At 46.0% G+C, this 144,179-nt stretch overlaps 1 protein-coding gene and 1 long non-coding RNA gene across 4 annotated transcripts; both read left to right on the top strand.

Annotated features, from left to right (window-relative positions):
• The first annotated feature begins 23,367 nt into the window (after window positions 1–23,367).
• Window positions 23,368–63,659, top strand: LOC142201070 (uncharacterized). Its single transcript, XR_012715483.1, has 3 exons — window positions 23,368–23,422; window positions 29,804–29,874; window positions 63,623–63,659. It is a non-coding gene; the product is annotated as an uncharacterized LOC142201070 (long non-coding RNA).
• A 14,458-nt stretch (window positions 63,660–78,117) lies between these two features.
• LOC142201062 (uncharacterized) lies at window positions 78,118–132,233 on the top strand. Of its 3 annotated transcripts, XM_075271891.1 has the most exons (18): window positions 78,118–78,170; window positions 96,146–96,193; window positions 96,300–96,406; window positions 96,542–96,675; window positions 96,822–96,952; window positions 106,279–106,425; window positions 106,552–106,942; window positions 123,641–123,718; window positions 125,576–125,648; window positions 128,128–128,309; window positions 128,616–128,858; window positions 128,940–129,038; window positions 130,141–130,334; window positions 130,426–130,600; window positions 130,670–130,826; window positions 131,063–131,216; window positions 131,496–131,607; window positions 131,875–132,233. In XM_075271891.1, exons 2-18 carry the CDS (start codon window positions 96,170–96,172, stop codon window positions 132,048–132,050), a joined length of 2,577 nt encoding a protein of 858 aa, XP_075127992.1. In that variant the 5' UTR covers window positions 78,118–78,170; window positions 96,146–96,169; the 3' UTR covers window positions 132,051–132,233. The 3 variants fall into 3 exon arrangements, with proteins under 3 accessions (XP_075127992.1, XP_075127990.1, XP_075127991.1); XM_075271889.1 differs by having other exon boundaries at window positions 130,426–130,826; XM_075271890.1 differs by having other exon boundaries at window positions 78,134–78,198; window positions 130,426–130,826.
• Window positions 132,234–144,179: the final 11,946 nt, after the last annotated feature.

Raw genomic sequence — 144,179 nt, 5'->3', positions numbered from 1 at the left:
GGTGATCAGTACAGGACACGGGCAATCTGAGGTCACTACGAGAGACCAGTATACAGTATATAGGAGCGGTGATCAGTACAGGACACGTGGAATCTGAGGTCACTACGAGAGACCAGTATACAGTATATAGGAGCGGTGATCAGTACAGGACACGTGGAATCTGAGGTCACTACGAGAGACCAGTATACAGTATATAGGAGCCGTGATCAGTACAGGACACGTGGAATCTGAGGTCACTACGAGAGACCAGTATACAGTATATAGGAGCGGTGATCAGTACAGGACACGGGCAATCTGAGGTCACTACGAGAGACCAGTATACAGTATATAGGAGCGGTGATCAGTACAGGACACGTGGAATCTGAGGTCACTACGAGAGACCAGTATACAGTATATAGGAGCGGTGATCAGTACAGGACACGTGGAATCTGAGGTCACTACGAGAGACCAGTATACAGTATATAGGAGCGGTGATCAGTACAGGACACGTGGAATCTGAGGTCACTACGAGAGACCAGTATACAGTATATAGGAGCGGTGATCAGTACAGGACACGTGGAATCTGAGGTCACTACGAGAGACCAGTATACAGTATATAGGAGCGGTGATCAGTACAGGACACGTGGAATCTGAGGTCACTACGAGAGACCAGTATACAGTATATAGGAGCGGTGATCAGTACAGGACACGGGCAATCTGAGGTCACTACGAGAGACCAGTATACAGTATATAGGAGCGGTGATCAGTACAGGACACGTGGAATCTGAGGTCACTACGAGAGACCAGTATACAGTATATAGGAGCGCGTGATCAGTACAGGACACGTGGAATCTGAGGTCACTACGAGAGACCAGTATACAGTATATAGGAGCGGTGATCAGTACAGGACAAGGGCAATCTGAGGTCACTACGAGAGACCAGTATATAGGAGCGGTGATCAGTACAGGACACGTGGAATCTGAGGTCACTACGAGAGACCAGTATACAGTATATAGGAGCGGTGATCAGTACAGGACACGTGGAATCTGAGGTCACTACGAGAGACCAGTATACAGTATATAGGAGCGGTGATCAGTACAGGACACGTGGAATCTGAGGTCACTACGAGAGACCAGTATACAGTATATAGGAGCGGTGATCAGTACAGGACACGTGGAATCTGAGGTCACTACGAGAGACCAGTATACAGTATATAGGAGCGGTGATCAGTACAGGACACGTGGCAATCTGAGGTCACTACGAGAGACCAGTATACAGTATATAGGAGCGGTGATCAGTACAGGACACGGCAATCTGAGGTCACTACGAGAGACACTACACAGTATATAGGAGCGGTGATCAGTACAGGACACGTGGAATCTGAGGTCACTACGAGAGACCAGTATATAGGAGCGGTGATCAGTACAGGACACGGGCAATCTGAGGTCACTACGAGAGACCAGTATATAGGAGCGCGTGATCAGTACAGGACACGGGCAATCTGAGGTCACTACGAGAGACCAGTATACAGTATATAGGAGCGGTGATCAGTACAGGACACGTGGAATCTGAGGTCACTACGAGAGACCAGTATACAGTATATAGGAGCGGTGATCAGTACAGGACACGTGGAATCTGAGGTCACTACGAGAGACCAGTATACAGTATATAGGAGCGGTGATCAGTACAGGACACGGGCAATCTGAGGTCACTACGAGAGACCAGTATACAGTATATAGGAGCGGTGATCAGTACAGGACACGTGGAATCTGAGGTCACTACGAGAGACCAGTATACAGTATATAGGAGCGGTGATCAGTACAGGACACGTGGAATCTGAGGTCACTACGAGAGACCAGTATACAGTATATAGGAGCCGTGATCAGTACAGGACACGTGGAATCTGAGGTCACTACGAGAGACCAGTATACAGTATATAGGAGCGGTGATCAGTACAGGACACGGGCAATCTGAGGTCACTACGAGAGACCAGTATACAGTATATAGGAGCGGTGATCAGTACAGGACACGTGGAATCTGAGGTCACTACGAGAGACCAGTATACAGTATATAGGAGCGGTGATCAGTACAGGACACGTGGAATCTGAGGTCACTACGAGAGACCAGTATACAGTATATAGGAGCGGTGATCAGTACAGGACACGTGGAATCTGAGGTCACTACGAGAGACCAGTATAAACAGTATATAGGAGCGGTGATCAGTACAGGACACGTGGAATCTGAGGTCACTACGAGAGACCAGTATACAGTATATAGGAGCCGTGATCAGTACAGGACACGTGGAATCTGAGGTCACTACGAGAGACCAGTATACAGTATTTAGGAGCGGTGATCAGTACAGGACACGGGGCGAATCTGAGGTCACTACGAGAGACCAGTATACAGTATATAGGAGCGGTGATCAGTACAGGACACGTGGAATCTGAGGTCACTACGAGAGACCAGTATACAGTATATAGGAGCCGTGATCAGTACAGGACACGTGGAATCTGAGGTCACTACGAGAGACCAGTATACAGTATATAGGAGCGGTGATCAGTACAGGACATGGGCAATCTGAGGTCACTACGAGAGACCAGTATATTAGGAGCGGTGATCAGTACAGGACACGTGGAATCTGAGGTCACTACGAGAGACCAGTATACAGTATATAGGAGCGGTGATCAGTACAGGACACGTGGAATCTGAGGTCACTACGAGAGACCAGTATACAGTATATAGGAGCGGTGATCAGTACAGGACACGTGGAATCTGAGGTCACTACGAGAGACCAGTATACAGTATATAGGAGCGGTGATCAGTACAGGACACGTGGAATCTGAGGTCACTACGAGAGACCAGTATACAGTATATAGGAGCGGTGATCAGTACAGGACACGTGGAATCTGAGGTCACTACGAGAGACCAGTATACAGTATATAGGAGCGGTGATCAGTACAGGACACGGGCAATCTGAGGTCACTACGAGAGACCACTACACAGTATATAGGAGCGGTGATCAGTACAGGACACGTGGAATCTGAGGTCACTACGAGAGACCAGTATACAGTATATAGGAGCGGTGATCAGTACAGGACACGGGCAATCTGAGGTCACTACGAGAGACCACTACACAGTATATAGGAGCGGTGATCAGTACAGGACACGTGGAATCTGAGGTCACTACGAGAGACCAGTATACAGTATATAGGAGCGGTGATCAGTACAGGACACGGGCAATCTGAGGTCACTACGAGAGACCAGTATACAGTATATAGGAGCCGTGATCAGTACAGGACACGTGGAATCTGAGGTCACTACGAGAGACCAGTATACAGTATATAGGAGCGGTGATCAGTACAGGACACGGGCAATCTGAGGTCACTACGAGAGACCAGTATACAGTATATAGGAGCGGTGATCAGTACAGGACACGGGCAATCTGAGGTCACTACGAGAGACCAGTATACAGTATATAGGAGCGGTGATCAGTACAGGACACGTGGAATCTGAGGTCACTACGAGAGACCAGTATACAGTATATAGGAGCGGTGATCAGTACAGGACACGGGCAATCTGAGGGTCACTACGAGAGACCAGTATACAGTATATAGGAGCGGTGATCAGTACAGGACACGGGCAATCTGAGGTCACTACGAGAGACCAGTATATAGGAGCGGTGATCAGTACAGGACACGTGGAATCTGAGGTCACTACGAGAGACCAGTATATAGTAATATAGGAGCGGTGATCAGTTACAGGACACGTGGAATCTGAGGTCACTACGAGAGACCAGTATATAGTATATAGGAGCGGTGAATCAGTACAGGACACGTGGAATCTGAGGTCACTACGAAGAGACCAGTATACAGTATATAGGAGCGGTGATCAGTACAGGACACGGGCAATCTGAGGTCACTACGAGAGACCCAGTATATAGGAGCGGTGATCAGTACAGGACACGGGCAATCTGAGGTCACTACGAGAGACCAGTAATACAGTATATAGGAGCGGTGATCAGTACAGGACACGTGGAATCTGAGGTCACTACGAGAGACCAGTATATAGTATATAGGAGCGGTGATCAGTACAGGACACGTGGAATCTGAGGTCACTACGAGAGACCAGTATACAGTATATAGGAGCGGTGATCAGTACAGGACACGGGCAATCTGAGGTCACTACGAGAGACCAGTATATAGGAGCGGTGATCAGTACAGGACACGGGCAATCTGAGGTCACTACGAGAGACCAGTATACAGTATATAGGAGCGGTGATCAGTACAGGACACGTGGAATCTGAGGTCACTACGAGAGACCAGTATACAGTATATAGGAGCGGTGATCAGTACAGGACACGTGGAATCTGAGGTCACTACGAGAGACCAGTATATAGGAGCGGTGATCAGTACAGGACACGGGCAATCTGAGGTCACTACGAGAGACCAGTATATAGGAGCGGTGATCAGTACAGGACACGGGCAATCTGAGGTCACTACGAGAGACCAGTATACAGTATATAGGAGCGGTGATCAGTACAGGACACGTGGGAATCTGAGGTCACTACGAGAGACCAGTATACAGTATATAGGAGCCGTGATCAGTACAGGACACGTGGAATCTGAGGTCACTACGAGAGACCAGTATACAGTATATAGGAGCGGGTGATCAGTACAGGACACGTGGAATCTGAGGTCACTACGAGAGACCAGTATACAGTATATAGGAGCGGTGATCAGTACAGGACACGTGGAATCTGAGGTCACTACGAGAGACCAGTATACAGTATATAGGAGCCGGTGATCAGTACAGGACACGTGGAATCTGAGGTCACTACGAGAGACCAGTATACAGTATATAGGAGCGGTGATCAGTACAGGACACGGGCAATCTGAGGTCACTACGAGAGACCAGTATACAGTATATAGGAGCGGTGATCAGTACAGGACACGTGGAATCTGAGGTCACTACGAGAGACCAGTATACAGTATATAGGAGCGGTGATCAGTACAGGACACGTGGAATCTGAGGTCACTACGAGAGACCAGTATACAGTATATAGGAGCGGTGATCAGTACAGGACACGTGGAATCTGAGGTCACTACGAGAGACCAGTATACAGTATATAGGGAACGGTGATCAGTACAGGACACGTGGAATCTGAGGTCACTACGAGAGACCAGTATACAGTATATAGGAGCGGTGATCAGTACAGGACACGTGGAATCTGAGGTCACTACGAGAGACCAGTATACAGTATATAGGAGCGGTGATCAGTACAGGACACGTGGAATCTGAGGTCACTACGAGAGACCAGTATACAGTATATAGGAGCGGTGATCAGTACAGGACACGTGGAATCTGAGGTCACTACGAGAGACCAGTATACAGTATATAGGAGCGGTGATCAGTACAGGACACGTGAATCTGAGGTCACTACGAGAGACCAGTATACAGTATATAGGAGCGGTGATCAGTACAGGACACGGGCAATCTGAGGTCACTACGAGAGACCACTACACAGTATATAGGAGCGGTGATCAGTACAGGACACGTGGAATCTGAGGTCACTACGAGAGACCAGTATACAGTATATAGGAGCGGTGATCAGTACAGGACACGGGGCAAATCTGAGGTCACTACGAGAGACCACTACACAGTATATAGGAGCGGTGATCAGTACAGGACACGTGGAATCTGAGGTCACTACGAGAGACCAGTATACAGTATATAGGAGCGGTGATCAGTACAGGACACGGGCAATCTGAGGTCACTACGAGAGACCAGTATACAGTATATAGGAGCGGTGATCAGTACAGGACACGGGCAATCTGAGGTCAACTACGAGAGACCAGTATACAGTATATAGGAGCGGTGATCAGTACAGGACACGTGGAATCTGAGGTCACTACGAGAGACCAGTATACAGTATATAGGAGCGGTGATCAGTACAGGACACGGGCAATCTGAGGTCACTACGAGAGACCACTACACAGTATATAGGAGCGGTGATCAGTACAGGACACGGGCAATCTGAGGTCACTACGAGAGACCACTACACAGTATATAGGAGCCTGGTGTGTGGAGACCTCACTGCTTTCTTACACAACACTAATAAAACATTCTTGAGAGTCCTCAGTAGGTGACACCTTCATTAATGGCTAACTTATAAAATGACATATTGGGAGCTTTCAGGATACTAGAACGATCACTCCATCAGGCCGTATAACACAATGCCTGTCCTCTCTCACCTACATACGGCCCTCAGGGACACTTAGTACACAATATCACATACACTACATTAGGTGGCTGCAGGTGAAGGTACCCGGATCTTGTAGTGTCCATCAGAGGACGGGATCTTTATCCTGTCAGGGGTCAGTATGTGCGGGCAGGTTTTGCACCTCTTATGTCCGCACGGGAATGTTCCTGTGTTAGTTGGAGGTGACAGTGAGCTGCTGACAAGCACAGGAGAGGGGGGTCTGGAAATGTGGATGTTAGACAACAAAATGGAGACATCGCTGTATTAGAAGCCGATTGACTGACCAACCCACCTAAGATGGGATAGCTTTCATCCTAAACACATAAAGAACTCTATTGTCTCCATGTGTGACACAGACCTTTCCTTCACCCCTCATATTGAATCACTCGCACGTTCATGTCACCTCCACCTCAAAAACATCTCCAGAATACGCCCTTTCCTTACCAGAGATACACTAAAGACACTTATTGTCTCTCTGATTCATTCTCGCCTTGACTACTGTAACTCCTTACTAATCCGTCTTCCTCTCACTAAACTCTCCCCTCTACAATCTATTCTGAATGCAGCGGCTCATCTATCAGGCTAGACGCTACAGCGATGCCTCCGGTCTGTGCCGGTCACTACAGCGAGGCCTCCGGTCTGTGCCGGTCACTACAGCGAGGCCTCCGGTCTGTGCCGGTCACTACAGCGAGGCCTCCGGTCTGTGCCGGTCACTACAGCGAGGCCTCCGGTCTGTGCCGGTCACTACAGAGAGGCCTCCGGTCTGTGCCGGTCACTACAGCGAGGCCTCTGGTCTGTGCCGGTCACTACAGCGAGGCCTCCGGTCTGTGCCGGTCACTACAGTGAGGCCTCCGGTCTGTGCCGGTCACTACAGAGAGGCCTCCGGTCTGTGCCGGTCACTACAGCGAGGCCTCCGGTCTGTGCCGGTCACTACAGCGAGGCCTCCGGTCTGTGCCGGTCACTACAGCGAGGCCTCCGGTCTGTGCCGGTCACTACAGCGAGGCCTCCGGTCTGTGCCGGTCACTACAGCGAGGCCTCCGGTCTGTGCCGGTCACTACAGAGAGGCCTCCGGTCTGTGCCGGTCACTACAGCGAGGCCTCCGGTCTGTGCCGGTCACTACAGCGAGGCCTCTGGTCTGTGCCGGTCACTACAGCGAGGCCTCCGGTCTGTGCCGGTCACTACAGCGAGGCCTCCGGTCTGTGCCGGTCACTACAGAGAGGCCTCCGGTCTGTGCCGGTCACTACAGCGAGGCCTCCGGTCTGTGCCGGTCACTACAGCGAGGCCTCCGGTCTGTGCCGGTCACTACAGCGAGGCCTCTGGTCTGTGCCGGTCGCTACATTGGCTGCCTATTCATTATAGAATACAATATAAAGTTCTCCCCCTCCCCCACAAGCCTCTCCATAATGCCGCACCTCCCTACATTACCTCCCTCGTCTCTGTCTACCGCCCAACCCGTGCTCTCCGCTCACTCAATGACCTAACACTTCCATCCTCTATTATCAGAACCTCCCCCGCTCGTATACAAGACTTCTCCCGAGCTGCACCACTTCTCTGGAATGCTCTACCCCGGACAATCAGAGTAACTCCCAATTTCTACAGTTTCAAACGCAAACTAAAGACGCATCTTATCAGACAAGCCTATCACAATGTCTAACGTAAACCCTTCCCCCTCCTCTGTCCCCGCCCCCACATGATATGATGTCATCTCAGGATAACTTTATAGGTCCGAGCTCCATCCACATGTTACAGGACACGACTGGTGACGGCTCATAAAGTCTTATGTCTGTGTAATGACAGTCACCTCTATTACAGAAGTGTCTGACCCCTGTATAAGCAATGCCGCCCCTGCTATCTCCTGTGTCACCCCCTCTACCTCATAGATTGTAAGCTCTTGTGAGCAGGGCCCTCAGTCCCATTGTGTGAAATGACGTTCTGTGTAATGTATCTGTCTGTATTTGAACCCTACAAATTGTACAGCGCTGCCGAATATGTTGGCGCTATAGAAATAAAATGTATTATTATTATTATTGTATACAGCCAGGCCATCAGATACCATCGCATATGTTCAGACCCTGCAGATAGGGACGAACACCTTGGAGGCCTCAGAAACACATTCTTGAGGCAGGGTTACCATCCAAGAACAGTTGATAACCAAATCACCAGAGCCACCAGGATACCAAGATCGGAGTTATTAAAATACAATATCAAACAGGAGAACAATCGGGTGCCCCTGGTCGTCACATATAACCCCCACCTGGAGACGCTGAGAGGAATTACATGCAAGTTACATCCACTACTGCAAAAAGACCACCGTCTAATATCCATATCTCCAGACCCCCCTCTCCTGTGCTACAGACAGCCACCAAACCTCAGGAATATGGTGATTAGCAGCTCACTGTCACCTCCAACTAACACAGGAACATTCCCATGTGGACAGAAAAGGTGCAAGACCTGCCCTCACATACTGACCCCTGACAAGATAAAGATCCCGAACTCTGATGGACACTACAAGATCCCGGGTAACTTCACCTGCAGCCACCTAATGTAGTGTATGTGATATTGTGTACTAAGTGTCCTGAGGGCGGTATGTAGGTGAGACAGGACAGTCACTGAGGATGAGGAGGAACTCACACAGACATACGATTAGAGAACAGAGACAACACCTCCCGGGGCCAAAACACTTCTGTAATCAAAATCATAATATGAATGACATGAAGGTCCTGGTGCTAAGAGGAAATTTCAAAAACAGAAAACATCGGAGGATATGGGAATATAAACTCATGATGACCTTTGACTCTTTGCAAAGCGGGCTAAACCAGTCACAGGGTTATATGACGTTTTACAACAACTAGACACCACGTGACTGATCAAGGGAACCATACACCCCGAGAACCTTCCTGTGCACTGATATATTTGTTCTTCTGAACGATGTATTTGCATGTTCTGCTTTCCACCTATTTTGCATCTAACCCTCCATTTCTGTATACATATATACCTGCCATCAGATATTGTGTTATACCGCCTGATGAAGGGATCGTTCTAGTATCCTGAAAGCTCCCAATATGTCATCATCTTTTAAGTTAGCCATTAATAAAGGAGTCAACTACTGAAGACTTTTCTGAAAAATTTTTTTATTTCATATCCACTGGCTAACACGGTACAAAGATATTTTTCCTTATAAAGAAGACTAGTGAACAAACAGCATCACAAAGACCAAGGAACTCACCAGACAGCTCACAGATAGCGTTGTGGAGAAGTGTAAAGCAGGGTCAGGTTATAAGAACATCTCCCGAGGAGCCCAGTACAATCCATCAAACCTACAAGACATGGCCGACCACCTAAGGAGAGCGCTGACAAGGAGAGCGTTGGTCAGAGAAGCCGCCAAGAGGCCCAAGGTCAGTGCAGAGGAGCCGCAGAAATCCTCAGGTACAGGAGAATCTGTCCACAGGACAACTAGAGGTCACTGCGCACCCCTCAAATCTGACCATCTATATGGGAGAGCGGCAAGAAGGAAACCATTGTAGTAAGAGAGACATAAGAAGGGGCGTCTGCAGGTTAGGGCCACAAGACATATAGGGGGACCCCGCAAACATGTGGGAAAAGGTGAGAGGAGACCAAAGGGGAACGGCCTAAATGTAACCCTGCCCATCCCCCTGAGCACACACTCCACATATACATAATACTTGTTTGGTAATAATCCCCGCATTATGTTATTAGGCTTTTAACATGTCATGCATGATGTTAAGGGGTCTGCCTCTAGAGGGCAGCATACAGAGGCACTGCTCTCCTAATTACATCCTGGACAGCAGATTTGCATATTTTTTTCCCATAATCCCCAGTGGAGCAGAAATGGCTTGTAAGTCTCCTTACGCCTGTGTAGGTGCAGACTCTCCCTAAGGAGTGTTTATATCCCCCGAAGCCCTTGGAAAGCAGTGAAGAATTCTGAACAGAACGAGTTTTACGCCAACAATTTCCTGATGGACATCAACGTTTTCCTGGTCAGCAGTGGATGAGAATGTAATGGAGTCACAAAATTTCAAAAAGTCTTGTTTGTCAGTGTAAAAGTCTTCCTTGATCCAATCCCCGGACTGTTCTATGGGCTTCAGGCATCGGCTCGTGTGTTTGTGACCGGTCACAGTGTCCCCGCAGTCGTCTCCATCATGTTGGGGTTCCAGCGGCCGTGTTATCTGTTCTCCATTGTAGAAATATCTTTATGGAGCCGCTCTCCATGTTCGTCACTTACCTGTCCCAAATTGGGTGGGAGAAAGTCATGATGGGAATGTAAGAAATGTATCTCCGTGACATTGGGCAGCCGCGTTGTCCATACACTGTAAGCCTGGCGTCTACTAATCCAGCAGAGTCTTCAGCCATGTGACCATCCACCGCCATCATAAGACCGATTACATCAGCACAGACACAGACCTCGCTCTCCATTGTATAGTCTGCAGATAACTTGCTGTGTCCATGATGAAAGTGTGACGTTCTGGTGCCGGACAGGTCTGGGGATGTGCCCTGGAATATTCCCAATATATAATGCATTACTATTATACCTGAATAGGCGTCACCTGTATAACTTACCATCTAGACGTGTCCGGCAAATCCCGAGCTCATATTTGGAATCAGCGGCTCACTTTAGTATCAATCACATGATCTTCTCTCAGTAGTAAATCATTGTTGTGTTATAATATAAGCTGAGCTCAGGGCACGGTGGATCAGTGGTTAGCACTGCAGCCTTGGAGTCCTGGGTTCGAATCCAACCAAGGAGTTTGTATGTTCTCCCCATGTTTGTGTCGGATTCCTCCCACACTCCAAAGACAGACTGACAGGGGAAAAAATAAAACCTGACCTTTAGTGACCAGCACCAGGCGAGACCTAGACACTCAAGAATATAGTTATGTCTCTATACAAATCACTGGTAGGGCCACACTAAGACTATTGTGGGCCCCGGAATACAAGAAGGACAGAACTGAGCTAGAGAGAAGGTGACCAAGGTTATTAGAGGAATGGGAGGACACAGACAGATTAAGAGACTGGAGGCCATTCAGATTAGAGAAGAGAAGTCTATGAGGAGGCCTAATAACAATGTACAAATATATGAAGGACAAGGAACTTTCTACTAGACCGGTGACAAGGGGACGTCCTCTACACCTAGACCAGTGACAAGGGGACGTCCTCTACACCTAGACCAGTGACAAGGGGACGTCCTCTACACCTAGACCAGTGACAAGGGGACGTCCTCTACACCTAGACCAGTGACAAGGGGACATCCTCTACACCTAGACCAGTAACAGTGACAAGGGGACATCCTCTACACCTAGACTGGGGTGACAAGGGGACATCCTCTACACCTAGACTGGGGTGACAAGGGGACATCCTCTACACCTAGACTGGGGTGACAGTGACAAGGGGATGTCCTCTACACCTAGACCAGTGACAAGGGGATGTCCTCTACACCTAGACCAGTGACACGGGGACATCCTCTACACCTAGACCAGTGACAAGGGGACGTCCTCTACACCTAGACCAGTGACAAGGGGACGTCCTCTACACCTAGACCAGTGACAGTGACAAGGGGACATCCTCTACACCTAGACTGGGGTGACAGTGACAAGGGGACGTCCTCTACACCTAGACCAGTGACAAGGAGACGTCCTGTACACCTAGACCAGTGACAAGGGGACATCCTTTACACCTAGACCAGTAACAGTGACAAGGGGACGTCCTCTACACCTAGACCAGTGACAAGGGGACATCCTCTACACCTAGACCAGTGACAAGGGGACGTCCTCTACACCTAGACCAGTGACAAGGGGACATCCTCTACACCTAGACTGGGGTGACAGTGACAAGGGGATGTCCTCTACACCTAGACCAGTGACAAGGAGACGTCCTGTACACCTAGACCAGTGACAAGGGGACATCCTTTACACCTAGACCAGTAACAGTGACAAGGGGACGTCCTCTACACCTAGACCAGTGACAGTGACAAGGGGATGTCCTCTACACCTAGACCAGTGACAAGGAGACATCCTCTACACCTAGACCAGTGACAAGGGGACGTCCTCTACACTTAGACCAGTGACAGTAACAAGGGGACATCCTCTACACCTAGACTGGGGTGACAAGGGGACATCCTCTACACCTAGAGCAGTGACACGGGGACGTCCTCTATACCTAGACCGGTGACAAGGGAACGTCCTCTACACCTAGACCAGTGACAAGGGGACATCCTTTACACCTAGACCAGTAACAGTGACAAGGGGACGTCCTCTACACCTAGACCAGTGACAAGGGGACGTCCTCTACACCTAGACCAGTGACAAGGGGACGTCCTCTACACCTAGACCAGTGACAAGGGGACGTCCTCTACACCTAGACCAGTGACTAGGGGACGTCCTCTACACCTAGACCAGTACGGTGACAAGGGGACGTCCTCTACACCTAGACCAGTGACAAGGGGACGTCCTCTACACCTAGACCAGTGACAAGAGGACGTCCTCTACACCTAGACTGGGGACAGTGACAAGGGGACGTCCTCTACACCTAGACCAGTACGGTGACAAGGGGACGTCCTCTACACCTAGACCAGTGACAAGGGGACGTCCTCTACACCTAGACCAGTGACAAGGGGACGTCCTCTACACCTAGACCAGTGACAAGGGGACGTCCTCTACACCTAGACCAGTGACTAGGGGACGTCCTCTACACCTAGACCAGTACGGTGACAAGGGGACGTCCTCTACACCTAGACCAGTGACAGTGACAAGGGGATGTCCTCTACACCTAGACCAGTGACAAGGAGACGTCCTGTACACCTAGACCAGTGACAAGGGGACATCCTCTACACCTAGACCAGTGACAAGGGGACGTCCTCTACACTTAGACCAGTGACAGTAACAAGGGGACATCCTCTACACCTAGACTGGGGTGACAAGGGGACATCCTCTACACCTAGAGCAGTGACACGGGGACGTCCTCTATACCTAGACCGGTGACAAGGGAACGTCCTCTACACCTAGACCAGTGACAAGGGGACATCCTTTACACCTAGACCAGTAACAGTGACAAGGGGACGTCCTCTACACCTAGACCAGTGACAAGGGGACGTCCTCTACACCTAGACCAGTGACAAGGGGACGTCCTCTACACCTAGACCAGTGACAAGGGGACGTCCTCTACACCTAGACCAGTGACTAGGGGACGTCCTCTACACCTAGACCAGTACGGTGACAAGGGGACGTCCTCTACACCTAGACCAGTGACAAGGGGACGTCCTCTACACCTAGACCAGTGACAAGAGGACGTCCTCTACACCTAGACTGGGGACAGTGACAAGGGGACGTCCTCTACACCTAGACCAGTACGGTGACAAGGGGACGTCCTCTACACCTAGACCAGTGACAAGGGGACGTCCTCTACACCTAGACCAGTGACAAGGGGACGTCCTCTACACCTAGACCAGTGACAAGGGGACGTCCTCTACACCTAGACCAGTGACTAGGGGACGTCCTCTACACCTAGACCAGTACGGTGACAAGGGGACGTCCTCTACACCTAGACCAGTGACAAGGGGACGTCCTCTACACCTAGACCAGTGACAAGAGGACGTCCTCTACACCTAGACTGGGGACAGTGACAAGGGAACGTCCTCTACACCTAGAGCAGTGACACGGGGACGTCCTCTACACCTAGACCAGTGACAAGGGGACGTCCTCTACACCTAGACCAGTGACAAGGGGGCGTCCTCTACACCTAGACCAGTGACAAGGGGACGTCCTCTACACCTAGACCAGTGACAAGGGGACATCCTCTACACCTAGACCAGTGACACGGGGACGTCCTCTACACCTAGACCAGTGACAAGGGGACGTCCTCTAGACCAGTGACAGTGACAAGGGGGCGTCCTCTACACCTAGACCAGTGACACGGGGACATCCTCTACACCTAGACCAGTGACACGGGGACATCCTCTATACCTAGACCGGTGACAATGGGACGTCCTCTACACCTAGACCAGTGACAGTGACAAGGGGACGTCCTCTACACCTAGACCAGTGACAAGGGGGCGTCCTCTACACCTAGACCAGTGACAGTGACAAGGGGGCGTCCTCTACACCAAGACCAGTGACACGGGGACGTCCTCTACACCAAGACCAGTGACACGGGAACATCCTCTACACCTAGACCGGTGACAAGGGGACGTCCTCTACACCTAGACCAGTGAAAGTGACAAGGGGACGTCCTCTACACCTAGACCGGTGACAGTGACAAGGGGACGTCCTCTACACCTAGACCAGCACCAGTGACACCTAGACCAGTGACAATGGAAGAACAAAAGGACGGCGCTCTCAGGTCCAAAGGAATTTATTCAAAAAGAAGATTGCACAACGCAAAAACAGTTGCCGCAACTGTTTTTGCGTTGTGCAATCTTCTTTTTGAATAAATTCCTTTGGACCTGAGAGCGCCGTCCTTTTGTTCTTCCATTGGTGCATCCTCCTGGTTTTTGACCAGTGTTATAGAGACGTGCTGCCACTCTCACTCTGACGAAGCCTAATATTGCTGAAAACGGAGTTGTGAACGGAGTCACAACCCGATCAGGTGAGAGGCCACCAGGTCCTGAGTTCTTTTCATAAACACCAGATAATTCATCTATATATTTATAATAGACCATCTACACTATAAGTGTGCTCGGTATCTCTCTATTCTCTACCTAGACCAGTGACGGTGACAAGGGGACGTCCTCTACACCTAGACCAGTGACAAGGGGACGTCCTCTACACCTAGACCAGTGACAAGGAGATGTCCTCTACACCTAGACTGGGGACAGTGACAAGGGGACGTCCTCTACACCTAGACTGGGGACAGTGACATGGGGACGTCCTCTACATCTAGACCAGTGACAAGAGGACGTCCTCTACACCTGGACAGTGACATGGGGACGTCCTCTACATCTAGACCAGTGACAAGAGGACGTCCTCTACACCTAGTCCGGTGACAAGGGGACGTCCTCTACACCTAGTCCGGTGACAAGGGGACGTCCTCTACACCTAGAGCAGTGACACGGGGACGTCCTCTACACCTGGACAGTGACATGGGGACGTCCTCTACATCTAGACCAGTGACAAGGGGGCGTCCTCTACACCTAGACCAGTGACAAGGGGACGTCCTCTACACCTAGACCAGTGACAAGGGGACGTCCTCTACACCTAGACCAGTGACAAGGGGGCGTCCTCTACACCTAGACCAGTGACAAGGGGACGTCCTCTACACCTAGACCAGTGACAAGGGGACGTCCTCTACACCTAGACCAGTGACAAGGGGACGTCCTCTACACCTAGACCAGTGACAAGGGGACGTCCTCTACACCTAGACCAGTGACAAGGGGGCGTCCTCTACACCTAGACCAGTGACAAGGGGACGTCCTCTACACCTAGACCAGTGACAGTGACAAGGGGACGTCCTCTACACCTAGACCAGTGACATGGGGACGTCCTCTACACCTAGACCAGTGACAAGGGGACGTCCTCTACACCTAGACCAGTGACAGTGACAAGGGGGCGTCCTCTACACCTAGACCAGTGACACGGGGACATCCTCTACACCTAAACCAGTGACACGGGGACATCCTCTATACCTAGACCGGTGACAATTGGACGTCCTCTACACCTAGACCAGTGACAAGGGGACGTCCTCTACACCTAGACCAGTGACAAGGGGACGTCCTCTACACCTAGACCAGTGACCAGGGGACGTCCTCTACACCTAGACCAGTGACAAGGGGGCGTCCTCTACACCTAGACCGGTGACAAGGGGACGTCCTCTACACCTAGACCAGTGAAAGTGACAAGGGGACGTCCTCTACACCTAGACCGGTGACAGTGACAAGGGGACGTCCTCTACACCTAGACCAGTGACAGTGACAAGGGGACGTCCTCTACACCTAAACACTGTCTCTTAATTACAGCCCCTGCTTACTGTATACCCATAGCCATATCAGTTACCATTTTTAGCTATATGGTTGCCGATAGCCATACCTATTACCAGATCTCTGGTTCCATCCCCTGGGTGTTGTTTCTGAATAGAGAAGATACCAGGAGTCAGAGCAGATAGAAAAGAAAGACTCCGGAGCATGTAGTTCTGTGTGCGCAGTGTCTCCCCTCGGCCTGATGTAGATTATACAGCCTGACCACGGGTGGGATCTCCGATAGCTCCTTCTCACACTTGGGGTGAAGCAGTCAGTCAATGACAGGACTACCCGGTGCTATCACGTCTCATACATAGGGTGGGATTTGTTCTCCAGCATGGCTCCCCAGGACAGAGCCGGCCCTTCTCACCAACCTGTCAAGTCTATTCCTATCCCTGGCTGGTATACAGCGCCCCCAACAGGCCACTCGAAGAAGATGAAAATGACCCTAAGAAGTGACCCCTGGACCCCACAGGCCCTAAGAAGTGGCCCCTGGACCCCACAGGCCCTAGGAAGTGGCCCCTAGACCCCACAGGCCCAAAGAAGTGACCCCTGGACCCCACAGGCCCTATGAAGTGGCCCCATGGACCCCACAGGCCCTAAAAAGTGGCCCCTAGACCCCACAGGCCCTAAAAAGTGACCCCTGGACCCCACAGGCCCTAAGAAGTGGCCCCTGGACTCCGAAGGCCCTCATCCGCCTGAGCCGGTAGAGTCTGCTGTGGCCCTTTCTGTGCAGCGCCTCCAGGTCATCGGCCCAGTCCAGCTCATTATTGGGGAGCGCACCCAGATACTTATAGGTCCTGAATATCTCACTGCCCGTCCCCTGGATCTCCACCAGATTCGGGGCACCCCTCCACTTACTAAAGTCCACCACCATCTCCTTGGTCTTCCCGGCATTAATCCTGAGGTGGTTCCGCTGACCCCAGTCCACACAGTCCCGGTATAAGTCTCTGTACTCCCTGTCGCCCCCGTCAGTGATGAGGCCAACTCTGGTTATGGCAGGTCCCATCTCTCCTGACTGTTATCTCTTGTTCCATCGCCTGGTTGTTTGACCCCTAGTTGTGTGTCCTTCCAGTCACTGGGTGTTGTCATCACTGAATACTGTGGGCTGGCCCGGTGGCTGCCGACCCCATTGTCTGACACTTGTGTTGCCATTGTGAAGCCAATGATTCCTTAGTAATTTGCCCCATGACGCTGATTCTCTGGCCCCATGGGCGGAATGTGGAGTGAACTGATGTCATTTGGGGAGTCAGGATATTTTTTAGGATCTTTCAGGTTGGATTCTTCATGTCTACGATCAGCCATCTCCACCATCATCACAAGTCACAGTCTATGACACGTGAATGGTAGTGAGAGGTCAGTGTGTAGCCAGGGTGGGGTGCACGCTATGTGGGGGTGTAGGGGTGAGTGTGAGAATTGGGAGGAGAGTTGGGGTCTATTAGTATTAGGGTCTTATCTGGGCCATGTAGGACGTTCTAGTTTATGGGATAATAGTGAGTATTGGGAGGTCGGTATGGGAAGGCCGGGGGGTATAAGTGGTGGGCCCTTCACTACATTTTGGTTTGAGCCTTTGGAGTCCCTATAGGGTGAGAGGGGAAGGGGTATGTCTCGTAATTGTGCACCGATACCAGCAACAGGTTGGGCAGATTATTTAGGTAAAATCTCCAATCGCTTGTAGGATGTTTTGGGGTGTCAGGGTGTATGTGTGGTCCATGTATTGTGCAGTGGCCAGGCTCGGCCCCCAGTTAGCAGCTCAGCACTGACAGTCAGCAGAGAGCTCCAGACCCCCGGCCCCCCCCGCCCAATGAGTTAACAACGCAGTGTGATTACACATTCAGCCTCCCATCCCCCTCCATGCCCTCCTCCGGCTGCAGACACAGCTCATCATTGCGGAGGTAGCAGAGAGTGAACCCCTCGCCGGTCCCCGCTGTGTCCTGGCTGGTGGGTGAGTGTGCGCCCCTCGCAGGAAGTCAAGCATCCCAGACCTCTATATGTCCTCACATGACCTGCGCGGGCTCCCACACCTGCTCATAGAGCTGCATTGTGATGTCCAGCCAGGTCTGCAGGGAAATTCAAACTAGGACCCTCTAAGTATTGGGGGACCACAACTCCCAGCATGCCCTGACAGGAAGACGTTACAAGTTTCCCACATGATTATGTGTGTGAGAATGGATATCTGTCGGCCGAGTGAATTGTCAGTGTTGCTCAGTTACAGGCTGTCCAGCGGGGGTAAATGTATGTGCCATATGTGGCTGAGGGGACTATAGGCGAGGAAAGCGCCGATCCGCCAAACTGGGGCGTCATCACCCCATCTCTAAGGCGCTGCCTGCGTATGTGTGGGCTAAGCTATTCTAGAACCTCCCATGTATAGGTGACATCAGTTATATACCTCCTCTATATAGGTGACATCAGTTATATACCTCCTCTATATAGGTGACATCAGTTATATACCTCCTCTATATAGGTGACATCAGTTATATACCTCCTCTATATAGGTGACATTAGTTATATACCTCCTCTATATAGGTGACATTAGTTATATACCTCCTCTATATAGGTGACATTAGTTATATACCTCCTCTATATAGGTGACATTAGTTATATACCTCCTCTATATAGGTGACATTAGTTATATACCTCCTCTATATAGGTGACATTAGTTATATACCTCCTCTATATAGGTGACATTAGTTATATACCTCCTCTATATAGGTGACATTAGTTATATACCTCCTCTATATAGGTGACATTAGTTATATACCTCCTCTATATAGGTGACATTAGTTATATACCTCCTCTATATAGGTGACATTAGTTATATACCTCCTCTATATAGGTGACATCAGTTATATACCTCCTCTATATAGGTGACATTAGTTATATACCTCCCATGTATAGGTGACATTAGTTATATACCTCCTCTATATAGGTGACATCAGTTATATACCTCCTCTATATAGGTGACATTAGTTATATACCTCCCATGTATAGGTGACATCAGTTATATACCTCCTCTATATAGGTGACATCAGTTATATACCTCCTCTATATAGGTGACATTAGTTATATACCTCCTCTATATAGGTGACATTAGTTATATACCTCCCATGTATAGGTGACATTAGTTATATACCTCCTCTATATAGGTGACATTAGTTATATACCTCCCATGTATAGGTGACATTAGTTATATACCTCCTCTATATAGGTGATATTAGTTATATACCTCCTCTATATAAGTGACATTAGTTATATACCTCCTCTATATAGGTGACATTAGTTATATACCTCCCATGTATAGGTGACATTAGTTATATACCTCCTCTATATAGGTGACATTAGTTATATACCTCCTCTATATAGGTGACATTAGTTATATACCTCCCATGTATAGGTGACATTAGTTATATACCTCCTCTATATAGGTGACATTAGTTATATACCTCCCATGTATAGATGACATTAGTTATATACCTCCCATGTATAGGTGACATTAGTTATATACCTCCCATGTATAGGTGACATTAGTTATATACCTCCCATGTATAGGTGACATTAGTTATATACCTCCTCTATATAGGTGACATTAGTTATATACCTCCCATGTATAGGTGACATTAGTTATATACCTCCTCTATATAGGTGATATTAGTTATATACCTCCTCTATATAAGTGACATTAGTTATATACCTCCTCTATATAGGTGACATTAGTTATATACCTCCCATGTATAGGTGACATTAGTTATATACCTCCTCTATATAGGTGACATCAGTTATATACCTCCTCTATATAGGTGACATCAGTTATATACCTCCTCTATATAGGTGACATCAGTTATATACCTCCTCTATATAGGTGACATTAGTTATATACCTCCTCTATATAGGTGACATTAGTTATATACCTCCTCTATATAGGTGACATTAGTTATATACCTCCTCTATATAGGTGACATTAGTTATATACCTCCTCTATATAGGTGACATTAGTTATATACCTCCTCTATATAGGTGACATTAGTTATATACCTCCTCTATATAGGTGACATCAGTTATATACCTCCTCTATATAGGTGACATTAGTTATATACCTCCCATGTATAGGTGACATTAGTTATATACCTCCTCTATATAGGTGACATCAGTTATATACCTCCTCTATATAGGTGACATTAGTTATATACCTCCCATGTATAGGTGACATCAGTTATATACCTCCTCTATATAGGTGACATCAGTTATATACCTCCTCTATATAGGTGACATTAGTTATATACCTCCTCTATATAGGTGACATTAGTTATATACCTCCCATGTATAGGTGACATTAGTTATATACCTCCTCTATATAGGTGACATTAGTTATATACCTCCCATGTATAGGTGACATTAGTTATATACCTCCTCTATATAGGTGATATTAGTTATATACCTCCTCTATATAAGTGACATTAGTTATATACCTCCTCTATATAGGTGACATTAGTTATATACCTCCCATGTATAGGTGACATTAGTTATATACCTCCTCTATATAGGTGACATTAGTTATATACCTCCTCTATATAGGTGACATTAGTTATATACCTCCCATGTATAGGTGACATTAGTTATATACCTCCTCTATATAGGTGACATTAGTTATATACCTCCCATGTATAGATGACATTAGTTATATACCTCCCATGTATAGGTGACATTAGTTATATACCTCCCATGTATAGGTGACATTAGTTATATACCTCCCATGTATAGGTGACATTAGTTATATACCTCCTCTATATAGGTGACATTAGTTATATACCTCCCATGTATAGGTGACATTAGTTATATACCTCCTCTATATAGGTGATATTAGTTATATACCTCCTCTATATAAGTGACATTAGTTATATACCTCCTCTATATAGGTGACATTAGTTATATACCTCCCATGTATAGGTGACATTAGTTATATACCTCCTCTATATAGGTGACATTAGTTATATACCTCCCATGTATAGATGACATTAGTTATATACCTCCCATGTATAGGTGACATTAGTTATATACCTCCCATGTATAGGTGACATTAGTTATATACCTCCCATGTATAGGTGACATTAGTTATATACCTCCCATGTATAGGTGACATTAGTTATATACCTCCTCTATATAGTTGACATTAGTTACAGTGTTGGCCAAAAGTCTTGTCCCCCCTGCAGTTCTGTCAGATAATCCTCGGTGTCCCCCAGATAATGATTACACAGCACAGACTCTTTGGAAAAACACAAAAGAGAATGAAAACAAGTCACATCATTGATCATTTTCCACAAAACTCCAGAACTGGTGCGGACAGAAGTATTGGCGCCCTCAGCCTAATACTTGGTAGCACAACCTTTAGACACAATAACTGCGCACAACCGCTTCCGCTAACCAGCAATGAGTTTCTTACAAGGCTCTGCTGGAATCTTAGACCCTTCTTCTTTGGCAAACTGCTTGCGGTCCCCCCTGAGATGTGAAGGGGGCCTTCTCCAAACTGCCCCCAAGAGATCTCTCCCCCTCCCCCACAGGTGTTCTATGGGATTCAGGGCTGGACTCATTGCTGCCACTTTACAAGTCTCCAGGGCTTTCTCTCACCACCATTTTCTAGTGCTGACCTGAAGTGTGTTTTGGGTCCTTGTCCTGCTGGAAGAGCCCTGACCTCTGAGGGAGACCCCGCTTTCTCACACTGGGCCCTACATGATGCTGCACAATGTGTTGGTCGTCTTCAGACTTCATAATGCCATGCACACGGTCAAGCAGTCCAATGCCAGAGGCAGCAAAGCCACCCCAAACCATCAGGGCCCTCCGCCATGTCTGACTGTAGGGGGCGTCTTCTTCTCTTTTTTCCCTGTAATCTCTATGTTGAGGCCTTCTCCTACTTTTGTCTCCTCTGACCAGAGAACATTCTTCCAGAACGGTTTTGGCTTTCTCAGGTAAGTTTTGGCAAACTCCAGCCTGGCTTCTGTCTGTGGGTAAGAAGTGGGGTCTTCATGGGTCTCCTACCATACAGTCCCTTCTCATTCAGACGCTGACACTGGATAGTACGGGGTGACACTGTTGTACCCTCGGACTGCAGGGCAGCTTGGACTTGTTTGGATGTTAGTCGCGGTTCTTTATCCGCCATCCGCACAATCTTGCGGTGAAATCTCTGGTCAATGTTTCTTTTGCGTCCACATCTAGGGAGGTTAGCCACAGGGCCATGGGCTTTACACTTCTTGATGACACTGCGCACGGTAGACACAGGAACATTCAGGGCTTTGGAGATGGACTTGTAGCCTTGAGATTGCTCAGGCTTCCTCACAATTTTGCTTCTCAAGTCCTCAGACAGTTCTTTGGTCTTCTTTCTTTTCTCCATGCTCAATGTGGTCACACAAGGACACAGGACAGAGGTGGAGTCAACTTTAATCCATTTCAACTGGCTGCAAGTGTGATTTAGTTATTGCCACCACCTGTTAGGTGCCTCAGGTAAGTAACAGGTGCTGGTAATTACACAAATTACAGAAGCATCACATGATTTTTCAAACAGTGCCAATACGTTTGTCCACCCCCTTTTTTATGTTTGCTGTGGAATTATATCCAATTTGGCTTTTTGACAATTCTTGTTGTGGTTTTCCATTGAAGACAAATTAAATGAAGAAAATACCAAAGAACTTGTGATTGTAATCATTATCTGGAAGAACACGAGGATTATCTGACAGAATTGCAGGGTGCCAATACTTTTGGCCAACACTTTATATACCTCCCATATATAGGTGACATTAGTTATATACCTCCCATATATAGGTGACATTAGTTATATACCTCCCATGTATAGGTGACATCAGTTATATACCTCCCATGTATAGGTGACATCAGTTATATACCTCCCATGTATAGGTGACATCAGTTATATACCTCCTCTATATAGGTGACAGCAGTTATATACCTCCCATGTATGAGTGACATTAGTTATATACCGCCCCTCTAGTTCCTTTGTATAGGTGACATTGGTTATACACTGACTAGTAAGAGGGTGACAATGTCTGATCTATCTTCTGTATAGGTGACATCGGTTATATACAATCTTTTATGTTTTGACAGATTTACTGTCAGGAATACATTCTTCTCTTATGTGACATACGTGAGGTCCCTCAGACATGTCAGGAGTTGGACGGTCTCCCGGAAACGATGACAATGTCAAGATAATTGTCCAGGTAAGTGAATATATAGACCTATGCCGCCACCAGATGGACACACACCACCACATGATAGACCTATGCCGCCACCAGATGGACACACACCACCACATGATAGACCTATGCCGCCACCAGATGGACACACACCACCACATGATAGACCTATGCCGCCACCAGATGGACACACACCACCACATGATAGACCTAGGCCGCCTCCAGATGGACACACACCACCACATGATAGACCTATGCCGCCACCAGATGGACACACACCACCACATGATAGACCTAGGCCGCCTCCAGATGGACACACACCACCACATGATAGACCTATGCCGCCTCCAGATGGACACACACCACCACATGATAGACCTATGACGCCACCAGATGGAAACTCACCACCACATGATAGACCTACTGTATGCCGCCACCAGATGGACACACACCACCACATGATAGACCTATGCCGCCACCAGATGGACACTCACCACCACATGATAGACCTATGCCGCCACCAGATGGACACACACCACCACATGATAGACCTATGCCGCCACCAGATGGACACACACCACCACATGATAGACCTGTACCGCCACCAGACGGACACACACCACCACATGATAGACCTATGCCGCCACCAGATGGACACACACCACCACATGATAGACCTATGACGCCACCAGATGGACACACACCACCACATGATAGACCTATACTGCCACCAGATGGACACACACCACCACATGATAGACCTATGCCGCCACCAGATGGACACACACCACCACATGATAGACCTATGCCGCCACCAGATGGACGCACACCACCACATGATAGACCTATGGCTCCCCCAGATTTGTCAAATTTGATGGGAAGAATTGTTTGCCACACAGTCAGAATGATGGACAGCACATCAGATGCCATTACAAGGTACTGGGATCTGTGCAGGCTCGGACTGGCCCACCGGGGTGCTGGTGAATCCCCCCGTGGGCCCAATGCCTTTAGACAGACCCAGTGTTTGGGGAGGAAATCAGACTTGGTAATCGCTCAGGCCTCCCATCCCCATAGGGCTACCCCGGGATCCAAAACTTGATGTCAGGCCCGGACACATTGATAACGGAAAGGGGCCCGGTATCATGTGCTGCTGGGCCTGGTATCATGTGCCGCTGGGCCCGGTATCATGTGCTGCTGGGCCCGGTATCATGTGCCGCTGGGCCCGGTATCATGTGCTGCTGGGCCTAGTATTATGTGCTGCTGGGCCCGGTATCATGTGCTGCTGGGCCTAGTATCATGTGCCGCTGGGCCTGGTATCATGTGCTGCTGGGCCTAGTATTATGTGCTGCTGGGCCTGGTATCATGTGCTGCTGGGCCTAGTATTATGTGCTGCTGGGCCTGGTATCATGTGCTGCTGGACCCGGTATTATGTGCTGCTGGGCCTGGTATCATGTGCTGCTGGGCCTAGTATTATGTGCTGCTGGGCCTGGTATCATGTGCTGCTGGGCCTAGTATTATGTGCTGCTGGGCCTAGTATTATGTGCCGCTGGGCCTAGTATTATGTGCTGCTGGGTCTAGTATTATGTGCTGCTGGGCCTGGTATCATGTGCTGCTGGGCCTGGTATCATGTGCTGCTGGGCCTGGTATCATGTGCTGCTGGGCCTAGTATTATGTGCTGCTGGGCCTAGTATTATGTGCTGCTGGGCCTGGTATCATGTGCCGCTGGACCCAGTATCATGTGCTGCTGGGCCCGGTATCATGTGCTGCAGGGCCTGGTATCATGTGCTGCTGGACCCGGTATTATGTGCCGCTGGGCCCGGTATTATGTGCTGCTGGGCCTGGTATCATGTGCTGCTGGACCCGGTATTATGTGCTGCTGGGCCTGGTATCATGTGCTGCTGGGCCTAGTATTATGTGCTGCTGGGCCTGGTATCATGTGCTGCTGGGCCTAGTATTATGTGCTGCTGGGCCTAGTATTATGTGCCGCTGGGCCTAGTATTATGTGCTGCTGGGTCTAGTATTATGTGCTGCTGGGCCTGGTATCATGTGCTGCTGGGCCTGGTATCATGTGCTGCTGGGCCTGGTATCATGTGCTGCTGGGCCTAGTATTATGTGCTGCTGGGCCTAGTATTATGTGCTGCTGGGCCTGGTATCATGTGCCGCTGGACCCAGTATCATGTGCTGCTGGGCCCGGTATCATGTGCTGCAGGGCCTGGTATCATGTGCTGCTGGACCCGGTATTATGTGCCGCTGGGCCCGGTATTATGTGCTGCTGGGCCTGGTATCATGTGCTGCTGGGCCTAGTATTATGTGCCGCTGGGCCCGGTATTATGTGCTGCAGGGCCTGGTATCATGTGCTGCTGGACCCGGTATTATGTGCTGCTGGGCCTGGTATCATGTGCTGCTGGACCCGGTATTATGTGCTGCTGGGCCTGGTATCATGTGCTGCTGGGCCTGGTATCATGTGCTGCTGGACCCGGTATTATGTGCTGCTGGGCCTGGTATCATGTGCCGCTGGACCCAGTATCATGTGCCGCTGGCCCCTTTCCAGTAGAAGCCTGCCCAGGGGAAGTCTGTAAAAATAACAAACATTTTGACTCACCTCTTCTGGGCTGCAGCTGACACCACACGTTCCAGATGTCAGCGCGGAGGCCTGTGATTGGGGCTCAGTGGTTACGTGGAGTGCTCCGTCATTAAATCACCTCTGTTTATTATACTCTGGAGTCTGAAGAGAAAATAATAGCACTGAAACAAACAGGCAAACCTCACGTATATTCGTCTAAAAGAATTTCGAGGGTTCAGCTGAAGCAACTCAAGGTTCTGGGGAATATATACTACAGTGGGGGTCACTGTGGAGTATATTATCCTGTGTGGGGGTCACTGTGGGGAGCATATTATATTGAGGGTAGTGTGGGGAGCATAGTATATTGTGTGGGGCCACTGTGGAGCTTTATATTGGGGGCAGTGTGTGGAGCATATTATATTGTGTGGGGCCACTGTGGAGTATATTATATTGTGTGGGGTCACTGTGGGGAGCATATTATATTGGGGGTAGTGTGTGGAGTATATTATATTGTGTGGGGCTACTGTGGAGCTTTATATTGGGTGCAGTGTGGGGAGCATATTATATTGTGTGGGGCCACTGTGGAGCTTTATATTGGGGGGCAGTGTGGGGAGCATATTATATTGTGTGGGGCCACTGTGGAGTATATTATTTTGTGTGGGGGTCACTGTGGGGAGCATATTATATTGGGGGTAGTGTGTGGAGCATATTATATTGTGTGGGACCACTGTGGAGTATATTATATTGTGTGGGGGTCACTGTGGGGAGCATATTATATTGGGGGGCAGTGTGGGGAGCATATTATATTGTGTGGGGCCACTGTGGATCTTTATATTGGGGGCAGTGTGGGGAGCATATTATATTGTGTGGGGCCACTGTGGATCTTTATATTGGGGGGCAGTGTGGGGAGCATATTATATTGTGTGGGGCCACTTTGGAGCTTTATATTGGGGGCAGTGTGGGGAGCATATTATATTGTGTGGAACACTGTGGAGCTTTATATTGGGGGGCAGTGTGGGGAGCATATTATATTGTGTGGGGCCACTTTGGAGCTTTATATTGGGGGCAGTGTGGGGAGCATATTATATTGTGTGGAACACTGTGGAGCTTTATATTGGGGGGCAGTGTGGGGAGCATATTATATTGTGTGGGGCCACTTTGGAGCTTTATATTGGGGGCAGTGTGGGGAGCATATTATATTGTGTGGGGCCACTTTGGAGCTTTATATTGGGGGCAGTGTGGGGAGCATATTATATTGTGTGGGGCCATTGTGGAGCTTTATATTGGGGGGCAGTGTGGGAAGCATATTATATTGTGTGGGGCCACTGTGGAGCTTTATATTGGGGGCAGTGTGGGGAGCATATTATATTGTGTGGAACACTGTGGAGCTTTATATTGGGGGGCAGTGTGAGGAGCATATTATATTGTGTGGGGCCACTGTGGAGCTTTATATTGGGGGGGGGGTGTGGGGAGCCTTTTATACTTTGTGAGGCTTCTCGGGAACATATTTTACTTTATATTGGGGGCTTCTGGGGAGCATTATATACAATGTGGAGGATTATATGGGGAGCTCCTGCTCGTAGCCCTGTGTGCTATGTCTGCATCACAGCTACCTGACTATAATCATGCACATACGTGTAGTGCTCCACTAGTGGGCCCTAGACACTGGATCTTTGGGGTGTTGTCCATGTCTATTGTGAGACTGATGCAGGACTGGTACTGCAGCGTGACTGCAAGGCCGAAAGAAGTGGCACTGTATACAAAGAATATACCCCAGTGATGGCATCTGCATACCTCCTATATAAAGGTATAGGCCCAGGATGGATACCATAACATCAGCACCAGAGGTTAAGGAGCTCACCGGTGTGCCTGAGTCCTGGGTGACAATACCATGATAAGGAGATCGGGGGATTGTCTATGGGTGGTCTTGGAGAAGTGACATAGATAGACTTTGGGGAGTGGGAAAATCATTTGCAAAATACCCAAATCCTGGGACATAAAGACTGAGCCGTTCCAGAGCAGCAGAGACTTATAGGGAATCCCTAGTACACAACCAGAATGGCATCCGAACAGACTGAGACATATTGATGGAAAACATCTCTGAAGTTGTCCAAGGATGAAGGATATCTGCATTGCAGAGTGTGAATGGCGTTATAATCAGCTTCGCGCTCACCCCAAGGGTCGAAGGTCGCCTGCCTTTTCAATGTATATCACATTATAGGATCCATCTTGGAGAAGTCGCCGACGCCTTTAATGTGATCACTGACTTCTGAAGTCAAGAGAAAGGGAAATCCTGATCCTGTTCAGTCTACAGTAGTCAATACAGAGTCTCAAGGAACTGCTTAACCCTTAAGTCCTATCCTGGTGTCTGCCATACACCACTACCATACCATAGACACCATGATAGTACTAAGGGTTAACGAGGAGGAATCCACCCCAGCAGGCGTAGATCCCCAGAGAAATCCTTCAATGTACTTTAATGAACAATCTCCTGATCCAGACACATAACCAGAAGATCTAGATGAGTTATCACGTGATCCAGACACATGACCAGATGATCTAGATGAGTTATCACGTGATCCAGACACATGACCAGGTGATCTAGATGAATAATCTCCTGATCCAGACACATGACCAGGTGATCTAGATGAATAATCTCCTGATCCAGACACATGACCAGGTGATCTAGATGAGTTATCACGTGATCCAGACACATGACCAGATGATCTAGATCAATAATCTCCTGATCCAGACACATGACTAGATGATCTAGATGAATAATCTCTACGTCACTTTTACGTACTGGTGTATCCGGTCAAATAGCAGTAAAGGCACGTGGCCGGGAGCGCAGTATGACAGCACTCCTATGTCACAGTATGGCAGCACCCCTATGTTATGGTCTGTGCTATAAGTATCGGGGTCATCAGTCTTATAATTATAATTATTGCCGGCACTCCGAGGACCTCATCTGCAATTTTTTAATTTAAATTGGCACGCCGAACAAAAACTGTTGCCAATCCCTGGTGTAGGTGAATAGATATTCCTGCCACTATATATGGAGAACTCCAACACACACTTGTGTACTAAGTCAGCAGTACGGACATAGAAAACTGTGTGTGTACTGTCATTCATAACATCCACATATGAGCCACATAAGCAACCACCTGAGCCACATACATGAACACGAGCCACATACGCCCCCACCTGAGCCACATACATGAACACGAGCCACATACGTCACCACCTGAGCCACGTACGTGAACACGAGCCACATACACAACCATCTGAACCACATACGCGACCACCTGAGCCACGTACGTGAACACAAACCATGTACATGACCACCTGAGCCACACGTACATGAACATGAGCCACATACACAACCATCTGAACCACATACGCGACCACCTGAGCTACGTACGTGAACACAAGCCATGTACATGACCACCTGAGCCACACGTACATGAACACGAGCCACATACACAACCATCTGAACCACATACGTGACCACCTGAGCCACGTACGTGAACACAAGCCATGTACATGACCACCTGAGCCACACGTACATGAACATGAGCCACATACACAAACATCTGAACCACATACACAATCATCTGAACCACATACGCGACCACCTGAGCCACGTACGTGAACACGAGCCACATACACAACCATCTGAACCACATACGCGACCACCTGAGCCACGTACGTGAACACAAGCCATGTACATGACCACCTGAGCCACACGTACATGAGCACGAGCCACATACGCGACCACCTGAGCCACACTGTGGTGGGGGGGCTGGCCGAGCTCTTGTCCATCTGTAATTGTTTCCTCACAGACGCCCGAGGAGTTTTCAGCACCATCACTTATCCGGCTCACCATACCAAAAGTGCCTCTGACCAAGAAAAGGTGAGAACTCATCTGCTGTCATTGCCTGCAACACAGATTGTCCAAACCATCATATTCCACATTTCTTTATATTCAGGGGAGGTAACAGACAAGACAGAAGCAGAGAGGAGCATGGGAGACCCCGGGCACCCACAAGACGTGAACACATGCTAGAAAGTGCAGCACAGGAAAGCTTGAGATGATGGAAGATGTTCATTGTAGGTCGCTGCTGGATTAGTGAGAGATGAGAGAAGGTGCAGCATGGTGGACAATTCTGTAGATCAGTACGACTGGTGGGCGAAGCATGTGATAATATAACTGAGGCTGCGGTCACATCTGCGTCAGAGTCTCCATAGGAGGTCCACAGGTTACCACTCTTTTAGCTTACAGGGTCTCCATCAGATATCAGAGACAAGCACAAGTTTGAGCTATCTATTACAGGGCAGCACGGTGGCTCAGTGGTTAGCATTGCAGCGCTGGAGTCCTGGGTTCGAATCCCACCAGGAACAACATCTCCAAGGAATTGTATGTTCTCCCCGTGTCTGCGTGGATTTCCTCTCATTCTACAAAAAGACATACTGATAGGAAAAAAAAAGTACATTGTGACGAGGATTGAGCCGATCTTGAGATTTCAGGATCGATTTTAAAATCCAATTTCCGATCATTTTCCATTTGATCCCGATCTCAATGTAAGTCAATGGGATTTTTTTTTTCTAAGATCATTTTCAAAAGCTATAAAAATTACCAAAAAATCCCTAGAATGTGTAGAAAGAGCGAGGGAGACTTCCATGGCCAGGAAACATTGTTATATAATCACTACACAGCGCCGAGCCCAAAACTAGAAGCACATGAGTCTCAGTCATAGCAGTGACCTCTATAGATGTAATATACAGTATTCTCATGACTACATGGGAGCCTCAGTCATAGGAGTGACCTCTATAGATGTAATATACAGTATTCTCATGACTACACAGGAGCCTCAGTCATAGCAGTGACCTCTATAGATGTAATATACAGTATTCTCATGACTACACGGGAGCCTCAGTCATAGCAGTGACCTCTATAAATGTAATATACAGTATTCTCATGACTACACAGGAGCCTCAGTCATAGCAGTGACCTCTATAAATGTAATATACAGTATTCTCATGACTACACGGGAGCCTCAGTCATAGCAGTGACCTCTAGAAATGTAATATACAGTATTCTCATGACTACACGGGAGCCTCAGTCATAGCAGTGACCTCTAGCAATGTAATATACAGTATTCTCATGACTACACGGGAGCCTCAGTCATAGCAGTGACCTCTATAGATGTAATATACAGTATTCTCATGACTACAAAGGAGCCTCAGTCATAGCAGTGACCTCTATAGATGTAATATACAGTATTCTCATGACTACACAGGAGCCTCAGTCATAGCAGTGACCTCTATAGATGTAATATACAGTATTCTCATGACTACAAGGGAGCCTCAGTCATAGCAGTGACCTCTATAGATGTAATATACAGTATTCTCATGACTACACAGGAGCCTCAGTCATAGCAGTGACCTCTAGAAATGTAATATACAGTATTCTCATGACTACACGGGAGCCTCAGTCATAGCAGTGACCTCTATAAATGTAATATACAGTATTCTCATGACTACACATGAGCCTCAGTCATAGCAGTGACCTCTAGAAATGTAATATACAGTATTCTCATGACTACACAGGAGCCTCAGTCATAGCAGTGACCTCTATAGATGTAATATACAGTATTCTCATGACTACACAGGAGCCTCAGTCATAGCAGTGACCTCTATAGATGTAATATACAGTATTCTCATGACTACACGGGAGCCTCAGTCATAGGAGTGACCTCTATAAATGTAATATACAGTATTCTCATGACTACACGGGAGCCTCAGTCATAGCAGTGACCTCTATAAATGTAATATACAGTATTCTCATGACTACACGGGAGCCTCAGTCATAGCAGTGACCTCTATAGATGTAATATACAGTATTCTCATGACTACACGGGAGCCTCAGTCATAGCAGTGACCTCTAGAAATGTAATATACAGTATTCTCATGACTACACGGGAGCCTCAGTCATAGCAGTGACCTCTATAAATGTAATATACAGTATTCTCATGACTACACAGGAGCCTCAGTCATAGCAGTGACCTCTAGCAATGTAATATACAGTATTCTCATGACTACACAGGAGCCTCAGTCATAGCAGTGACCTCTATAGATGTAATATACAGTATTCTCATGACTACACGGGAGCCTCAGTCATAGCAGTGACCTCTATAAATGTAATATACAGTATTCTCATGACTACACGGGAGCCTCAGTCATAGCAGTGACCTCTATAAATGTAATATACAGTATTCTCATGACTACACGGGAGCCTCAGTCATAGCAGTGACCTCTATAAATGTAATATACAGTATTCTAATGACTACACAGAAGCCTCAGTCATAGCAGTGACCTCTATAGATGTAATATACAGTATTCTCATGACTACACAGGCGCCTCAGTCATAGCAGTGACCTCTATAAATGTAATATACAGTATTCTCATGACTACACGGGAGCCTCAGTCATAGCAGTGACCTCTATAGATGTAATATACAGTATTCTCATGACTACACGGGAGCCTCAGTCATAGCAGTGACCTCTAGAAATGTAAGCATAGCCAGTAATATACTGTATTCTCATGACTACACGGGCGCCTCAGTCATAGCAGTGACCTCTATAGATGTAAGCATAGCCAGTAATATACAGTATTCTCATGACTACACGGGAGCCTCAGTCATAGCAGTGACCTCTATAAATGTAATATACAGTATTCTCATGACTACACGGGAGCCTCAGTCATAGGAGTGACCTCTATAAATGTAATATACAGTACTCTCATGACTACACAGGCGCCTCAGTCATAGGAGTGACCTCTATAGATGTAATATACAGTATTCTCATGACTACACGGGAGCCTCAGTCATAGCAGTGACCTCTATAGATGTAATATACTGTATTCTCATGACTACACAGGCGCCTCAGTCATAGCAGTGACCTCTATAAATGTAATATACTGTATTCTCATGACTACACAGGAGCCTCAGTCATAGGAGTGACCTCTATAAATGTAATATACAGTATTCTCATGACTACACGGGAGCCTCAGTCATAGCAGTGACCTCTAGAAATGTAATATACAGTATTCTCATGACTACACGGGAGCCTCAGTCATAGGAGTGACCTCTATAAATGTAATATACAGTATTCTCATGACTACACAGGCGCCTCAGTCATAGGAGTGACCTCTATAGATGTAATATACAGTATTCTCATGACTACACGGGAGCCTCAGTCATAGCAGTGACCTCTATAGATGTAATATACAGTATTCTCATGACTACACGGGAGCCTCAGTCATAGGAGTGACCTCTATAAATGTAATATACAGTATTCTCATGACTACACGGGAGCCTCAGTCATAGCAGTGACCTCTATAGATGTAATATACAGTATTCTCATGACTACACGGGAGCCTCAGTCATAGGAGTGACCTCTATAAATGTAATATACAGTATTCTCATGACTACACAGGAGCCTCAGTCATAGCAGTGACCTCTAGAAATGTAATATACAGTATTCTCATGACTACACGGGAGCCTCAGTCAAAGCAGTGACCTCTATAGATGTAAGCATAGCCAGTAATATACAGTATTCTCATGACTACACGGGCGCCTCAGTCATAGGAGTGACCTCTATAAATGTAATATACAGTATTCTCATGACTACACAGGAGCCTCAGTCATAGCACTGACCTCTATAGATGTAATATACAGTATTCTCATGACTACACGGGAGCCTCAGTCATAGCAGTGACCTCTATAAATGTAATATACAGTATTCTCATGACTACACGGGAGCCTCAGTCATAGGAGTGACCTCTATAAATGTAATATACAGTATTCTCATGACTACACAGGCGCCTCAGTCATAGGAGTGACCTCTATAGATGTAATATACAGTATTCTCATGACTACACGGGAGCCTCAGTCATAGCAGTGACCTCTATAGATGTAATATACTGTATTCTCATGACTACACAGGCGCCTCAGTCATAGCAGTGACCTCTATAAATGTAATATACAGTATTCTCATGACTACACAGGAGCCTCAGTCATAGGAGTGACCTCTATAAATGTAATATACAGTATTCTCATGACTACACGGGAGCCTCAGTCATAGGAGTGACCTCTATAAATGTAATATACAGTATTCTCATGACTACACGGGAGCCTCAGTCATAGGAGTGACCTCTATAAATGTAATATACAGTATTCTCATGACTACACAGGCGCCTCAGTCATAGGAGTGACCTCTATAGATGTAATATACAGTATTCTCATGACTACACGGGAGCCTCAGTCATAGCAGTGACCTCTATAGATGTAATATACTGTATTCTCATGACTACACAGGCGCCTCAGTCATAGCAGTGACCTCTATAAATGTAATATACTGTATTCTCATGACTACACAGGAGCCTCAGTCATAGGAGTGACCTCTATAAATGTAAGCATAGCCAGTAATATACTGTATTCTCATGACTACACGGGAGCCTCAGTCATAGCAGTGACCTCTAGAAATGTAAGCATAGCCAGTAATATACTGTATTCTCATGACTACACGGGAGCCTCAGTCATAGCAGTGACCTCTAGAAATGTAAGCATAGCCAGTAATATACTGTATTCTCATGACTACACGGGAGCCTCAGTCATAGCAGTGACCTCTATAGATGTAATATACAGTATTCTCATGACTACACGGGAGCCTCAGTCAAAGCAGTGACCTCTATAGATGTAAGCATAGCCAGTAATATACAGTATTCTCATGACTACACGGGCGCCTCAGTCATAGGAGTGACCTCTATAAATGTAATATACAGTATTCTCATGACTACACAGGAGCCTCAGTCATAGCACTGACCTCTATAGATGTAATATACAGTATTCTCATGACTACACGGGAGCCTCAGTCATAGCAGTGACCTCTATAAATGTAATATACAGTATTCTCATGACTACACGGGAGCCTCAGTCATAGGAGTGACCTCTATAAATGTAATATACAGTATTCTCATGACTACACAGGCGCCTCAGTCATAGGAGTGACCTCTATAGATGTAATATACAGTATTCTCATGACTACACGGGAGCCTCAGTCATAGCAGTGACCTCTATAGATGTAATATACTGTATTCTCATGACTACACAGGCGCCTCAGTCATAGCAGTGACCTCTATAAATGTAATATACAGTATTCTCATGACTACACAGGAGCCTCAGTCATAGGAGTGACCTCTATAAATGTAATATACAGTATTCTCATGACTACACGGGAGCCTCAGTCATAGGAGTGACCTCTATAAATGTAATATACAGTATTCTCATGACTACACGGGAGCCTCAGTCATAGGAGTGACCTCTATAAATGTAATATACAGTATTCTCATGACTACACAGGCGCCTCAGTCATAGGAGTGACCTCTATAGATGTAATATACAGTATTCTCATGACTACACGGGAGCCTCAGTCATAGCAGTGACCTCTATAGATGTAATATACTGTATTCTCATGACTACACAGGCGCCTCAGTCATAGCAGTGACCTCTATAAATGTAATATACTGTATTCTCATGACTACACAGGAGCCTCAGTCATAGGAGTGACCTCTATAAATGTAATATACAGTATTCTCATGACTACACGGGAGCCTCAGTCATAGCAGTGACCTCTAGAAATGTAATATACAGTATTCTCATGACTACACGGGAGCCTCAGTCATAGGAGTGACCTCTATAAATGTAATATACAGTATTCTCATGACTACACAGGCGCCTCAGTCATAGGAGTGACCTCTATAGATGTAATATACAGTATTCTCATGACTACACGGGAGCCTCAGTCATAGCAGTGACCTCTATAGATGTAATATACAGTATTCTCATGACTACACGGGAGCCTCAGTCATAGGAGTGACCTCTATAAATGTAATATACAGTATTCTCATGACTACACGGGAGCCTCAGTCATAGCAGTGACCTCTATAGATGTAATATACAGTATTCTCATGACTACACGGGAGCCTCAGTCATAGGAGTGACCTCTATAAATGTAATATACAGTATTCTCATGACTACACAGGAGCCTCAGTCATAGCAGTGACCTCTAGAAATGTAATATACAGTATTCTCATGACTACACGGGAGCCTCAGTCAAAGCAGTGACCTCTATAGATGTAAGCATAGCCAGTAATATACAGTATTCTCATGACTACACGGGCGCCTCAGTCATAGGAGTGACCTCTATAAATGTAATATACAGTATTCTCATGACTACACAGGAGCCTCAGTCATAGCACTGACCTCTATAGATGTAATATACAGTATTCTCATGACTACACGGGAGCCTCAGTCATAGGAGTGACCTCTATAAATGTAATATACTGTATTCTCATGACTACACAGGAGCCTCAGTCATAGCAGTGACCTCTAGAAATGTAATATACAGTATTCTCATGACTACACGGGAGCCTCAGTCATAGCAGTGACCTCTATAGATGTAATATACAGTATTCTCATGACTACACGGGAGCCTCAGTCATAGGAGTGACCTCTATAGATGTAATATACAGTATTCTCATGACTACACAGGAGCCTCAGTCATAGCAGTGACCTCTATAGATGTAATATACAGTATTCTCATGACTACACATGAGCCTCAGTCATAGGAGTGACCTCTATAGATGTAATATACAGTATTCTCATGACTACACGGGAGCCTCAGTCATAGGAGTGACCTCTATAGATGTAATATACTGTATTCTCATGACTACACAGGAGCCTCAGTCATAGCAGTGACCTCTATAGATGTAATATACTGTATTCTCATTACTACACGGGAGCCTCAGTCATAGCAGTGACCTCTATAAATGTAATATACAGTATTCTCATGACTACACGGGAGCCTCAGTCATAGGAGTGACCTCTATAGATGTAATATACTGTATTCTCATGACTACACAGGAGCCTCAGTCATAGCAGTGACCTCTATAGATGTAATATACTGTATTCTCATTACTACACGGGAGCCTCAGTCATAGCAGTGACCTCTATAAATGTAATATACAGTATTCTCATGACTACACGGGAGCCTCAGTCATAGGAGTGACCTCTATAAATGTAATATACAGTATTCTCATGACTACACAGGAGCCTCAGTCATAGCAGTGACCTCTAGCAATGTAATATACAGTATTCTCATGACTACACAGGAGCCTCAGTCATAGCAGTGACCTCTATAGATGTAATATACAGTATTCTCATGACTACACGGGAGCCTCAGTCATAGCAGTGACCTCTATAAATGTAATATACAGTATTCTCATGACTACACGGGAGCCTCAGTCATAGCAGTGACCTCTATAAATGTAATATACAGTATTCTCATGACTACACGGGAGCCTCAGTCATAGCAGTGACCTCTATAAATGTAATATACAGTATTCTCATGACTACACGGGAGCCTCAGTCATAGGAGTGACCTCTATAAATGTAATATACAGTATTCTCATGACTACACGGGAGCCTCAGTCATAGCAGTGACCTCTATAAATGTAATATACAGTATTCTCATGACTACACATGAGCCTCAGTCATAGCAGTGACCTCTATAAATGTAATATACAGTATTCTCATGACTACACAGGAGCCTCAGTCATAGGAGTGACCTCTATAGATGTAATATACAGTATTCTCATGACTACACAGGAGCCTCAGTCATAGCAGTGACCTCTATAGATGTAATATACAGTATTCTCATGACTACACGGGAGCCTCAGTCATAGCAGTGACCTCTAGCAATGTAATATACAGTATTCTCATGACTACACAGGAGCCTCAGTCATAGCAGTGACCTCTATAAATGTAATATACAGTATTCTCATGACTACACGGGAGCCTCAGTCATAGCAGTGACCTCTATAGATGTAATATACTGTATTCTCATGACTACACAGGAGCCTCAGTCATAGCAGTGACCTCTATAAATGTAATATACAGTATTCTCATGACTACACATGAGCCTCAGTCATAGGAGTGACCTCTATAGATGTAATATACAGTATTCTCATGACTACACAGGAGCCTCAGTCATAGCAGTGACCTCTATAGATGTAATATACAGTATTCTCATGACTACACATGAGCCTCAGTCATAGGAGTGACCTCTATAGATGTAATATACTGTATTCTCATTACTACACGGGAGCCTCAGTCATAGGAGTGACCTCTATAAATGTAATATACAGTATTCTCATGACTACACGGGAGCCTCAGTCATAGCAGTGACCTCTATAAATGTAATATACAGTATTCTCATGACTACACAGGAGCCTCAGTCATAGGAGTGACCTCTATAGATGTAATATACAGTATTCTCATGACTACACGGGAGCCTCAGTCATAGCAGTGACCTCTATAGATGTAATATACTGTATTCTCATGACTACACGGGAGCCTCAGTCATAGGAGTGACCTCTATAAATGTAATATACAGTATTCTCATGACTACACGGGAGCCTCAGTCATAGCAGTGACCTCTATAGATGTAATATACAGTATTCACATGACTACACATGAGCCTCAGTCATAGCAGTGACCTCTATAAATGTAATATACAGTATTCTCATGACTACACAGGAGCCTCAGTCATAGGAGTGACCTCTATAGATGTAATATACAGTATTCTCATGACTACACATGAGCCTCAGTCATAGGAGTGACCTCTATAGATGTAATATACAGTATTCTCATGACTACACAGGAGCCTCAGTCATAGGAGTGACCTCTATAAATGTAATATACAGTATTCTCATGACTACACGGGAGCCTCAGTCATAGCAGTGACCTCTATAAATGTAATATACAGTATTCTCATGACTACACAGGAGCCTCAGTCATAGGAGTGACCTCTATAAATGTAATATACTGTATTCTCATGACTACACGGGAGCCTCAGTCATAGGAGTGACCTCTATAGATGTAATATACAGTATTCTCATGACTACACGGGAGCCTCAGTCATAGCAGTGACCTCTATAGATGTAATATACAGTATTCACATGACTACACATGAGCCTCAGTCATAGCAGTGACCTCTATAAATGTAATATACAGTATTCTCATGACTACACGGGAGCCTCAGTCATAGGAGTGACCTCTATAGATGTAATATACAGTATTCTCATGACTACACATGAGCCTCAGTCATAGGAGTGACCTCTATAGATGTAATATACAGTATTCTCATGACTACACATGAGCCTCAGTCATAGGAGTGACCTCTATAGATGTAATATACAGTATTCTCATGACTACACGGGAGCCTCAGTCATAGCAGTGACCTCTATAAATGTAATATACAGTATTCTCATGACTACACGGGAGCCTCAGTCATAGCAGTGACCTCTATAGATGTAATATACAGTATTCTCATGACTACACGGGAGCCTCAGTCATAGCAGTGACCTCTATAAGTGTAATATACAGTATTCTCATGACTACACAGGAGCCTCAGTCATAGGAGTGACCTCTATAAATGTAATATACTGTATTCTCATGACTACACGGGAGCCTCAGTCATAGCAGTGACCTCTATAGATGTAATATACAGTATTCTCATGACTACACAGGAGCCTCAGTCATAGCAGTGACCTCTATAGATGTAATATACAGTATTCTCATGACTACACATGAGCCTCAGTCATAGCAGTGACCTCTATAGATGTAATATACAGTATTCTCATGACTACACAGGAGCCTCAGTCATAGCAGTGACCTCTATAGATGTAATATACAGTATTCTCATGACTACACGGGAGCCTCAGTCATAGCAGTGACCTCTAGAAATGTAATATACAGTATTCTCATGACTACACGGGAGCCTCAGTCATAGGAGTGACCTCTATAAATGTAATATACAGTATTCTCATGACTACACGGGAGCCTCAGTCATAGCAGTGACCTCTATAGATGTAATATACAGTATTCTCATGACTACACGGGAGCCTCAGTCATAGCAGTGACCTCTAGAAATGTAATATACAGTACTCTCATGACTACACGGGAGCCTCAGTCATAGCAGTGACCTCTATAAATGTAATATACAGTATTCTCATGACTACAAAGGAGCCTCAGTCATAGCAGTGACCTCTATAGATGTAATATACAGTATTCTCATGACTACACGGGAGCCTCAGTCATAGCAGTGACCTCTATAAATGTAATATACAGTATTCTCATGACTACACGGGAGCCTCAGTCATAGCAGTGACCTCTATAAATGTAATATACAGTATTCTCATGACTACACAGGAGCCTCAGTCATAGCAGTGACCTCTATAGATGTAATATACAGTATTCTCATGACTACACGGGAGCCTCAGTCATAGCAGTGACCTCTATAAATGTAATATACAGTATTCTCATGACTACACGGGAGCCTCAGTCATAGCAGTGACCTCTATAAATGTAATATACAGTATTCTCATGACTACACGGGAGCCTCAGTCATAGGAGTGACCTCTATAGATGTAATATACAGTATTCTCATGACTACACAGGAGCCTCAGTCATAGCAGTGACCTCTAGAAATGTAATATACAGTACTCTCATGACTACACGGGAGCCTCAGTCATAGCAGTGACCTCTATAGATGTAATATACAGTATTCTCATGACTACACGGGAGCCTCAGTCATAGCAGTGACCTCTATAAATGTAATATACAGTATTCTCATGACTACACGGGAGCCTCAGTCATAGCAGTGACCTCTATAAATGTAATATACAGTATTCTCATGACTACACGGGAGCCTCAGTCATAGCAGTGACCTCTATAAATGTAATATACAGTATTCTCATGACTACACGGGAGCCTCAGTCATAGGAGTGACCTCTATAGATGTAATATACAGTATTCTCATGACTATACAGGAGCCTCAGTCATAGCAGTGACCTCTATAGATGTAATATACAGTATTCTCATGACTACACGGGAGCCTCAGTCATAGGAGTGACCTCTAGAAATGTAATATACAGTATTCTCATGACTACACAGGAGCCTCAGTCATAGCAGTGACCTCTATAGATGTAATATACTGTATTCTCATGACTACACATGAGCCTCAGTCATAGGAGTGACCTCTATAGATGTAATATACAGTATTCTCATGACTACACGGGAGCCTCAGTCATAGCAGTGACCTCTATAAATGTAATATACAGTATTCTCATGACTACACGGGAGCCTCAGTCATAGCAGTGACCTCTATAGATGTAATATACAGTAATCTCATGACTACACGGGAGCCTCAGTCATAGGAGTGACCTCTATAGATGTAATATACAGTATTCTCATGACTACACGGGAGCCTCAGTCATAGCAGTGACCTCTATAAATGTAATATACAGTATTCTCATGACTACACGGGAGCCTCAGTCATAGGAGTGACCTCTATAAATGTAATATACAGTATTCTCATGACTACACGGGAGCCTCAGTCATAGCACTGACCTCTATAAATGTAATATACAGTATTCTCATGACTACACAGGAGCCTCAGTCATAGCAGTGACCTCTATAGATGTAATATACAGTATTCTCATGACTACACGGGAGCCTCAGTCATAGCAGTGACCTCTATAAATGTAATATACAGTATTCTCATGACTACACGGGAGCCTCAGTCATAGCAGTGACCTCTATAGATGTAATATACAGTATTCTCATGACTACACGGGAGCCTCAGTCATAGCAGTGACCTCTATAAATGTAATATACAGTATTCTCATGACTACACGGGAGCCTCAGTCATAGCAGTGACCTCTATAGATGTAATATACAGTAATCTCATGACTACACAGGCGCCTCAGTCATAGGAGTGACCTCTATAGATGTAATATACAGTATTCTCATGACTACACGGGAGCCTCAGTCATAGCAGTGACCTCTATAGATGTAATATACAGTATTCTCATGACTACACGGGAGCCTCAGTCATAGGAGTGACCTCTATAAATGTAATATACAGTATTCTCATGACTACACGGGAGCCTCAGTCATAGCAGTGACCTCTATAGATGTAATATACAGTATTCTCATGACTACACGGGAGCCTCAGTCATAGGAGTGACCTCTATAAATGTAATATACAGTATTCTCATGACTACACAGGAGCCTCAGTCATAGCAGTGACCTCTAGAAATGTAATATACAGTATTCTCATGACTACACGGGAGCCTCAGTCAAAGCAGTGACCTCTATAGATGTAAGCATAGCCAGTAATATACAGTATTCTCATGACTACACGGGCGCCTCAGTCATAGGAGTGACCTCTATAAATGTAATATACAGTATTCTCATGACTACACAGGAGCCTCAGTCATAGCACTGACCTCTATAGATGTAATATACAGTATTCTCATGACTACACGGGAGCCTCAGTCATAGGAGTGACCTCTATAAATGTAATATACTGTATTCTCATGACTACACAGGAGCCTCAGTCATAGCAGTGACCTCTAGAAATGTAATATACAGTATTCTCATGACTACACGGGAGCCTCAGTCATAGCAGTGACCTCTATAGATGTAATATACAGTATTCTCATGACTACACATGAGCCTCAGTCATAGCAGTGACCTCTATAGATGTAATATACAGTATTCTCATGACTACACGGGAGCCTCAGTCATAGGAGTGACCTCTATAGATGTAATATACTGTATTCTCATGACTACACGGGAGCCTCAGTCATAGCAGTGACCTCTATAAATGTAATATACAGTATTCTCATGACTACACGGGAGCCTCAGTCATAGGAGTGACCTCTATAAATGTAATATACAGTATTCTCATGACTACACAGGAGCCTCAGTCATAGCAGTGACCTCTAGCAATGTAATATACAGTATTCTCATGACTACACAGGAGCCTCAGTCATAGCAGTGACCTCTATAGATGTAATATACAGTATTCTCATGACTACACGGGAGCCTCAGTCATAGCAGTGACCTCTATAAATGTAATATACAGTATTCTCATGACTACACGGGAGCCTCAGTCATAGCAGTGACCTCTATAAATGTAATATACAGTATTCTCATGACTACACGGGAGCCTCAGTCATAGCAGTGACCTCTATAAATGTAATATACAGTATTCTCATGACTACACGGGAGCCTCAGTCATAGGAGTGACCTCTATAAATGTAATATACAGTATTCTCATGACTACACGGGAGCCTCAGTCATAGCAGTGACCTCTATAAATGTAATATACAGTATTCTCATGACTACACAGGAGCCTCAGTCATAGCAGTGACCTCTATAAATGTAATATACAGTATTCTCATGACTACACAGGAGCCTCAGTCATAGGAGTGACCTCTATAGATGTAATATACAGTATTCTCATGACTACACAGGAGCCTCAGTCATAGGAGTGACCTCTATAGATGTAATATACAGTATTCTCATGACTACACGGGAGCCTCAGTCATAGCAGTGACCTCTATAGATGTAATATACAGTATTCTCATGACTACACAGGAGCCTCAGTCATAGCAGTGACCTCTATAGATGTAATATACAGTATTCTCATGACTACACAGGAGCCTCAGTCATAGCAGTGACCTCTATAGATGTAATATACAGTATTCTCATGACTACACGGGAGCCTCAGTCATAGCAGTGACCTCTAGCAATGTAATATACAGTATTCTCATGACTACACAGGAGCCTCAGTCATAGCAGTGACCTCTATAGATGTAATATACAGTATTCTCATGACTACACGGGAGCCTCAGTCATAGCAGTGACCTCTATAAATGTAATATACAGTATTCTCATGACTACACGGGAGCCTCAGTCATAGCAGTGACCTCTATAAATGTAATATACAGTATTCTCATGACTACACAGGAGCCTCAGTCATAGCAGTGACCTCTATAAATGTAATATACAGTATTCTCATGACTACACGGGAGCCTCAGTCATAGCAGTGACCTCTAGCAATGTAATATACAGTATTCTCATGACTACACGGGAGCCTCAGTCATAGCAGTGACCTCTATAAATGTAATATACAGTATTCTCATGACTACACAGGAGCCTCAGTCATAGGAGTGACCTCTATAAATGTAATATACAGTATTCTCATGACTACACGGGAGCCTCAGTCATAGCAGTGACCTCTATAGATGTAATATACTGTATTCTCATGACTACACAGGAGCCTCAGTCATAGCAGTGACCTCTATAGATGTAATATACAGTATTCTCATGACTACACAGGAGCCTCAGTCATAGCAGTGACCTCTATAAATGTAATATACAGTATTCTCATGACTACACATGAGCCTCAGTCATAGGAGTGACCTCTATAGATGTAATATACAGTATTCTCATGACTACACAGGAGCCTCAGTCATAGCAGTGACCTCTATAGATGTAATATACAGTATTCTCATGACTACACATGAGCCTCAGTCATAGGAGTGACCTCTATAGATGTAATATACTGTATTCTCATTACTACACGGGAGCCTCAGTCATAGGAGTGACCTCTATAAATGTAATATACAGTATTCTCATGACTACACGGGAGCCTCAGTCATAGCAGTGACCTCTATAAATGTAATATACAGTATTCTCATGACTACACAGGAGCCTCAGTCATAGGAGTGACCTCTATAGATGTAATATACTGTATTCTCATGACTACACGGGAGCCTCAGTCATAGGAGTGACCTCTATAAATGTAATATACAGTATTCTCATGACTACACGGGAGCCTCAGTCATAGGAGTGACCTCTATAGATGTAATATACAGTATTCTCATGACTACACAGGAGCCTCAGTCATAGCAGTGACCTCTATAGATGTAATATACAGTATTCACATGACTACACGGGAGCCTCAGTCATAGCAGTGACCTCTATAGATGTAATATACAGTATTCTCATGACTACACAGGAGCCTCAGTCATAGGAGTGACCTCTATAGATGTAATATACAGTATTCTCATGACTACACATGAGCCTCAGTCATAGGAGTGACCTCTATAGATGTAATATACTGTATTCTCATTACTACACGGGAGCCTCAGTCATAGGAGTGACCTCTATAAATGTAATATACAGTATTCTCATGACTACACGGGAGCCTCAGTCATAGGAGTGACCTCTATAAATGTAATATACAGTATTCTCATGACTACACGGGAGCCTCAGTCATAGGAGTGACCTCTATAGATGTAATATACAGTATTCTCATGACTACACAGGAGCCTCAGTCATAGCAGTGACCTCTATAGATGTAATATACAGTATTCACATGACTACACATGAGCCTCAGTCATAGCAGTGACCTCTATAAATGTAATATACAGTATTCTCATGACTACACAGGAGCCTCAGTCATAGGAGTGACCTCTATAGATGTAATATACAGTATTCACATGACTACACATGAGCCTCAGTCATAGGAGTGACCTCTATAGATGTAATATACTGTATTCTCATTACTACACGGGAGCCTCAGTCATAGGAGTGACCTCTATAAATGTAATATACAGTATTCTCATGACTACACGGGAGCCTCAGTCATAGCAGTGACCTCTATAAATGTAATATACAGTATTCTCATGACTACACAGGAGCCTCAGTCATAGGAGTGACCTCTATAAATGTAATATACTGTATTCTCATGACTACACGGGAGCCTCAGTCATAGGAGTGACCTCTATAAATGTAATATACAGTATTCTCATGACTACACAGGAGCCTCAGTCATAGCAGTGACCTCTATAGATGTAATATACAGTATTCACATGACTACACATGAGCCTCAGTCATAGCAGTGACCTCTATAAATGTAATATACAGTATTCTCATGACTACACGGGAGCCTCAGTCATAGGAGTGACCTCTATAGATGTAATATACAGTATTCTCATGACTACACATGAGCCTCAGTCATAGGAGTGACCTCTATAGATGTAATATACAGTATTCTCATGACTACACAGGAGCCTCAGTCATAGGAGTGACCTCTATAGATGTAATATACAGTATTCTCATGACTACACATGAGCCTCAGTCATAGGAGTGACCTCTATAGATGTAATATACAGTATTCTCATGACTACACGGGAGCCTCAGTCATAGCAGTGACCTCTATAAATGTAATATACAGTATTCTCATGACTACACGGGAGCCTCAGTCATAGCAGTGACCTCTATAGATGTAATATACAGTATTCTCATGACTACACGGGAGCCTCAGTCATAGCAGTGACCTCTATAAGTGTAATATACAGTATTCTCATGACTACACAGGAGCCTCAGTCATAGGAGTGACCTCTATAAATGTAATATACTGTATTCTCATGACTACACGGGAGCCTCAGTCATAGCAGTGACCTCTATAAATGTAATATACAGTATTCTCATGACTACACGGGAGCCTCAGTCATAGCAGTGACCTCTATAGATGTAATATACAGTATTCTCATGACTACACGGGAGCCTCAGTCATAGCAGTGACCTCTATAAATGTAATATACAGTATTCTCATGACTACACGGGAGCCTCAGTCATAGCAGTGACCTCTATAGATGTAATATACAGTAATCTCATGACTACACAGGCGCCTCAGTCATAGGAGTGACCTCTATAGATGTAATATACAGTATTCTCATGACTACACGGGAGCCTCAGTCATAGCAGTGACCTCTATAGATGTAATATACAGTATTCTCATGACTACACGGGAGCCTCAGTCATAGGAGTGACCTCTATAAATGTAATATACAGTATTCTCATGACTACACGGGAGCCTCAGTCATAGCAGTGACCTCTATAGATGTAATATACAGTATTCTCATGACTACACGGGAGCCTCAGTCATAGGAGTGACCTCTATAAATGTAATATACAGTATTCTCATGACTACACAGGAGCCTCAGTCATAGCAGTGACCTCTAGAAATGTAATATACAGTATTCTCATGACTACACGGGAGCCTCAGTCAAAGCAGTGACCTCTATAGATGTAAGCATAGCCAGTAATATACAGTATTCTCATGACTACACGGGCGCCTCAGTCATAGGAGTGACCTCTATAAATGTAATATACAGTATTCTCATGACTACACAGGAGCCTCAGTCATAGCACTGACCTCTATAGATGTAATATACAGTATTCTCATGACTACACGGGAGCCTCAGTCATAGGAGTGACCTCTATAAATGTAATATACTGTATTCTCATGACTACACAGGAGCCTCAGTCATAGCAGTGACCTCTAGAAATGTAATATACAGTATTCTCATGACTACACGGGAGCCTCAGTCATAGCAGTGACCTCTATAGATGTAATATACAGTATTCTCATGACTACACATGAGCCTCAGTCATAGCAGTGACCTCTATAGATGTAATATACAGTATTCTCATGACTACACGGGAGCCTCAGTCATAGGAGTGACCTCTATAGATGTAATATACTGTATTCTCATGACTACACAGGAGCCTCAGTCATAGCAGTGACCTCTATAGATGTAATATACTGTATTCTCATTACTACACGGGAGCCTCAGTCATAGCAGTGACCTCTATAAATGTAATATACAGTATTCTCATGACTACACGGGAGCCTCAGTCATAGGAGTGACCTCTATAAATGTAATATACAGTATTCTCATGACTACACAGGAGCCTCAGTCATAGCAGTGACCTCTAGCAATGTAATATACAGTATTCTCATGACTACACAGGAGCCTCAGTCATAGCAGTGACCTCTATAGATGTAATATACAGTATTCTCATGACTACACGGGAGCCTCAGTCATAGCAGTGACCTCTATAAATGTAATATACAGTATTCTCATGACTACACGGGAGCCTCAGTCATAGCAGTGACCTCTATAAATGTAATATACAGTATTCTCATGACTACACGGGAGCCTCAGTCATAGCAGTGACCTCTATAAATGTAATATACAGTATTCTCATGACTACACGGGAGCCTCAGTCATAGGAGTGACCTCTATAAATGTAATATACAGTATTCTCATGACTACACGGGAGCCTCAGTCATAGCAGTGACCTCTATAAATGTAATATACAGTATTCTCATGACTACACAGGAGCCTCAGTCATAGGAGTGACCTCTATAGATGTAATATACAGTATTCTCATGACTACACAGGAGCCTCAGTCATAGGAGTGACCTCTATAGATGTAATATACAGTATTCTCATGACTACACGGGAGCCTCAGTCATAGCAGTGACCTCTATAGATGTAATATACAGTATTCTCATGACTACACAGGAGCCTCAGTCATAGCAGTGACCTCTATAGATGTAATATACAGTATTCTCATGACTACACAGGAGCCTCAGTCATAGCAGTGACCTCTATAGATGTAATATACAGTATTCTCATGACTACACGGGAGCCTCAGTCATAGCAGTGACCTCTAGCAATGTAATATACAGTATTCTCATGACTACACAGGAGCCTCAGTCATAGCAGTGACCTCTATAGATGTAATATACAGTATTCTCATGACTACACGGGAGCCTCAGTCATAGCAGTGACCTCTATAAATGTAATATACAGTATTCTCATGACTACACGGGAGCCTCAGTCATAGCAGTGACCTCTATAAATGTAATATACAGTATTCTCATGACTACACAGGAGCCTCAGTCATAGCAGTGACCTCTATAAATGTAATATACAGTATTCTCATGACTACACGGGAGCCTCAGTCATAGCAGTGACCTCTAGCAATGTAATATACAGTATTCTCATGACTACACGGGAGCCTCAGTCATAGGAGTGACCTCTATAGATGTAATATACAGTATTCTCATGACTACACAGGAGCCTCAGTCATAGCAGTGACCTCTATAGATGTAATATACAGTATTCTCATGACTACACATGAGCCTCAGTCATAGGAGTGACCTCTATAGATGTAATATACTGTATTCTCATTACTACACGGGAGCCTCAGTCATAGGAGTGACCTCTATAAATGTAATATACAGTATTCTCATGACTACACGGGAGCCTCAGTCATAGCAGTGACCTCTATAAATGTAATATACAGTATTCTCATGACTACACAGGAGCCTCAGTCATAGGAGTGACCTCTATAGATGTAATATACTGTATTCTCATGACTACACGGGAGCCTCAGTCATAGGAGTGACCTCTATAAATGTAATATACAGTATTCTCATGACTACACGGGAGCCTCAGTCATAGGAGTGACCTCTATAGATGTAATATACAGTATTCTCATGACTACACAGGAGCCTCAGTCATAGCAGTGACCTCTATAGATGTAATATACAGTATTCACATGACTACACGGGAGCCTCAGTCATAGCAGTGACCTCTATAGATGTAATATACTGTATTCTCATGACTACACATGAGCCTCAGTCATAGGAGTGACCTCTATAGATGTAATATACAGTATTCTCATGACTACACGGGAGCCTCAGTCATAGCAGTGACCTCTATAAATGTAATATACAGTATTCTCATGACTACACGGGAGCCTCAGTCATAGCAGTGACCTCTATAGATGTAATATACAGTAATCTCATGACTACACGGGAGCCTCAGTCATAGGAGTGACCTCTATAGATGTAATATACAGTATTCTCATGACTACACGGGAGCCTCAGTCATAGCAGTGACCTCTATAAATGTAATATACAGTATTCTCATGACTACACGGGAGCCTCAGTCATAGGAGTGACCTCTATAAATGTAATATACAGTATTCTCATGACTACACGGGAGCCTCAGTCATAGCACTGACCTCTATAAATGTAATATACAGTATTCTCATGACTACACAGGAGCCTCAGTCATAGCAGTGACCTCTATAGATGTAATATACAGTATTCTCATGACTACACGGGAGCCTCAGTCATAGCAGTGACCTCTATAAATGTAATATACAGTATTCTCATGACTACACGGGAGCCTCAGTCATAGCAGTGACCTCTATAGATGTAATATACAGTATTCTCATGACTACACGGGAGCCTCAGTCATAGCAGTGACCTCTATAAATGTAATATACAGTATTCTCATGACTACACGGGAGCCTCAGTCATAGCAGTGACCTCTATAGATGTAATATACAGTAATCTCATGACTACACAGGCGCCTCAGTCATAGGAGTGACCTCTATAGATGTAATATACAGTATTCTCATGACTACACGGGAGCCTCAGTCATAGGAGTGACCTCTATAAATGTAATATACAGTATTCTCATGACTACACAGGAGCCTCAGTCATAGCAGTGACCTCTAGAAATGTAATATACAGTATTCTCATGACTACACGGGAGCCTCAGTCAAAGCAGTGACCTCTATAGATGTAAGCATAGCCAGTAATATACAGTATTCTCATGACTACACGGGCGCCTCAGTCATAGGAGTGACCTCTATAAATGTAATATACAGTATTCTCATGACTACACAGGAGCCTCAGTCATAGCACTGACCTCTATAGATGTAATATACAGTATTCTCATGACTACACGGGAGCCTCAGTCATAGGAGTGACCTCTATAAATGTAATATACTGTATTCTCATGACTACACAGGAGCCTCAGTCATAGCAGTGACCTCTAGAAATGTAATATACAGTATTCTCATGACTACACGGGAGCCTCAGTCATAGCAGTGACCTCTATAGATGTAATATACAGTATTCTCATGACTACACATGAGCCTCAGTCATAGCAGTGACCTCTATAGATGTAATATACAGTATTCTCATGACTACACGGGAGCCTCAGTCATAGGAGTGACCTCTATAGATGTAATATACTGTATTCTCATGACTACACGGGAGCCTCAGTCATAGCAGTGACCTCTATAAATGTAATATACAGTATTCTCATGACTACACGGGAGCCTCAGTCATAGGAGTGACCTCTATAAATGTAATATACAGTATTCTCATGACTACACAGGAGCCTCAGTCATAGCAGTGACCTCTAGCAATGTAATATACAGTATTCTCATGACTACACAGGAGCCTCAGTCATAGCAGTGACCTCTATAGATGTAATATACAGTATTCTCATGACTACACGGGAGCCTCAGTCATAGCAGTGACCTCTATAAATGTAATATACAGTATTCTCATGACTACACGGGAGCCTCAGTCATAGCAGTGACCTCTATAAATGTAATATACAGTATTCTCATGACTACACGGGAGCCTCAGTCATAGCAGTGACCTCTATAAATGTAATATACAGTATTCTCATGACTACACGGGAGCCTCAGTCATAGGAGTGACCTCTATAAATGTAATATACAGTATTCTCATGACTACACGGGAGCCTCAGTCATAGCAGTGACCTCTATAAATGTAATATACAGTATTCTCATGACTACACAGGAGCCTCAGTCATAGCAGTGACCTCTATAAATGTAATATACAGTATTCTCATGACTACACAGGAGCCTCAGTCATAGGAGTGACCTCTATAGATGTAATATACAGTATTCTCATGACTACACAGGAGCCTCAGTCATAGGAGTGACCTCTATAGATGTAATATACAGTATTCTCATGACTACACGGGAGCCTCAGTCATAGCAGTGACCTCTATAGATGTAATATACAGTATTCTCATGACTACACAGGAGCCTCAGTCATAGCAGTGACCTCTATAGATGTAATATACAGTATTCTCATGACTACACAGGAGCCTCAGTCATAGCAGTGACCTCTATAGATGTAATATACAGTATTCTCATGACTACACGGGAGCCTCAGTCATAGCAGTGACCTCTAGCAATGTAATATACAGTATTCTCATGACTACACAGGAGCCTCAGTCATAGCAGTGACCTCTATAGATGTAATATACAGTATTCTCATGACTACACGGGAGCCTCAGTCATAGCAGTGACCTCTATAAATGTAATATACAGTATTCTCATGACTACACGGGAGCCTCAGTCATAGCAGTGACCTCTATAAATGTAATATACAGTATTCTCATGACTACACAGGAGCCTCAGTCATAGCAGTGACCTCTATAAATGTAATATACAGTATTCTCATGACTACACGGGAGCCTCAGTCATAGCAGTGACCTCTAGCAATGTAATATACAGTATTCTCATGACTACACGGGAGCCTCAGTCATAGCAGTGACCTCTATAAATGTAATATACAGTATTCTCATGACTACACAGGAGCCTCAGTCATAGGAGTGACCTCTATAAATGTAATATACAGTATTCTCATGACTACACGGGAGCCTCAGTCATAGCAGTGACCTCTATAGATGTAATATACTGTATTCTCATGACTACACAGGAGCCTCAGTCATAGCAGTGACCTCTATAGATGTAATATACAGTATTCTCATGACTACACAGGAGCCTCAGTCATAGCAGTGACCTCTATAAATGTAATATACAGTATTCTCATGACTACACATGAGCCTCAGTCATAGGAGTGACCTCTATAGATGTAATATACAGTATTCTCATGACTACACAGGAGCCTCAGTCATAGCAGTGACCTCTATAGATGTAATATACAGTATTCTCATGACTACACATGAGCCTCAGTCATAGGAGTGACCTCTATAGATGTAATATACTGTATTCTCATTACTACACGGGAGCCTCAGTCATAGGAGTGACCTCTATAAATGTAATATACAGTATTCTCATGACTACACGGGAGCCTCAGTCATAGCAGTGACCTCTATAAATGTAATATACAGTATTCTCATGACTACACAGGAGCCTCAGTCATAGGAGTGACCTCTATAGATGTAATATACTGTATTCTCATGACTACACGGGAGCCTCAGTCATAGGAGTGACCTCTATAAATGTAATATACAGTATTCTCATGACTACACGGGAGCCTCAGTCATAGGAGTGACCTCTATAGATGTAATATACAGTATTCTCATGACTACACGGGAGCCTCAGTCATAGCAGTGACCTCTATAAATGTAATATACAGTATTCTCATGACTACACAGGAGCCTCAGTCATAGCAGTGACCTCTATAAATGTAATATACAGTATTCTCATGACTACACGGGAGCCTCAGTCATAGCAGTGACCTCTAGCAATGTAATATACAGTATTCTCATGACTACACGGGAGCCTCAGTCATAGCAGTGACCTCTATAAATGTAATATACAGTATTCTCATGACTACACAGGAGCCTCAGTCATAGGAGTGACCTCTATAAATGTAATATACAGTATTCTCATGACTACACGGGAGCCTCAGTCATAGCAGTGACCTCTATAGATGTAATATACTGTATTCTCATGACTACACAGGAGCCTCAGTCATAGCAGTGACCTCTATAGATGTAATATACAGTATTCTCATGACTACACAGGAGCCTCAGTCATAGCAGTGACCTCTATAAATGTAATATACAGTATTCTCATGACTACACATGAGCCTCAGTCATAGGAGTGACCTCTATAGATGTAATATACAGTATTCTCATGACTACACAGGAGCCTCAGTCATAGCAGTGACCTCTATAGATGTAATATACAGTATTCTCATGACTACACATGAGCCTCAGTCATAGGAGTGACCTCTATAGATGTAATATACTGTATTCTCATTACTACACGGGAGCCTCAGTCATAGGAGTGACCTCTATAAATGTAATATACAGTATTCTCATGACTACACGGGAGCCTCAGTCATAGCAGTGACCTCTATAAATGTAATATACAGTATTCTCATGACTACACAGGAGCCTCAGTCATAGGAGTGACCTCTATAGATGTAATATACTGTATTCTCATGACTACACGGGAGCCTCAGTCATAGGAGTGACCTCTATAAATGTAATATACAGTATTCTCATGACTACACGGGAGCCTCAGTCATAGGAGTGACCTCTATAGATGTAATATACAGTATTCTCATGACTACACAGGAGCCTCAGTCATAGCAGTGACCTCTATAGATGTAATATACAGTATTCACATGACTACACGGGAGCCTCAGTCATAGCAGTGACCTCTATAGATGTAATATACAGTATTCTCATGACTACACAGGAGCCTCAGTCATAGGAGTGACCTCTATAGATGTAATATACAGTATTCTCATGACTACACATGAGCCTCAGTCATAGGAGTGACCTCTATAGATGTAATATACTGTATTCTCATTACTACACGGGAGCCTCAGTCATAGGAGTGACCTCTATAAATGTAATATACAGTATTCTCATGACTACACGGGAGCCTCAGTCATAGGAGTGACCTCTATAAATGTAATATACAGTATTCTCATGACTACACGGGAGCCTCAGTCATAGGAGTGACCTCTATAGATGTAATATACAGTATTCTCATGACTACACAGGAGCCTCAGTCATAGCAGTGACCTCTATAGATGTAATATACAGTATTCACATGACTACACATGAGCCTCAGTCATAGCAGTGACCTCTATAAATGTAATATACAGTATTCTCATGACTACACAGGAGCCTCAGTCATAGGAGTGACCTCTATAGATGTAATATACAGTATTCACATGACTACACATGAGCCTCAGTCATAGGAGTGACCTCTATAGATGTAATATACTGTATTCTCATTACTACACGGGAGCCTCAGTCATAGGAGTGACCTCTATAAATGTAATATACAGTATTCTCATGACTACACGGGAGCCTCAGTCATAGCAGTGACCTCTATAAATGTAATATACAGTATTCTCATGACTACACAGGAGCCTCAGTCATAGGAGTGACCTCTATAAATGTAATATACTGTATTCTCATGACTACACGGGAGCCTCAGTCATAGGAGTGACCTCTATAAATGTAATATACAGTATTCTCATGACTACACAGGAGCCTCAGTCATAGCAGTGACCTCTATAGATGTAATATACAGTATTCACATGACTACACATGAGCCTCAGTCATAGCAGTGACCTCTATAAATGTAATATACAGTATTCTCATGACTACACGGGAGCCTCAGTCATAGGAGTGACCTCTATAGATGTAATATACAGTATTCTCATGACTACACATGAGCCTCAGTCATAGGAGTGACCTCTATAGATGTAATATACAGTATTCTCATGACTACACATGAGCCTCAGTCATAGGAGTGACCTCTATAGATGTAATATACAGTATTCTCATGACTACACGGGAGCCTCAGTCATAGCAGTGACCTCTATAAATGTAATATACAGTATTCTCATGACTACACGGGAGCCTCAGTCATAGCAGTGACCTCTATAGATGTAATATACAGTATTCTCATGACTACACGGGAGCCTCAGTCATAGCAGTGACCTCTATAAATGTAATATACTGTATTCTCATGACTACACGGGAGCCTCAGTCATAGCAGTGACCTCTATAGATGTAATATACAGTATTCTCATGACTACACGGGAGCCTCAGTCATAGCAGTGACCTCTATAAATGTAATATACAGTATTCTCATGACTACACGGGAGCCTCAGTCATAGCAGTGACCTCTATAGATGTAATATACAGTAATCTCATGACTACACAGGCGCCTCAGTCATAGGAGTGACCTCTATAGATGTAATATACAGTATTCTCATGACTACACGGGAGCCTCAGTCATAGCAGTGACCTCTATAGATGTAATATACAGTATTCTCATGACTACACGGGAGCCTCAGTCATAGGAGTGACCTCTATAAATGTAATATACAGTATTCTCATGACTACACGGGAGCCTCAGTCATAGCAGTGACCTCTATAGATGTAATATACAGTATTCTCATGACTACACGGGAGCCTCAGTCATAGGAGTGACCTCTATAAATGTAATATACAGTATTCTCATGACTACACAGGAGCCTCAGTCATAGCAGTGACCTCTAGAAATGTAATATACAGTATTCTCATGACTACACAGGAGCCTCAGTCATAGCACTGACCTCTATAGATGTAATATACAGTATTCTCATGACTACACGGGAGCCTCAGTCATAGGAGTGACCTCTATAAATGTAATATACTGTATTCTCATGACTACACGGGAGCCTCAGTCATAGGAGTGACCTCTATAAATGTAATATACTGTATTCTCATGACTACACAGGAGCCTCAGTCATAGCAGTGACCTCTAGAAATGTAATATACAGTATTCTCATGACTACACGGGAGCCTCAGTCATAGCAGTGACCTCTATAGATGTAATATACAGTATTCTCATGACTACACATGAGCCTCAGTCATAGCAGTGACCTCTATAGATGTAATATACAGTATTCTCATGACTACACGGGAGCCTCAGTCATAGGAGTGACCTCTATAGATGTAATATACAGTATTCTCATGACTACACATGAGCCTCAGTCATAGCAGTGACCTCTATAGATGTAATATACAGTATTCTCATGACTACACGGGAGCCTCAGTCATAGGAGTGACCTCTATAGATGTAATATACAGTATTCTCATGACTACACAGGAGCCTCAGTCATAGCAGTGACCTCTATAGATGTAATATACTGTATTCTCATTACTACACGGGAGCCTCAGTCATAGCAGTGACCTCTATAAATGTAATATACAGTATTCTCATGACTACACGGGAGCCTCAGTCATAGGAGTGACCTCTATAAATGTAATATACAGTATTCTCATGACTACACAGGAGCCTCAGTCATAGCAGTGACCTCTAGCAATGTAATATACAGTATTCTCATGACTACACAGGAGCCTCAGTCATAGCAGTGACCTCTATAGATGTAATATACAGTATTCTCATGACTACACGGGAGCCTCAGTCATAGCAGTGACCTCTATAAATGTAATATACAGTATTCTCATGACTACACGGGAGCCTCAGTCATAGCAGTGACCTCTATAAATGTAATATACAGTATTCTCATGACTACACGGGAGCCTCAGTCATAGCAGTGACCTCTATAAATGTAATATACAGTATTCTCATGACTACACGGGAGCCTCAGTCATAGGAGTGACCTCTATAAATGTAATATACAGTATTCTCATGACTACACGGGAGCCTCAGTCATAGCAGTGACCTCTATAAATGTAATATACAGTATTCTCATGACTACACAGGAGCCTCAGTCATAGGAGTGACCTCTATAGATGTAATATACAGTATTCTCATGACTACACAGGAGCCTCAGTCATAGGAGTGACCTCTATAGATGTAATATACAGTATTCTCATGACTACACGGGAGCCTCAGTCATAGCAGTGACCTCTATAGATGTAATATACAGTATTCTCATGACTACACAGGAGCCTCAGTCATAGCAGTGACCTCTATAGATGTAATATACAGTATTCTCATGACTACACAGGAGCCTCAGTCATAGCAGTGACCTCTATAGATGTAATATACAGTATTCTCATGACTACACGGGAGCCTCAGTCATAGCAGTGACCTCTAGCAATGTAATATACAGTATTCTCATGACTACACAGGAGCCTCAGTCATAGCAGTGACCTCTATAGATGTAATATACAGTATTCTCATGACTACACGGGAGCCTCAGTCATAGCAGTGACCTCTATAAATGTAATATACAGTATTCTCATGACTACACGGGAGCCTCAGTCATAGCAGTGACCTCTATAAATGTAATATACAGTATTCTCATGACTACACAGGAGCCTCAGTCATAGCAGTGACCTCTATAAATGTAATATACAGTATTCTCATGACTACACGGGAGCCTCAGTCATAGCAGTGACCTCTAGCAATGTAATATACAGTATTCTCATGACTACACGGGAGCCTCAGTCATAGGAGTGACCTCTATAGATGTAATATACAGTATTCTCATGACTACACAGGAGCCTCAGTCATAGCAGTGACCTCTATAGATGTAATATACAGTATTCTCATGACTACACATGAGCCTCAGTCATAGGAGTGACCTCTATAGATGTAATATACTGTATTCTCATTACTACACGGGAGCCTCAGTCATAGGAGTGACCTCTATAAATGTAATATACAGTATTCTCATGACTACACGGGAGCCTCAGTCATAGCAGTGACCTCTATAAATGTAATATACAGTATTCTCATGACTACACAGGAGCCTCAGTCATAGGAGTGACCTCTATAGATGTAATATACTGTATTCTCATGACTACACGGGAGCCTCAGTCATAGGAGTGACCTCTATAAATGTAATATACAGTATTCTCATGACTACACGGGAGCCTCAGTCATAGGAGTGACCTCTATAGATGTAATATACAGTATTCTCATGACTACACAGGAGCCTCAGTCATAGCAGTGACCTCTATAGATGTAATATACAGTATTCACATGACTACACGGGAGCCTCAGTCATAGCAGTGACCTCTATAGATGTAATATACAGTATTCTCATGACTACACAGGAGCCTCAGTCATAGGAGTGACCTCTATAGATGTAATATACAGTATTCTCATGACTACACATGAGCCTCAGTCATAGGAGTGACCTCTATAGATGTAATATACTGTATTCTCATTACTACACGGGAGCCTCAGTCATAGGAGTGACCTCTATAAATGTAATATACAGTATTCTCATGACTACACGGGAGCCTCAGTCATAGCAGTGACCTCTATAAATGTAATATACAGTATTCTCATGACTACACAGGAGCCTCAGTCATAGGAGTGACCTCTATAGATGTAATATACTGTATTCTCATGACTACACGGGAGCCTCAGTCATAGGAGTGACCTCTATAAATGTAATATACAGTATTCTCATGACTACACGGGAGCCTCAGTCATAGGAGTGACCTCTATAGATGTAATATACAGTATTCTCATGACTACACAGGAGCCTCAGTCATAGCAGTGACCTCTATAGATGTAATATACAGTATTCACATGACTACACATGAGCCTCAGTCATAGCAGTGACCTCTATAAATGTAATATACAGTATTCTCATGACTACACAGGAGCCTCAGTCATAGGAGTGACCTCTATAGATGTAATATACAGTATTCACATGACTACACATGAGCCTCAGTCATAGGAGTGACCTCTATAGATGTAATATACTGTATTCTCATTACTACACGGGAGCCTCAGTCATAGGAGTGACCTCTATAAATGTAATATACAGTATTCTCATGACTACACGGGAGCCTCAGTCATAGCAGTGACCTCTATAAATGTAATATACAGTATTCTCATGACTACACAGGAGCCTCAGTCATAGGAGTGACCTCTATAAATGTAATATACTGTATTCTCATGACTACACGGGAGCCTCAGTCATAGGAGTGACCTCTATAAATGTAATATACAGTATTCTCATGACTACACAGGAGCCTCAGTCATAGCAGTGACCTCTATAGATGTAATATACAGTATTCACATGACTACACATGAGCCTCAGTCATAGCAGTGACCTCTATAAATGTAATATACAGTATTCTCATGACTACACGGGAGCCTCAGTCATAGGAGTGACCTCTATAGATGTAATATACAGTATTCACATGACTACACATGAGCCTCAGTCATAGCAGTGACCTCTATAAATGTAATATACAGTATTCTCATGACTACACATGAGCCTCAGTCATAGGAGTGACCTCTATAGATGTAATATACAGTATTCTCATGACTACACATGAGCCTCAGTCATAGCAGTGACCTCTATAGATGTAATATACAGTATTCTCATGACTACACGGGAGCCTCAGTCATAGCAGTGACCTCTATAAATGTAATATACAGTATTCTCATGACTACACGGGAGCCTCAGTCATAGCAGTGACCTCTATAGATGTAATATACAGTATTCTCATGACTACACGGGAGCCTCAGTCATAGCAGTGACCTCTAGAAATGTAATATACAGTACTCTCATGACTACACGGGAGCCTGAGTCATAGCAGTGACCTCTATAGATGTAATATACAGTATTCTCATGACTACACGGGAGCCTCAGTCATAGCAGTGACCTCTATAAATGTAATATACAGTATTCTCATGACTACAAAGGAGCCTCAGTCATAGCAGTGACCTCTATAGATGTAATATACAGTATTCTCATGACTACACGGGAGCCTCAGTCATAGCAGTGACCTCTATAAATGTAATATACAGTATTCTCATGACTACACGGGAGCCTCAGTCATAGCAGTGACCTCTATAGATGTAATATACAGTATTCTCATGACTACACGGGAGCCTCAGTCATAGCAGTGACCTCTATAAATGTAATATACAGTATTCTCATGACTACACGGGAGCCTCAGTCATAGCAGTGACCTCTATAAATGTAATATACAGTATTCTCATGACTACACGGGAGCCTCAGTCATAGCAGTGACCTCTATAAATGTAATATACAGTATTCTCATGACTACACGGGAGCCTCAGTCATAGCAGTGACCTCTATAAATGTAATATACAGTATTCTCATGACTACACGGGAGCCTCAGTCATAGCAGTGACCTCTATAGATGTAATATACTGTATTCTCATGACTACACGGGAGCCTCAGTCATAGGAGTGACCTCTATAGATGTAATATACAGTATTCTCATGACTATACAGGAGCCTCAGTCATAGGAGTGACCTCTAGAAATGTAATATACAGTATTCTCATGACTACACAGGAGCCTCAGTCATAGCAGTGACCTCTATAGATGTAATATACAGTATTCTCATGACTACACAGGAGCCTCAGTCATAGGAGTGACCTCTAGAAATGTAATATACAGTATTCTCATGACTACACAGGAGCCTCAGTCATAGCAGTGACCTCTATAGATGTAATATACTGTATTCTCATGACTACACAGAAGCCTCAGTCATAGGAGTGACCTCTATAGATGTAATATACTGTATTCTCATGACTACACGGGAGCCTCAGTCATAGGAGTGACCTCTATAGATGTAATATACAGTATTCTCATGACTACACGGGAGCCTCAGTCATAGCAGTGACCTCTATAAATGTAATATACAGTATTCTCATGACTACACGGGAGCCTCAGTCATAGCAGTGACCTCTATAGATGTAATATACAGTAATCTCATGACTACACGGGAGCCTCAGTCATAGGAGTGACCTCTATAGATGTAATATACAGTATTCTCATGACTACACGGGAGCCTCAGTCATAGCAGTGACCTCTATAAATGTAATATACAGTATTCTCATGACTACACGGGAGCCTCAGTCATAGGAGTGACCTCTATAAATGTAATATACAGTATTCTCATGACTACACAGGAGCCTCAGTCATAGCAGTGACCTCTATAGATGTAATATACAGTATTCACATGACTACACAGGAGCCTCAGTCATAGCACTGACCTCTATAAATGTAATATACAGTATTCTCATGACTACACATGAGCCTCAGTCATAGCAGTGACCTCTATAGATGTAATATACAGTATTCTCATGACTACACGGGAGCCTCAGTCATAGCACTGACCTCTATAAATGTAATATACAGTATTCTCATGACTACACATGAGCCTCAGTCATAGCACTGACCTCTATAAATGTAATATACAGTATTCTCATGACTACACAGGAGCCTCAGTCATAGCAGTGACCTCTATAGATGTAATATACAGTATTCTCATGACTACACGGGAGCCTCAGTCATAGCAGTGACCTCTATAGATGTAATATACAGTAATCTCATGACTACACGGGAGCCTCTGAGAAATTGTAACCTAAAAAAAATGTATGTGCAGGAGGAGCGACAGAAAATCGCTGAGACATTGAAGCATGGATTTCTTTGGATTGCTCTTTGGCCAGTGGCTCGTGTAATTCTTTTATGCCAATTGCTTAATGTTGGTGTGTACGTGGCACTGGCATAGTTTGTGTAAGAACTCACCAAAGCTGGAGGTGGATCAGCGTTCACAGGCACGTCCCTCTCTTCATTTTCTTGTACAGATTTCCGATGCCTAGGCCTAGCATTTGTATGGAGGTGCCCAGTGTCCTCGGCTAAGTGACTGCTTGCAAGTCTTGCCTATCGCCCTCGTTGGGTCATTTTCATCTTTGGTGAAATATAACCACACAGTTTATTTGGAGCCTTTCTTTTTCAGGTTAGCACGTTTAGGTGCTTTGGGTTGCACAATGCCGCGGTAGTAGCGTTTACTGGTCTGTGTGTTATAACTGGGATTTGTGCAGTAATTGGAGGGTGTTTTGGTGGCAAAGGAACATGAACCTCATCCTCAGAAGTAGTTCCCTGATCCTCTTCACGTGGAGACCAAGATTTGTCACATAGTCATCATCCACTGGCTCTTCTGAACAATCTTCCTCACTATCACATGGACTGGCCTGGATGATGGTGAAGGAGCCGCATCTGGAATTTCTGTTTCATCATCGTCAGATGGCGGCTGTATGTCTGGGAACTTGGACATTGAATGATCAAATAATGCAGCAGATCCCTCAGCTTCTGCCAAATGTGTGTGACTGGTTAATGTAGAAGGGGGTGAACTGGATCCCCATTGAACATTTGGCACAGCAGATGATCCAAAGCTTCGTTCAGTGGAATATGAGGAGGAAGTCCTTCCAGAAGAAGATTCTTCAATATATGAAGTAATAAGTTCTCTGTGGACGGGCTTATCAGCATTCAGAATACCGGATTCGCCGCACACCAGCAATGCTGACGCCTGGTTTTTCCCTTTGCCGGCAGGTGGTTGAGCCCTGGCCAGAGCACCACTGTTGGGTCCTTTTACTTTTTTAGTTTTTGGGGGCATGTCTTTTAATAAAATAGTAACTTTCAAGTGATAAAGCAGATTTTATTTAGTTGAGTGACTGCAGAGTTCCCCTTTTTGATGGAAACAGCCACTCTGTTTTTAAAAAAAAAACATAGATATAAATTTTTCTCACAAGTATATCGTCTGAGGACAGACCCCCTTCTTGACAGAAGAAGCTTCTTAGTTTAAGATTGAAAATAAGACCCTCACTAGCACAGCACCTGTCTACACTGACCCTAACTACAACTGAGCTCCTCTCCCTAGCTTCAAATGAGCTCCTCTCCCTGGCTACAAATGAGCTCCTCTCCCTAGCTACAACTGAGCTCCTCTCCCTGGCTACAACTGAGCTCCTCTCCCTAGCTACAACTGAGCTCCTCTCCCTAGCTTCAAATGAGCTCCTCTCCCTGGCTACAAATGAGCTCCTCTCCCTAGCTACAACTGAGCTCCTCTCCCTGGCTACAACTGAGCTCCTCTCCCTAGCTACAACTGAGCTCCTCTCCCTAGCTACAACTGAGCTCCTCTCCATAGCTACAACTGAGCTCCTCTCCATAGCTACAACTGAGCTCCTCTCCATAGCTAGTGTGTCAGGAAAATGGTGGATCAGCATCATCACAGGCCTTATATAGAGGGGTGTGATGATGCTGCCAAAAACCAATCACATTACTGCCCTTAGCTAACATGGTGGCTGAGTTTCAGGCATCATGTTAGCTCCACCTGGCACCTGAGGAGAGATTCTGCACCCATGAATATACTTTATGTAAACGTCATGGTCTGAACTGTTATCAGATAAGCGATGGCTGAGATCACAAGCGCCTCTCACTCACCATTTCTCTTATTTATTTTGCAGCAAACGCAAAGGAAATCTGTCGGTGATTCGGTGCAAGATGGTGGAAAAGAAGCAGGTAAGATAAGAAGCAAGAAAGTAATCCTAGTGCGAGAGACCGCCAGACAGCAGGGAAACCAGCCATACATTAGAGATCCCAGACTGCTCTGACACATTAGACTGCAGACTGTCAATGGCCACCTGGAAGGATCACTCATCGCTCGTGTGTCCGACTGTTCCAAACATTAACTCACTTTCCCACTAACATTTCACTAAGCCAAGCGATTCGGAAGAGAACAGATGGAAGATGATCAATGGTAAGGAAGTGCTGGAAACAGGAAGTGACGGGAACTTTGTGAGGTGTGTCCCCCTCCAGACCTCTGTGCCCTCCTCCAGACCCCTCTGTCCCCCCTCCAGTCCTCTTCTGTCCCCCTCCAGACCTCTGTGCCCTCCTCCAGACCCCTCTGTCCCCTCCAGACCCCTGTGCCCTCCTCCAGACCCCTCTGTCCCCCCTCCAGTCCTCTTCTGTCCCCCTCCAGACCCCTGTGCCCTCCTCCAGACCCCTCTGTCCCCTCCAGACCTCTGTGCCCTCCTCCAGACCCCTCTGTCCCCTCCAGACCCCTGTGCCCTCCTCCAGACCCCTCTGTCCCCCCTCCAGTCCTCTTCTGTCCCCCTCCAGACCTCTGTGCCCTCCTCCAGACCCCTCTGTCCCCTCCAGACCCCTCTGTCCTCCTCCAGACCCCTCTGTCCCCCCTCCAGTCCTCTTCTGTCCCCCTCCAGACCTCTGTGCCCTCCTCCAGACCCCTCTGTCCCCTCCAGACCCCTGTGCCCTCCTCCAGACCCCTCTGTCCCCCTCCAGACCCCTGTGCCCTCCTCCAGACCCCTCTGTCCCCCCTCCTGACCCCTCTGTCCCCCTCCTGACCCCTCTGTCGCCCCTCCTGACCCCTCTGTTACCCCTCAAGACCCCTCTGTCCCCCTCCTGACCCCTCTGTCCCTCCAGACCCCTCTGTCCCCCCTCCTGACCCCTCTGTCCCTCCAGACCCCTCTGTCCCCCCTCCTGACCCCTCTGCTCCCCCTCCAGACCCCTCTGTCCCCCCTTCTGACCCCTCTGTCCTCCTCCAGACCCCTCTGTCCCCCTCCAGACCCCTCTGTCCCCCCTCCAGTCCCCTCTGTCCCCCTCCAGACTCCTCTGTCCCCCCTCCAGTCCTCTTCTGTCCCCCTCCAGACCCCTCTGTCCCCCTCCTGACCCCTCTGTCCCCCTCCAGACCCCTCTGTCCCCCCTCCTGACCCCTCTGTCCCCCTTCAGACCCCTCTGTCCCCCCTCCAGACCCCTAACACCTAGACATAGGAGACAACCTCAGACCTGGATAGATGTGCACATAGATTGCTACATCTGTCAGATAAAAGCAGATTCTTCCTTTCCTTCCAGGAGGTCCAGGAGCTCGGGGCAGATCGACCACCATGGCTTGGTCCATCAGTGAAGCAGGAGAGCCTCCTAGAGGATCATCTGTGCACCAGGTACCAGGAGAACGAGGTGGCCACGCAGACCCGGCAAGTTTACTGCTTCCACACGGTGGATGAGATGATGGAGTTTCTTCATGGAGACATTAAGTGTGAGGAACAGAGTGCGGCGCCCCCGTCTGGCCAGACTCCACCTACTGAGAATCACACAAGAACGCTGAAACTGGAAACAGAAGAGGAAGATGATGATGAAGAGCAACCGATGATCTCACAGCTCTACCCTCTGCTTCTCTGCCCTCCATTCCCAGCCATCAAACGCAGGAGAAAGCAGCGCTTCCAGTGTGACTGGCAGGGGGCGGTAATGGTCATCAGTTCCCCCAGTGTGCCCGCTCATGCCATGGAGCTGAGGGTGGACGAAGACCTGGCCATGTCCATCAGACGACAGGTGGACATTAATAACCCAGGACCTTTCGGCTGGCAGCTGGCCAAACTCCTGTTTACTGAGGAGGAACTGTACGGACACAACTTCAATGGCACCGACCAAAAGATGCCCCTGAGCCCACGGCGGGTCCACGCCATACAGCACGCCTTCCACCACTACTTCCCTAAAGATATGGCAGACGAGGCGCTGGCCAAAGGCCGCACCGCCATCAACCAGGGCATAAGGAACATGTTCTACGTCCGCAACCGCAGAGATGGCGACGTCTCATGAAGTCAACCGTACAGCCCATAACTGGCAGGAACATAGGTCTTATGTGGTGTCCTATACTCCAGTCACATCCAGAGCTGCAGCGACATCGTGTCCTATACTCCAGTCACATCCAGAGCTGCTGCGAGATCGTGTCCTATACTACAGTCACATCCAGAGCTGCAGCGACATCATGTCCTATACTCCAGCCACATCCAGAGCTGCAGCAACATCATGTCCTATACTCCAGCCACATCCAGAGCTGCTGCGACATCGTGTCCTATACTCCAGTCACATCCAGAGCTGCTGTGACATTGTGTCCTATACTACAGTCACATCCAGAGCTGCTGCGACATCATGTCCTATACTCCACCTGCATCCAGAGCTGCTGCAACATCGTGTCCTATACTCCAGCCACATCCAGAGCTGCTGCGACATCATGTCCTATACTCCACCTGCATCCAGAGCTGCTGCGACATCGTGTCCTATACTCCACCTGCATCCAGAGCTGCAGCTAGATCGTGTCCTATACTCCAGTCACATCCAGAGCTGCTGCGACATCGTGTCCTATACTCCAGTCACATCCGGAGCTGCTGCGACATCGTGTCCTATACTCCAGTCACATCCAGAGCTGCTGCGACATCGTGTCCTATACTCCAACCACATCCAGAGCTGCTGCGACATCGTGTCCTATACTCCACCTGCATCCAGAGCTGCTGCGACATCGTGTCCTATACTCCAGCCACATCCAGAGCTGCTGCGACATCATGTCCTATACTCCACCTGCATCCACAGCTGCTGCAACATCGTGTCCTATACTACAGTCACATCCAGAGCTGCTGCGACATCGTGTCTTATACTCCAGTCACATCCAGCGCTGCTGTGACATTGTGTCCTATACTCCAGTCACATCCAGAGCTGCTGCGAGATCGTGTCCTATACTACAGTCACATCCAGAGCTGCTGCGACATCATGTCCTATACTCCAGTCACATCCAGAGCTGCTGCGAGATCGTGTCCTATACTCCAGTCACATCCAGAGCTGCTGCGAGATCGTGTCCTATACTCCAGTCACATCCAGAGCTGCTGCGAGATCGTGTCCTATACTCCAGTCACATCCAGAGCTGCTGCGAGATCGTGTCCTATACTCCAGTCACATCCAGAGCTGCTGCGAGATCGTGTCCTATACTCCAGTCACATCCAGAGCTGCTGTGACATTGTGTCCTATACTACAGTCACATCCAGAGCTGCTGTGACATCATGTCCTATACTCCAGTCACATCCAGAGCTGCTGCGAGATCGTGTCCTATACTCCAGTCACATCCAGAGCTGCTGCGAGATCGTGTCCTATACTCCAGTCACATCCAGAGCTGCTGCGAGATCGTGTCCTATACTCCAGTCACATCCAGAGCTGCTGCGAGATCGTGTCCTATACTCCAGTCACATCCAGAGCTGCTGCGAGATCGTGTCCTATACTCCAGTCACATCCAGAGCTGCTGCTAGATCTTGTCCTATACTCCAGTCACATCCAGAGCTGCTGCGAGATCGTGTCCTATACTCCAGCCACATCCAGAGCTGCTGCGACATCGTGTCCTATACTCCAGTCACATCCAGAGCTGCTGCGAGATCGTGTCCTATACTCCAGCCACATCCAGAGCTGCTGCGACATCGTGTCCTATACTCCAGCCACATCCAGAGCTGCTGTTAGATCGTGTCCTATACTCCAGTCACATCCAGAGCTGCTGCGACATCGTGTCCATACTCCAGTCACATCCAGAGCTGCTGCTAGATCGTGTCCTATACTCCAGTCACATCCAGAGCTGCTGCTAGATCGTGTCCTATACTCCAGCCACATCCAGAGCTGCTGCGAGATCGTGTCCTATACTCCAGTCACATCCAGAGCTGCTGCGACATCGTGTCCTATACTCCAGTCACATCCAGAGCTGCTGCTAGATCTTGTCCTATACTCCAGCCACATCCAGAGCTGCTGCGACATCGTGTCCTATACTCCAGTCACATCCAGAGCTGCTGCGAGATCTTGTCCTATACTCCAGTCACATCCAGAGCTGCTGCGACATCGTGTCCTATACTCCAGTCACATCCAGAGCTGCTGCGAGATCTTGTCCTATACTCCAGCCACATCCAGAGCTGCTGCGAGATCGTGTCCTATACTCCAGTCATATCCAGAGCTGCTGCGAGATCGTGTCCTATACTCCAGTCACATCCAGAGCTGCTGCGAGATCGTGTCCTATACTCCAGTCACATCCAGAGCTGCTGCGAGATCGTGTCCTATACTCCAGTCACATCCAGAGCTGCTGAGAGATCGTGTCCTATACTCCAGTCACATCCAGAGCTGCTGCGACATCGTGTCCTATACTCCAGCCACATCCAGAGCTGCTGCGAGATCGTGTCCTATACTCCAGTCACATCCAGAGCTGCTGCGAGATCGTGTCCTATACTCCAGTCACATCCAGAGCTGCTGCGAGATCGTGTCCTATACTCCAGTCACATCCAGAGCTGCTGCGAGATCGTGTCCTATACTCCAGTCACATCCAGAGCTGCTGCGAGATCGTGTCCTATACTCCAGTCACATCCAGAGCTGCTGCGAGATCGTGTCCTATACTCCAGTCACATCCAGAGCTGCTGTGACATTGTGTCCTATACTACAGTCACATCCAGAGCTGCTGTGACATCATGTCCTATACTCCAGTCACATCCAGAGCTGCTGCGACATCGTGTCCTATACTCCAGTCACATCCAGAGCTGCTGTGACATTGTGTCCTATACTCCAGTCACATCCAGAGCTGCTGCGAGATCGTGTCCTATACTCCAGTCACATCCAGAGCTGCTGCGACATCGTGTCCTATACTCCAGCCACATCCAGAGCTGCTGCGAGATCGTGTCCTATACTCCAGTCACATCCAGAGCTGCTGCGACATCGTGTCCTATACTCCAGCCACATCCAGAGCTGATGCGACATCGTGTCCTATACTCCAGCCACATCCAGAGCTGCTGTTAGATCGTGTCCTATACTCCAGTCACATCCAGAGCTGCTGCGACATCGTGTCCTATACTCCAGCCACATCCAGAGCTGCTGCGAGATCGTGTCCTATACTCCAGTCACATCCAGAGCTGCTGCGAGATCGTGTCCTATACTCCAGTCACATCCAGAGCTGCTGCGAGATCGTGTCCTATACTCCAGTCACATCCAGAGCTGCTGCGAGATCGTGTCCTATACTCCAGTCACATCCAGAGCTGCTGCGAGATCTTGTCCTATACTCCAGTCACATCCAGAGCTGCTGCGACATCGTGTCCTATACTCCAGTCACATCCAGAGCTGCTGCGAGATCTTGTCCTATACTCCAGCCACATCCAGAGCTGCTGCGAGATCGTGTCCTATACTCCAGTCATATCCAGAGCTGCTGCGAGATCGTGTCCTATACTCCAGTCACATCCAGAGCTGCTGCGAGATCGTGTCCTATACTCCAGTCACATCCAGAGCTGCTGCGAGATCGTGTCCTATACTCCAGTCACATCCAGAGCTGCTGAGAGATCGTGTCCTATACTCCAGTCACATCCAGAGCTGCTGCGACATCGTGTCCTATACTCCAGCCACATCCAGAGCTGCTGCGAGATCGTGTCCTATACTCCAGTCACATCCAGAGCTGCTGCGAGATCGTGTCCTATACTCCAGTCACATCCAGAGCTGCTGCGAGATCGTGTCCTATACTCCAGTCACATCCAGAGCTGCTGCGAGATCGTGTCCTATACTCCAGTCACATCCAGAGCTGCTGCGAGATCGTGTCCTATACTCCAGTCACATCCAGAGCTGCTGCGAGATCGTGTCCTATACTCCAGTCACATCCAGAGCTGCTGTGACATTGTGTCCTATACTACAGTCACATCCAGAGCTGCTGTGACATCATGTCCTATACTCCAGTCACATCCAGAGCTGCTGCGACATCGTGTCCTATACTCCAGTCACATCCAGAGCTGCTGTGACATTGTGTCCTATACTCCAGTCACATCCAGAGCTGCTGCGAGATCGTGTCCTATACTCCAGTCACATCCAGAGCTGCTGCGACATCGTGTCCTATACTCCAGCCACATCCAGAGCTGCTGCGAGATCGTGTCCTATACTCCAGTCACATCCAGAGCTGCTGCGACATCGTGTCCTATACTCCAGCCACATCCAGAGCTGCTGCGACATCGTGTCCTATACTCCAGCCACATCCAGAGCTGCTGTTAGATCGTGTCCTATACTCCAGTCACATCCAGAGCTGCTGCGACATCGTGTCCTATACTCCAGCCACATCCAGAGCTGCTGCGAGATCGTGTCCTATACTCCAGTCACATCCAGAGCTGCTGCGAGATCGTGTCCTATACTCCAGTCACATCCAGAGCTGCTGCGAGATCGTGTCCTATACTCCAGTCACATCCAGAGCTGCTGCGAGATCGTGTCCTATACTCCAGTCACATCCAGAGCTGCTGCGAGATCGTGTCCTATACTCCAGTCACATCCAGAGCTGCTGCGAGATCGTGTCCTATACTCCAGCCACATCCAGAGCTGCTGTTAGATCGTGTCCTATACTCCAGTCACATCCAGAGCTGCTGCGAGATCGTGTCCTATACTCCAGTCACATCCAGAGCTGCTGCTAGATCTTGTCCTATACTCCAGTCACATCCAGAGCTGCTGCGAGATCGTGTCCTATACTCCAGTCACATCCAGAGCTGCTGCGAGATCGTGTCCTATACTCCAGTCACATCCAGAGCTGCTGCGAGATCGTGTCCTATACTCCAGTCACATCCAGAGCTGCTGCGAGATCGTGTCCTATACTCCAGTCACATCCAGAGCTGCTGCGAGATCTTGTCCTATACTCCAGCCACATCCAGAGCTGCTGTGACATTGTGTCCTATACTACAGTCACATCCAGAGCTGCTGTGACATCATGTCCTATACTCCAGTCACATCCAGAGCTGCTGCGAGATCGTGTCCTATACTCCAGTCACATCCAGAGCTGCTGCGAGATCCTGTCCTATACTCCAGTCACATCCAGAGCTGCTGTGACATTGTGTCCTATACTACAGTCACATCCAGAGCTGCTGTGACATCATGTCCTATACTCCAGTCACATCCAGAGCTGCTGCGACATCGTGTCCTATACTCCAGTCACATCCAGAGCTGCTGTGACATTGTGTCCTATACTCCAGTCACATCCAGAGCTGCTGCGAGATCGTGTCCTATACTCCAGTCACATCCAGAGCTGCTGCGACATCGTGTCCTATACTCCAGCCACATCCAGAGCTGCTGCGAGATCGTGTCCTATACTCCAGTCACATCCAGAGCTGCTGCGACATCGTGTCCTATACTCCAGCCACATCCAGAGCTGCTGCGACATCGTGTCCTATACTCCAGCCACATCCAGAGCTGCTGTTAGATCGTGTCCTATACTCCAGTCACATCCAGAGCTGCTGCGACATCGTGTCCTATACTCCAGCCACATCCAGAGCTGCTGCGAGATCGTGTCCTATACTCCAGTCACATCCAGAGCTGCTGCGAGATCGTGTCCTATACTCCAGTCACATCCAGAGCTGCTGCGAGATCGTGTCCTATACTCCAGTCACATCCAGAGCTGCTGCGAGATCGTGTCCTATACTCCAGTCACATCCAGAGCTGCTGCGAGATCGTGTCCTATACTCCAGTCACATCCAGAGCTGCTGCGAGATCGTGTCCTATACTCCAGCCACATCCAGAGCTGCTGTTAGATCGTGTCCTATACTCCAGTCACATCCAGAGCTGCTGCGAGATCGTGTCCTATACTCCAGTCACATCCAGAGCTGCTGCTAGATCTTGTCCTATACTCCAGTCACATCCAGAGCTGCTGCGAGATCGTGTCCTATACTCCAGTCACATCCAGAGCTGCTGCGAGATCGTGTCCTATACTCCAGTCACATCCAGAGCTGCTGCGAGATCGTGTCCTATACTCCAGTCACATCCAGAGCTGCTGCGAGATCGTGTCCTATACTCCAGTCACATCCAGAGCTGCTGCGAGATCGTGTCCTATACTCCAGTCACATCCAGAGCTGCTGCGAGATCCTGTCCTATACTCCAGTCACATCCAGAGCTGCTGCGAGATCCTGTCCTATACTCCAGTCACATCCAGAGCTGCTGCGAGATCGTGTCCTATACTCCAGTCACATCCAGAGCTGCTGCGAGATCGTGTCCTATACTCATTACTGAAGGATCTTGATGAGGCGGAGCTGTGGGATTAACCCCTTAGTTACCCCTCTGTATCACCCAGGACTCCCATCCCCCACACATTGTACATTCAGCCTTCTGATAAAGCTGTACAACTCTGACACCGTGTGCGCCCCCTGTCTGTGAGGAGGTGTGAGGGATTAGATACAGTCCTCAGGGGGTCAGACATGGCAGGGATTAGATACAGTCCTCAGGGGGTCAGACATGGCAGGGATTAGATACAGTCCTCAGAGGATCAGACATGGCAGGGATTAGATACAGTCCTCAGAGGGTCAGACATGGCAGGGATTAGATACAGTCCTCAGAGGGTCAGACATGGCAGGGATTAGATACAGTCCTCAGGGGGTCAGACATGGCAGGGATTAGATACAGTCCTCAGAGGGTCAGACATGGCAGGGATTAGATACAGTCCTCAGGGGGTCAGACATGGCAGGGATTAGATACAGTCCTCAGAGGGTCAGACATGGCAGGGATTAGATACAGTCCTCAGGGGGTCAGACATGACAGGGATTAGATACAGTCCTCAGGGGGTCAGACATGGCAGGGATTAGATACAGTCCTCAGAGGATCAGACATAGCAGGGATTAGATACAGTCCTCAGAGGGTCAGACATGACAGGGATTAGATACAGTCCTCAGGGGGTCAGACATGGCAGGGATTAGATACAGTCCTCAGGGGGTCAGACATGACAGGGATTAGATACAGTCCTCAGAGGGTCAGACATGACAGGGATTAGATACAGTCCTCAGGGGGTCAGACATGGCAGGGATTAGATACAGTCCTCAGGGGGTCAGACATGGCAGAGATTAGATACAGTCCTCAGAGGATCAGACATGGCAGGGATTAGATACAGTCCTCAGAGGGTCAGACATGGCAGGGATTAGATACAGTCCTCAGGGGGTCAGACATGACAGGGATTAGATACAGTCCTCAGGGGGTCAGACATGGCAGGGATTAGATACAGTCCTCAGGGGGTCAGACATGGCAGGGATTAGATACAGTCCTCAGGGGGTCAGACATGACAGGGATTAGATACAGTCCTCAGAGGGTCAGACATGACAGGGATTAGATACAGTCCTCAGGGGGTCAGACATGACAGGGATTAGATACAGTCCTCAGGGGGTCAGACATGACAGGGATTAGATACAGTCCTCAGGGGGTCAGACATGACAGGGATTAGATACAGTCCTCAGGGGGTCAGACATGACAGGGATTAGATACAGTCCTCAGGGGGTCAGACATGGCAGGGATTAGATACAGTCCTCAGGGGGTCAGACATGGCAGGGATTAGATACAGTCCTCAGGGGGTCAGACATGGCAGGGATTAGATACAGTCCTCAGAGGGTCAGACATGGCAGGGATTAGATACAGTCCTCAGGGGGTCAGACATGGCAGGGATTAGATACAGTCCTCAGAGGGTCAGACATGGCAGGGATTAGATACAGTCCTCAGGGGGTCAGACATGGCAGGGATTAGATACAGTCCTCAGAGGATCAGACATGGCAGGGATTAGATACAGTCCTCAGAGGATCAGACATGGCAGGGATTAGATACAGTCCTCAGAGGGTCAGACATGACAGGGATTAGATACAGTCCTCAGGGGGTCAGACATGGCAGGGATTAGATACAGTCCTCAGGGGGTCAGACATGACAGGGATTAGATACAGTCCTCAGAGGGTCAGACATGACAGGGATTAGATACAGTCCTCAGGGGGTCAGACATGACAGGGATTAGATACAGTCCTCAGGGGGTCAGACATGACAGGGATTAGATACAGTCCTCAGGGGGTCAGACATGGCAGGGATTAGATACAGTCCTCAGGGGGTCAGACATGGCAGGGATTAGATACAGTCCTCAGGGGGTCAGACATGGCAGGGATTAGATACAGTCCTCAGGGGGTCAGACATGGCAGGGATTAGATACAGTCCTCAGGGGGTCAGACATGGCAGGGATTAGATACAGTCCTCAGGGGGTCAGACATGACAGGGATTAGATACAGTCCTCAGAGGGTCAGACATGACAGGGATTAGATACAGTCCTCAGGGGGTCAGACATGACAGGGATTAGATACAGTCCTCAGGGGGTCAGACATGACAGGGATTAGATACAGTCCTCAGGGGGTCAGACATGACAGGGATTAGATACAGTCCTCAGGGGGTCAGACATGACAGGGATTAGATACAGTCCTCAGGGGGTCAGACATGGCAGGGATTAGATACAGTCCTCAGAGGATCAGACATGGCAGGGATTAGATACAGTCCTCAGAGGGTCAGACATGGCAGGGATTAGATACAGTCCTCAGGGGGTCAGACATGACAGGGATTAGATACAGTCCTCAGGGGGTCAGACATGGCAGGGATTAGATACAGTCCTCAGGGGGTCAGACATGGCAGGGATTAGATACAGTCCTCAGGGGGTCAGACATGACAGGGATTAGATACAGTCCTCAGAGGGTCAGACATGACAGGGATTAGATACAGTCCTCAGGGGGTCAGACATGACAGGGATTAGATACAGTCCTCAGGGGGTCAGACATGACAGGGATTAGATACAGTCCTCAGGGGGTCAGACATGACAGGGATTAGATACAGTCCTCAGGGGGTCAGACATGACAGGGATTAGATACAGTCCTCAGGGGGTCAGACATGGCAGGGATTAGATACAGTCCTCAGGGGGTCAGACATGACAGTAAGGAGGTCCTGCCTATAGTAACTATACAATACACTCAGACCATGGACCTCCCTGCAGTCACTATATACTATATACTGACACCTCAGCACTTACCGCTATATCAGTAATTATTTGCCTTATATTTCCATTATCAGTTACAACAAGAAAGTGGCGCAAGTTCTAATAAACACGTAAGGCGGCGGCGTCACCGCCATGTACAGACCGTATGGCAGATATATATATAACCTGCCCATGTAATGTAATATATATAGGTCTATGTATGTAATGTAATATATATATATAGGTCTATGTATGTAATGTAATATATATAGGTCTATGTATGTAATGTAATATATATATAGGTCTATGTATGTAATGTAATATATATATAGGTCTATGTATGTAATGTAATATATATAGGTCTATGTATGTAATGTAATATATATAGGTCTATGTATGTAATGTAATATATATAGGTCTATGTATGTAATGTAATATATATATAGGTCTATGTATGTAATGTAATATATATAGGTCTATGTATGTAATGTAATATATATATAGGTCTATGTATGTAATGTAATATATATAGGTCTATGTATGTAATGTAATATATATAGGTCTATGTATGTAATGTAATATATATAGGTCTATGTATGTAATGTAATATATATATAGGTCTATGTATGTAATGTAATATATATAGGTCTATGTATGTAATGTAATATATATAGGTCTATGTATGTAATGTAATATATATAGGTCTATGTATGTAATGTAATATATATAGGTCTATGTATGTAATGTAATATATATATAGGTCTATGTATGTAATGTAATATATATAGGTCTATGTATGTAATGTAATATATATAGGTCTATGTATGTAATGTAATATATATATAGGTCTATGTATGTAATGTAATATATATAGGTCTATGTATGTAATGTAATATATATAGGTCTATGTATGTAATGTAATATATATATAGGTCTATGTATGTAATGTAATATATATAGGTCTATGTATGTAATGTAATATATATAGGTCTATGTATGTAATGTAATATATACACTTGCCAGTCTCCAGTAGCTGATCCCTATTAATGGCTGACTAATACTGAGGACAGATACAACGTCTCGGGGCTCTCGGCTCCTTTCTCAAGTAAATGTAAAACCTTTTTGAAATGGGCCTTCCATCAGATCGGGCGCAGGCCGTTCTATATACTGCTGAGTTCAGCGCACTGTCGGCTTTCCCGATCTGTGCCCCGGGTGAAGAGCTAGCGGTCCCGGTACCGTAACACTTTACAGTCAGAAGGGCGTTGCTCACACTCAGTCAGGAACGTCCTTATAGCGCTCTGTGGAGCGGGGAGGAACGTATCTGGCTGGTTATGGAACATAGGGGGACCCCACACATTTTATTTATTACACTAAAGCAGAGGTCCCCCCTATTTTCCATAACCAGCCAGATACAAAACCAAGCAGCAGCAGCCTGACACTATCCGGGTGGCAGGGCCATTTATTTCGGCCGTTGTCAGCCTAGGGCTCATTCACATCTGCGCCCGGTGTCCGTTCTGCAGGTTTACGTTTCCTGCATAAAACAGAGGCAAGAGACGGAAGCCTGCAGGAGTCTTTCATTTGAATGGGTGAGAGAGATGTCCGGCCGTGAGCGCTGGTGAGCGTTTTATGCTCTCCGCCGCGAAACCGGGTTTTATAATCGGGACACAGAGTCGGACATGCAGTACTCTGTGTCCGGATAAAAAAATCCGGTTTCGCGGTGGAGAGCCTAAAACGCTCACCGCCGCGCACGGCCGGACCCGCTCTGTGGTTTCCGTCTTCTGGCATGCAGAAGACGGAAAGCACAGAACGGAAAGAAGAACGCAGGGGTGAACCCAGCGTAATGATACCAGCCTGCTGCCACCTAGTCCTGCATTGTTAGTGTCTGACGGTATCTGGCTCTTTCCGGTACCTCTGGTGGCGGTGGGCACCGGGGTAATAAGTGGGGGGTTAGTGTTAGCCATTCTACTGGCTAAGGAGGCGTTCACACTACCGTCAGTATCTGACAGCTCGTGCCCACTGTTAATGTCCATTCAAATCTTGCACAGACATTAGCAGCGGGCGCTCGCTGTGTCCGTGACATTCTGCATTGATATAAATGGACATCGGGGGTGTCTTTTACTGTCCGTGCCTGTCCTTAACTGTCCATTCCCAAAGGGCTAGTTCACACGGGGACATGGACGCTGATTTTGACAGCTGATTTCACGGCCAAATCAGCCTCCATAAAATGTAGCCCTATGTGAATTGCTAGCTTTTTTTTTTTCTGCTAGCTTTTTTTATTGCTAGCTTTTTTTGCTAGCAGAAAAAGAAGCAACATGACCTTTCTTCAGGCGTTTAACGCCTGAAAAAATGAATAGGAGTCTATGGGGCACTGAAAAAACCGCTAGCGGTTTTTGGTCGCTTATTTTTGCAGCTGTTTTGGCAAAAACAGCGACTGAAACCGCTAGCATTTTTTTTTTTATCATGTACTTTTTTGTATAATGCAAAAAAAAAAAAGCTTCAAAAAAACAGTGACTGAAAAAGCGTCAAAAACAGTGTCCAATGCAAAAAACAGTGTCCAAAAAAAGCGACGCTAAAAAATCAGTGACAAAATCAGCTAGGCTTTTTTCACATGTGAACTAAGCCTAAAGACGCCCCGATGTCCGCACAAGATTTTGGACATTAGCAGTAGACACGAGTTGTTGGACACCGATGGTAGTGTGAACGCTCCCTTACACTGAGCCCCAGCTTAGTAATGGACGCCGTCTGTCAGATAGCTGCCACTACTGAGCCAACAATAAGTAAGAAAAAAACACAAGTGTAATAAAATCTTTATTGATATAAAACTCCCCGGAGAAGCCTCGTTACTCCTTCTATTATATAATAATCTTCTGTCTGACGTCATCCGGGCTTCTGTATTTCACCCTGTAAAGTAAAGAGACTCTCAGTGAGTAATAAGCTGCGGCATCTCCGTACTAGACACAACAGGACTGCGGGGCCGCGACTACACGGACGAGAACACGGAGCACGCGCGGCACTGACACAACTACACACCGTGACGTCACACCACCAGGCTGTGCACTCCGAGGGATAGCAATAAAGTTGCTTGTGGTTTAAAATGCAGAACGTAAAATGGGCGGAGCTATAGTAAAAAAAAAAAAAACCTACGTCACAAGGTCCTTGTCCAATCAGAACACAGAGATGACATTCTCTTCGCTCTTTGGCTGAGAATAAGAAGAAAGAGGAAGAGGAGTAACAGCAAGATGGAGCGAGGGCGGGGCTTACATCATCACTCACCAATGAGGATCGAGAGAAGGCGGAGATATCATTACAATCACCAATCAAATGACAGATTAGAATAATTTACAGCGACATCCACTAATCAGAGCAGAGATTACCTGAGACCTCCGGAAAACAGATAGAACCCACTAAGGAAGCGAGAGACCACAGAAGAGAGTGTGAGAGACAGACACCGACTGTGACACAGTACAGTATACAGGAGAGAGTGTGAGAGAGACAGTACAGTATACAGGAGACAGTGTGAGAGAGACAGTACAGTATACAGGAGAGAGTGTGAGAGAGACAGTACAGTATACAGGAGAGAGTGTGAGAGAGACAGTACAGTATACAGGAGAGAGTGTGAGAGAGACAGTACAGTATACAGGAGAGAGTGTGAGAGAGACAGTACAGTATACAGGAGAGAGTGTGAGACACAGTACAGTATACAGGAGAGAGTGTGAGAGACAGTACAGTATACAGAAGAGAGTGTGAGAGAGACAGTACAGTATACAGGAGAGAGTGTGAGAGAGACAGTACAGTATACAGGAGACAGTGTGAGAGACAGTACAGTATACAGGAGAGAGTGTGAGAGAGACAGTACAGTATACAGGAGAGAGTGTGAGAGAGACAGTACAGTATACAGGAGAGAGTGTGAGAGAGACAGTACAGTATACAGGAGAGAGTGTGAGAGACAGTACAGTATACAGGAGAGAGTGTGAGAGACAGTACAGTATACAGGAGAGAGTGTGAGAGACAGTACAGTATACAGGAGAGAGTGTGAGAGAGACAGTACAGTATACAGGAGAGAGTGTGAGAGAGAGACAGTACAGTATACAGGAGAGAGTGTGAGAGAGACAGTACAGTATACAGGAGAGAGTGTGAGAGAGACAGTACAGTATACAGGAGAGAGTGTGAGAGAGACAGTACAGTATACAGGAGAGAGTGTGAGAGAGACAGTACAGTATACAGGAGAGAGTGTGAGAGACAGTACAGTATACAGGAGAGAGTGTGAGAGAGACAGTACAGTATACAGGAGAGAGTGTGAGAGAGACAGTACAGTATACAGGAGAGAGTGTGAGAGAGACAGTACAGTATACAGGAGACAGTGTGAGAGACAGTACAGTATACAGAAGAGAGTGTGAGAGAGACAGTACAGTATACAGGAGAGAGTGTGAGAGAGACAGTACAGTATACAGGAGAGAGTGTGAGAGAGACAGTACAGTATACAGGAGAGAGTGTGAGAGAGACAGTACAGTATACAGAAGAGAGTGTGAGAGACAGTACAGTATACAGAAGAGAGTGTGAGAGAGACAGTACAGTATACAGGAGAGAGTGTGAGAGAGACAGTACAGTATACAGGAGAGAGTGTGAGAGAGACAGTACAGTATACAGGAGAGAGTGTGAGAGAGACAGTACAGTATACAGGAGACAGTGTGAGAGAGACAGTACAGTATACAGGAGAGAGTGTGAGAGAGACAGTACAGTATACAGGAGAGAGTGTGAGAGAGACAGTACAGTATACAGGAGAGAGTGTGAGAGAGACAGTACAGTATACAGGAGACAGTGTGAGAGACAGTACAGTATACAGAAGAGAGTGTGAGAGAGACAGTACAGTATACAGGAGAGAGTGTGAGAGAGACAGTACAGTATACAGGAGAGAGTGTGAGAGACAGTACAGTATACAGGAGAGAGTGTGAGAGAGACAGTACAGTATACAGGAGAGAGTGTGAGAGAGACAGTACAGTATACAGAAGAGAGTGTGAGAGAGACAGTACAGTATACAGGAGAGAGTGTGAGAGAGACAGTACAGTATACAGAAGAGAGTGTGAGAGAGACAGTACAGTATACAGGAGAGAGTGTGAGAGAGACAGTACAGTATACAGGAGAGAGTGTGAGAGAGACAGTACAGTATACAGGAGAGAGTGTGAGAGACAGTACAGTATACAGGAGAGAGTGTGAGAGAGACAGTACAGTATACAGGAGAGAGTGTGAGAGAGACAGTACAGTATACAGGAGAGAGTGTGAGAGAGACAGTACAGTATACAGGAGAGAGTGTGAGAGAGACAGTACAGTATACAGGAGAGAGTGTGAGAGAGACAGTACAGTATACAGGAGAGAGTGTGAGAGAGACAGTACAGTATACAGGAGAGAGTGTGAGAGAGACAGTACAGTATACAGGAGAGAGTGTGAGAGAGACAGTACAGTATACAGGAGAGAGTGTGAGAGAGACAGTACAGTATACAGGAGAGAGTGTGAGAGACAGTACAGTATACAGGAGAGAGTGTGAGAGAGACAGTACAGTATACAGGAGAGAGTGTGAGAGAGACAGTACAGTATACAGGAGAGAGTGTGAGAGAGACAGTACAGTATACAGGAGAGAGTGTGAGAGAGACAGTACAGTATACAGGAGAGAGTGTGAGAGAGACAGTACAGTATACAGAAGAGAGTGTGAGAGAGACAGTACAGTATACAGGAGAGAGTGTGAGAGAGAGACAGTACAGTATACAGGAGAGAGTGTGAGAGAGACAGTACAGTATACAGGAGAGAGTGTGAGAGACAGTACAGTATACAGGAGAGAGTGTGAGAGACAGTACAGTATACAGGAGAGAGTGTGAGAGAGACAGTACAGTATACAGGAGAGAGTGTGAGACACAGTACAGTATACAGGAGAGAGTGTGAGACACAGTACAGTATACAGGAGAGAGTGTGAGAGAGACAGTACAGTATACAGGAGAGAGTGTGAGAGAGACAGTACAGTATACAGGAGAGAGTGTGAGAGAGACAGTACAGTATACAGGAGAGAGTGTGAGAGAGACAGTACAGTATACAGGAGAGAGTGTGAGAGAGACAGTACAGTATACAGGAGAGAGTGTGAGAGAGACAGTACAGTATACAGGAGAGAGTGTGAGAGAGACAGTACAGTATACAGGAGAGAGTGTGAGAGAGACAGTACAGTATACAGGAGAGAGTGTGAGAGACAGTACAGTATACAGGAGAGAGTGTGAGAGACAGTACAGTATACAGGAGAGAGTGTGAGAGACAGTACAGTATACAGGAGAGAGTGTGAGAGACAGTACAGTATACAGGAGAGAGTGTGAGAGACAGTACAGTATACAGGAGAGAGTGTGAGAGAGACAGTACAGTATACAGGAGAGAGTGTGAGAGAGAGACAGTACAGTATACAGGAGAGAGTGTGAGAGAGACAGTACAGTATACAGGAGAGAGTGTGAGAGAGAGACAGTACAGTATACAGGAGAGAGTGTGTGAGAGACAGTACAGTATACAGGAGAGAGTGTGAGAGAGACAGTACAATATACAGGAGAGAGTGTGAGAGAGACAGTACAGTATACAGGAGAGAGTGTGAGAGAGACAGTACAATATACAGGAGAGAGTGTGAGAGAGACAGTACAGTATACAGGAGAGAGTGTGAGAGAGAGACAGTACAGTATACAGGAGAGAGTGTGAGACACAGTACAGTATACAGGAGAGAGTGTGAGAGAGACAGTACAGTATACAGGAGAGAGTGTGAGAGACAGTACAGTATACAGGAGAGAGTGTGAGAGAGAGACAGTACAGTATACAGGAGAGAGTGTGAGAGAGACAGTACAGTATACAGGAGAGAGTGTGAGAGAGAGACAGTACAGTATACAGGAGAGAGTGTGAGAGACAGTACAGTATACAGGAGAGAGTGTGAGAGACAGTACAGTATACAGGAGAGAGTGTGAGAGAGACAGTACAGTATACAGGAGAGAGTGTGAGAGAGACAGTACAATATACAGGAGAGAGTGTGAGAGAGACAGTACAGTATACAGGAGAGAGTGTGAGAGAGACAGTACAATATACAGGAGAGAGTGTGAGAGAGACAGTACAGTATACAGGAGAGAGTGTGAGACACAGTACAGTATACAGGAGAGAGTGTGAGAGAGACAGTACAGTATACAGGAGAGAGTGTGAGACACAGTACAGTATACAGGAGAGAGTGTGAGAGACAGTACAGTATACAGGAGAGAGTGTGAGAGACAGTACAGTATACAGGAGAGAGTGTGAGAGACAGTACAGTATACAGGAGAGAGTGTGAGAGAGAGACAGTACAGTATACAGGAGAGAGTGTGAGAGAGAGACAGTACAGTATACAGGAGAGAGTGTGAGAGACAGTACAGTATACAGGAGAGAGTGTGAGAGAGACAGTACAGTATACAGGAGAGAGTGTGAGAGACAGTACAGTATACAGGAGAGAGTGTGAGAGAGAGACAGTACAGTATACAGGAGAGAGTGTGAGAGAGAGACAGTACAGTATACAGAAGAGAGTGTGAGAGAGACAGTACAGTATACAGGAGAGAGTGTGAGAGAGACAGTACAGTATACAGGAGAGAGTGTGAGAGAGACAGTACAGTATACAGGAGAGAGTGTGAGAGAGACAGTACAGTATACAGGAGAGAGTGTGAGAGACAGTGCAGTATACAGGAGAGAGTGTGAGAGAGACAGTATACAGAAGAGAGTGTGAGAGAGACAGTACAGTATACAGGAGAGAGTGTGAGAGAGACAGTATACAGAAGAGAGTGTGAGAGAGACAGTACAGTATACAGGAGAGAGTGTGAGAGAGACAGTATACAGAAGAGAGTGTGAGAGACAGTACAGTATACAGGAGAGAGTGTGAGAGAGACAGTATACAGAAGAGAGTGTGAGAGACAGTACAGTATACAGGAGAGAGTGTGAGAGAGACAGTACAGTATACAGGAGAGTGTGAGAGAGACAGTACAGTATACAGGAGAGTGTGAGAGAGACAGTACAGTATACAGGAGAGAGTGTGAGAGAGACAGTACAGTATACAGGAGAGAGTGTGAGAGAGACAGTACAGTATACAGGAGAGAGTGTGAGAGAGAGACAGTACAGTATACAGGAGAGAGTGTGAGAGAGACAGTACAGTATACAGGAGAGAGTGTGAGAGAGACAGTACAGTATACAGGAGAGAGTGTGAGAGAGACAGTACAGTATACAGGAGAGAGTGTGAGAGAGACAGTACAGTATACAGGAGAGAGTGTGAGAGAGACAGTACAGTATACAGGAGAGAGTGTGAGAGAGACAGTACAGTATACAGGAGAGAGTGTGAGAGAGACAGTACAGTATACAGGAGAGAGTGTGAGAGAGACAGTACAGTATACAGGAGAGAGTGTGAGAGAGAGACAGTACAGTATACAGGAGAGAGTGTGAGAGAGACAGTACAGTATACAGGAGAGAGTGTGAGAGACAGTACAGTATACAGGAGAGTGTGAGAGAGACAGTACAGTATACAGGAGAGAGTGTGAGAGAGACAGTACAGTATACAGAAGAGAGTGTGAGAGAGAGACAGTACAGTATACAGGAGAGAGTGTGAGAGAGACAGTACAGTATACAGGAGAGAGTGTGAGACACAGTACAGTATACAGGAGAGAGTGTGAGAGAGACAGTACAGTATACAGGAGAGAGTGTGAGACACAGTACAGTATACAGGAGAGAGTGTGAGAGAGACAGTACAGTATACAGAAGAGAGTGTGAGAGAGAGACAGTACAGTATACAGGAGAGAGTGTGAGAGAGACAGTACAGTATACAGGAGAGTGTGAGAGACAGTACAGTATACAGGAGAGAGTGTGAGAGAGACAGTACAGTATACAGGAGAGAGTGTGAGAGAGACAGTACAGTATACAGGAGAGAGTGTGAGAGAGAGACAGTACAGTATACAGGAGAGAGTGTGAGACACAGTACAGTATACAGGAGAGAGTGTGAGAGAGACAGTACAGTATACAGGAGAGAGTGTGAGAGAGACAGTACAGTATACAGGAGAGAGTGTGAGAGAGACAGTACAGTATACAGGAGAGAGTGTGAGAGAGACAGTACAGTATACAGAAGAGAGTGTGAGAGAGACAGTACAGTATACAGGAGAGAGTGTGAGAGAGAGACAGTACAGTATACAGGAGAGAGTGTGAGAGAGACAGTACAGTATATAGGAGAGAGTGTGAGAGACAGTACAGTATACAGGAGAGAGTGTGAGAGACAGTACAGTATACAGGAGAGAGTGTGAGAGACAGTACAGTATACAGGAGAGAGTGTGAGAGAGACAGTACAGTATACAGGAGAGAGTGTGAGAGAGACAGTACAGTATACAGGAGAGAGTGTGAGAGAGACAGTACAGTATACAGGAGAGAGTGTGAGAGAGAGACAGTACAGTATACAGGAGAGAGTGTGAGAGACAGTACAGTATACAGGAGAGAGTGTGAGAGAGAGCTGTGATTGGTGACATTGGGTCTGTCAGCAGTCGCGGGGGTCTTTCTGCAGTCGGGGTCTGTCAGCAGTCAGTGGGGTCTGTCAGCAGTCAGGGGGGGGGGTCTGTCAGCAGTCAGGGGGGGTCTGTCAGCAGTCAGGGGGGTCTGTCAGCAGTCGGGAGGGGGGGGGGGTCTGTCAGCAGTCAGGGGGGGTCTGTCAGCAGTCAGGGGGGTCTGTCAGCAGTCGGGGGGGGGGGGTCTGTCAGCAGTCAGGGGGTCTTTCAGCAGTCGGGGGGGTCTTTCTGCAGTCAGGGGGTCTGTCAGCAGCCAGGGGGTCTGTCAGCAGTCGGGGGGGGTCTGTTAGCAGTCGGGGGGGGTCTGTCAGCAGTCGGGGGGGGTCTGTCAGCAGTCAGGGGGGTCTGTCAGCAGTCGGGGGGGGGTCTGTTAGCAGTCGGGGGGGGTCTGTCAGCAGTCGGGGGGGGTCTGTCAGCAGTCAGGGGGGTCTGTCAGCAGTCAGGAGGGGTCTGGTCAGCCTGTATGTTCGTGGCGTTATCACTGTGATCACCTGTCCCCTAATGAACTGTCACTAATTATGGAAAGGTGCGCAGCAGCAGCAGCAGCAACGTCTCTTCTCTATTCTTACCTGATAAATCGGTAGTGCAGGTGACTGTAATAAACCTTCTCCTCTCCCGCGCCTGTCTCTTTAGCTGCTTACTGACTGTAGTTGTGCGCTGCGCTCACTGGTCCCGCCCATACACAGTCCCATATACATGGACAGCGCACTGTACACTGAAGTCTATGGAGAGCAAAGGAGTGAGGATACCTAGAGCAGAGAGATACAGGAGAGCAGCTAGTAAGACATTTATCTCACAGCAGAGCTGGATAATAATAATTCATCTGATGTTCTAGCTTTGTGGAGAGATAAGACTGTCACTGTGCAGCGCTCTCACCTCTCAGCTGTCTCTGCGCAGCGCTCTCACCTCTCAGCTGTCTCTGCTTCCAGGAGATCTCTTCCTCTGATTTCCATAGAATTCCATGGCATTGAGCTCCAACGTGAACAGACGACGGCCCCTGATCTGTACACACAGGACACTGAGGCTTATTATTATCATGTGCACTGCAGGGCGGTCTAATAATGAGAGAGACAGAGACAGTGCGCTTACAGAGAGACAGTGCGCTTACAGAGAGATAGTGCGCTTACAGAGAGACTGGGGCAGAGAGACAGTGCGCTTACAGAGAGACAGTGCGCTTACAGAGAGACTGAGAGGAGAGAGACAGTGTGCTTACAGAGAGACAGTGTGCTTACAGAGAGACAGTGCGCTTACAGAGAGACAGTGCGCTTACAGAGAGACAGTGCGCTTACAGAGAGACTGAGAGGAGAGAGACAGTGTGCTTACAGAGACAGTGTGCTTACAGAGAGACTGAGAGGAGAGAGACAGTGTGCTTACAGAGAGACAGTGCGCTTACAGAGAGACTGGGGCAGAGAGACAGTGCGCTTACAGAGAGACAGTGCGCTTACAGAGAGACTGAGAGGAGAGAGACAGTGTGCTTACAGAGAGACAGTGCGCTTACAGAGAGACAGTGCGCTTACAGAGAGACAGTGCGCTTACAGAGAGACAGTGCGCTTACAGAGAGACTGAGAGGAGAGAGACAGTGTGCTTACAGAGACAGTGCGCTTACAGAGAGACTGAGAGGAGAGAGACAGTGCGCTTACAGAGAGACTGAGAGGAGAGAGACAGTGTGCTTACAGAGAGACAGTGTGCTTACAGAGAGACAGTGTGCTTACAGAGAGACAGTGTGCTTACAGAGAGACAGTGCGCTTACAGAGAGACAGTGCGCTTACAGAGAGACAGTGCGCTTACAGAGAGACTGGGGCAGAGAGACAGTGCGCTTACAGAGAGACAGTGCGCTTACAGAGAGACTGAGAGGAGAGAGACAGTGTGCTTACAGAGAGACAGTGTGCTTACAGAGAGACAGTGCGCTTACAGAGAGACAGTGTGCTTACAGAGAGACAGTGTGCTTACAGAGAGACAGTGCGCTTACAGAGAGACTGAGAGGAGAGAGACAGTGTGCTTACAGAGAGACAGTGTGCTTACAGAGAGACTGAGAGGAGAGAGACAGTGTGCTTACAGAGAGACAGTGCGCTTACAGAGAGACAGTGCGCTTACAGAGAGACAGTGCGCTTACAGAGAGACAGTGCGCTTACAGAGAGACAGTGCGTTTACAGAGAGACAGTGCGTTTACAGAGAGACAGTGCGTTTACAGAGAGACTGAGAGGAGAGAGACAGTGTGCTTACAGAGAGACAGTGTGCTTACAGAGAGACAGTGCGTTTACAGAGAGACAGTGCGTTTACAGAGAGACTGAGAGGAGAGAGACAGTGCGCTTACAGAGAGACAGTGCGCTTACAGAGAGACAGTGCGCTTACAGAGAGACAGTGCGCTTACAGAGAGACAGTGCGCTTACAGAGAGACAGTGCGCTTACAGAGACAGTGCGTTTACAGAGAGACAGTGCGTTTACAGAGAGACAGTGCGTTTACAGAGAGACTGAGAGGAGAGAGACAGTGCGCTTACAGAGAGACAGTGCGTTTACAGAGAGACAGTGCGTTTACAGAGAGACTGAGAGGAGAGAGACAGTGCGCTTACAGAGAGACAGTGCGCTTACAGAGAGACTGAGAGGAGAGAGACAGTGCGCTTACAGAGAGACAGTGCGCTTACAGAGAGACAGTGTGCTTACAGAGAGACAGTGTGCTTACAGAGAGACAGTGTGCTTACAGAGAGACAGTGCGCTTACAGAGAGACAGTGCGCTTACAGAGAGACAGTGCGCTTACAGAGAGACAGTGCGTTTACAGAGAGACAGTGCGTTTACAGAGAGACAGTGCGCTTACAGAGAGACAGTGCGCTTACAGAGAGACTGAGAGGAGAGAGACAGTGTGCTTACAGAGAGACTGAGAGGAGAGAGACAGTGCGCTTACAGAGAGACAGTGCGCTTACAGAGAGACTGAGAGGAGAGAGACAGTGTGCTTACAGAGAGACAGTGTGCTTACAGAGAGACAGTGTGCTTACAGAGAGACTGAGAGGAGAGAGACAGTGTGCTTACAGAGAGACAGTGTGCTTACAGAGAGACAGTGCGCTTACAGAGAGACAGTGCGTTTACAGAGAGACAGTGCGCTTACAGAGAGACAGTGCGCTTACAGAGAGACTGAGAGGAGAGAGACAGTGCGCTTACAGAGAGACTGAGAGGAGAGAGACAGTGTGCTTACAGAGAGACAGTGCGCTTACAGAGAGACTGAGAGGAGAGAGACAGTGCGCTTACAGAGAGACTGAGAGGAGAGAGACAGTGTGCTTACAGAGAGACAGTGTGCTTACAGAGAGACAGTGCGCTTACAGAGAGACAGTGCGCTTACAGAGAGACAGTGCGCTTACAGAGAGACAGTGCGCTTACAGAGAGACAGTGCGCTTACAGAGACAGTGCGTTTACAGAGAGACAGTGCGTTTACAGAGAGACTGAGAGGAGAGAGACAGTGCGCTTACAGAGAGACAGTGCGCTTACAGAGAGACAGTGCGCTTACAGAGAGACAGTGCGTTTACAGAGAGACAGTGCGTTTACAGAGAGACTGAGAGGAGAGAGACAGTGCGCTTACAGAGAGACAGTGCGCTTACAGAGAGACTGAGAGGAGAGAGACAGTGTGCTTACAGAGAGACAGTGCGCTTACAGAGAGACAGTGCGCTTACAGAGAGACAGTGCGCTTACAGAGAGACAGTGCGCTTACAGAGAGACAGTGCGCTTACAGAGAGACAGTGCGCTTACAGAGAGACTGAGAGGAGAGAGACAGTGTGCTTACAGAGAGACTGAGAGGAGAGAGACAGTGTGCTTACAGAGAGACAGTGCGTTTACAGAGAGACTGAGAGGAGAGAGACAGTGCGCTTACAGAGACAGTGCGCTTACAGAGAGACAGTGCGTTTACAGAGAGACTGAGAGGAGAGAGACAGTGCGCTTACAGAGAGACAGTGCGCTTACAGAGAGACTGAGAGGAGAGAGACAGTGTGCTTACAGAGAGACAGTGTGCTTACAGAGAGACAGTGCGCTTACAGAGAGACAGTGCGCTTACAGAGAGACAGTGCGTTTACAGAGAGACAGTGCGCTTACAGAGAGACAGTGCGCTTACAGAGAGACTGAGAGGAGAGAGACAGTGTGCTTACAGAGAGACAGTGCGCTTACAGAGAGACAGAGGAGAGAGACAGTGTGCTTACAGAGAGACAGTGTGCTTACAGAGAGACAGTGCGCTTACAGAGAGACAGTGCGCTTACAGAGAGACAGTGCGCTTACAGAGAGACTGAGAGGAGAGAGACAGTGTGCTTACAGAGAGACAGTACGCTTACAGAGAGACAGTGCGCTTACAGAGAGACTGAGAGGAGAGAGACAGTGCGCTTACAGACAGACTGAGAGGAGAGACAGTGTGCTTACAGAGAGACAGTGTGCTTACAGAGAGACAGTGTGCTTACAGAGAGACAGTGCGCTTACAGAGAGACAGTGCGCTTACAGAGAGACAGTGCGCTTACAGAGAGACTGGGGCAGAGAGACAGTGCGCTTACAGAGAGACAGTGCGCTTACAGAGAGACTGAGAGGAGAGAGACAGTGCGCTTACAGAGAGACAGTGCGCTTACAGAGAGACAGTGCGCTTACAGAGAGACAGTGCGCTTACAGAGAGACAGTGCGCTTACAGAGAGACTGAGAGGAGAGAGACAGTGTGCTTACAGAGAGACAGTGCGCTTACAGAGAGACTGAGAGGAGAGAGACAGTGTGCTTACAGAGAGACAGTGTGCTTACAGAGAGACTGAGAGGAGAGAGACAGTGTGCTTACAGAGAGACAGTGCGCTTACAGAGAGACAGTGCGCTTACAGAGAGACTGAGAGGAGAGAGACAGTGCGCTTACAGAGAGACAGTGCGCTTACAGAGAGACAGTGCGCTTACAGAGAGACAGTGCGTTTACAGAGAGACTGAGAGGAGAGAGACAGTGCGCTTACAGAGAGACAGTGCGCTTACAGAGAGACAGTGCGCTTACAGAGAGACAGTGCGCTTACAGAGAGACAGTGCGTTTACAGAGAGACAGTGCGTTTACAGAGAGACTGAGAGGAGAGAGACAGTGCGCTTACAGAGAGACAGTGCGCTTACAGAGAGACTGGGGCAGAGAGACAATGCGCTTACAGAGAGACAGTGCGCTTACAGAGAGACTGAGAGGAGAGAGACAGTGTGCTTACAGAGAGACAGTGCGCTTACAGAGAGACAGTGCGCTTACAGAGAGACAGTGCGCTTACAGAGAGACAGTGCGCTTACAGAGAGACAGTGCGCTTACAGAGAGACAGTGCGCTTACAGAGAGACAGTGCGCTTACAGAGAGACTGAGAGGAGAGAGACAGTGTGCTTACAGAGAGACAGTGCGCTTACAGAGAGACAGTGTGCTTACAGAGAGACAGTGTGCTTACAGAGAGACAGTGCGCTTACAGAGAGACAGTGCGCTTACAGAGAGACAGTGCGTTTACAGAGAGACAGTGCGCTTACAGAGAGACAGTGCGCTTACAGAGAGACTGAGAGGAGAGAGACAGTGTGCTTACAGAGAGACTGAGAGGAGAGAGACAGTGCGCTTACAGAGAGACTGAGAGGAGAGAGACAGTGTGCTTACAGAGAGACAGTGTGCTTACAGAGAGACAGTGCGCTTACAGAGAGACTGAGAGGAGAGAGACAGTGTGCTTACAGAGAGACAGTGTGCTTACAGAGAGACAGTGCGCTTACAGAGAGACAGTGCGTTTACAGAGAGACAGTGCTTTTACAGAGAGACAGTGCGCTTACAGAGAGACTGAGAGGAGAGAGACAGTGCGCTTACAGAGAGACTGAGAGGAGAGAGACAGTGTGCTTACAGAGACAGTGCGCTTACAGAGAGACTGAGAGGAGAGAGACAGTGCGCTTACAGAGAGACTGAGAGGAGAGAGACAGTGTGCTTACAGAGAGACAGTGCGCTTACAGAGAGACAGTGCGCTTACAGAGAGACAGTGCGCTTACAGAGAGACAGTGCGCTTACAGAGAGACAGTGCGCTTACAGAGAGACAGTGCGTTTACAGAGAGACAGTGCGTTTACAGAGAGACTGAGAGGAGAGAGACAGTGCGCTTACAGAGAGACAGTGCGCTTACAGAGACAGTGCGCTTACAGAGAGACAGTGCGTTTACAGAGAGACAGTGCGTTTACAGAGAGACTGAGAGGAGAGAGACAGTGTGCTTACAGAGAGACAGTGCGCTTACAGAGAGACAGTGCGCTTACAGAGAGACAGTGCGCTTACAGAGAGACAGTGCGTTTACAGAGAGACAGTGCGCTTACAGAGAGACAGTGTGCTTACAGAGAGACTGAGAGGAGAGAGACAGTGTGCTTACAGAGAGACTGAGAGGAGAGAGACAGTGTGCTTACAGAGAGACAGTGCGTTTACAGAGAGACTGAGAGGAGAGAGACAGTGCGCTTACAGAGAGACAGTGCGCTTACAGAGACAGTGCGCTTACAGAGAGACAGTGCGTTTACAGAGAGACTGAGAGGAGAGAGACAGTGCGCTTACAGAGAGACAGTGCGCTTACAGAGAGACTGAGAGGAGAGAGACAGTGTGCTTACAGAGAGACAGTGTGCTTACAGAGAGACAGTGCGCTTACAGAGAGACAGTGCGCTTACAGAGAGACAGTGCGTTTACAGAGAGACAGTGCGCTTACAGAGAGACAGTGCGCTTACAGAGAGACAGTGCGCTTACAGAGAGACAGTGCGCTTACAGAGAGACAGTGCGCTTACAGAGAGACAGTGCGCTTACAGAGAGACTGAGAGGAGAGAGACAGTGTGCTTACAGAGAGACAGTGCGCTTACAGAGAGACAGTGCGCTTACAGAGAGACTGAGAGGAGAGAGACAGTGCGCTTACAGAGAGACTGAGAGGAGAGAGACAGTGTGCTTACAGAGAGACAGTGTGCTTACAGAGAGACAGTGTGCTTACAGAGAGACAGTGCGCTTACAGAGAGACAGTGCGCTTACAGAGAGACAGTGCGCTTACAGAGAGACAGTGCGCTTACAGAGAGACAGTGCGCTTACAGAGAGACTGGGGCAGAGAGACAGTGCGCTTACAGAGAGACAGTGCGCTTACAGAGAGACTGAGAGGAGAGAGACAGTGCACTTACAGAGAGACAGTGTGCTTACAGAGAGACAGTGCGCTTACAGAGAGACAGTGCGCTTACAGAGAGACAGTGCGCTTACAGAGAGACAGTGCGCTTACAGAGAGACAGTGCGCTTACAGAGAGACTGAGAGGAGAGAGACAGTGTGCTTACAGAGAGACAGTGCGCTTACAGAGAGACTGAGAGGAGAGAGACAGTGTGCTTACAGAGACAGTGTGCTTACAGAGAGACTGAGAGGAGAGAGACAGTGTGCTTACAGAGAGACAGTGCGCTTACAGAGAGACTGAGAGGAGAGAGACAGTGCGCTTACAGAGAGACAGTGCGCTTACAGAGAGACAGTGCGCTTACAGAGAGACAGTGCGCTTACAGAGAGACAGTGCGCTTACAGAGAGACAGTGCGCTTACAGAGAGACAGTGCGCTTACAGAGAGACAGTGCGTTTACAGAGAGACAGTGCGTTTACAGAGAGACTGAGAGGAGAGAGACAGTGCGCTTACAGAGAGACAGTGCGCTTACAGAGAGACAGTGCGCTTACAGAGAGACAGTGCGCTTACAGAGAGACAGTGCGCTTACAGAGAGACTGGGGCAGAGAGACAGTGCGCTTACAGAGAGACAGTGCGCTTACAGAGAGACTGAGAGGAGAGAGACAGTGTGCTTACAGAGAGACAGTGCGCTTACAGAGAGACAGTGCGCTTACAGAGAGACAGTGCGCTTACAGAGAGACAGTGCGCTTACAGAGAGACTGAGAGGAGAGAGACAGTGTGCTTACAGAGAGACAGTGCGCTTACAGAGAGACTGAGAGGAGAGAGACAGTGCGCTTACAGAGAGACTGAGAGGAGAGAGACAGTGTGCTTACAGAGAGACAGTGTGCTTACAGAGAGACAGTGCGCTTACAGAGAGACAGTGCGCTTACAGAGAGACAGTGCGCTTACAGAGAGACAGTGCGCTTACAGAGAGACAGTGCGCTTACAGAGAGACTGAGAGGAGAGAGACAGTGTGCTTACAGAGAGACAGTGCGCTTACAGAGAGACAGTGCGCTTACAGAGAGACTGAGAGGAGAGAGACAGTGCGCTTACAGAGAGACAGTGCGCTTACAGAGAGACAGTGCGCTTACAGAGAGACAGTGCGCTTACAGAGAGACAGTGCGCTTACAGAGAGACAGTGCGCTTACAGAGAGACTGAGAGGAGAGAGACAGTGTGCTTACAGAGAGACTGCGCTTACAGAGAGACTGGGGCAGAGAGACAGTGCGCTTACAGAGAGACAGTGCGCTTACAGAGAGACTGAGAGGAGAGAGACAGTGTGCTTACAGAGAGACAGTGCGCTTACAGAGAGACAGTGCGCTTACAGAGAGACAGTGCGCTTACAGAGAGACAGTGCGCTTACAGAGAGACTGAGAGGAGAGAGACAGTGTGCTTACAGAGAGACAGTGCGCTTACAGAGAGACTGAGAGGAGAGAGACAGTGCGCTTACAGAGAGACTGAGAGGAGAGAGACAGTGTGCTTACAGAGAGACAGTGCGCTTACAGAGAGACAGTGCGCTTACAGAGAGACAGTGCGCTTACAGAGAGACAGTGCGCTTACAGAGAGACAGTGCGCTTACAGAGAGACAGTGCGCTTACAGAGAGACTGAGAGGAGAGAGACAGTGTGCTTACAGAGAGACAGTGTGCTTACAGAGAGACAGTATGCTTACAGAGAGACAGTGCGCTTACAGAGAGACAGTGCGCTTACAGAGAGACTGAGAGGAGAGAGACAGTGTGCTTACAGAGAGACAGTGCGCTTACAGAGAGACTGAGAGGAGAGAGACAGTGTGCTTACAGAGAGACAGTGTGCTTACAGAGAGACTGAGAGGAGAGAGACAGTGTGCTTACAGAGAGACAGTGCGCTTACAGAGAGACAGTGCGCTTACAGAGAGACTGAGAGGAGAGAGACAGTGCGCTTACAGAGAGACAGTGCGCTTACAGAGAGACAGTGCGCTTACAGAGAGACAGTGCGCTTACAGAGAGACAGTGCGCTTACAGAGAGACAGTGCGTTTACAGAGAGACTGAGAGGAGAGAGACAGTGCGCTTACAGAGAGACAGTGCGCTTACAGAGAGACAGTGCGCTTACAGAGAGACAGTGCGCTTACAGAGAGACAGTGCGCTTACAGAGAGACAGTGCGCTTACAGAGAGACAGTGCGCTTACAGAGAGACAGTGCGCTTACAGAGAGACAGTGCGCTTACAGAGAGACTGAGAGGAGAGAGACAGTGTGCTTACAGAGAGACTGCGCTTACAGAGAGACTGAGAGGAGAGAGACAGTGCGCTTACAGAGAGACAGTGCGCTTACAGAGAGACTGAGAGGAGAGAGACAGTGCGCTTACAGAGAGACAGTGTGCTTACAGAGAGACAGTGCGCTTACAGAGAGACAGTGTGCTTACAGAGAGACAGTGCGCTTACAGAGAGACAGTGCGCTTACAGAGAGACAGTGCGCTTACAGAGAGACTGAGAGGAGAGAGACAGTGTGCTTACAGAGAGACTGCGCTTACAGAGAGACTGAGAGGAGAGAGACAGTGCGCTTACAGAGAGACAGTGCGCTTACAGAGAGACTGAGAGGAGAGAGACAGTGTGCTTACAGAGAGACAGTGCGCTTACAGAGAGACAGTGCGCTTACAGAGAGACAGTGCGCTTACAGAGAGACAGTGCGCTTACAGAGAGACAGTGCGTTTACAGAGAGACTGAGAGGAGAGAGACAGTGTGCTTACAGAGAGACAGTGCGCTTACAGAGAGACAGTGTGCTTACAGAGAGACTGAGAGGAGAGAGACAGTGTGCTTACAGAGAGACAGTGCGCTTACAGAGAGACAGTGCGCTTACAGAGAGACAGTGCGCTTACAGAGAGACAGTGCGCTTACAGAGAGACAGTGCGCTTACAGAGAGACTGTGCGCTTACAGAGAGACAGTGCGTTTACATAGAGACTGAGAGGAGAGAGACAGTGCGTTTACAGAGAGACAGTGCGTTTACAGAGAGACTGAGAGGAGAGAGACAGTGCGCTTACAGAGAGACAGTGCGCTTACAGAGAGACAGTGCGCTTACAGAGAGACAGTGCGCTTACAGAGAGACAGTGCGTTTACAGAGAGACAGTGCGTTTACAGAGAGACTGAGAGGAGAGAGACAGTGCGCTTACAGAGAGACAGTGCGCTTACAGAGAGACTGAGAGGAGAGAGACAGTGTGCTTACAGAGAGACAGTGCGCTTACAGAGAGACAGTGTGCTTACAGAGAGACAGTGCGCTTACAGAGAGACAGTGCGCTTACAGAGAGACAGTGCGTTTACAGAGAGACAGTGCGCTTACAGAGAGACAGTGCGCTTACAGAGAGACAGTGCGCTTACAGAGAGACAGTGCGCTTACAGAGAGACAGTGCGCTTACAGAGAGACAGTGCGCTTACAGAGAGACAGTGCGTTTACAGAGAGACTGAGAGGAGAGAGACAGTGCGCTTACAGAGAGACAGTGCGCTTACAGAGAGACAGTGCGTTTACAGAGAGACTGAGAGGAGAGAGACAGTGCGCTTACAGAGAGACAGTGCGCTTACAGAGAGACAGTGCGCTTACAGAGAGACAGTGCGCTTACAGAGAGACAGTGCGTTTACAGAGAGACTGAGAGTAGAGAGACAGTGCGCTTACAGAGAGACAGTGCGCTTACAGAGAGACAGTGTGTTTACAGAGAGACAGTGCGCTTACAGAGAGACTGAGAGGAGAGAGACAGTGTGCTTACAGAGAGACTGAGAGGAGAGAGACAGTGCGCTTACAGAGAGACAGTGCGCTTACAGAGAGACAGTGCGCTTACAGAGAGACAGTGCGTTTACAGAGAGACAGTGCGCTTACAGAGAGACAGTGCGCTTACAGAGAGACAGTGCGCTTACAGAGAGACAGTGCGCTTACAGAGAGACAGTGCGCTTACAGAGACAGTGCGCTTACAGAGACAGTGCGTTTACAGAGAGACAGTGCGTTTACTGAGAGACAGTGCGTTTACAGAGAGACTGAGAGGAGAGAGACTGTACGCTTACAGAGAGACAGTGCGCTTACAGAGAGACAGTGCGCTTACAGAGAGACAGTGCGCTTACAGAGAGACAGTGCGTTTACAGAGAGACAGTGCGCTTACAGAGAGACTGAGAGGAGAGAGACAGTGCGCTTACAGAGAGACAGTGCGCTTACAGAGAGACAGTGCGCTTACAGAGAGACAGTGCGTTTACAGAGAGACAGTGCGTTTACAGAGAGACAGTGCGCTTACAGAGAGACAGTGCGCTTACAGAGAGACAGTGCGCTTACAGAGAGACAGTGCGTTTACAGAGAGACAGTGTGCTTACAGAGAGACAGTGCGCTTACAGAGAGACAGTGCGCTTACAGAGAGACAGTGCGTTTACAGAGAGACAGTGCGCTTACAGAGAGACTGAGAGGAGAGAGACAGTGTGCTTACAGAGAGACAGTGTGCTTACAGAGAGACAGTGCGTTTACAGAGAGACAGTGTGCTTACAGAGAGACAGTGCGCTTACAGAGAGACTGAGAGGAGAGAGACAGTGCGCTTACAGAGAGACAGTGCGCTTACAGAGAGACAGTGCGCTTACAGAGAGACAGTGCGCTTACAGAGAGACAGTGCACTTACAGAGAGACAGTGCACTTACAGAGAGCGCCTGCACTAGACTTTTGAATCCTTTAATCATTTATCTGAATTTTCTTTCCAGTGACCGCACCGGAGTTTACAGGTGATGGAGACGTCTTCAGGAACCGGGGTGAGAACCTGAGGCTGAGGTCCTTATGGGGGATGGGTGAGACTGTGGGTAATCCTGGTGCACTGGACAGTCTCGCAGTGTATGACACGGTCTCCTCTTCTTGCAGACGATCGGCGCGCTCCTCCTGGCCTTATATGAGATGGGTTTCGATGAGTGGCAGGTTCAGGCCGCCCTCAGGGCCGGATGCTTCCAGGTGCAGGATGCAGCAGAGTGGTGAGTGGCTGACACAGGGGTCACAGCGCTGCGTTATCTGATATGATGGCCGCTCCGGAGGGGCCACAGTGCAGGCTGTCTCCTCCCCTGTGGGGCCCCTGCATATTTACCTTCCATGTACCATCTATGTCACAGGATCCTGCAGGGCGGGCAGCCACGGGGGACACTCCTTACCCAGCAGATGGCAGAGTCCAGAGACGCCGCTGTATCCGCCTTTAATCCCCCCCTTGGAGGAGGAGGGGGGGTGTCTCAGGAATCGTCCTCCTCAGGTCAGACCACGTGATTGGTGTATAGACAGTCCTCGCAAGCACTGACCAGAGGAGAGCGGTGGTGTGCAGTCAGTGGCTAGCTTAGTGGGAAGAGTTGTGCAGTCGGTCAGTGACTAAGTGGATGTTGCGTGTGTCGCTTCCTCTAGGATCACCATCATCTCCAGAGTTGAAGCCTTTGCCAAGTTCCCGGCACCTGCAGCAGAGGAGGGAGTACGAGCAACGGCAGAGTGCCAGCCTGGCCCTGGAGGTGAAGGAGTTAAAACGCACCAAAAAGAAGGTGAGAGGCAAGGCGGGAGAATAGTGAGTGCAGCTCTGGAGGTGGCAGGAGTATGACATGATTCTGCAAAATAGTGAGTGCAGCTCTGGAGGTGTCAGGAGTATGACATGATTCTGCAGAATAGTGAGTGCAGCTCTGGAGGCGTCAGGAGTATGTCATGATTCTGCAAAATAGTGAGTGCAGCTCTGGAGGTGTCAGGAGTATGACATGATTCTGCAGAATAGTGAGTGCAGCTCTGGAGGCGGCAGGAGTATGACATGATTCTGCAGAATAGTGAGTGCAGCTCTGGAGATGGCAGGAGTATGACATGATTCTGCAGAATAGTGAGTGCAGCTCTAGAGGCGGCAGGAGTATGACATGATTCTGCAGAATAGTGAGTGCAGCTCTGGAGGCGTCAGGAGTATGACATGATTCTGCAAAATAGTGAGTGCAGCTCTGGAGGTGTCAGGAGTATGACATGATTCTGCAGAATAGTGAGTGCAGCTCTGGAGGCGGCAGGAGTATGACATGATTCTGCAGAATAGTGAGTGCAGCTCTGGAGGCGGCAGGAGTATGACATGATTCTGCAGAATAGTGAGTGCAGCTCTGGAGGTGGCAGGAGTATGACATGATTCTGCAGAATAGTGAGTGCAGCTCTGGAGGCGGCAGGAGTATGACATGATTCTGCAGAATAGTGAGTGCAGCTCTGGAGGCGGCAGGAGTATGACATGATTCTGCAGAATAGTGAGTGCAGCTCTGGAGGTGTCAGGAGTATGACATGATTCTGTAGAATAGTGAGTGCAGCTCTGGAGGTGGCAGGAGTATGACATGATTCTGCAAAATAGTGAGTGCAGCTCTGGAGGTGTCAGGAGTATGACATGATTCTGCAGAATAGTGAGTGCAGCTCTGGAGGTGTCAGGAGTATGACATGATTCTGCAGAATAGTGAGTGCAGCTCTGGAGGTGGCAGGAGTATGACATGATTCTGCAGAATAGTGAGTGCAGCTCTGGAGGTGGCAGGAGTATGACATGATTCTGTAGAATAGTGAGTGCAGCTCTGGAGGTGGCAGGAGTATGACATGATTCTGTAGAATAGTGAGTGCAGATCTGGAGGTGTCAGGAGTATGACATGATTCTGCAGAATAGTGAGTGCAGCTCTGGGGGTGGCAGGAGTATGACATGATTCTGCAGAATAGTGAGTGCAGCTCTGGAGGTGGCAGGAGTATGACATGATTCTGCAGAATAGTGAGTGCAGCTCTGGAGGTGGCAGGAGTATGACATGATTCTGCAGAATAGTGAGTGCAGCTCTGGAGGCGGCAGGAGTATGACATGATTCTGCAGAATAGTGAGTGCAGCTCTGGAGGCGGCAGGAGTATGACATTATTCTGCAGAATAGTGAGTGCAGCTCTGGAGGTGTCAGGAGTATGACATGATTCTGCAGAATAGTGAGTGCAGCTCTGGAGGCGGCAGGAGTATGACATGATTCTGCAGAATAGTGAATGCAGCTCTGGAGGTGGCAGGAGTATGACATGATTCTGCAGAATAGTGAGTGCAGCTCTGGAGGCAGCAGGAGTATGACATGATTCTGTAGAATAGTGAGTGCAGCTCTGGAGGTGGCAGGAGTATGACATGATTCTGCAGAATAGTGAGTGCAGCTCTGGAGGTGTCAGGAGTATGACATGATTCTGCAGAATAGTGAGCGCAGCGCTGGAGGCGGCAGGAGTATGATATGATTCTGCAGAATAGTGAGTGCAGCTCTGGAGGTGGCAGGAGTATGACATGATTCTGCAGAATAGTGAGTGCAGCTCTGGAGGTGTCAGGAGTATGACATGATTCTGCAGAATAGTGAGTGCAGCTCTGGAGGTGTCAGGAGTATGACATGATTCTGCAGAATAGTGAGTGCAGCTCTGGAGGCGTCAGGAGTATGACATGATTTTGCAGAATAGTGAGTGCAGCTCTGGAGGTGTCAGGAGTATGACATGATTCTGCAGAATAGTGAGTGCAGCTCTGGAGGTGGCAGGAGTATGACATGATTCTGCAGAATAGTGAGTGCAGCTCTGGAGGTGGCAGGAGTATGACATGATTCTGCAGAATAGTGAGTGCAGCTCTGGAGGTGTCAGGAGTATGACATGATTCTGCAGAATAGTGAGTGCAGCTCTGGAGGTGGCAGGAGTATGACATGATTTTGCAGAATAGTGAGTGCAGCATTGGAGGTGTCAGGAGTATGACATGATTCTGCAGAATAGTGAGTGCAGCTCTGGAGGCGTCAGGAGTATGACATGATTTTGCAGAATAGTGAGTGCAGCTCTGGAGGTGTCAGGAGTATGACATGATTCTGCAGAATAGTGAGTGCAGCATTGGAGGTGTCAGGAGTATGACATGATTCTGCAGAATAGTGAGTGCAGCTCTGGAGGCGGCAGGAGTATGACATGATTCTGCAGAATAGTGAGTGCAGCTCTGGAGGTGTCAGGAGTATGACATGATTCTGCAGAATAGTGAGTGCAGCTCTGGAGGCGTCAGGAGTATGACATGATTCTGCAGAATAGTGAGTGCAGCATTGGAGGTGTCAGGAGTATGACATGATTCTGTAGAATAGTGAGTGCAGCTCTGGTGGTGTCAGGAGTATGACATGATTCTGCAGAATAGTGAGTGCAGCTCTGGGGGTGGCAGGAGTATGACATGATTCTGCAGAATAGTGAGTGCAGCTCTGGAGGCGGCAGGAGTATGACATGATTCTGCAGAATAGTGAGTGCAGCTCTGGAGGTGGCAGGAGTATGACATGATTCTGCAGAATAGTGAGTGCAGCTCTGGGGGTGGCAGGAGTATGACATGATTCTGCAGAATAGTGAGTGCAGCTCTGGAGGCGGCAGGAGTATGACATGATTCTGCAGAATAGTGAGTGCAGCTCTGGGGGTGGCAGGAGTATGACATGATTCTGTAGAATAGTGAGTGCAGCTCTGGAGGTGTCAGGAGTATGACATGATTCTGCAGAATAGTGAGTGCAGCTCTGGAGGCGTCAGGAGTATAACATGATTCTGCAGAATAGTGAGTGCAGCTCTGGAGGTGTCAAGAGTATGACATGATTCTGCAGAATAGTGAGTGCAGCATTGGAGGTGTCAGGAGTATGACATGATTCTGCAGAATAGTGAGTGCAGCTCTGGAGGCGGCAGGAGTATGACATGATTCTGCAGAATAGTGAGTGCAGCTCTGGAGGCGTCAGGAGTATGACATGATTCTGCAGAATAGTGAGTGCAGCTCTGGAGGTGTCAGGAGTATGACATGATTCTGCAGAATAGTGAGTGCAGCTCTGGAGGTGGCAGGAGTATGACATGATTCTGCAGAATAGTGAGTGCAGCTCTGGAGGTGTCAGGAGTATGACATGATTCTGCAGAATAGTGAGTGCAGCTCTGGAGGTGGCAGGAGTATGACATGATTCTGCAGAATAGTGAGTGCAGCTCTGGAGGTGGCAGGAGTATGACATGATTCTGCAGAATAGTGAGTGCAGCTCTGGAGGTGGCAGGAGTATGACATGATTCTGCAGAATAGTGAGTGCAGCTCTGGAGGTGGCAGGAGTATGACATGATTCTGCAGAATAGTGAGTGCAGCTCTGGAGGCGTCAGGAGTATGACATGATTCTGCAGAATAGTGAGTGCAGCTCTGGAGGCGTCAGGAGTATGACATGATTCTGCAGAATAGTGAGTGCAGCTCTGGAAGTGGGAGGAGTATGACATGATTCTGCAGAATAGTGAGTGCAGCTCTGGAGGTGGCAGGAGTATGACATGATTCTGCAGAATAGTGAGTGCAGCTCTGGAGGTGTCAGGAGTATGACATGATTCTGCAGAATAGTGAGTGCAGCTCTGGAGGTGGCAGGAGTATGACATGATTCTGCAGAATAGTGAGTGCAGCTCTGGAGGCGTCAGGAGTATGACATGATTCTGCAGAATAGTGAGTGCAGCTCTGGAGGTGGCAGGAGTATGACATGATTCTACAGAATAGTGAGTGCAGCTCTGGAGGTGGCAGGAGTATGACATGATTCTGCAGAATAGTGAGTGCAGCTCTGGAGGTGTCAGGAGTATGACATGATTCTGCAGAATAGTGAGTGCAGCTCTGGAGGTGGCAGGAGTATGACATGATTCTGCAGAATAGTGAGTGCAGCTCTGGAGGTCGGAGGAGTATGACATGATTCTGCAGAATAGTGAGTGCAGCTCTGGAGGTGTCAGGAGTATGACATGATTCTGCAGAATAGTGAGTGCAGCTCTGGAGGTGGCAGGAGTATGACATGATTCTGCAGAATAGTGAGTGCAGCTCTGGAGGTGTCAGGAGTATGACATGATTCTGCAGAATAGTGAGTGCAGCTCTGGAGGTGGCAGGAGTATGACATGATTCTGCAGAATAGTGAGTGCAGCTCTGGAGGTGGCAGGAGTATGACCTGATTTTGCAGAATAGTGAGTGCAGCATTGGAGGCGTCAGGAGTATGACATGATTCTGCAGAATAGTGAGTGCAGCTCTGGAGGTGTCAGGAGTATGACATGATTCTGCAGAATAGTGAGTGCAGCTCTGGAGGCGGCAGGAGTATGACATGATTCTGCAGAATAGTGAGTGCAGCTCTGGAGGCGGCAGGAGTATGACATGATTCTGCAGAATAGTGAGTGCAGCTCTGGAGGTGTCAGGAGTATGACATGATTCTGCAGAATAGTGAGTGCAGCTCTGGAGGCGGCAGGAGTATGACATGATTCTGCAGAATAGTGAGTGCAGCTCTGGAGGTGTCAGGAGTATGACATGATTCTGCAGAATAGTGAGTGCAGCTCTGGAGGCGTCAGGAGTATGACATGATTCTGCAGAATAGTGAGTGCAGCTCTGGAGGTGTCAGGAGTATGACATGATTCTGCAGAATAGTGAGTGCAGCATTGGAGGTGTCAGGAGTATGACATGATTCTGCAGAATAGTGAGTGCAGCTCTGGAGGCGGCAGGAGTATGACATGATTCTGCAGAATAGTGAGTGCAGCTCTGGAGGCGTCAGGAGTATGACATGATTCTGCAGAATAGTGAGTGCAGCTCTGGAGGTGGCAGGAGTATGACATGATTCTGCAGAATAGTGAGTGCAGCTCTGGAGGTGGCAGGAGTATGACATGATTCTGCAGAATAGTGAGTGCAGCTCTGGAGGTGGCAGGAGTATGACATGATTCTGCAGAATAGTGAATGCAGCTCTGGAGGTGGCAGGAGTATGACATGATTCTGTAGAATAGTGAGTGCAGCTCTGGAGGTGTCAGGAGTATGACATGATTCTGCAGAATAGTGAGTGCAGCTCTGGAGGCGTCAGGAGTATAACATGATTCTGCAGAATAGTGAGTGCAGCTCTGGAGGTGTCAAGAGTATGACATGATTCTGCAGAATAGTGAGTGCAGCATTGGAGGTGTCAGGAGTATGACATGATTCTGCAGAATAGTGAGTGCAGCTCTGGAGGCGGCAGGAGTATGACATGATTCTGCAGAATAGTGAGTGCAGCTCTGGAGGCGTCAGGAGTATGACATGATTCTGCAGAATAGTGAGTGCAGCTCTGGAGGTGTCAGGAGTATGACATGATTCTGCAGAATAGTGAGTGCAGCTCTGGAGGTGGCAGGAGTATGACATGATTCTGCAGAATAGTGAGTGCAGCTCTGGAGGTGTCAGGAGTATGACATGATTCTGCAGAATAGTGAGTGCAGCTCTGGAGGTGGCAGGAGTATGACATGATTCTGCAGAATAGTGAGTGCAGCTCTGGAGGTGGCAGGAGTATGACATGATTCTGCAGAATAGTGAGTGCAGCTCTGGAGGTGGCAGGAGTATGACATGATTCTGCAGAATAGTGAGTGCAGCTCTGGAGGTGGCAGGAGTATGACATGATTCTGCAGAATAGTGAGTGCAGCTCTGGAGGCGTCAGGAGTATGACATGATTCTGCAGAATAGTGAGTGCAGCTCTGGAGGCGTCAGGAGTATGACATGATTCTGCAGAATAGTGAGTGCAGCTCTGGAAGTGGGAGGAGTATGACATGATTCTGCAGAATAGTGAGTGCAGCTCTGGAGGTGGCAGGAGTATGACATGATTCTGCAGAATAGTGAGTGCAGCTCTGGAGGTGTCAGGAGTATGACATGATTCTGCAGAATAGTGAGTGCAGCTCTGGAGGTGGCAGGAGTATGACATGATTCTGCAGAATAGTGAGTGCAGCTCTGGAGGCGTCAGGAGTATGACATGATTCTGCAGAATAGTGAGTGCAGCTCTGGAGGTGGCAGGAGTATGACATGATTCTACAGAATAGTGAGTGCAGCTCTGGAGGTGGCAGGAGTATGACATGATTCTGCAGAATAGTGAGTGCAGCTCTGGAGGTGTCAGGAGTATGACATGATTCTGCAGAATAGTGAGTGCAGCTCTGGAGGTGGCAGGAGTATGACATGATTCTGCAGAATAGTGAGTGCAGCTCTGGAGGTCGGAGGAGTATGACATGATTCTGCAGAATAGTGAGTGCAGCTCTGGAGGTGTCAGGAGTATGACATGATTCTGCAGAATAGTGAGTGCAGCTCTGGAGGTGGCAGGAGTATGACATGATTCTGCAGAATAGTGAGTGCAGCTCTGGAGGTGTCAGGAGTATGACATGATTCTGCAGAATAGTGAGTGCAGCTCTGGAGGTGGCAGGAGTATGACATGATTCTGCAGAATAGTGAGTGCAGCTCTGGAGGTGGCAGGAGTATGACCTGATTTTGCAGAATAGTGAGTGCAGCATTGGAGGCGTCAGGAGTATGACATGATTCTGCAGAATAGTGAGTGCAGCTCTGGAGGTGTCAGGAGTATGACATGATTCTGCAGAATAGTGAGTGCAGCTCTGGAGGCGGCAGGAGTATGACATGATTCTGCAGAATAGTGAGTGCAGCTCTGGAGGCGGCAGGAGTATGACATGATTCTGCAGAATAGTGAGTGCAGCTCTGGAGGTGTCAGGAGTATGACATGATTCTGCAGAATAGTGAGTGCAGCTCTGGAGGCGGCAGGAGTATGACATGATTCTGCAGAATAGTGAGTGCAGCTCTGGAGGTGTCAGGAGTATGACATGATTCTGCAGAATAGTGAGTGCAGCTCTGGAGGCGTCAGGAGTATGACATGATTCTGCAGAATAGTGAGTGCAGCTCTGGAGGTGTCAGGAGTATGACATGATTCTGCAGAATAGTGAGTGCAGCATTGGAGGTGTCAGGAGTATGACATGATTCTGCAGAATAGTGAGTGCAGCTCTGGAGGCGGCAGGAGTATGACATGATTCTGCAGAATAGTGAGTGCAGCTCTGGAGGCGTCAGGAGTATGACATGATTCTGCAGAATAGTGAGTGCAGCTCTGGAGGTGGCAGGAGTATGACATGATTCTGCAGAATAGTGAGTGCAGCTCTGGAGGTGGCAGGAGTATGACATGATTCTGCAGAATAGTGAGTGCAGCTCTGGAGGTGGCAGGAGTATGACATGATTCTGCAGAATAGTGAATGCAGCTCTGGAGGTGGCAGGAGTATGACATGATTCTGCAGAATAGTGAGTGCAGCTCTGGAGGTGTCAGGAGTATGATATGATTTTGCAGAATAGTGAGTGCAGCTCTGGAGGCGGCAGGAGTATGACATGATTCTGCAGAATAGTGAGTGCAGCTCTGGAGGTGTCAGGAGTATGACATGATTCTGCAGAATAGTGAGTGCAGCTCTGGAGGTGGGAGGAGTATGACATGATTCTGCAGAATAGTGAGTGCAGCTCTGGAGGTGGCAGGAGTATGACATGATTCTGCAGAATAGTGAGTGCAGCTCTGGAGGTGGCAGGAGTATGACATGATTCTGCAGAATAGTGAGTGCAGCTCTGGAGGTGGGAGGAGTATGACATGATTCTGCAGAATAGTGAGTGCAGCTCTGGAGGTGGGAGGAGTATGACATGATTCTGTAGAATAGTGAGTGCAGCTCTGGAGGTGGGAGGAGTATGACATGATTCTGCAGAATAGTGAGTGCAGCTCTGGAGGTGTCAGGAGTATGACATGATTCTGCAGAATAGTGAGCGCAGCTCTGGAGGTGGGAGGAGTATGACATGATTCTGCAGAATAGTGAGTGCAGCTCTGGAGGTGGGAGGAGTATGACATGATTCTGTAGAATAGTGAGTGCAGCTCTGGAGGTGTCAGGAGTATGACATGATTCTGCAGAATAGTGAGTGGAGCTCTGGAGGTGGCAGGAGTATGACATGATTCTGCAGAATAGTGAGTGCAGCTCTGGAGGTGGGAGGAGTATGACATGATTCTGTAGAATAGTGAGTGCAGCTCTGGAGGTGGCAGGAGTATGACATGATTCTGCAGAATAGTGAGTGCAGCTCTGGAGGTGGGAGGAGTATGACATGATTCTGCAGAATAGTGAGTGCAGCTCTGGAGGTGGGAGGAGTATGACATGATTCTGTAGAATAGTGAGTGCAGCTCTGGAGGTGGCAGGAGTATGACATGATTCTGCAGAATAGTGAGTGCAGCTCTGGAGGTGGCAGGAGTATGACATGATTCTGCAGAATAGTGAGTGCAGCTCTGGAGGTGGGAGGAGTATGACATGATTCTGCAGAATAGTGAGTGCAGCTCTGGAGGTGTCAGGAGTATGACATGATTCTGCAGAATAGTGAGCGCAGCTCTGGAGGTGGCAGGAGTATGACATGATTCTGCAGAATAGTGAGTGCAGCTCTGGAGGTGGGAGGAGTATGACATGATTCTGCAGAATAGTGAGTGCAGCTCTGGAGGTGTCAGGAGTATGACATGATTCTGCAGAATAGTGAGCGCAGCTCTGGAGGTGGGAGGAGTATGACATGATTCTGCAGAATAGTGAGTGCAGCTCTGGAGGTGGGAGGAGTATGACATGATTCTGTAGAATAGTGAGTGCAGCTCTGGAGGTGTCAGGAGTATGACATGATTCTGCAGAATAGTGAGTGGAGCTCTGGAGGTGGCAGGAGTATGACATGATTCTGCAGAATAGTGAGTGCAGCTCTGGAGGTGGGAGGAGTATGACATGATTCTGTAGAATAGTGAGTGCAGCTCTGGAGGTGGCAGGAGTATGACATGATTCTGCAGAATAGTGAGTGCAGCTCTGGAGGTGGGAGGAGTATGACATGATTCTGCAGAATAGTGAGTGCAGCTCTGGAGGTGTCAGGAGTATGACATGATTCTGCAGAATAGTGAGTGCAGCTCTGGAGGCGGCAGCATAGTTCTGGCTGGATCCAGGAGGAACCTGTTTGCATTATGTGGGGAGGTTTATTAACCCCTCAGTGTCTGTAGGTCATGTGCTGGGGTGGACGGGAGACCCTCATCATGTGACCCTCATTTCTTAGGATCGGGACCTGGTGCTCCAGCGTATTGCTGAGGACCGGCGGATACAGCAAGACAAAGAGAAGATGGTGTCAGCGGTGAGTGAGAGCGCGGAGGAACAAGAACAGCAGAGCGCCCCCCCGACTGTCCACAATCACTGCACCCTGATGGTACGTGCACAGGACACCGCACAGGGATTTTGGCAATGAGTCTATATCAAATCATACATGACATGTCAGTTCTTGTGTACCCGGGATCACGTGTGTGCTGTAGTAGTCCTGCCCTCTCTCTTACAGGTACGTCTTCCCTCCGGTCAGTCGGTACGTTTGGGGTTGTCGGGTGACTCACGGCTGCAGAGCGTCTACGACCATGTGCGCAGTCTGCAGCCCTCGCTACCTCCCTGCAGCTTGTTGCAGACATTTCCCACCAGACACTTCACAGAGCAGGATTTGCCCCGCAGCCTCCAGGAGCTGGGACTGACCCCCAGTGCCACATTGTGTGTGCACCCCGGAAACTTACCCAGACCCTCACCAGAACCCCCCAAGTCTATCCCAGAGGCCCCCATGTGTGATGCATCTGAGCTAATGATGCAAGGGGACAGACTACTGCCCATCCTCCGCTCACCAGCTCAGGCCGTGTCTCACAACATCCACATGAGGGCAGAACCTGCAGTGCAGCACAGCTGGGGTGAGTGTAGTAATGTGTGGGGGGGTGTATAATAATATACAGGGGGTGTATAATAATGTGTGGGGGGTGCACAGTAATGTACGGGGGTGTATAATAATGTGTGGGGGGTGCACAGTAATGTACGGGGGTGTATAATAATGTGTGGGGGGTGCACAGTAATGTACGGGGGTGTATAATAATGTGTGGGGGGTGCACAGTTATGTACGGGGGTGTATAATAATGTGTGGGGGGTGCACAGTAATGTACGGGGGTGTATAATAATGTGTGGGGGGTGCACAGTAATGTACGGGGGTGTATAATAATGTGTGGGGGGTGCACAGTTATGTACGGGGGTGTATAATAATGTGTGGGGGGTGCACAGTAATGTACGGGGGTGTATAATATTGTGTGGGGGGTGCACAGTAATGTACGGGGGTGTATAATAATGTGTGGGGGGTGCACAGTAATGTACGGGGGTGTATAATAATGTGTGGGGGGTGCACAGTAATGTACGGGGGTGTATAATAATGTGTGGGGGGTGCACAGTTATGTACGGGGGTGTATAATAATGTGTGGGGGGTGCACAGTAATGTACGGGGGTGTATAATAATGTGTGGAGGGTGCACAGTAATGTACGGGGGTGTATAATAATGTGTGGGGGGTGCACAGTAATGTACGGGGGTGTATAATAATGTGTGGGGGGTGCACAGTAATGTACGGGGGTGTATAATAATGTGTGGGGGGTGCACAGTAATGTACGGGGGTGTATAATAATATACGGGGAGTGTACAGTAATGTACGGGGGTGTATAATAATGTGTGGGGGGTGCACAGTAATGTACGGGGGTGTATAATATTGGGGGGGGGTGCACAGTTATGTACGGGGGTGTATAATAATGTGTGGGGGGTGCACAGTAATGTACGGGGGTGTATAATAATGTGTGGGGGGTGCACAGTAATGTACGGGGGTGTATAATAATATACGGGGAGTGTACAATAATGTACAGGGAACAGTACTACTGACAGACACAGGACAGTCCCAGACCAGGCTGTTGATTTCAATAGCGACACTTATTGGCAGAGTCTCCATCCATAGCAGCGCTGCTGCCGGCCATAATGGAGGCCGCCATACTGTAATTGTTTGTTTCTGTAAGTGTACATGTACTGTGACATCACCTAAACTATACTATAGTCACCTATACTATACTCACCTATACTATACTATACTCACCTATACTATACTCACCTATACTATACTATACTCACCTATACTATACTCACCTATACTATACTCACTTATACTATACTCACCTATACTATACTATACTCACCTATACTATACTCACCTATACTATACTCACCTATACTATACTATACTCACCTATACTATACTCACCTATACTATACTATACTCACCTATACTATACTCACCTATACTATACTCACCTATACTATACTCACCTATATTATACTATACTCACCTATACTATACTATACTCACCTATACTATACTCACCTATACTATACTATATCACCTATATTATACTATACTCACCTATACTATACTCACCTATACTATACTATACTCACCTATACTGTACTATACTCACCTATACTATACTCACCTATACTATACTCACCTATACTATACTCACCTATACTATACTATATCACCTATATTATACTATACTCACCTATACTATACTCACCTATACTATACTCACCTATACTATGCTAACCTATACTATATTCACCTATACTATACTCACCTATACTATACTCACCTATACTATACTATACTCACCTATACTATACTCACCTATACTATACTCACCTATACTGTACTATACTCACCTATACTATACTCACCTATACTATACTATACTCACCTATACTATACTCACCTATACTATACTATACTCACCTATACTATACTCACCTATACTATACTATACTCACCTATACTATACTATACTTACCTATACTATACTATACTAACATATACTATACAATACTCACCTATACTATACTATACTCACCTATACTATACTCACCTATACTATACTATACTCACCTATACTATACTCACCTATGCTATACTATACTCACCTATACTATACTATACTCTCCTATACTATACTCACCCATACTATAGTGTACTTACCTATACTATACTATACTCTCCTATACTATACTCACCCATACTATAGTGTACTTACCTATACTATACTATACTCTATTCATCTATTCTATAGTGTACTCACCTATACTATACTCACCTATACTATACTCACCTGTACCATACTCACCTATACTATACTATACTCACCTATACTATACTATACTCACCCATACTATAGTGTACTTTCCTATACTATACTATACTCACCTATACTATACTGTACTCACCTATACTATACTCACCTATACTATACTATACTCTCCTATACTATACTCACCCATACTATAGTGTACTCACCTATACTATACTCACCTATACAAAAGTGTACTCACCCATACTATAGTGTACTTACCTATACTATACTATACTCACTTATACTATACTCACCTATACTATACTATACTCACCTATACTATACTGTACTCACCTATACTATACTGTACTCACCTATACTATACTCACCTATACTATACTTACCTATACTATACTCACCTATACTATACTGTACTCACCTATACTATACTGTACCCACCTATACTATACTCACCTATACTATACTGTACTCACCTATACTATATTATACTCACCTATACTATACTATACTCACCTATACTATACTGTACTCACCTATACTATACTGTACTCACCTATACTATACTGTACTCACCTATACTATACTGTACCCACCTATACTATACTCACCTATACTATACTGTACTCACCTATACTATACTGTACTCACCTATACTATACTGTACTCACCTATACTATACTATACTCACCTATACTATACTCACCTATACTATACTGTATTCATCTATACTATACTGTACTCACCTATACTATACTGTACTCACCTATACTATACTCACCTATACTATACTATACTCACCTATACTATACTATACTAACATATACTATACTCACCTATACTATACTATACTCTCCTATACTATACTCACCCATACTATAGTGTACTTACCTATACTATACTATACTCTCCTATACTATACTCACCCATACTATAGTGTACTTACCTATACTATACTATACTCTATTCATCTATTCTATAGTGTACTCACCTATACTATACTCACCTATACTATACTCACCTGTACTATACTCACCTATACTATACTATACTCACCTATACTATACTATACTCACCCATACTATAGTGTACTTTCCTATACTATACTATACTCACCTATACTATACTGTACTCACCTATACTATACTCACCTATACTATACTATACTCTCCTATACTATACTCACCCATACTATAGTGTACTCACCTATACTATACTCACCTATACAAAAGTGTACTCACCTATACTATACTCACCTATACAAAAGTGTACTCACCCATACTATAGTGTACTTACCTATACTATACTATACTCACTTATACTATACTCACCTATACTATACTGTACTCACCTATACTATACTGTACTCACCTATACTATACTGTACTCACCTATACTATACTGTACTCACCTATACTATACTGTACTCACCTATACTATACTCACCTATACTATACTCACCTATACTATACTGTACTCACCTATACTATACTGTACTCACCTATACTATACTCACCTATACTATACTCACCTATACTATACTGTACTCACCTATACTATACTGTACTCACCTATACTATACTGTACTCACCTATACTATACTGTACTCACCTATACTATACTGTACTCACCTATACTATACTGTATTCACCTATACTATTCTATACTCACCTATACTATACTTTACTCACCTATACTATACTAACCTATACTATACTCTCCTATACTACAGTCCTATGAAAAAGTTTGGGCACCCCTATTAATCTTAATCATTTTACTTCTAAATATTTTGGTGTTTGCAGCAGCCATTTCAGTTTGATATATCTAATAACTGATGGACACAGTAATATTTCAGGATTGAAATGAGGTTTATTGTACTAACAGAAAATGTGCAATATGCATTAAACCAAAATTTGACCGGTGCAAAAGTATGGGCACCCTTATCATTTTATTGATTTGAATTCCCCTAACTACTTTTTACTGACTTACTGAAGCACAAAATTGGTTTTGTAACCTCAGTGAGCTTTGAACTTCATAGCCAGATGTATCCAATCATAAGAAAAGGTATTTAAGGTGGCCAATTGCAAGTTGTTCTACTATTTGAATCTCCTCTGAAGAGTGGCATCATGGGCTACTCAAAACAACTCTCAAATGATCTGAAAACAAAGATTGTTCAACATAGTTGTTCAGGGGAAGGATACAAAACGTTGTCTCAGAGATTTAACCTGTCAGTTTCCACTGTGAGGAACATAGTAAGGAAATGGAAGACCACAGGGACAGTTCTTGTTAAGCCCAGAAGTGGCAGGCCAAGAAAAATATCAGAAAGGCAGAGAAGAAGAATGGTGAGAAGAGTCAAGGACAATCCACAGACCACCTCCAAAGAGCTGCAGCATCATCTTGCTGCAGATGGTGTCACTGTGCATCGGTCAACTATACAGCGCACTTTGCACAAATAGAAGCTGTATGGGAGAGTGATGAGAAAGAAGCCGTTTCTGCACGTACGCCACAAATAGAGTTGCCTGAGGTATGAAAAAGCACATTTGGACAAGGCAGCTTCATTTTGGAAACAAAAATTGAGTTGTTTGGTTATAAAAAAAAAAGGCGTTATGCATGGCGTCCAAAAAGAAACAGCATTCCAAGAAAAACACTTGCTACCCACTGTAAAATTTGGTGGAGGTTCCATCATGCTTTGGGGCTGTGTGGCCAATGCCGGCATCGGGAATCTTGGTAAAGTTGAGGGTTGCATGGATTCCACTCAGTATCAGCAGATTCTTGAGAATAATGTTCAGGAATCAGTGACGAAGTTGAAGTTACGCCGGGGATGGAGATTTCAGCAAGACAATGATCCAAAACACCGCTCCAAATCCTCAGGCATTCATGCAGAGGAACAATTACAATGTCCTGGAATGGCCATCCCAGTCCCCAGACCTGAATATCATTGAACATCTGTGGGATGATGTGAAGCGGGCTGTCCATGCTCGGCCACCATCTAACTTAATTGAACTTGAACTGTTTGTCCAAAATACCTTCATCCAGGATCCAGGAACTGATTAAAAGCTACAGGAAGCGACTAGAGGCTGTTATCTTTGCAAAAGGAGGATCTACTAAATATTAATGTCACTTTTCTGTTGAGGTGCCCATACTTTTGCACCGGTCACATTTTGGTTTAATGCATATTTCACATTTTCTGTTAGTACAATAAACCTCATTTCAATCCTGAAATATTACTGTGTCCATCAGTTATTAGATATATCAAACTGAAATGGCTGCTGCAAATACCAAAATATTTAGAACTAAAAATGATTAAGATTAATAGGGGTGCCCAAACTTTTTCATAGGACTGTATACTCACCTATACTATACTATACTCACCTATACTATACTATACTCACCTATACTATACTGTACTCTCCTATACTATACTATACTCACCTATACTATACTGTACTCACCTATACTATACTGTACTCACCTATACTATACTGTACTCATCTATACTATACTATACTCACCTATACTATACTATACTCACCTATACTGTACTCACCTATACTATACTATACTCACCTATACTATACTGTACTCACCTATACTATACTGTACTCACCTATACTATACTGTACTCACCTATACTATACTATACTCACCTATACTATACTCACCTATACTATACTGTACTCACCTATACTATACTGTACCCACCTATACTATACTCACCTATACTATACTGTACTCACCTATACTATATTATACTCACCTATACTATACTATACTCACCTATACTATACTGTACTCACCTATACTATACTGTACTCACCTATACTATACTGTACTCACCTATACTATACTATACTCACCTATACTATACTCACCTATACTATACTGTACTCACCTATACTATACTGTACTCATCTATACTATACTATACTCACCTATACTATACTCACCTATACTGTACTCACCTATACTATACTCACCTATACTATACTGTACTCACCTATACTATACTGTACTCACCTATACTATACTGTACTCACCTATACTATACTGTACTCACCTATACTATACTGTACCCACCTATACTATACTCACCTATACTATACTGTACTCACCTATACTATATTATACTCACCTATACTATACTATACTCACCTATACTATACTGTACTCACCTATACTATACTGTACTCACCTATACTATACTGTACTCACCTATACTATACTGTACCCACCTATACTATACTCACCTATACTATACTGTACTCACCTATACTATACTGTACCCACCTATACTATACTCACCTATACTATACTGTACTCACCTATACTATACTGTACTCATCTATACTATACTATACTCACCTATACTATACTATACTCACCTATACTGTACTCACCTATACTATACTCACCTATACTATACTGTACTCACCTATACTATACTGTACTCACCTATACTATACTATACTCACCTATACTATACTGTACTCACCTATACTATACTGTACTCACCTATACTATACTGTACTCATCTATACTATACTCAACTATACTATACTGTACTCACCTATACTATACTGTACTCACCTATACTATACTGTACTCACCTATACTATACTGTACCCACCTATACTATACTCACCTATACTATACTGTACTCACCTATACTATATTATACTCACCTATACTATACTCACCTATACTATATTATACTCACCTATACTATACTATACTCACCTATACTATACTGTACTCATCTATACTATACTGTACTCATCTATACTATACTGTACTCACCTATACTATACTGTACTCACCTATACTATACTGTACCCACCTATACTATACTCACCTATACTATACTGTACTCACCTATACTATACTGTACTCATCTATACTATACTGTACCCACCTATACTATACTCACCTATACTATACTGTACTCACCTATACTATACTGTACTCATCTATACTATACTATACTCACCTATACTATACTATACTCACCTATACTGTACTCACCTATACTATACTCACCTATACTATACTGTACTCACCTATACTATACTGTACTCACCTATACTATACTATACTCACCTATACTATACTGTACTCACCTATACTATACTCACCTATACTATACTGTACTCATCTATACTATACTATACTCACCTATACTATACTATACTCACCTATACTATACTGTACTCACCTATACTATACTGTACTCATCTATACTATACTATACTCACCTATACTATACTGTACTCACCTATACTATACTGTACTCACCTATACTATACTGTACCCACCTATACTATACTCACCTATACTATACTGTACTCACCTATACTATATTATACTCGCCTATACTATACTATACTATACTCACCTATACTATATTATACTCACCTATACTATACTATACTCACCTATACTATACTGTACTCACCTATACTATACTGTACTCATCTATACTATACTGTACTCACCTATACTATACTGTTATCACCTATACTATACTGTACCCACCTATACTATACTCACCTATACTATACTGTACTCACCTATACTATACTGTACTCATCTATACTATACTATACTCACCTATACTATACTCACCTATACTGTACTCACCTATACTATACTCACCTATACTATACTGTACTCACCTATACTATACTGTACTCACCTATACTATACTATACTCACCTATACTATACTGTACTCACCTATACTATACTGTACTCACCTATACTATACTATACTCACCTATACTATACTGTACTCATCTATACTATACTATACTCACCTATACTATACTATACTATAGTGTACTTACCTATACTATACTCACCTATACTATACTATACTCACCTATACTATACTGTACTCACCTATACTATACTGTACTCATCTATACTATACTATACTCACCTATACTATACTCACCTATACTGTACTCACCTATACTATACTCACCTATACTATACTGTACTCACCTATACTATACTGTACTCACCTATACTATACTATACTCACCTATACTATACTGTACTCACCTATACTATACTGTACTCACCTATACTATACTATACTCACCTATACTATACTGTACTCACCTATACTATACTGTACTCACCTATACTATACTCACCTATACTATACTCACCTATACTATACTGTACTCACCTATACTATACTGTACTCACCTATACTATACTGTACTCACCTATACTATACTGTACTCATCTATACTATACTATACTCACCTATACTATACTTTACTCACCTATACTATACTAACCTATACTATACTCTCCTATACTACAGTCCTATGAAAAAGTTTGGGCACCCCTATTAATCTTAATCATTTACTTCTAAATATTTTGGTGTTTGCAGCAGCCATTTCAGTTTGATATATCTAATAACTGATGGACACAGTAATATTTCAGGATTGAAATGAGGTTTATTGTACTAACAGAAAATGCGCAATATGCATTAAACCAAAATTTGACCGGTGCAAAAGTATGGGCACCCTTATCATTTTATTGATTTGAATTCCCCTAACTACTTTTTACTGACTTACTGAAGCACAAAATTGGTTTTGTAACCTCAGTGAGCTTTGAACTTCATAGCCAGATGTATCCAATCATAAGAAAAGGTATTTAAGGTGGCCAATTGCAAGTTGTTCTACTATTTGAATCTCCTCTGAAGAGTGGCATCATGGGCTACTCAAAACAACTCTCAAATGATCTGAAAACAAAGATTGTTCAACATAGTTGTTCAGGGGAAGGATACAAAACGTTGTCTCAGAGATTTAACCTGTCAGTTTCCACTGTGAGGAACATAGTAAGGAAATGGAAGACCACAGGGACAGTTCTTGTTAAGCCCAGAAGTGGCAGGCCAAGAAAAATATCAGAAAGGCAGAGAAGAAGAATGGTGAGAAGAGTCAAGGACAATCCACAGACACCTCCAAAGAGCTGCAGCATCATCTTGCTGCAGATGGTGTCACTGTGCATCGGTCAACTATACAGCGCACTTTGTACAAATAGAAGCTGTATGGGAGAGTGATGAGAAAGAAGCCGTTTCTGCACGTACGCCACAAATAGAGTTGCCTGAGGTATGAAAAAGCACATTTGGACAAGGCAGCTTCATTTTGGAAGGTCCTGTGGACTGATGAAACAAATATTGAGTTGTTTGGTCATACAAAAAGGCGTTATGCATGGTGTCCAAAAAAACAGCATTCCAAGAAAAACACTTGCTACCCACTGTAAAATTTGGTGGAGGTTCCATCATGCTTTGGGGCTGTGTGGCCAATGCCGGCATCGGGAATCTTGGTAAAGTTGAGGGTCGCATGGATTCCACTCAGTATCAGCAGATTCTTGAGAATAATGTTCAGGAATCAGTGACGAAGTTGAAGTTACGCCGGGGATGGATATTTCAGCAAGACAATGATCCAAAACACCGCTCCAAATCCTCAGGCATTCATGCAGAGGAACAATGACAATGTCCTGGAATGGCCATCCCAGTCCCCAGACCTGAATATCATTGAACATCTGTGGGATGATTGGAAGCGGGCTGTCCATGCTCGGCCACCATCTAACTTAACTGAACTTGAACTGTTTGTCCAAAATACCTTCATCCAGGATCCAGGAACTGATTAAAAGCTACAGGAAGCGACTAGAGGCTGTTATCTTTGCAAAAGGAGAATGTACTAAATATTAATGTCACTTTTCTGTTGAGGTGCCCATACTTTTGCACCGGTCACATTTTGGTTTAATGCATATTTCACATTTTCTGTTAGTACAATAAACCTCATTTCAATCCTGAAATATTACTGTGTCCATCAGTTATTAGATATATCAAACTGAAATGGCTGCTGCAAATACCAAAATATTTAGAACTAAAAATGATTAAGATTAATAGGGGTGCCCAAACTTTTTCATAGGACTGTATACTCACCTATACTATACTCACCTATACTGTACTATACTCACCTATACTATACTATACTCACCTATACTATACTATACTCACCTATACTATACTATACTCACCTATACTATACTGTACTCTCCTATACTATACTGTACTCACCTATACTATACTATACTCACCTATACTATACTGTACTCACCTATACTATACTGTACTCACCTATACTATACTGTACTCACCTATACTATACTGTACTCATCTATACTATACTATACTCACCTATACTATACTATACTCACCTATACTATACTGTACTCACCTATACTGTACTCACCTATACTATACTATACTCACCTATACTATACTGTACTCACCTATACTATACTGTACTCACCTATACTATACTGTACTCACCTATACTATACTATACTCACCTATACTATACTGTACTCACCTATACTATACTGTACTCACCTATACTATATTATACTCACCTATACTATACTATACTCACCTATACTATACTGTACTCACCTATACTATACTGTACTCACCTATACTATACTGTACTCACCTATACTATACTGTACTCACCTATACTATACTGTACCCACCTATACTATACTCACCTATACTATACTGTACTCACCTATACTATACTATACTCACCTATACTATACTGTACTCACCTATACTATACTGTACTCATCTATACTATACTATACTCACCTATACTATACTATACTCACCTATACTGTACTCACCTATACTATACTCACCTATACTATACTGTACTCACCTATACTATACTGTACTCACCTATACTATACTATACTCACCTATACTATACTGTACTCACCTATACTATACTGTACTCACCTATACTATACTCACCTATACTATACTGTACTCACCTATACTATACTGTACTCACCTATACTATACTATACTCAACTATACTATACTGTACTCACCTATACTATACTGTACTCACCTATACTATACTGTACCCACCTATACTATACTCACCTATACTATACTGTACTCACCTATACTATATTATACTCACCTATACTATACTATACTCACCTATACTATATTATACTCACCTATACTATACTATACTCACCTATACTATACTGTACTCACCTATACTATACTGTACTCACCTATACTATACTGTACCCACCTATACTATACTCACCTATACTATACTGTACTCACCTATACTATATTATACTCACCTATACTATACTATACTCACCTATACTATATTATACTCACCTATACTATACTATACTCACCTATACTATACTGTACTCACCTATACTATACTGTACTCATCTATACTATACTGTACTCACCTATACTATACTGTACTCACCTATACTATACTGTACCCACCTATACTATACTCACCTATACTATACTGTACTCACCTATACTATACTGTACTCATCTATACTATACTATACTCACCTATACTATACTATACTCACCTATACTGTACTCACCTATACTATACTCACCTATACTATACTGTACTCACCTATACTATACTGTACTCACCTATACTATACTATACTCACCTATACTATACTGTACTCACCTATACTATACTGTACTCACCTATACTATACTATACTCACCTATACTATACTGTACTCATCTATACTATACTATACTCACCTATACTATACTATACTATAGTGTACTTACCTATACTATACTCACCTATACTATACTATACTCACCTATACTATACTGTACTCACCTATACTATACTCACCTATACTATACTGTACTCACCTATACTATACTGTACTCACCTATACTATACTGTACCCACCTATACTATACTCACCTATACTATACTGTACTCACCTATACTATATTATACTCACCTATACTATACTATACTATACTCACCTATACTATATTATACTCACCTATACTATACTATACTCACCTATACTATACTGTACTCACCTATACTATACTGTACTCACCTATACTATACTGTACTCACCTATACTATACTGTACTCATCTATACTATACTGTACTCACCTATACTATACTGTACTCACCTATACTATACTGTACCCACCTATACTATACTCACCTATACTATACTGTACTCACCTATACTATACTGTACTCATCTATACTATACTATACTCACCTATACTATACTCACCTATACTGTACTCACCTATACTATACTCACCTATACTATACTGTACTCACCTATACTATACTGTACTCACCTATACTATACTGTACTCACCTATACTGTACTATACTCACCTATACTATACTATACTCACCTATACTATACTGTACTCACCTATACTATACTCACCTATACTATACTGTACTCACCTATACTATACTGTACTCACCTATACTATACTGTACTCACCTATACTATACTATACTCACCTATACTATACTGTACTCACCTATACTATACTGTACTCACCTATACTATACTGTACTCACCTATACTATACTGTACTCACCTATACTATACTATACTCACCTATACTATGCTATACTCACCTATACTATACTGTACTCATCTATACTATACTATACTCACCTATACTATACTATACTATAGTGTACTTACCTATACTATACTCACCTATAATATACTTTACTCACCTATACTATACTCACCTATACTATACTATACTCACCTATACTATACTCCCCTATACTATACTCACCTATACAAAAGTGTACTCACCCATACTATAGTGTACTTACCTACACTCACCGGCCACTTTATTAGGTACACCATGCTAGTAACGGGTTGGACCCCCTTTTGCCTTCAGAACTGCCTCAATTCTTCGTGGCATAGATACAACAAGGTGCTGGAAGCATTCCTCAGAGATTTTGCTCCATATTGACATGATGGCATCACACAGTTGCAGTCGCAGATTTGTCGGCTGCACATCCATGATGCGAATCTCCCGTTCCACCACATCCCAAAGATGCTCCTCTATTGGATTGAGATCTGGTGACTGTGGAGGCCATTGGAGTACAGTGAACTCATTGTCATGTTCAAGAAACCAGTCTGAGATGATTCCAGCTTTATGACATGGCATTGCATTATCCTGCTGAAAGTAGCCATCAGATGTTGGGTACATTGTGGTCATAAAGGGATGGACATGGTCAGCAACAATACTCAGGTAGGCTTTGGCGTTGCAACGATGCTCAATTGGTACCAAGGGGCCCAAAGAGTGCCAAGAAAATATTCCCCACACCATGACACCACCACCACCAGCCTGAACCGTTACCGATACAAGGCAGGATGGATCCATGCTTTCATGTTGTTGACGCCAAATTCTGACCCTACCATCCGAATGTCGCAGCAGAAATCGAGATTCATCAGACCAGGCAACGTTTTTCCAATCTTCAATTGTCCAATTTCGATGAGCTTGTGCAAATTGTAGCCTCAGTTTCCTGTTCTTAGCTGAAAGGAGTGGCACCCGGTGTGGTCTTCTGCTGCTGTAGCCCATCTGTAGCCTCAAAGTTGGACGTACTGTGCGGCGTTCAGAGATGCTCTTCTGGCTACCTTGGTTGTAACGGGTGGCTATTTGAGTCACTGTTGCCTTTCTATCAGCTGGAACCAGTCTGGCCATTCTCCTCTGACCTCTGGCATCAACAACTCATTTCCGCCCCCCACAGAACTGCCGCTCACTGGATGTTTTTTCTTTTTCGGACCATTCTCTGTAAACCCTAGAGATGGTTGTGCGTGAAAATCCCAGTAGATCAGCAGTTTCTGAAATACTCAGACCAGCCCTTCTGGCACCAACAACCATGCCACGTTCAAAGGCACTCAAATCACCTTTCTTCCCCCCCATACTGATGCTCGGTTTGAACTGCAGGAGATTGTCTTGACCATGTCTACATGCCTAAATGCACTGAGTTGCCGCCATGTGATTGGCTGATTAGAAATTAAGTGTTAACGAGTAGTTGGACAGGTGTACCTAATAAAGTGGCCGGTGAGTGTATACTATAGTGTACTCACCTATACTATACTATATCACCTATACTATACTCACCTATACTATTCTATACTCACCTATACTATACTCACCTATACTATACTCACCTATACTATACTATACTCACCTATTCTATACTCACCTATACTATACTGTACTCACCTATACTATAGTGTACTTATCTATACTATACTATATCACCTATACTATACTCACCTATACTATACTGTACTCACCTATACTATACTGTACTATACTCACCTATACTATACTCACCTATACTATACTGTACTATACTCACCTATACTATACTATACTCACCTATACTATACTCACCTATACTATACTGTACTATACTCACCTATACTATACTGTACTATACTCACCTATACTATAGTGTACTTACCTATACTATACTCACCTATACTGTACTTTATCACCTATACTATACTGTACTCACCTATACTATACTCACCTATACTATACTATACTCACCTATACTATACTCACCTATACTATACTCACTTATACTATACTGTACTATACTCACCTATACTATACTCACCTATACTATACTGTACTATACTCACCTATACTATACTCACCTATACTATACTGTACTATACTCACCTATACTATACTCACCTATACTATACTATACTCAACTATACTATAGTGTACTTACCTATACTATACTATTCTATTCTATACTCACCTATTCTATACTCACCTATACTATACTATACTCACCTATTCTATACTCACCTATACTATACTGTACTCACCTATACTATAGTGTACTTACCTATACTATACTATACTCACCTATACTATACTGTACTATACTCACCTATACTATACTCACCTATACTATACTGTACTATACTCACCTATACTATACTCACCTATACTATACTGTACTATACTCACCTATACTATACTCACCTATACTATAGTGTACTTACCTATACTATACTCACCTATACTATACTTTATCACCTATACTATACTCACCTATACTATACTATACTCACCTATACTATACTATACTCACCTATACTATAGTGTACTTACCTATACTATACTATACTCACCTATACTATACTCACCTATACTATACTGTACTATACTCACCTATACTATACTCACCTATACTATACTGTACTATACTCACCTATACTATACTATACTCACCTATACTATACTCACCTATACTATACTGTACTATACTCACCTATACTATACTCACCTATACTATACTGTACTGTACTCACCTATACTATACTATACTCACCTATACTATACTTTATCACCTATACTATACTCACCTATACTATACTATACTCACCTATACTATACTCACCTATACTATACTGTACTATACTCACCTATACTATTCTATACTCACCTATACTATACTCACCTATACTATTCTATACTCACCTATACTATACTCACCTGTACTATACTATACTCACCTATACTATAGTGTACTTACCTATACTATACTCACCTATACTATACTTTATCACCTATACTATACTCACCTATACTATACTATACTCACCTATACTATACTATACTCACCTATACTGTACTGTACTCACCTATACTATACTATACTCAACTATACTATAGTGTACTTACCTATACTATACTATACTCACCTATACTATACTGTACTCACCTATACTATACTGTACTCAGCTATACTATACTATACTCACCTATACTATACTGTACTCACCTATGCTATACTCACCTATACTATACTATACTCACCTATACTATACTATATCACCTATACTATACTCACCTATACTGTACTATACTCACCTATACTATACTATATCACCTATACTATACTCACCTATACTATACTCACCTATACTATACTATACTATACTCACCTATACTATACTCACCTATACTATACTATATCACCTATACTATACTCACCTATACTATACTCACCTATACTATACTATACTCACCTATACTATACTCACCTATACTATACTATACTCACCTATACTATACTCACCTATACTATACTATACTCACCTATACTATACTCACCTATACTATACTCACTTATACTATACTCACCTATACTATACTATATCACCTATACTATACTCACCTATACTATACTGTACTCACCTATACTATAGTGTACTTACCTATACTATACTATACTTACCTATACTATACTATACTCACCTATACTATACTATATCACCTATACTATACTCACCTATAGATACCGCCTGGCTATGATATATCATTACAGTCACGTTCTCGCTCTAGTGCCCGTTTCTTTTTAGACGGCGGAGGAAAGTCCAATCCATGTGGACATAGCAGGGGGACGGTGTTCATGCAGCCTGACTGTAATGTGATGAATGCTACATCTGTATAGGGGTGTATATAATATACCGGAGGTATATATAATGTCTGTCCTCTGGATGTCCATGCTTATTATCCTCAGGACGTGGCCACCGCTTGGCTGAACAGGAGGAGAATGGAGCTGAGGAGGAGGAGGAGGAGGGAGCTGCAGCTGCAGATGGTAATGATGGACCTGTGGGGGGGGGGGTCTTGTACTTATTAGTATATAACTCCGCACCATACAGGTTGGTTCACTAATATTTGGACAGTGACAAATTTTGGCATTTTAGCCGATTCCCAAAACCTATAGAAGATCCAGTTCTCTAACCCAGTGGTCCACAACCTTTTTTTCTCCAGGGGCCGGTCCCTCCTTAATCCACCATCAATAAGCAGGTACAAGGTCAAGGCCATTCCAGGGGTGACATTTACTCTTGGAGATACTTTCCAATCTACTTTCCTCTCTGCATGTTTAGTGCGGAGATGGCGCGCCAAGCACATGGACCCCATTATAGTCTAAGGGCTCTGTATGCTTTAACTGCTCAGTGCTTGCAGTTGCGTTGGTATTCCATTCAGGAGGTCTCATGCAGACTCCCCCGGACGGAATCCAAACGCTAATGTGAACCCGGGGTAAGCCTACCATAAAGTGTAACACATAGTGACATCACCGGCTCAGCAGATTACATAGTGACATCACCGACTCAGCAGATTACATAGTGACATCACCGACTCAGCAGATTACATAGTGACATCACCGACTCAGCAGATTACATAGTGACATCACCGGCTCAGCAGATTAGATAGTGACATCACCGGCTCAGCAGATTACATAGTGACATCACCGGCTCAGCAGATTACATAGTGACATCACCGGCTCAGCAGATTACATAGTGACATCACCGGCTCAGCAGATTACATAGTGACATCACCGGCTCAGCAGATTACATAGTGACATCACCGGCTCAGCAGATTACATAGTGACATCACCGGCTCAGCAGATTACATAGTGACATCACCGGCTCAGCAGATTACATAGTGACATCACCGTCTCAGCAGATTACATAGTGACATCACCGGCTCAGCAGATTACATAGTGACATCACCGGCTCAGCAGATTACATAGTGACATCACCGGCTCAGCAGATTACATAGTGACATCACCGACTCAGCAGATTACATAGTGACATCACCGGCTCAGCAGATTACATAGTGACATCACCGGCTCAGCAGATTACATAGTGACATCACCGGCTCAGCAGATTACATAGTGACATCACCGGCTCAGCAGATTACATAGTGACATCACCGGCTCAGCAGATTACATAGTGACATCACCGGCTCAGCAGATTACATAGTGACATCACCGGCTCAGCAGCTTACATAGTGACATCACCGGCTCAGCAGATTACATAGTGACATCACCGACTCAGCAGATTACATAGTGACATCACCGGCTCAGCAGATTACATAGTGACATCACCGGCTCAGCAGATTAGATAGTGACATCACCGGCTCAGCAGATTAGATAGTGACATCACCGGCTCAGCAGATTACATAGTGACATCACCGGCTCAGCAGATTACATAGTGACATCACCGGCTCAGCAGATTACATAGTGACATCACCGGCTCAGCAGATTACATAGTGACATCACCGACTCAGCAGATTACATAGTGACATCACCGGCTCAGCAGATTACATAGTGACATCACCGGCTCAGCAGATTACATAGTGACATCACCGGCTCAGCAGATTACATAGTGACATCACCGGCTCAGCAGATTACATAGTGACATCACCGGCTCAGCAGATTACATAGTGACATCACCGGCTCAGCAGATTACATAGTGACATCACCGGCTCAGCAGATTACATAGTGACATCACCGGCTCAGCAGATTACATAGTGACATCACCGGCTCAGCAGGTTATATTGGGAGATCACTATTACATGGCACGGACTAAGCCGATCCCTTCTATATCTGCTGCCGTAGACCGCACCGAGGAATCTTACACTTATTGTATTCGTCCTCTATGTCCAGGTGTCCAGGAGGCTTCTCCCAATCATATGAGCAGCGGCGGCCACCAATGGCCGGTAAATGGCGAAAGACTCCAGTAAGTGGTTTAATAATGGGGATATGTGATATAATGGAGGGATATGTGATAATACAGTATATACAGTGTAATGGGGTGATATAATGGAGGGATATGTGATAATACAGTATATACAGTCTAATGGGGTGATATAATGGAGGGATATGTGATAATACAGTATATACAGTGTAATGGGGTGATATAACGGAGGGATATGTGATAATACAGTATATACAGTCTAATGGGGTGATATAATGGAGGGATATGTGATAATACAGTATATACAGTCTAATGGGGTGATATAATGGAGGGATATGTGATAATACAGTATATACAGTCTAATGGGGTGATATAACGGAGGGATATTTAGTATAACATGGGATATGTGTCCAGTGGGGTAAAATAATGCAACAGTGTACAGCATAGCGTGATATGCAATGATACAGCTCATAGAGTCTAATGGGGTGATATAATGGTGGGATATGCAGCATACCCGGGGTATACATAAGGTAATGGAGAATATAGTCTAATGGAGTGATATAATAGAGAGATATGCGATGATACAGTATATAGAGTACAATGGGGTGATATATGTGATTTAATGGAGGGATATGCAGTATAACAAGGGATATATGATAATACAGGATATACAGTCTATAGGGGTGACATGATATACTGAGGAATATGTGGTGTATTGGAATGATATGGGGTATATTGGGGTGATTTGGATTGATATGGGGTATATTAGGATGATTTGGATTGATATGGGGTATATTGTGGTGATTTGGATTGATATGGGGTATATTGAGGTGATTTGGGATGACATGGGGTATATTGGGGTGATTTGGATTGATATGGGGTATATTGAGGTGATTTGGGATGACATGGGGTATATTGGGGTGATTTGGGATGATATGGGGTATATTGGGGTGATTTGGGATGATATGGGGTATATTGGGGTGATTTGGGATGATATGGGGTATATTGGGGATATTTGGATTGATATGGGGTATATTAGGGTGATTTGGGATGATATGGGGTATATTGGGGTGATTTGGGATGATATGGGGTATATTGGGGATATTTGGATTGATATGGGGTATATTAGGGTGATTTGGATTAATTTGGGGTATATTGGGGTGATTTGGATTGATATGGGGTATATTAGGGTGATTTGGGATGATATGGGGTATATTGGGGTGATTTGGGATGATATGGGGTATATTGGGGTGATTTGGGATGATATGGGGTATATTGGGGTGATTTGGATTGATATGGGGTATATTGGGGTGATTTGGATTGATATGGAGTATATTGGGGTGATTTGGGATGATATGGGGTATATTGGGGTGATTTGGATTGATATGGGGTATGTTAGGGTGATTTGGATTAATTTGGGGTATATTGGGGTGATTTGGGATGATATGGGGTATATAGGGGTGATTTAGGATGATATGGGGTATATTGGGGTGATTTAGGATGATATGGGGTATATTGGGGTGATTTGGATTGATATGGGGTATATTGGGGTGATTTGGATTAATTTGGGGTATATTGGGGTGATTTGGATTGATATGGGGTATATTAGGGTGATTTGGGATGATATGGGGTATATTGGGGTGATTTGGGATGATATGGGGTATATTGGGGTGATTTAGGATGATATGGGGTATGTTGGGGTGATTTGGATTGATATGGGGTATATTGGGGTGATTTGGCTTGATATGGGGTATATTGGGGTGATTTGGATTGATATGGAGTATATTTGGGTGATTTGGATTAATTTGGGGTATATTGGGGTGATTTGGATTGATATGGAGTATATTGGGGTGATTTGGATTGATATGGGGTATATTAGGGTGATTTGGGATGACATGGGGTATATTGGGGTGATTTAGGATGATATGGGGTATATTGGGGTGATTTGGATTGATATGGGGTATATTGGGGTGATTTGGATTGATATGGGGTATATTGGGGTGATTTGGATTGATATGGGGTATATTAGGGTGATTTGGGATGACATGGGGTATATTGGGGTGATTTAGGATGATATGGGGTATATTGGGGTGATTTGGATTGATATGGGGTATATTAGGGTGATTTGGGATGATATGGGGTATATTAGGGTGATTTGGGATGACATGGGGTATATTGGGGTGATTTAGGATGATATGGGGTATATTGGGGTGATTTGGATTGATATGGGGTATATTAGGGTGATTTGGGATGACATGGGGTATATTGGGGTGATTTAGGATGATATGGGGTATATTGGGGTGATTTGGATTGATATGGGGTATATTGGGGTGATTTGGATTGATATGGGGTATATTGGGGTGATTTGGATTGATATGGAGTATATTGGGGCGATTTGGGATGATATGGAGTATATTGGGGTGATTTGTCTTCTGTTGTGATGATCGGGGTCTCTTATTCATTGTTGGGCCAGGTTTTATGCCGTGTCCAGAGTCTTACATGGCTTGTCTGTGTTTTTTAGGCCGGCGGCACATGACCATGAGGACAGCCCTTCCTCTCGTCCTCCTCATGTCTTGGCGAGGGCGGCCGCTGAGATGCGTCAGGAGAGTGCAGAGAAACCAGAGCCAACGAGAATCTCCAGGACATCGGCCATCCCCACCCTGAGGAACCTGACACTGCGCCGAGCACTGCCTGTTATCACCGGCAAGTCTTTTGTCCTGTCCTGAGTGTGTGATGGGCCGATGACTCCAGTCTAGATAGACATTGGTCCGGACTGGCCTACAATCACACAATGGTCACAAGGCTATTCTGTAATCCTCCCACAATCCTCTGCTGTGCAGACTCCATAATAAGTATAGCGTGTGGAGATGCGATGGGTTATCTTGTGCACTGGGGTGCCCTCTACCCAGTGTGATTGGGTTTTGCCCCTTTCATTCTTGGGGTGCCAGCTGGGGTGTTAGTACAGACTTCTTATGTGTCCCGTTCCCTGATGATGTTCTCTTTCCACAGCCCCGAGCATGCAATACCCTGGTTCTCTTTCGGGTCTTACCCCAGATCTGGCTGAGATGATAATTGATTACATGATTAAGGAACAGGTCCTACGTCCAAAGAGCCTTGAGTTATTTGCCGGCTGCCCCGTCCGCAGAGTCACACTGAACTGCTACCCCTACTGCACCAATGACCTCATCAGACAGCTGCGTGGCTTCCCAGGTTTGCGTCGCCTGAGCCTCAGCTCCTCCAGTCTGATCACAGGTATGGCCACTTTCTACTCATCCTCAAACCTTATGCCAGAGCTCATCGAGCACATCCTGAAACTCCTGTGTTTACCCTCAGATCAGGGCCTTACCGTGGTGCAGCATCTGCAGAAGTTACAGCACCTCAACCTCAGCGCCTGCCGTAACCTAACTGAATCCTGTCTGCTCCACCTCCGAGGTTACTGCTCATTGCCCACCAATTCTTCTCTATCTCATTGTCCTCTGTCTGGTTACTCTCTCTCTCATCATTGTCCTACTTATTGGTCCTCTCTCTGTGATCACTGTCCTCTGTCTGGCTCCTCTCTCTGTTATCATTGTCCTCTGTCTGGCTCCTCTCTCTCTTATCATTGTCCTCTGTCTGGCTCCACTCTCTGTTATCATTGTCCTCTGTCTGGCTCCTCTCTCTCTTATCATTGTCCTCTGTCTTGCTCCTCTCTCTGTCCTCATTGTCCTCTATCTGGCTCCTCTCTCTCTTATCATTGTCCTCTGTCTTGCTCCTCTCTCTGTCCTCATTGTCTTCTGTCTGGCTCATCTCTCTGTTATCATTGTTCTCTGTCTGGCTCCTCTCTCTGTTATCATTGTCCTCTGTCTGGCTCCTCTCTCTGTTATCATTGTCCTCTGTCTGGCTCCTCTCTCTGTTATCATTGTCCTCTGTCTGGCTCCTCTCTCTGTTATCATTGTCCTCTGTCTGGCTCCTCTCTCTGCCCTCATTGTCTTCTGTCTGGCTCCTCTCTCTGTCCTCATTGTCCTCTGCCTGGCTCCTCTCTCTGTCCTCATTGTCCTCTGTCTGGCTCCTCTCTCTGTCCTCATTGTCTTCTGTCTGGCTCCTCTCTCTGTCCTCATTGTCCTCTGTCTGGCTCCTCTCTCTGTCCTCATTGTCTTCTGTCTGGCTCCTCTCTCTGTCCTCTGTCTGGCTCCTCTCTCTGTCATGATTGTCTTCTGTCTGGCTCCTCTCTGTCATCTCTGTCTGGCTCCTCTCTCTTTTATCGTTGTCTTCTGTCTGGCTCCTCTCTCTTTTATCATTGTCTTCTGTCTGGCTCCTCTCTCTTTTATCATTGTCTTCTGTCTGGCTCCTCTCTCTGTCATGATTGTCTTCTGTCTGGCTCCTCTCTCTGTCATCGTTGTCCACTGTCTGGCTCCTCTCTCTGTCATGATTGTCTTCTGTCTGGCTCCTCTCTCTTTTATCATTGTCTTCTGTCTGGTTCATCTCTCTGTCATCTCTGTCTGACTCCCCTGACCTCGTTCAGCTCACTTCTGAATTTTCGTGTCTGTGGCGGCAGGTTTGAAGCATTTGTCTCACCTTGTCCTGGACCAGACCAAAGTCAGCGATAGTGGATTGTGTGATTTCCTCCTGAACACAAACTGTTCCCTCACCCACCTGAGCATCAACCAGACGAGGGTCACTGAGCGCACCCTTAGCCTGCTGGCAGAACGTAGCCCAGAGCTAAGGGTGCTGAGTGTGAAACACACCAAGGTGAGGGGTGCGGTGGTGACTCCACGTGTGTATCTTTATGTATTGGGGTGTCTCTGGGCCATGTCTTCATGTTTCTTGGTCTATCTATTAGGTGTCGGACATCTCCTCACTGTGTGGTCTGAAGCATCTGACAACTCTTCATTTAGATAGCACTCTTGTGACTGAGGAGTCGCTGCAGACTATCTCTTCTCTGCCGGCCCTGTCTATACTCACACTGTCCGGGGTGCAGTCTCTGAGCTCTAATCGAGTGTTGGAGCTCCTGTGTGGTGAGTGTGGGGATGTCTCTCCTATGGGGGTGTCTCACTCAGTGATATCTCATGCCCTCTTCTTCACAGGTCTGTCTCTTACCCGCCTGCTGCTTCCTGGGAGACACAGCCTGTCAGACGCCGGTCTCTCAAACCTGTCTCACATGTGCGGTCTCTTAGAATTAGACCTGACTGATCACACCCAGATCACAGACGAAGGCGTGCAGCATGTCTCCCAGCTCACCAGGTGATGGGCTGAGGCCTGAGGGATTGTAGGGGGTTGTCTGAGGTCATAGGGGGGGGGGGGTTATAAAAGTTATATGGGACTGCAGGAGATGGTAGGGGGCTGATAGGTGGGATATGGGGATAGTACAGGTTAGGAGTGATGGGGTAAGCTGTAAGTTCTGTGGGGTTACTAGGGCCCATAGGGGGCACTATTAGTGTTGATGGTCCCCCCCTAATGTATAAATGTTACCTCCTCAGATTGCGTGTCTTGACCCTGTGTAACACGTCAGTGTCGGACTCCGGACTACTTCACCTGCGGGGACTGAAGCTTTTGGAAGAGTTAAGTCTGGACCGGACTAAAGTGACAAGCAGAGGGGTGTCCCGGTGTATCCCCCACCTCATACACCTGCAGGTTCCTTCTTCTGATTGGCTGATATTTTGCTTGGCTGACCATGTAGTCATCCCATTAGCCTGTTGGCAGTGGTCTTACCTCTCCAGCCGCCATGACTGTACAGTGGGTGGGAGGTATGATCACTGCTGTACATGTGTACATATTTAGCTCCTGCCCCCCTGCACTACATTGGGGTAAATCTCTCCATGGCTCACCGCTGATCACATGACCAGTCCTACATCTGTGTGCAGTGTTATATTGGGGTCACATGTTGCTGAGCTGTGCTCTTCTCCCGGGCAGGTCCTGGGGTTGTCGGACACACGGGTCGGTGACAACGTCCTGAAGCTCGGAGTCCGGAAGTGCAAAAACCTTCTGAAAGTCAATTTAAGTCGCACACGAGTCACCAACAAGGGTGAGTGGAGGGGCTAGATAGGGTCTGGTGAATGACAGATGAAGCCCACCCCCATCTGGTGCGCATCTGACCTCCACCTACCATATCGGCTATGTGATTTTCCATCATGGAGTCTGTGTCACTGAGACTGATGATGAGACTAGTGGTGTGGGGGAAAGGATTGGCCAGCCGGTGGCGCCCCCAACTGTCAGCAGAAGAAGTTGTCATACTACGTATAGTGCTTTGCGTCCCGTATTCTCTGACCTTGTTTGTCTCCTCCCTGGCTAGGTCTGCGCTTCCTGAGAAACACGGCCATCGTACAGCTGAGCCTGGACGGGTCAGGGGTCACTCTGCAGGGTGTGTCCGACCTCGTGAACAGCTGCCCCACCATCACTAGTGTAAGAGCCAACAACCTGCGGCCCCTTCCCACTGAGCAAGTATCAGAGGAGGAGGAGGAGAGCTGAGCAATGAGGTCACCCCTAGATCCACTCTCAGAACTATGATGTCATCACCCAGGCAATGAAGCAATACTGAGGAGGGGCTGTGGGAGGAGCCTGTAGAGCAGACATTTTACTTTATAAATCAGAGGATTTATTTTATTGCGCCATCTGCAGGCTCTTCTGTAATAAAACATCTTTATGAATTTGTGTCATTGCGGATGTATTAGATGACAGTCCCGAGACAGGTTCTCCAGTCCCCCGATAGACTCCTGACTATAAACATATCCTCGGCTCTGAGCCCGGAGGGGTTGTGAGGTAGTGCACTCCAGGGCGTAGGGGCAGCGTAGGAGGAGACCCTGGAGGTAATCCGTACAATGGCAGGAGATCCCTGCGAGCAATGAGACACCTGCGAGACAGCTGTATACGCACTAGTCAGAACTTGTGTGACTATCACCGGCGCTCTGTGCATATCACTGCTTGGGCTCGCTGTGCTGGGGGATATAAAGGGCTACGTGTGATTCCTGACCCAGTATTCTGTCCCCCTCCCCTATGTTTTGCTGTGCGTATGGTGTCATTGAGCGATGAGGGTACAATGGTGAGTGCAGATATAGCTGTCATAAACTTCTTGTCTTCATAATGTGAGACCATCAGTTGTGTTGTGCGGAGGTCGGATTGGTGAACAGCTCCGTATTCAGCTTCTGTAGTAATCCACATTATGGACCCACAGCCCATCATCACTGTAAGACCTGAGGGTGGCTCAGTCTGGAGAAGTTGAAGAACTTTGAAAGTATCCTCGAGCAGTAATGAAAACCATCCAACTCTATGATGAAACCGACTCTCAGACCAAGAGTGGCCTCTGCTCCAGGGTCCAGTAGAGTCACCGGCCTCACTCACGGTAGAGGACCAGCACCTCCGATTAGAGGCCACATCATAACATCATTTGTTCAGAGGAGATGGAGAGAATCAGGACTTTATGGTTGACGTGCTGCAAAGAAGCCACTTCTGAGGAAGAAGAGAATGTCTTGGGCCAAGGAAGACAAGTAATGGACATTAGACCCGTGAAGATCTGTACCTTGGTCTGATTCATCAAAATGTGAGATTTTTGTGCCATGTCTTTGTGAATGGCAGGACAGTGAGCAAATGGTTCCCACCATGATGCCTGGAGGAGGAGGTGTGATGGTGGGGGGGGGGCTGCTTTACTGACCATTCATCCAAGACCAGCATGGCGGCCACAGTATCGTGCAGTCGTGTGCCATCCCTTCTGGTTTGCACTTAGTGGAACCATTATTAGTTGCCTCCGGGCAATGTGAGGTTTCTCTGACCAAGAAGGAAAGTGATGGAAGGTGTATTAGATGACATGGTCTCCACGATCAACGGAGTCTTCACCCTGTAGAGAAGGTCTGAGATCTGAGTGATGCCGGGTCACATCCCGGGCAGGCTCTGGGAGGACTGCTGAAGGAATCTCCTTGCTGACAAACTCCATCCTTGAGACTTATGGTGACATAATAAGTGACCTCCGCTATGGATCCCTGAGAATAAGATGCATGAAGTCACCAGCAGATCCCGAGCTCCTTCAGGAGAGGCGAGCACTAAGGCCTCCGAGCAGTGTTCAGACTGAGCATTTACATGCAGTATTCAGCTCGTGGCCGCCTGCTGCCTTGTGGGGTTCAGTCGGGTCAATATCCACATCTATAATAATAATATTACGAGCTGTTCCCTACAATGTAAGATCTATATACACGATATATACACTTAGGGCCATATATATTTGGATATGGTCACAAATTTAGTTTTTTTACCTGTTTATGTCCATTATATAACCAGAACTTCAATATGTTTCAATAAAGTCCAGACGTTGCGTTTTCATTAATATGGGATGAAGGGTTTAGGCGTTTGCGCTCAGTAACATCTGCCCCCCATTGACTCTTGGGCAGATCTGGCCAATTCCTTCCTTATGTCAATCTCAATTAAGCAGATACAAGGCCTGGAGTTGATTTGAGGTTTGGTACTCGCGGTGCTCGTATTTGTAAGACTTTGCTGTGAAAAAAACATGCGGTCAAAGGAGCAGATGAAACAGCGAAAACAGAGAAACCATCCGATAAATGACTACAATATTAGGAGGGACGACATCTACTTCGTGAGGAACAGAGAAAGTCCTGGCGAAGTCATCAATGCAAAAAGACCCAGACCCGACCCACGGAAGACAACAGAGCTGGATGATGGCAGAATAATCTCCATGGTGAAGAGAAGACCAGCGCTCTCCGGGATGTGGGCCAATCAATATCCAAATCCACCATAAAAGAAGACTGAGAGACAGTAACTACAGAGGAATCGCTGCACGGTGCGAGACACTCAAGGATAAGAAGGCTGGATTGGACTGTGCCAAAAAAACATCTAAGGGCGGGTTCATACTTGCACCCGGTCTCTGCTTTGCAGGTTTCCGTCTTCTGCCTGAGAAACTGGACCGGAGACGGAAACCCGGCAGTCAGTGTCCGCCCGTGAGCGTCTTCTGCATCTCCACCGCGAAACCAGTTTTTTTAACTGGACACAAAGAAGGAGATGCAGGACTTTGTGTCTGCTTTGGCTGCGGAGACCAGAAGACTCTCACAGGCGGACACTGACCGCCGGGTTTCCGTCTCCTGTCCAGTTTCTTGGGCAGAAGACGGAAACCCACAAAGTGGAGACTGGGTGCTGGTGTGAAACTGCCCTAAGAAAGTCAGCACAGTTCTGGAAGAACATTCTCCGGACAGATGAAACCAAGATCGACCTCTACCAGAATGATGGAAAGAAAAAAGTATGGCGAAGGCACGGTATAGCTCATGATCCAAAGCCTAGCACATGTGTAAGACATGGCAGTGGTGGCAGTGTGATGGCTGGGGCAGACATGGCTGCCAGTGGCTCTGTATCATGTGTATGACATGGCGGTGGTGGCAGTGTGATGGTTTGGCCACACATGGCTGCCAGTGGCTCTGTATCATGTGTACGATGTGGCGGTGGTGGCAGTGTGATGGCATGGGTAGACATGGCTGCCAGTGGCTCTGTATCATGTGTACGACATGGCGGTGGTGGCAGTGTAATGGCACGGGCACACATGGCTGCCAGTGGCTCTGTATCATGTGTACGACATGGTGGTGGAGGCAGTGTGATGGTTTGGGCACACATGGCTGCCAGTGGCTCTGTGTCATGTGTACAACATGGCGGTGGTGGCAGTGTGGCTGGGGCACACATGGCTGCCAATGGCTCTGTATCATGTGTACAACATGGCGGTGGTGGCAGTGTGATGGCTGGGGCAGACATGGCGGCCAGTGGCTCTGTATCATGTGTACAACATGGCAGTGGTGGCAGTGTGATGGCTCGGGCTGACATGGCGGCCAGTGGCTCTGTTTCATGTGTACGACATGGCGGTGGTGGCAGTGTGATGGCTCGGGCAGACATGGCGGCCAGTGGCTCTGTATCATGTGTATGACATGGCGGTGGTGGCAGTGTGATGGCTGGGGCAGACATGGCGGCCAGTGGCTGCGGGTCACTAGTGGTTATTGATGATGTGACACAGGACAGAAGCAGCCGGATGAAATCCAGCCAAACCAATACATAATACAGATGAACAATGACCCAAAACACAAAGCCAAAGCAGCCCAGGAGTTTATTAAAGCAAAGAAGTGGAATATTCATGAATGGCCAAGTCAGTCGCCCGATCTCGCCCCCTGAGCATTTCACCTGTCACTGACTAAACTTCAGACAGAAAGACCAGAAACAAAGAGCGACAGAACGGCAGCAGCGAAGGCCGAGCATTAAAGGGGTTGTCCCATCACAAGGCTCCCATCTATACTGCTAGTTTATGTGGATTTAAGACTTTTTCTAAATACAATGCTTCAGCAAAACTGCTTTGTTTGGCCACTATCTTAATTTATTCACTTCATTGTTTACACTCTGTTTCGATGGTCCTTGGGATTATCTGCTCATTTGTCAAGTGATGTAACCGCCTTCACCAAAGTGGTTGCCCCAGTGGCCACTGCATTCAGACTACAAGGCCTGTTATTGTTCCCTATCTCGACGACGGGCTCATAACAGCTCCGTCTATTCCGGTAATCCAACGTCATTTACAGGTTGCCATTTCCTTCTTACTAAGTTAGGATGGCTCATCAATCGGGAGAAATCAGAGATAGCGCCATCTACCCAGAAGAAACTCCTAGGTCTCATCTTGGAGTCAGAAAGGCTGCAGATCTCTCTTACCAGCCCAAGGAAATTAGAAAGATAGAAGCAGCGAGTTACCATCCGAACCGCCATGAGAATCCTCGGCCAGGTGTCATCCTCGGCCAGGTGTCATCCTCGGCCTGGTGTCATCCTCGGCCAGGTGTCATCCTCGGCCAGGTGTCATCCTCGGCCTGGTGTCATCCTCGGCCTGGTGTCATCCTCGGCCAGGTGTCATCCTCGGCCAGGTGTCATCCTCGGCCAGGTGTCATCCTCGGCCTGGTGTCATCCTCGGCCAGGTGTCATCCTCGGCCAGGTGTCATCCTCGGCCAGGTGTCATCCTCGGCCTGGTGTCATCCTCGGCCTGGTGTCATCCTCGGCCAGGTGTCATCCTCGGCCAGGTGTCATCCTCGGCCAGGTGTCATCCTCGGCCAGGTGTCATCCTCGGCCTGGTGTCATCCTCGGCCTGGTGTCATCCTCGGCCAGGTGTCATCCTCGGCCTGGTGTCATCCTCGGCCTGGTGTCATCCTCGGCCTGGTGTCATCCTCGGCCAGGTGTCATCCTCGGCCAGGGCGGTCCCATAGGCTTTATGGCATTTGCATCCCCTCCAGATGAAAGTGCCGAGCGCCTGGAAAAGGTCTCCACAGGGACAAGAAGGACTTGTAAATGGAAATCAGCGCTCGACAGCTTCAGAAAATCTTGTTTTTATTAATTGATCCAGTTAAAAATGCACAAACGAATCCAATGGCAATAGTGACCGCCATGAAGAGAAAAACATCCAGCCGACGCGTTTCAGAACCAAGTTCCCTAGTCGTAGCCTATTACCTTACAGATACAAGGCGCTTGAAAGACACATTTCTCTAATACCGAACCCTAAAGACCTGTCGTAAACCATTAACCTTAACCCCATACTATCTGGACAAGAGTGAACATCAAGGTACAACAGACAAACAAAGCAATAGAAAAATTGCTTAATGTGAACAGGTAGATGAGGTAAGTATATCTGTATATACACAATATAAAACAATAGACGCATTGGAATCCTCATATACATATATATCCGAAAACTAAAAGCAAATTATTCTCGACAAACTGAAGAAACAAGAAGAAAACATCATAAACGCTCCCTGTAAAGAAAAATGGAAACGCTGATTATCAATTATTATCATGCGAAACACAAAACGATATGTGTATATGGCAAAATATCAACTGTCAAGATATGAAGACGACATAATACATAGGATTGCTAACCTGAATGCTCATATTCTTAACTGGAGGATTCCCATATTAAGAAAGGCAGTAATACTGCGCATGCGCATCCGGAAGTCAGCACTAACGGGATCCGACAGACTAATATATAAAAATGATATTAAGGAACATTATAAAACACTCAGAACACAGATTATAAGTGGGCTCCTAATTATTTGCAGTCCTGCAATTCCCATATTGGACACAGATACGGTCCTGGTATTCCCTCATTAAAGATGGCGATGATAGAGCCCAAGAACAGAGTGCGCATGCGTTCATCTGTTCTAATGGCAGAGAGACACGAGTACGTCCGGAACCTCCTGAAGGTATACATTTTACACGAGGACCAGTTCAGCCCTATGGAAGGAGCGACGCGGATCCAGTTCCCTAGATGGGGAGGTGAACAGGTTGTTAGATGAAGGTAAGGAAATAAATAACCAAATATATGTTACATCATTTCGGAGATCTAGTATCCAGTTTTAGAATCCACTCAGCTTCTCGAATTTTTAGTTTATACTCCCGATCCCCTCCCCTTATTGGTCTACGGATATGGTCAATGGCTTTGAATATAAAGTGTGACATGTCGCCATTGTGGACCTGGACAAAGTGCTGTGGTGCGCCCGTCGATTTAGTGGAATCTTTGTAGTAGATACTATGTAAGTGTGGGGCAAGTCTCACCTGCAGAGCTCTAGTGGTGCGCCCCACATCATCTTTGTAGTAGATACTATGTAAGTGTGGGGCAAGTCTCACCTGCAGAGCTCTAGTGGTGCGCCCCACATCATCTTTGTAGTAGATACTATGTAAGTGTGGGGCAAGTCTCACCTGCAGAGCTCTAGTGGTGCGCCCCACATCATCTTTGTAGTAGATACTATATAAGTGTGGGGCAAGTCTTACCTGCAGAGCTCTAGTGGTGCGCCCCACATCATCTTTGTAGTAGATACTATATAAGTGTGGGGCAATTCTTACCTGCAGAGCTCTAGTGGTGCGCCCCACATCATCTTTGTAGTAGATACTATATAAGTGTGGGGCAAGTCTCACCTGCAGAGCTCTAGTGGTGCGCCCCACATCATCTTTGTAGTAGATACTATGTAAGTGTGGGTCAATTCTTACCTGCAGAGCTCTAGTGGTGCGCCCCACATCATCTTTGTAGTAGATACTATATAAGTGTGGGTCAATTCTTACCTGCAGAGCTCTAGTGGTGCGCCCCACATCATCTTTGTAGTAGATACTATATAAGTGTGGGGCAAGTCTTACCTGCAGAGCTCTAGTGGTGCGCCCCACATCATCTTTGTAGTAGATACTATGTAAGTGTGGGGCAATTCTTACCTGCAGAGCTCTAGTGGTGCGCCCCACATCATCTTTGTAGTAGATACTATATAAGTGTGGGGCAATTCTTACCTGCAGAGCTCTAGTGGTGCGCCCCACATCATCTTTGTAGTATATACTATATAAGTGTGGGGCAAGTCTCACCTGCAGAGCTCTAGTGGTGCGCCCCACATCATCTTTGTAGTAGATACTATATAAGTGTGGGGCAAGTCTCACCTGCAGAGCTCTAGTGGTGCGCCCCACATCATCTTTGTAGTAGATACTATATAAGTGTGGGGCAAGTCTTACCTGCAGAGCTCTAGTGGTGCGCCCCACATCATCTTTGTAGTAGATACTATATAAGTGTGGGGCAATTCTTACCTGCAGAGCTCTAGTGGTGCGCCCCACATCATCTTTGTTGCAATCTTTGCATGTAGTTAATATAGGACAAAACTCGATGAGCAATTAAGAACATTTCTAATGGTGCAGTGATCTACTCGAGTTACTAAAGGAAGAACTCTTCTGAACATATTTGCAGACACTGCATCACCCCCTTAAATGGAGGCAGGTCTGAGAGGTCAGGCGATAACAAATTCCCTATGGTAATGGCAGTGATTCCCTACTTCTACCTTGGATGCTCTTTCCACTGTCCAGTGGGGATCTCCTCTTTCCCTAAACCTTTGTGTAGTCTCAGCAATGTGTCTTTCGGACGTATCGTTCTCCGTACCCGCGCTCTTCTCCTATAGGGAGAGAATGGACAGTATTGGGTGAAGAGACACCTGTACATGTAGCAGAGTTACCGCCTGTGGCTAGTACTTACTACATTTGTCTCCACATTTCCCATGAGAGTGACATTGAGGACATTTATATTCTTTTTTTCTATACGATAAGTAAATTTAAGTTTAAAGGGGTCTCCCATCTACATAATTATTTTTTAATTTGCAGATGATTAAAAGTTAAACATTTTTGCAAATGTAAGTAATTAAAAATTCTGCAGAGTTTTAAAGATTTTCTCTAACTTTCTTAGTGGTGACAGTCTGTTATCTTACGACCACCAATGCAGAAACAAGTCTCAGGTATTGCCATAATCCCGTTCTGGCCAAAAGACTTGGTTTGTCCAACTCATGAGGATGAGTCAAGGTGTATACTGGAAGCTTCGCCCCCCCCCCCCCCCCCTCCCAGAACCTGGTTACCCAAGGAGAGCGGAGCTGCCAGGATCGGAGGAGATTCAACCTGACAGCCCGGAGGTTGACCAGTTCTTATTAAAAGGGAGCAACCTTTATTGGGTTATTTCACTGGAATTCTGTTTTCCCAACTACATCAGGGAAGACAGACTTGCACATTCCAGTGAGCACCCTCTATTGGTTTGCAATACAGAGGCAGCATCTGACTTCCTAATTACATCATGGAAGACAGATTTGCATATTCTTCCCATGGTCCTTTGCAAAGTTTAGTGCTAAAGGCTTAATAAGTCTCCACACACCTATATGGTGGTCTGTCCCCAAGGAGTGACAATATTCCCCGAACCCTTTCTAAGCCTCTCACCTCTACCAGGTTATAGTCCTCTCTCTCGGGCTGAAGAGATGCAAGTACATCGAAACAGCTGTCCTCGATTGAGAGACTATACCTGGTAATAATCCCAGCGTCATTGCAAAACAAAGGCCTCTTGGAAGGTCGGCAGGGGTGAACCTACCTTTTTTGCTGCCCGAGGCGGACGACAAAAAGCCGCCCCCCCCCCTTCCCCCCGGAGGAAGGGGCGGGGTGAAGCGAAGGGGGCGGAGCAGCGGTAGCAGGCAGGTAGAGGACCTGCTTTCTGTCTGAGCGTGAGGGGAGGCCACTGGAGCAGCGCTGCGTCCACAGGGCCTCCCCAATCCACTGCTCGGTGACGGTGATGCTAAGCCAGTTCCTACCCCCCCCTGAGGCCCTGGCATCGCGCCGCCTGAAGCGGTCGTTTCAGGTCGCCTCATGGGAGGTGCAGCGCTGAAGGTCGGGCTTGACGCAAAAGGGAGCAACCTTTATTGGGTTATTTCACTGGAATTCTGTTTTCCCAACTACATCAGGGAAGACAGACTTGCAAATTCCAGTGAGCGCCCTCTATTGGTTTGCAATACAGAGGCAGTATCTGACTTCCTAATTACATCATGGAAGACAGATTTGCATATTCTTCCCACAGTTCTTATTAAGGAATAGAGGACTGTCAAGAGACGTTCTGAAGACTCTTACATGTGCCCGTGCGGAATCAACTAACAAAAATTACCACGAGATCGATAATATATTTAATTCCTGGTGCCGGGCACACGATTTGGACTCCTCCAATCCGCCAGCGGAGGCGATCCTGGAATTTCTTCAGGACAGGCTGGACCAAGGGTCCCAAACATGCGGGCCAAGTGCGGCCCTCGGGACAATAGTTTGTGGCCCCCACCTCAATACATAGCTCCGAACCGTCCCGCATTTAGCGTGAAAGTCTCGCTTTTATACTCCTGTGCTGCGGTCCCGCACAGCTCCCTCCATGTCCCTTTCGTGTTGTACTTAACAACCTTTCCTCCTATCACCCCCCCCCCCCCCCCCCCCCGCCCCCGCTCTTATAACAGCGATTAATAATCAAAATGATCATGATGATGGAAAGCTTGTACTACTGTAAACTGACGGACCTGTGTGTGATGTCACGTGACCACGGAGGCGTGTCTTAGTGTGCCGGCCAGAAGATGAAGGGATGTGCCGTCTAAAGGTACTGAGAGGAGAGGGGAATGTGAGATGCAGGGTGGAGAGTGTGTGTGTATCTGTGTGTGTGTCTCTCTCTCAGTAACCTAGGGACACAGATAGAAGGGGAACATGAAACTGGGGGCGGATGGAGGGGGGACATGAAACTGAGGGCAGATGGTGGGGGACATAAAATGGTGTAGATGAAGTGGGATATGAAACTGAGGAGAAATGGCGGGGGAGATGAAACTGGGGGTAAATGAAGGGGGTACTTAAACTGGGGACAACTCGAGGGGGCATTAAACTGTAGGAGTAGCTGTAGGAGGACCTGTCTGCCTCTAGTTGCCCCCAGTTTAACGTCACCATCCAGCTACCCCTACGGTTTAATGTCTGCTTCTAGCTGCCTGAGTTTAATGTCTCCCTCTAGTTGCCCCCAGTTTAATGTCGCACTTCAGCTGCCATTAACTTATTGCCCCCTCCAGCTACCCCCACTGTTAATGTCCCCTCCAGCTGCTCCAGTTTCATGTCCCCTCTAGTTTCCCCCAGGTTAAACTGGGGCACCAGGAGATGGACCTAATATTGTGGGGCAAATGGAAGGGAACATTATAATGTGGGGGAATATAATGTACGGGTGACTGTAGGAGGATTATACTGTGGGGGGGCACATGAAAAATGAATGAGAATGGGCGGAGTCAACATAAAAGTGGGCGGAGCTAAACTTGCTGCTGCGCGCATAGTTTGTGGAAAATCTGATGCGGCCCAGCCTCACCCAGACTCTACCTACAGAGGCCCCCGGGTAAATTGAGTTTGAGACCCCTGAGCTAGACAAAGGGCTCTTTGCTGCTACCCTGAAGGTACATGTAGCCGCTTTTCTGCCTATTTGGGGAGATGTTTATCTCAACACTCTTTGGATTTGCTTTTATAAAAGGTGCCTTGAGGTTGAGACCAGCAGTTACTGCTCCTGTCCACCAAGGGGACCTCAGTACGGTTTGTAAGCCGATGGCCGGTCAGGTAACGGAGGGGGTGTAAGCGGATGGCCGGTCAGGTGATGGAGGGGGTGTAAGTGGATGGCCGGTCAGGTAACGGAGGGGGTGTAAGCGGATGGCCGGTCAGGTAATGGAGGGGGTGTAAGCGGATGGCCGGTCAGGTAATGGAGGGGGTGTAAGCGGATGGCCGGTCAGGTAATGAAGGGGGTGTAAGCGGATAGTTAGGTAATGGAGGGGGTGTAAGCCAATGGCTGGTCAGGTAATGGAGGGGGTGTAAGCGGATGGCCGGTCAGGTAATGGAGGGGGTGTAAGCCGATGGCCGGTCAGGTAATGGAGGGGGTGTAAGCCGATGGACGGTCAGGTAATGGAGGGGGTGTAAGCGGATGGCCGGTCAGGTAATGAAGGGGGTGTAAGCGGATAGTTAGGTAATGGAGGGGGTGTAAGCCAATGGCTGGTCAGGTAATGGAGGGGGTGTAAGCGGATGGCCGGTCAGGTAATGGAGGGGGTGTAAGCCGATGGCCGGTCAGGTAATGGAGGGGGTGTAAGCCGATGGCCGGTCAGGTAATGGAGGGGGTGTAAGCCGATGGCCGGTCAGGTAATGGAGGGGGTGTAAGCCGATGGCCGGTCAGGTAATGGAGGGGGTGTAAGCGGATGGCCGGTCAGCTAATGGAGGGGGTGTAAGCGGATGGCCGGTCAGGTAATGGAGGGGGTGTAAGCCGATGGCCGGTCAGGTAATGGAGGGGGTGTAAGCGGATGGCCGGTCAGGTAATGGAGGGGGTGTAAGCGGATGGCCGGTCAGGTAATGGAGGGGGTGTAAGCCGATGGCCGGTCAGGTAATGGAGGGGGTGTAAGCGGATGGCCGGTCAGGTAATGGAGGGGGTGTAAGCGGATGGCCGGTCAGGTAATGGAGGGGGTGTAAGCGGATGGCCGGTCAGGTAATGGAGGGGGTGTAAGCGGATGGCCGGTCAGCTAATGGAGGGGGTGTAAGCGGATGGCCGGTCAGCTAATGGAGGGGGTGTAAGCGGATGGCCGGTCAGGTAACGGAGGGGGTGTAAGCGGATGGCCGGTCAGGTAACGGAGGGGGTGTAAGCCGATGGCCGGTCAGGTAACGGAGGGGGTGTAAGCGGATGGCCGGTCAGGTAATGGAGGGGGTGTAAGCGGATGGCCGGTCAGGTAACGGAGGGGGTGTAAGCGGATGGCCGGTCAGCTAACGGAGGAGGTGTAAGCGGATGGCCGGTCAGGTAACGGAGGGGGTGTAAGCGGATGGCCGGTCAGGTAATGGAGGGGGTGTAAGCGGATGGCCGGTCAGGTAATGGAGGGGGTGTAAGCGGATGGCCGGTCAGGTAATGGAGGGGGTGTAAGCCGATGGCCGGTCAGGTAATGGAGGGGGTGTAAGCGGATGGCCGGTCAGGTAATGGAGGGGGTGTAAGCGGATGGCCGGTCAGGTAATGGAGGGGGTGTAAGCCGATGGCCGGTCAGGTAATGGAGGGGGTGTAAGCCGATGGCCGGTCAGGTAATGGAGGGGGTGTAAGCGGATGGCCGGTCAGGTAATGAAGGGGGTGTAAGCGGATAGTTAGGTAATGGAGGGGGTGTAAGCCAATGGCTGGTCAGGTAATGGAGGGGGTGTAAGCGGATGGCCGGTCAGGTAATGGAGGGGGTGTAAGCCGATGGCCGGTCAGGTAATGGAGGGGGTGTAAGCCGATGGCCGGTCAGGTAATGGAGG

This window comes from Leptodactylus fuscus, chromosome 4 (genome assembly GCF_031893055.1).
Source record: "Leptodactylus fuscus isolate aLepFus1 chromosome 4, aLepFus1.hap2, whole genome shotgun sequence".
Taxonomy (NCBI): Eukaryota; Metazoa; Chordata; class Amphibia; order Anura; family Leptodactylidae; genus Leptodactylus; species Leptodactylus fuscus.
This window is presented reverse-complemented; position numbering and strand designations above follow the sequence as displayed.

Bases quoted from the DNA above. Each gene is read 5' to 3' on its own strand.
- LOC142201062 (XM_075271889.1), top strand. From the start codon at position 96,170: ATGGAGACGTCTTCAGGAACCGGG. The intron at 125,649-128,127 runs GTAAGTGGTTTA...TGTGTTTTTTAG, and splicing joins GTAAATGGCGAAAGACTCCA to GCCGGCGGCACATGACCATG. The intron at 128,859-128,939 runs GTATGGCCACTT...GTTTACCCTCAG, and splicing joins CTCCTCCAGTCTGATCACAG to ATCAGGGCCTTACCGTGGTG.